The sequence below is a fragment of the Carica papaya genome, chromosome 8, assembly GCF_054855325.1.
Source record: "Carica papaya isolate Zhongbai chromosome 8, ASM5485532v1, whole genome shotgun sequence".
Classification (NCBI taxonomy): Eukaryota; Viridiplantae; Streptophyta; class Magnoliopsida; order Brassicales; family Caricaceae; genus Carica; species Carica papaya.
In genome coordinates this window covers 8563861-8674893 of record NC_142316.1, presented here as the reverse complement: position 1 = coordinate 8674893, position 111033 = coordinate 8563861, and the positions used below count along the sequence as shown (strand labels likewise).

General features: G+C 33.6%; 2 protein-coding genes and 2 long non-coding RNA genes across 7 annotated transcripts; 1 reads left to right on the top strand and 3 right to left on the bottom strand.

The window, feature by feature from the left end:
* Positions 1 to 7963: 7963 nt before the first annotated feature.
* Positions 7964 to 20217, bottom strand: LOC110814496 (uricase / urate oxidase / nodulin 35). Its single transcript, XM_022041970.2, has 8 exons — positions 19835 to 20217; positions 19341 to 19433; positions 17652 to 17727; positions 15909 to 16018; positions 9582 to 9673; positions 9332 to 9505; positions 9123 to 9216; positions 7964 to 8405 (listed from the first exon to the last, which is right to left on the bottom strand). The coding sequence occupies exons 1-8, from the start codon at positions 20036 to 20038 to the stop codon at positions 8322 to 8324; spliced, it is 927 nt and encodes a 308-aa protein (XP_021897662.1). The 5' UTR covers positions 20039 to 20217; the 3' UTR covers positions 7964 to 8321.
* LOC148240470 (uncharacterized) lies at positions 10441 to 15902 on the bottom strand. 2 transcript variants are annotated; one of them, XR_015813854.1, is made up of 2 exons: positions 12518 to 15902; positions 10441 to 12437 (listed from the first exon to the last, which is right to left on the bottom strand). It is a non-coding gene; the product is annotated as an uncharacterized LOC148240470 (long non-coding RNA). The 2 variants fall into 2 exon arrangements; XR_015813853.1 differs by having other exon boundaries at positions 10441 to 12419.
* Positions 20218 to 23266: 3049 nt separating the features above from the next.
* Positions 23267 to 68464, bottom strand: LOC110814493 (exocyst complex component EXO70A1-like). The gene is made up of 12 exons (XM_088209568.1): positions 68104 to 68464; positions 67477 to 67572; positions 61649 to 61854; positions 53783 to 54025; positions 43616 to 43754; positions 43337 to 43549; positions 42826 to 43031; positions 39368 to 39568; positions 39177 to 39276; positions 24480 to 24589; positions 24221 to 24367; positions 23267 to 23752 (listed from the first exon to the last, which is right to left on the bottom strand). Exons 1-12 carry the CDS (start codon positions 68263 to 68265, stop codon positions 23635 to 23637), a joined length of 1941 nt encoding a protein of 646 aa, XP_088065694.1. The 5' UTR covers positions 68266 to 68464; the 3' UTR covers positions 23267 to 23634.
* Positions 68465 to 85863: 17399 nt separating this feature from the next.
* On the top strand, positions 85864 to 93803 carry LOC148240469 (uncharacterized). 3 transcript variants are annotated; one of them, XR_015814121.1, is made up of 3 exons: positions 85928 to 86084; positions 86188 to 86290; positions 92943 to 93803. It is a non-coding gene; the product is annotated as an uncharacterized LOC148240469 (long non-coding RNA). The 3 variants fall into 3 exon arrangements; XR_015814122.1 differs by lacking the exon at positions 92943 to 93803 and adding an exon at positions 88854 to 89081; XR_015814120.1 differs by lacking the exon at positions 92943 to 93803 and having other exon boundaries at positions 85864 to 86084; positions 86188 to 86493.
* Positions 93804 to 111033: the final 17230 nt, after the last annotated feature.

Sequence of the window (111033 nt, the reverse complement as noted above, 5' to 3'; positions counted from 1 at the left end):
TATGTCTTCTAATATCTGAATAGTGCGTTCAGACTAACTATTAGTCTAGAGATGATAAGCAATGCTGAAGTACAATATAAACCCAAGCACTTCTTGAAAATTGTCCTAAAAATGGGAGGTGAATTGAGAATCTCAGTCAAACATAATGGATGAGGGGACACCGTAGTGTCGAACAATTTCATCAACGTATAGGCATACTAATCTACTGGTGGAGTCAGTGGTTCTGATGGGTAAGAAGTAGGCGATCTTGGTTAATCTGTCAATAATGACCTATATGACATTATGACCAGAACAGGTCTTAAGCAGACCAGTGAAAAAATGCATAGTTACATGCTCATATTTCCATTTTAGAATCAAGAGGCCTTGCAATAAATTATTGGATCTCTGGTGTTCTGCCTTAACTTGTTGACAAGAAAGGCATCGGGAGATATATTGGACAATGTTTTTCTTCATTTTAGGCCACCACTATTGATGCTTCAAGTCCCAATACATTTTGGTACTTTCAGGGTGGATGGATAGTTTGGAGGCATGGGTAGCCTTGAAAACATCTGTTCTGACAGTGACAGGGACCCAAATATGGTTCCAGAATCTGTATAACTCATCATCAGTAAGCCTGAAGTCAACAAATTTATCAGAAGTAAACTTGTTCAAATTTTTGGTGATTTCTTGATCCGTGAACTGAACTTCCTAAATCTTCATAAAAAGATCGGGCAAAACTTGAATTTGAGCAAGATAGGCACCATTACCATAGTGCTTGAGGCAGAATACCTGTATAACATCAATCAATTTCTAACCGGAGGTCATGGTGTGGGCAGACACAGGGGACTCCTTCCGGCTCAACGCATCTGCGACCACATTTCCTTTCCCGGAATAGTAGATGATTTTGCAGTCATAGTCCTTCAAGAGGTCCATCCATCGTCTCTATCTAATGTTTAATTCCCTTTATGAGAAATTATATTTTAAACTTTTGTGGTCAGTATAAATTTAAAATATTTGACCAAACAAATAATGGTGCCATATCTTCAAGACAAAGATTATAGCCGCCAATTCCAGGTTGTGAGTAGAGTAATTGGGCTATGGGGCTTTAATTTTCTAGATCCATAAGCGACCACTCGACTGTGCTGCATCAAAACGTATCCCAAACCAATATTATATACATCACAGTAAACCTAAAATCTTCTAGTGTTGTCAGAGAGGATCAACATCGAAGTAAAGGTGAGAATATACTTCAATTTCATAAAATTTTCACCACATTCATAGTCCCAAATAAATGGTACACATTTCCTAGTGAGACGGGTCAATGGAGCAGCATTCTTGGAGAATCCATCGATAAATCGTCAGTAATAACCTACTAAACTAAGAAAACTATATACCTTAGTTACTTTGGTTAACGGGTTCTAGTTGATCACTGTTTCAACTTTGATTGAATTCACAGAAACTCCTTCACTTGAAATTACATTGCCAAGGAAGGAGACTCGATCCAATCAAAAAGAGCATTTGCTGAGTTTAGCATACAGCTAGTTCAAACAAAGTGTCCCCAGTACCTGAGATAAGTGGATTGCATGCTCTTTAGGCTCTTAAAGTATACAAGGATGTCATTAATGAATATGATGATATATTAATCTAGTGTATGTCGAAAAATCCTGTTTGTAAGATCCATAAAGACAATAGGGGCATTAGTTAGTTTGAAAGGCATAACTTTGAACTCCTACAGATTATATCAATACCGGAAGGTGATTTTCAAAATATTTTCTTCTTTGACTCACAATTGGTAGTACCTTGATCTGATGTCGATCTTGGAGAAGATCGTGACTCTTTGTTACTGATCGAAAATATCATCGATACGAGGTAGAGGATACTTGCCTTTATTGTCACTCGGTTGAGTTCTCTATAATATATGCATAGTCTGAGGGAGCCGTCCTTTTTCTTCATGAATAACACCAGGGCACCCCAAGGGGAATGACTAGGATAGATGAATTTTTTATCAAAGAGTTCGGAAAGCTGATTTTCTAATTCTGCTAGCTCAGTACGACTCATGCGATAGGCAAGTTTTGAGATTGGTTATATTCCAGGAAGCAGGTCGATAAAAAACTCTATTTTTCGTGGGGAGGCAGACCAGATAGTTCTTTTGGAAAGACTTTCAAAAAGTCATAAACAGTAGGAATATAGTACACACCAGGGTTAACATCTATAATCTTGTTTATTCAGTAGTTAGAAAATAACAAAAGTAGATTTTTATTTCATTTTTAGGGATTGCATGGTTATAACTTTACTTTCATAGTTAATGATTATCCTATATTTCTCTATTCAATCTATTCCTAACATAATGTCAAATCCTGATAAATTCAAAAATATTAGATCTACTAATAATTCTACTTCCAAAGTTTTTATTTTACAATTTTTATATACACAGTTAGCTTCTAATAAATCCCTAGAGGGAGTTTCTATATATAGTACTTCATATAAAGGTTCAGACCTAATATCTAATTTATAAGAAAATGCATAAGAGATAAAAGAGTGGGTAATACCTGTATCGATATGAACTTTTGCAAAAATATCATTTATAGAAAGTATAACTTGGATAAGGACAGGAGTGGGGAGGGCACTGGGTTCATCAAGGTGGTACACACGACTCTGAGCTACAGGTCTGGCCACGTCCTTTAACCAATAAAGGTAGTTTTTCACAAGATGTTGGGTGCTTCTGCACCTATAGTAGGGGTGATTAAAACGCCGAGAGGGCATATCACCATGCGAGCGACCATAATGTTGATATGGTTGGGAAGGTCGGATAGGTTGTCTAGTAGGTGGAGGTAAAGCAGGGGAGGGGCAACTCGGGGTTGTTTATCAAGTGACTATGTACTGGGTCTGGCAATCTTTTTCTGAGTTGTTGGGATTGGTGTTGTTGGGTACGGACTGGGGCAATGTATTGGTGCCTAGCTGAGATAAGATTTTCAGCTAACTTGGCATGTTTAAGCACCTCTGCATACGAGCTGAGTCTCAGCATCGCAATCCGATCGAAGATATTGGTACGAAAACCCTTCAGAAACTTTCTAACTTTATAACTTTCAGGGGTAGCCATTAGTGGGGCAAACCTAAACAGTTGGATGAATCGAGTTACATATTGAGCAACCGTTAAGTTTTTCTGGCAAAGGTCCTGAAATTCCTCCTCCTTATTCTCTCAGACATAGGCTAAAAAAAGTATCAAAGAATGCGTCCATGAAAACTTCTCAAGTGGTAGGGGTAGGTAGGACTTCTTTTTGAGTTGTCACCAGTGTTTGGCTTCATCAGTTAGCATCAAAGGCTGTTAGGAGGACTTTTTGTTCCTCGATTAGGTTTTAAACAAAGAAAAGTTTCTTTGTCTACAGGATCCAGGCTGAATTCAACTACTAAGGGGTTGGGGTCTCCTTCAAAGTGAGGCGGGTTAAGGTTCTTAAACTCTACTATGTTGTGAAAGATAGATCTTTGGCTGGTCGATATTCTAGGGCAAAATATTGGCAAGGGTTGACTTGGTTTTGTCTTACGGTTGCAGTCAGTCCCTGGATAGCTCGGAAGAGTTCGGTAAACTCGGCCCTGGTCGATTGAACCTGGGTCTCAGATCTTTCGGTACGTTTTATAGACGCTCTCCCTCCCGTCATTCCTACAAAAAAAAAGACACGAGTTGGTGATCTAGTTTTTGGAAAGATGACTCATTTCCTAAATATCATAAAAAGTTTTCTACTTACAACCTCAATCGTAAGGAATTTGGTTCGTATAACTGTTTTGATACCATCTGTGACCTCCCAAATGCTAATTAAGGCATAAAAGTTCCATATACAGAAATAGATTATGAGTGCATAATAGTCAATTATATGCAGCGGAGTAATTTATTCCAAATTTCTTACAAAATATATGAGTTCCAATTACACATATAACTGATGTCAGAAGTGGTAACAAAATAGAAAATATCAAAATACAAAAATGGTCACTTCTTTCATTATGTGAAAGGACTCATCAGAGTGCGAAACAAGTCATGCACTCAAGGTTTATAGATTCACAGGATCCTCAAAGACTTCAAGGAATAGCTCAACGATCGGTTCCTCACTATCATCCTCATTTGGAAAAGGGCATAGAAAGGGTTGAGTTTTATATAATCAGTAAAAAAAAATAGTATTTAAATAATATCATAAAATTTTAAAATTGAATAATTACATCATTAAGACTTACAATCAAGAGTCACGCCAAGATCTTTTTTTAAATTATAAAAAAAATTTGTTTATTTAAGAACACATCAAATCCATCATGTCATGATTATATTAATCAAATCAATCATGCTAATAATAGAAAAAATCAAACAAATTATGATATACAAAATTTTTCTTGTCATTTCTTCGTGAAGTCGTTCCGACTTTTATCTATTGAAGGTAGATACAGATTTTCGACTATCCATGTGTAATGGCTAGTTCAGATAAAACAACAATTTGCGGCTTGCTAAACCAACAATACATTTATGACTTATCAAATCATAACATGATCTATGCCTACGATCGTGCCAACCACAGTGGTCTTATCGGAAAATCTATGGACACGGTCCTACTTCACCAAAGGTGATTACTACAGAAATATTACGTCACCACTCTTGTCAGAGAGTATACTGTCACAGGAAGCGGTTCTCTCACGTCTTTTCAGACCATATGTAGGAGAAATATAAACTCCTCAAAGATAAAAAGCCTAACAAAATACTTTATGAATTATGCATGTCAATACATATACATATTTACCATTTCATGCTTAATTACCTTTTCACATTTTGGTAATTGATCTCAAGAATTATATCATTTAAATCACATGCAAATTACAAATTCATATACCATCATGTAACATGCATTATCAAGTAAAATTTACTTCGTTTAGACATTTAAACATAATCATACAAATCATAAATTTAAGCTTCATACTTTTGGCTCTAGAAATACTTTCTATGATGTTTAAAAGTAATTACTAAATTCCTTACTAAAACCTTAAAGTTTTCTACACCTTTTTTCTTTTCTTCTCCTCTTCCTCTCTCTTTAGATCACTCACTCTCTCTTTAAGCTCTTGGAGGATGGAAGAATGGAATGAAAGTGATGAAGAAATGGTGAAAGGGGGTCCCTATTTATAAAAAATGAGGACCTTCAGATTTGCGCCAAGTGGCAAAATCTGGTGAGGAGAGAGAAAGTCAATTAGAAAATAAATTAAATGACGACTGACAAACGGATGATGCGATGTGACAGCAATGCAAAAAACAAAGGCATGCCACCTAAACAACAGTGGCACATCACCCAAGTGACAACGACACACCACTTAAGCTAAAGGCGCACGACACCCAAGCCGGACCTATAGCGCGCAGGACTTACACTGCGTAGGCCTAGTGCAAGGACAGGACGCTGGACCTACGCTGTGTAGGCCTACTGCAAGGAGGGCGTGCGCACAGAGTTGTACCCGTCTGCGCACAATGGGACACACGTGCAGACCAAGCCCCGCGCCCCGTGCGGACGGGACGTGCACACAGTGCGCATGTCCTGTGCTGGCCGCGCGTGGGGCATGCGATGCTCGCACGGGCAGGACCTTTCCCGCAGGCGTTTCTTGTGGGATTTTTGCAGTTTCTCCGTCTTTTTTTCCTAAAAATTTATTTTTTAAATAATAACGACAAAAATAAAATTTTTCTATGACAAAAATATAAATTTAAAAATTACTTAAATAAATTAAAAATATGAATTTAAAATACAAAATAAAATATTTATCGAAAAATTAAAATTACGAAATATCTAAAGAGTATAAGCGGTCTTAGGACTCGAATAAATAGGGGTTCACAATTACAAATTAAGCGCAAAGGTTTTCGAGGTGTTACATAATGCCTCTCCTTAATATCATTTCATAGGTGATGTGTTATCTCTATATAAAGGATATTGGCCTTGATATCAAGCAGAAATGCATTCTAAATCCACGTGATTATGGTATCGTGCATCTTATCCAATATTCCATTAAGGGCTCGGTCAGATTTATCGACTCATGTAGGGTTCTGTTTCTAAACTCTAGTTTGTTTTTAATTGATAGTGTGCGTTTCATGGATCTAGCCAATATGTAATAATTGTTGGCTTTGAGCAACTAAGAACTTGGAACTAGTCTTGGGCTTTCATTTATTCTGATATAATATGAATTATTAAATTCAAAGGGATCTAAAATCATCCTACTTGTTTGTAGAGTTTTGGTTACTAGTGGTCTAGTTCGAGTTTTCATTTTCTATCCCTAGCTACACTCTGATTCTATGTAATAAATTGATACTTAAATGTATAATCTCACTAGTAAGCAAGATTTATGAAGAAAACTAAAAGGAAAGATGAGAAAATATCTCAAATCTATTAGAGGGGAGTGAAGTAGGACCATCGTGTGAGAGAAAACCCTATTTAGGATTTTATAATCAGTCTAAAAAAATGAGAGTTCTAGAGAATACAATGTATTTATATCTTCAACAAAAATGGCACACTGTACACCATACTTGCTATATATCAGTATCCCTATGCGGGTTTGATAAAATATTGCATTGTAATCTCTATTGATTTGTGGGTTCAGGCACACAACCAGTTCCATTGGCCCAATATCCATTAACAAAAGAAGAGTAGAGTTTGGTGTTTTTTTTTTTTTTTAATGTGTAAGAAGGATATTGTGGATTGTTTCGTTGTATTTATTTATTAATTTTAGGATTTATTCTCATTTCTGCACATAAATATTTGATTAAATAATAAAACAAATTTACAGATTCATTCTTCTTGGTTCGTTTGTTAATTTTAGGGATCCATTTATTTCTTCACGTAAATCTTTTAGCTACCAGCTTCTCTCTCTCCCAATATTTGTATGTTTGAATATATATATTATTGGTTAAAGAAAAAAAGATTATAATACTACTTATTATAAACAAAAAGACTAAGCCGGATATTAATATACTGCAGCCACTAAAACCAAAAAAAATTAGTCAGTCACCGGGTTTTCTTTACGTCAAAATTATAATAATACACTTAAATTAAATAGATAATTTAAGAAACTAGTGAATTTTACTTTTTACTTGCTTTTTTTTTTTTTTTTAATAAAATTTAAATTCATAATATCTAAAATAAAATACTAATAGTTATCATGCTAATGATTTTAACAGCATATTTTAGTTGCTGACGTCGAATGGAAATAGTATTAAGTAACCAACTCAAACACCCCACTTGAGTTGATAAAACTTTTTTTTGGGAAGTGTGAAGGGTAAGATTTTCTTCTTATCTTATTTTAGTTACAAATAAATTTTTATGAATAAATTAAGACCACAAGTAAGTCATCTTATAGAAGAAGTTAACAAAAATATAAATTAACTTTGTCCAATTCCCAATTGGTAAAATTTTATTAGGATAAATAAAGTTTACTTTAGTAGGAAAATGTATTTTAAAGATTCTCTTGGAATATGATAAAAATAATGCACTCAATTGATGGAAAACTTGGGAAGTGAATATCATAAGCTTTTAGAACAATATATTTAAGAGAGTTTATGAGCATTTTATGTATAACCTTTGTCCTTTTCCATTTTATTTTTATTTTTAGTTAAACTCTATTGAATTTTTCTATGATATTTCATCAGTATTGCACATACTTATCATCTCTCTTCTTGTAAGGAAAAGGCAAATATCATATGAAACTCACTTCTATACGAGCAATATGAGATACCCTCTTGTTCCTTTCTATTTAAAACTAAGTAACTCATGGGAATATTATGAATTTGTTTAATTCTGTGCATAATTAGAAACTGAGTTCTGATCCTCAACTCCAAATGCAAGCTCAAATTACAAATTAGTTAATTCTAATTCTTTAGAAAATGTAACTCAGGATCATACTTTCTATCTCTGTCTTAAAAAATTTGATATCAAAGTACTTACTACTAATAGAATCAAGAATTATAGAGAGTAGAGCGTCTAAAAAATGATTGTGGTGACTTGCTACTTTTCAAATCATTATTATTGGATCCTGATACCAAAATCTGCAGAAATTATGCACTGACAGAATTAATCAGCACTTATTTCAACTTATTTTTAACTGTTGGGTTCTGCTTCAGTCTGTTATACACAAAAACTAAATATGGAAGAACTAAGTGGAGTACCATGATTACTCCATTATGATTAAATATCATACTACCAGGTGGGGGTTTTTTTGAGTCCTTTACTAACAAAGTTCATTGTAAAAGCAGCTCCCATTTCACTGATTATTTTGAAGATTAAAAGAGCAGAGCTGCTAACCATAGCTTCCTTGTGATCCACTGTGTACCACAACTTTTACATCTTTGAACGGACTCGGCTCAAGCTGGCTTCAATTGTTCCGTGTGGTTCATCTGTTGGTAAATATACATCATCTTCAAACTGCAAAAATTATGTGGATCAGCAATATAGGTCATTCCTTTTGTCCTTGTAACAAAATATGCAAAATGAAAGATCCATGGCATGGTCTTTCAAAAGAAGTTGTGCCTCATACTCCTAAACCATTCCCTTCCTCAGACGGAGTTTATTTCTTCTAGCTGAGCATGGTTCCTGTTTGGCACTAATTAACCCTACCTATATTACACCATTCGTAGCCAACTATGCTGGCTGCACTTATTTATTATCTAAAACTCTAGCCTGGTATGAAAATCAATAAAAATGTTCTGAAAGAATTAAATCCAAGGTCTTATAAACTTAAATGGTTTACTCACCTAATTTCCCTATTCCATATTTTCTACTTACGCCGGAGGAGAGGAGATGGGAGGAAGCAGAATGGATGGGCTAGGGGAAGGTGGTTTTCAAGAAATAATCCTGCCTCTTCCACCTCATTTTGTTTGAGCTAGGGCAAATGTTTTTGAAATCAAAGACACTATACTTTTTGAGAAGAATTTTTTTTAAAAAGAAGAACGAAGACACTATATTACCTCTTAAAAGTCCCTAATCAAATTCAGACATGAAAGAAAAAAAAAAACTGATTCACAATATCCTAGTTTGCCTCTTCTAATTTTTCATCCTGAAGTGCTTAGGTTCCTGTCCCTTTCCATGTCTCAAGTTGCAACCATTAACTTTCCACATGCATCAACAGATCAAGAGCACTACCTTGACAATAGTAGGATTATCCTTGCTTGATAGATTAACTGGCAAGAAATGTATATTAGGCATTTTAAGCTGGATTGATGAAATGTCAAGAAACCTGAGAACAATAAGATGATATTTTTTGAGATAAGAGAACAATGAGATAATATAGAATCAATATCCAGAAAGGTACCACGATCATCTAGAAAAAACTGAATGCTATAGTGAGAAACCTGTCCAGTACAGCTTTTGCCATGTCATATAGAGTACTTTGAACAGATGGGCTGTATACTCCCTCTTTTGGAGGGCCAAAAAAGGTTCCTGTCAAAACCTTTTTCACATCCGCATATCTCCCATTGAAGTAAAGAGGCTTGTGAGGAATGCTAGAGACAGAATCAAACGAATACCTGCAACCACAGATAGTTTGGTGTCCTCAAAATGTAGTATTGTACTAATTCATTACAAAAATAAGAAATTTTTTACCTCCAGGATGCTGTGACCTCCGTTGCCAACATCCTCTCTCGTGTTTCAGGAAGAGCTGTGTATTTGTCTCTAATAAACCCTTCAAACCCTGACTGTTCATTAACACAAGCTCCTAAGTAAATGTGATGATGTTTGGAGCTACCGAAAGAAATGTGCTTAAAGTTGTAGGGTCCTTTAAGTTAGTTAAAACAGAAATTGTTTAAAAATTTAAGTAGTCATGTATTTGAATAAAGTAGTAATTGCAAAAAATTAGTTGTATTTGGTAAAGAAATTAACAAAAAATTAGTTGTATTTGGTAAAGAAATTAACAAAAAATTATGTATTTATTAAAAATGTTTTGTAGCTTACATTATACAAGTATTCTTAATTTTGAGATAATATTATAAAGGTACTTAAGTAAACTGATTAAAAAAAAAAACCTCTCAGTTACGAATTAGGCAGTTCATTTTCTATCTTATTAAAATCTTTAAAAATCTAATAAGCATTGTTCTTTTTATATTACCATACGTAAACATTAGATAAAATGATTAAAGCTGATAATAAGTAGCAAGCAAATGGCACAAAACAACCTAATTTTATATTTGATTCAAACTTATTCTATTAATGTTCAATTTTAAGATTTTAGTAATTAATATGCAGAAAATAGTTATAATTTACAAATTGGTATATAATTGAATATATTTCACTCATATCTTTAATCCCATAAAGCCATGTATTCATATTCCAAATTGTCAAGGTAGTAATCACAAAAGCACCAAACTTGAATTGACATGAAATTGACTTTGAATTAGAATATTATTTTATTTAAATTTCTATGATATTTGTATTATATTCTCATTCTTATTGCATAGAATTGTAATTCGAATCAAACCCAGGCTGATATATAATCACATTGTCAATCATATCAGATATATTTGCAAATAGGCCACATGTGCTTTGTAATTACATATGAAGCACAAGTCTTCTTTGTTCCATGTTTCTTTCAATGTTCTTTTTCCTATTTCCCCCATTGAACAGATATTACCTGTTGGGTTCCAAATTTTAAAATTCTGAACTCTGGTCAGCTCCAAAATTTTCAAAATCAAAAAGAGATATAACAAGACAAAGAAATAAACTATGAATATAACAAGACGAAAAAACAAACAATGAAGTACCATGACCAACAAAAAAATTAAGGGTAAAGTACATACTCATCCCCTCAAATTCAAACTTTTTCTTTTTTTATGTGACAATTCAATCCCTAGTTTGATTTTTTCTTTATGTTACATAACATTTTTAATTTTTAAAGGATATTGCACGTTTTTAGACTTCTAAAATAAATCTAAGGCTAGACAATTGAAATTAATAAGAAAAAAAAATATATGTATATAGATATATATAAAACAAGAGCCTCAATGTTTTGATCTTTCATAAAATGATTTTTTTTAAAAAAAAACTAAACCACAAATATTGAATTGTCATAGAAAAAAACCACAAGGTTTGAATTTGAATAAATACAAATAACAAAGGGTGAAAGGTGGTTTTCCCATATTTAAATACAAGACCTAAAAGAGTCTAGGTACATGCATGATCCTAGCATCCATAAATCTCAAAGAATGTAGACATAGAAAGAAAACTAGCAGCCTACTTTATTTTCATTTTTATGCCATAGTATGCATTGAAATAAGTAGTAGTGCGCAAATAAGACCTCCAAAATATAACCTCTTGTATGCAATATTCTATTTATCGGCAAACAAAAATTACATGCATCAACAAAATTAATATTGTGAGAATTCCTTACTTTTCTTTATAATTTATGCACTAATTTTCATATTATTGAACTTTAATTTGGATGTTTCTGTCGAGTTTAGATTTTTCTATATTGCGCTTTTGGGTTTCAAATAAAAATAATAATATTTAATTGTATTTTAATAAATATACCAATATTTTTGTTGGGAACACAAGCAGAAAAATAAGAAGAAATTAATAAGAAATTAGCTAATTAGTAGATAGATGTATCTGTTGTGTTATGTGTGTTGTTTATGGGTTTATTAGATAGAGGTATGTACTGCATTATGTGTGCTGTTTTGTGGGTTTATAGGCTGTATTTTTATGAATCATCTTGCGTGTTAGTAGGAGAAAATTAGGAAGAAACAGGTGAAAATTTATGCTGTTCTGGAGAGTAACTTCCAGAATAACTGCTCTTTGTTTTGTGTATATGTATTATATAGTAGGATGTGTATAGGAGAAGGGAAAAAAGAGTGAGGCTAAGATAATATGGGTAGTTGAGTAGTTATAATAATTTTGGGAAATAACTCACAACATGATTGGTTATCTTTGTATTAAAATACCAAGCTGTCTTTATGGACAGATTATGGATGAAGAAAAATTTATCAAGTTTGGAGTACTTTTCTTATTCAAGAGATCATTAGTTCTCTCATAACGAACCCATACTATAAACAAAATCTCATAACTGGATTCATTGATAGGGACTGTGACAAACTGGCACCAAAGCCAATCGTTATGGGTGAATTACAGTTCATTTTTGAGAATCTTTTGAAGATATATAATGAACACTGGGAAAAGAACATGTCAAAGTTTGAATTTTTAGCGAGTCGATTAGAGGAGTAATCAACCCATCCTGTCCTGCGGGAGACCAGTGAAAGAAGCAGTCAAACCGATCACCCTCAACCATGCGACGCAAGACCCCCACAAATGCAGACCAGTCAAAAACCACCACACAATCTGCAAGACACCCAAAGGCGTGATCTGCACAACTCAGAACATCCATCTCGGTGTGCTCCACGCAATTGCACCTTGTGCGCACCCACAGCCTGGTGCAACGCGTGAGCATCCTTTCTGTCACGTTTTACAAAACTGAATTTTTTCAGGTTTGTTGGTCCAAAAGCTTAACAAATACCATGAGTTTGGGCAAAATATATGAACAGAGAACAGACCGGTTTAAGGTGTTATTGAAGTGTTTTTACTTTGCTGCGTCTGTTCCTGGATGTGCACCACAGCCACCACTAAATTTTAGTCTTGGATGTCCTCCAGAGCAGCATGCCACTGTAATGAAGAGGCTATTCCTTCAGGAGATTGATCATCAGCAAGTGCGAAGATTATGTTTTAATTGATGAAAAATTTGAACTGGATCACTGCTGTAAAAGGTTGTTCTGGTTAAAAGTGGAAGTGCACTTCGGCAATGGAGAAAATTCTGAAATTCCAGCATTGTAGAACCAGAAAGAGTAGCACAATAGCAGTGGCAGAAATTTGAACTTTATGACATGCGCCATCTTGAGGGGGGAAACTGATGTTAGGAACACAAGCGGAAAAATAAGAAGAAATTAGGTGAAAATAAGAAGAAATCAGGTACTTAGTAGATAGGTGCATCTGTTGTATTATGGGTGTTGTTTATGGGTTTATTAGATAGAGGCATGTACTGCATTCTGTGTGCTGTTTTTCCGGGTTAGATGTTGTATTTCTATGAAGCATTGTGAGTGTTAGTAGGGGAAAATTAGGGAGCAATAGGTGAGAAGTTAGGCTCTTCTAGAAAGTAACTTTCAGAATAACTACTCCTCTTTGTTTTATGTGTCTATATGCTATACTGGTGAAAAGTAGAATGTGTATAGGAGAAGGGAAGAAAAGGTAAGGCTAGGATAAGAAATGCGGGTAATTATGACTTAGTTACAATAATTCCGGAAAATAATTTCCAACATAACTGGTTCTCTTTGTATTAAAGGACCAAGCTGTCTTTGTCAGCAGACCATGAATGAAGAAAAATTTATCAACTTTTGATCAATTTTTTATCTTTTCTCAGTCAAGAGACTGTTGGATTCTCTCTTAATAACTTTATTAACAAAATCCCATAACTAGATCTGTCAGTAGGAACTGTAACAATTTTAAATCAAATGGAACAGATAAATTGAAATCGGTGGTCAGGCAGGGCATTCCACTGAATGTAGATGGATTCAATTTTTTTTATCCACCGAATTCAAGGATGCAAGAAATGCAATGGGGTGGGTATGGGGGAAATGTTCCACATCTCATAGCGTTCTTGTCATTCACATCCCAATTTAGTGCTCTTGTCATTCATCTCCTAATTTTTCCAGAGAAGAGATGGACCAGAACCTACTCTCACTCCGAATAAAGAATTATATATATGGGCGATGGTTTCCAAGATCTTCTATCAGAATATAGAGCATATTTTACTGTATTTTTTTAATAAAAAAGTGTGAATAAACAAAGCACCAAGGGGGTGTAACCCATATACAAAAGTATCACATATTTGTTAAGTAGTCTATTACGTACCCAAAATTGTCCACCCTATACAAGTCATATCCAAGAATTAACGATCCAAATAAATGCAACCACCTATCCCAAATCTTAAGCATATCATTTTCTTTCCCTTCAAAAGCCCTCCTGTACCTTTCTTTCCATATGATCCAAAAAACAGTCAATGGAATAAGCATATTATGCTTCCTATCTTTTCTCCTCAAACCCACCCAAGCCCACAACTCCTCCCTCACCGAACCCGCCACCACCCAGCTCAACCCCCCCAATCTGAAAATCATCGCCCACAGCTCCTGGACAGCAGAACAGCGAAGAAGCAGGTGGTTGCAGGACTCCTCCTCCTTCTTACACATAAAGCATCTGTTTGCCATCATCATGCCCCTTCTCATCAATTTGTCACAAGTCAAAATACAATTTCTGCATTCTTCCCAAGCAAAGAAAGAGATCTTAGGAGGGGACTGAGCTTTCCAAATCATTTTGGACAGAAAAGTCCCATGGCTGCTGTCATTCTCCCCCAAAATATGCTCATAATAGGATTTCACAGTAAATAGTCCCATTTTTTTTAAGCTTCCAGATCAGTTTGTCATTACAGTCGCTCATCTGGGTCCTGGACAGCAAAAGCAGAAGGTCTTCAAACTCCTCCACCTCCCAATCATTAAGATTTCTGGATAACACCACATTCCAACCACCCTCACCCCCCGCCCCCTTGCAAACTTCTTCCACTTTGATGTTTTTATTACTCGCCACTTCAAAGATTTTAGGAAAATGATCCTTGAGACAGCCCCCTTCATTCCACTCATCCAACCAGAACTGGATATTATTATTGCCATGCCAAGCTTCCATTTAATGGAATTACTCCAGGTCTGGCAACCCTCACTAATCTTCTTCCATAGACTCATGCCGTAAGGACCTCTAATTCCATGGCAACCACCTCTCCCACTCCAAGAACCCTCATCTCGCCTCCACAACCCTCTTCCATAACCTGTCCTCCTCCGTAAGGTATCTCCACAACCACTTCCCATGTAAAGCCATGTTCATCTCAATAGAAGATTTAATACCCAAAACACAGCACACCAAAGGCTTTTTGACCTCCTTCCAATTCACAAGATGAATTCTTCTCCTATCATCCTCATCTCCAAAGAAAACGGCATTGGATTCTTTCTAATTTTTTGACAATTGAGACCGGAATTGTAAGGGCCAATAAGTAATAGATAGGAATATTAGAGAGAGTTCTCTTCACGAGGGCGAGCCTACCACCTTTAGATAAAACATTCCTCTTCCATGTGGCTAGCCTTCTCTCAAACATTTCAACAAACCGGATCCCAACTACCTTTCTCTTTAGCAGCTTTACACCCAAGCAGATCAGCAAAGACATTTGCATCCTCCTCCCTCCCAAAGCATACTAAATCAGACTTTTCCATATTAATATTAAGTCCCAATACCAACTGAAAACATTGCAGCACAGCTCTTAAGTTCTGCACCATCTCCACATTCGGTTGGCACAAAATAATCGTGTCATCCACAGAAAATAAATGGGAAACTTCCACCTGCTGCAAATTTTTACCCACCCACACACCTCTAAAGAGCTCGTACTCCTTAGCCCTCTCCAATATCCTATTAAGAACTTCCATTACAAAAATAAATAGAAGTGGTGAGAGGGGTTCCCCTTGTCTACGCCCACGGGTAGCATTGAAAAGATCATATTTTACTGTATAGTATTCTCTTACGAATTTTCTTAGATAGGTCTCCTTCTACGTAGTCACTTTCCTCCTTAGTCCTTTTGGATGGACCTATATGTACTTTATGCCCAAGACCTACGTAGATTTCTGTCCAACATGTACAAAAGACAATATTTTTTGGATAAAAGCACCTAAGCAGATAATTCTTATAGTCAACTAAACTGGAATATTATACAAATATTCACAGGTTTATTGACACACACCAAAAAGAAAAAAAAAATTATAGTTCTGTGCAATCCTATTTCATGCAATCTAGTTTTTTAAAAAATACCTCAAAAATGATTCACACTATAGGACATGCATAAATGGGGAAGTCTACCTGGGTTGTCTTCAACAAAGTTAATCCTTCAATGCCTGAAGTTAACTGCAGAACAAGTGACTTCTGTACTATTGCCTCCACAACATGCCTCTCAGATCCAAGTCTAAAACCTAAATTGAAAGACATTGGAAAAGAGTCAATTAAGTGCAATCTGTATGTAGGAAAAGAGGCAAACTAGCACAATCTATTCATAACTAGCCAAACCAATGTACAAAAAAAATGGCTGTGGATAGCATGCCATTAAACTGAAAACACATGAAAATTTTGACAGTTTTACTAGCAGACAGTATATTTGTTAAATATTTGAAACATTAAAAGCTTTGAACATAGATTGGAGGAACTAAGACTCCTCTTTGAAAACCTTTACAAGGTTTCTAAATGATGTAGGGCCCTGTGGAAATATTGTTGTTGTTCCAGATCTCTACTGTAAACTGAAAAATGGATTATGCACAGTACTGTACAAGTTACTCATTGGAGCAAACAAACCACTGAAAGAACTGTGACAACACAATGATGCCATGGACATCTCTCTTCTTCAATAAAAAGGGGCAACTTTACTTGGAATAAGATATCACTTTGGAAAAAGATATCGAGAACTGCAGTAGCTTTCCTATAGATGTCTTGAAAATGGGTCCGCAACAAATATAGTTTGAGCCCAAAAAGAAGAAGCTCTTTTTGCAAAGGAGAGAATGTCTCAAAAACTGTAGTTTTCAAGGAAACAAGCAGAACTGCTGGAGTGAAGAAGCTTACAAGCTCACCCAAAACCAACAGATAACATGGAATAAGAAGGAAAATAATAGTTGAACATTGCTTATTCCAGTCATTAGTTAGTAATCCTATTGAAAATATTCATGTAAAAAATGAGGTCAAGAATTGAATAATTAACTGAGTAACATAAGAAATAAAGATCTTACCAAACAACTAGAGAAAAACTTAACCAATTTTGAGCAATTACACTCATTTTACTCTTTCTAACTTTATAAAAGTGAGGAAAAGGATAAATCTATTTGGAGAAACATGGTTCTTTTTGGGTTTTGAGTCCACCTTATGCAGCACATGGGCCTGATATAAGATGAGGATAAATTTCAACCATTTACAGGCAATAACCTTCTGAAACCCCAAACCTCCTTTGTGGAAGAAAGAGAAGGAGGTAACCCAACTAATGTCCTTTAGTCTTGGAGAAATGGAGATAGCGCAAATAAAGTTGCAAATATTATTAGTTAATGCTTAAGGCATAATTGAAGTTCCAAAATGCATCTCAAGCAGAATTTAACCTCTAGCAGTTTCCAATTAGAAAACTAATATAAATACCAAAGGCAAGGAAGAGAAAGAGATCAAAAAATGAGCAAATATAAGTAAAAACGAAAGAATAAGCAATTGGGATAACTTCAGAAAAATAACAGTGGCATGGTTTCGCTAATGAAAGTATTGAATATGACACTAATATTCTTGAATAATGTCCGTGTATAATGCAACAAATGAACCTTAGGCTTCTCCAAATATTTTTGCCACTTACAACACCGTGTCAATCACCAAGTATACTCCCTTTTTTCAGCAAGGAAACAATTTTCAATTCTGTTACCATTTCTCCCAATTATATATTTACGCATGACTCATCCTTTACAGTCTTGTCTAAAAGTTTTTGAAAAACAAAATCATGCATATTGCTCACCCCTGTCAAGAAAACAAGTAAACAGAGACTCAATCACTAATTAATCCTTTTCAGATATTGAAAAAACTAACCATGATTATGAGGTTGCCTGTCAACAGTGACACGTACCCACGGCTTTTCCACTATCTTTATTATGGCAGTAGTAACCTGGGAGGTAAAAGACAATGCCGATAACTCAAACGATACAGTTCTCTATTTTCATGGAACATGATGCATGATAAGTTACATATATTTCAGTACTTTATACTCCGGTTATTAAGTGAATCTAAGAACTCATCAAAACTCTAGCGAGATCTACGTAGCAGTTTGTTAAGATTCCAGTGCACTTGTGATTAAAGTTTAAGCTATATAAAGTAAACTTAAAACAATCCACAGGTTAATTTAGTAGTCATCCAAAGATGTTTAATAGCTGATGCAGTATAAGAAGTAAGGACATGTCAAATAACATGTGCGTCAAAGATTGTGGATGATCTATTCTTGACCTTCATCAAAATTAGTAAGAAATTTCAATTCTTCGTGTTAGGTGAACTTAAGAATCTGAAAACCCGTCATCTGAATTAAAGTATTTTAACTTGAACGACCGAATTTTCTTTGACGTTCAAATAACCTTTATGATGTCAAAATCTGATTATGATGAAGAAAAAAAAAAACAACCTCATTATGATAAAGCCAGAAGCTGATTTCATTGATAATGAAAGTCAATGGTCATTTTGATGTCATAGTTGGTAATCAAATAAATCCTTAAATCTCACAATGAAATCACAACCATTAAAATAAGTCTAACAGAAACTTAGAAAAAAAGAACACTTCTACAGCGCGATGAATATCATTAACAGTATTATGCTATAGTAACATAACCAGTACTGTTACGGTTTCTTCCCTTTTTCTTTTCCTTTCATTCAGTTCTGAAATAGATACTAGTAAAATGAAGGACATAATTATTTTTTCAGGTAATAAAGTACGACCATGTGCTTAAAATCCATAGAGATCTAGGAGTGTCTTCTTCAAGACACTTGACGCCCTTCCTCTGTTCTTATCTGAATCTCTATATTCTAAAAATGGGTGCAAACCAGATTATAGCCCTTACAAAGAGCTTTTTTTTCTTTAAATTTTTACTCTCACATTCAAGGAGGCAAAAATTGTCTCAAAAGCACTACAGAATTTCCCCTAAAATTATGAATCAACCCGAAGTGTAACAACCGTTTCTGTGCCTGTCATCAATCATATATATGACTCACATCAACAGGGAAGCATTTTACTGTTCTCCATGTACTCCAGAACAGTAAAATAATGAACCACGAATTATTTTCGTAAGACCGTACGACATACAAGAAAGTTACCTCACCTGGTAAGAAGGATAAAATGGACAACAACATAAGAACAAAATGATGAAACAAAAAAATTATAACCAAACATATACTACATCCATGCTGAGATCTAACCGACACTGTTCTCCATGTACTTCAGAACAGTAAAATAATGAACCATGAATTATTTTCGTAAGACCGTACGACATACAAGAAAGTTACCTCACCTGGTAAGAAGGATAAGATGGACAACAACATAAGAACAAAATGATGAAACAAAAAAATTATAACCAAACATATACTACATCCATGCTGAGATCTAACCGACACATACTTCCTATTCCAAAGAATTGAAGAAACCAACATACACATAGAAAGGAAGTAGTATAGCTCTACGATCAACTCTGAAATTTATAAGAAAACATAAGAAAGAAAACAACGTATAATTTTTACCTGCTGGTAAGACGATGTGAAGTGTTTGCCAAGTAGAATAGCAAAGTCCTCTACAGAAAGTTGTTCTGAACATTCCTTGGCTTTCGCATATACCTATATTACATCTCACCATGAATACGACTCAATCAGACTATAAGATTTTAATTTAATACGTACAAGACCAAATTAATACAGAGAGAGAGAGAGAGAGAGAGAAAAAAAGAACCGTTGATCGGATACCACCAGAGTTTATATACACATCACCAAGCTAATAAAATAGGGGGTAACCATTAACACAAACTAATTAATTAAATCCGTTTGCACCGATTTTCCGATCGCACAGGGAAAAACTCATTAATTTCAGGAAAGACTGACTCCGAAATCGTCGATTAAAGTGACGATGTGTCATTAGATTATTCCTTTTGCTATACTTTCTCAGTCTTCATAGTTCAAATTAACCGAAATATAGAAAAGAAAAAACAGAGAGAGAGAGAGAGAGAGAGAATAATACATACAGTGTTTTTCATAGTATCGGTGGCAACTATGTCGGAGTTGTCTCCACGAACATAAGCATTGAGGCAGTGAGAGAGCAAAGTGATGTTAACGTTCCACTCGACCATGAAATGGCACCCATCTCGACCTCTCCAGACCCTAGCCACTCTGACTCTGGATTTGCCATGACTTTGCTCCAAATTGAGGTTAGCTACTTGCGCCATCATGCTCTCCACTCCACTACTCAAGGTTTTTCTATGTGTTGGTTCTAGATCTCTTGGCGTTTCTCTGTTTGCATGAAGTTGGATTTTCTGCAAAAGCTCAAGTGGAGGTCCAAGATGCGAATGGAGAGGAATATATAAATAATATGTAAGCTGTAAGCTGAAGCTCCTTCCATGGTGGTGATGACTTGTTTTATGTTATGTTATGTTTTTTTTTTTTAGTGATTGATATTATTATTATTATTTTATTTCTTTTTCAAAAAGTTTCAAATGAATTAAAAATTATAAAACATAAAATAATTTTTTTTAATTGCAAGGAAACTTTTCGATCAGTTTTGCTGTCTTAAATTAATTTTTTAATTAATGAATACTCTTTTTTACATTATTTTAATATATTTCCTTATTAATTTAATTCATAAAATATTTGATAGTAATGAGAATAATATTTGATTGAGAGGAGAATAAAAAGAATATGCTACCACAAGAACATTTTAAAAAAATGGTAATTCTACTTTTTCTTCTGGTAAGTACACTTAAAAAATTAGAAATTTAGATTGCGAGATGATTAATTTAGTGGAGCAAAAGTTGTTGGTTGTTAAGAAAATTATGTTTTCATAAGTATATTGTTAATTGGAAGTTTAGAAACTTACCTATATCATTAGACTTCATTATTGGGTATATGTATGTATTTATTAGTGGAAGAATAAGGGTTTACTTTAGATTAGTTACTCACAGTCTTGTTGTATCATTCAAATTATATGATCTCGTGAAAATACAATCTTATTCTTAAGATTTGATATTTGAAATTAGTGTAGTTTGGTGCAGCAGCTTTCATGCATAAATAATATATTATAAACTTTTTACTTTGGTGAGTTAGTGTAGCTTATGATAGTGTAGAAAGCTATGTAAGATACCTTCATTGTTATACTACTGCATGTAGTAAGATCTTTTTTTTAGTGTCAACAAAAGATATTCATGATAATTAATTTGAAATATATATATATATATATATATATATACACATTTTAAACAGCTTTTTCTTCCTCTTTTTCCTTTTTTTATTCCTCAAGTCATGCTCCTTCCAATTAAATCTCTCTCCCTATCACTTTTAAACATCTAAAATCTCAACAAATAAAAAGTTATTAGGAAACCTTCTCCCTTTATCTTCTCCAACGCAACATTCCCTAAATAACTAAATCATAACTTTTTTTTTTTTTTTTTTTTTTTTTTTTTTCGTGCATTTCATATAATGTGTTGGATCAAAATTAACATCTCTAATAAAATTATTTACTTTCTATAATCATTTATCTCATTTAAATCTACTTATTGTTAATTATCTTCTCCAAATCTTATATATTTTTATATGAAAACTCACTTTTTTATGTGTAATGTTTAATAACTGATGGTAAAATAAAATTTTTTACGTAATATGAGAAGTTTATATGTATTCTACTCTTTTAAAGTTTTAAACTTAATAAGGAATTAGTTTGTGTTCCAAAACGGATTATGTCCAATGAAGTTCCATTTTTCAGTTGTAATTTTATCTCTCTTTGTAATATAATAAAAATTGAAAGTTTTGGTAATCAATTAACCCGAAGTTTTAATCTCAATTTTTTTAAAAAAAAAAAAATTTTAGATATTACTTTATTTCTATTAACTATAATTTCTATTATACTTTTACATAAATTCTTATTTCGTCTCATAATGTATTTCACTTTATTTATGAACTGTTAAAAAAATTTGAATAAAGTGATTTGAACTCACTAATTGAAGAGCAAGAAAAGAGAAAGAGAGATTAAAAAGTTTCGTCGGAAATTATTTGTCTTTTGAAATTGGAATAGTGATTATAAAGTAATTATAGAATTAACATTTACATTTGTTTGCTCTTTGGGTAGCTGTTGATGAAGAAGTGTAAAAATTTTAAATGTAATGTTTTGCAAAAGTTTTCCATTAAAGGAGCTACAATTCTATAGCTATTGATGTGCAAGCTTAATTAGAGGCTGAAATTGTTTGATAAGGAAGGCTCAGAGAAAGCAGGAAAGAAAGCTCTGTTTATGAGATCAAAGGTATAATAAAGGTCACATATAGAGTTTTGAATATGAATAGATAAATATTTCTTTAGATTTGGTTTCTCACTTTTGCTTTAAGTTTTTTTTTTTTTTTTTTTTTTTTTTTCCAAACTCTTTTGGAGTGAAAAAATTCATCTATTTTAAATATTAAAATTAAAAAAAAAAATTCTAAAGTAAATGTTTCGTTTCAAGTTAGTATTCGGTTAAATTTAACACAATATAAGCAAGCAACAAAACCTATTGAAAAATAACAGTATACACCTGGCTTTTCTTCAACACGTACAAACGCACATGCATACATATATTATGATGACGTATGTATATGTATGTATATAAAGAAGCAGCCTCCCAGTAGCCCATTAATATGTATATGTATATAAAACTTGTCTCCTCCTGTCGTCTTCTTTCTTCATTCCCTACTTTATATACATGGCATTATAATTATTTGAAATATTTCGAGTCAATGTTAATTTCGAACTAACCCATTTTCTTGAACTCTGGTTGGATGCTTCTGACTACTGTCTTCAAGCAAATTATAGAAATATGCTCAACCAAAACAAGAAATAGATTATTTCAAATTGCAACTAATAAAAATTCTTGAGCCTTTTTTAAGGTAATTGTGGAAACCTTATATGTTGAAACAAAAAAAGTCTAATGCATTCAGAAAGAAAGAGAACAATAATCAGCCAAAGAACCTGAAGAGAAAAGTTATTTATTATAATTTAAATAAAATAAATACCTATTTATTCTTATGCTAACTTCTTTAATATTTAAATACCTATTTATTCTTATGTTAACTAACAATGTATATAATAATGAACCCTTCATTTTTGCTCTAACTTTCATTTCTTTTTCTTCCGTATACAAAACTATTGCTGTTAAAAGAAAATTTAAATTTCAGCTTATTTACAAAATTTGTACTATTTTTTAAAAATAAATCCTAGAATGAATGAATATATATATATATATTTACAAAATATATATATAATAAGAACATATTTTCCTAAATAGATCTACCATATTTAAATTTCTCTGGTAACAACAATATTAAAGCCGAACAAGTCAATGTCGTTTCTCCCAACTGCATTTTTGTTCTTATATAAACTAAACTCTTCTTCAACAAATGCATTTTTGTCCTGCGAGCATTTATATTTGGAACTGAAAATTCTCTACAAAGGGAAACTATCCTCACTATATATCTGGTTTCCAATATGTACTTGAGTAATATCATTATTTACTGTAGGTAATACAACAAACAGAAGCACTCCAGAAAAAAGCATATAACACCTCACCAGTTATTTCTACATTGTGCATGGTGTGAATTAACAACATACATTTTCTTTTCTCCATGTTAACACCAGCTGAAAGACGTAAAGGGAAAAGACAATAATCTCAGGCAACCACCATCACCCATGTAAACAACTTCTGAGAAATCAACCCGCTAAACAATGAAGGAGGAGTGCCCGCACCATCAGATAAGAATTAAATAAATGTAACCCACCTTAATCTGAGAGACTGGAGATCCAGCTAAAATTATCTCTTGGGTTCATTCACATTCTTTCCTTCAAAAAATTCACCCAACATCCGCTCTAGATCCTCAGCACTGTATCTGATGTACTTCTGTGGGTTCTTCCCATTCTCCACTAGAGGTCTGTAACACCAAAAATTGCAAGGATACAATTACAATAATGTCCGAATTAATGGAACCTCTATAACGTGAAAAATTGACGTTAGATTAATTCAGCTTCAGTATATTTTGTTTGTATATATGCTGTAGCACTTGCAAGAATGTGGTAAACTTTGTGTTACTAAAATAACATGCATACGGACATGTTTCACAATATTGTTGATAGACAAAACCTTTCCCGAGACACCCTGTCCTAGAACTAAACATCTAAAGACAACAGACTTGCCCTTTAAAACCTAGGAGCATAAGTACACACCTTTCCACAAACAAACGCGCAGAGACAAACACAGTAAAACCTCAATAACTTAGCTTTTGGAATGATGTGTTGGAATGTCCACCACAGGATTGTGTATCTCAATCAACATACACAAGTTAAAGAGAAATTAAACCAAACTTTTTTTTTATAGTAGGCACAAAGAGAGAGAAATATACCCAAAACGCTTTACAAATGATCTGTAAGCAGGCAATAAAACTTCTGCAACTGCAAGCCTTAGGGACTCCCGCAATTCCGTGTCCGGAACAGTCCACTGAGATTGCTTTTGGTGAAACTCTTCAAATTGCATATTGAATGTCTTGAACCTGAAAACAACGAGAATTCCACCAAGGTAAAAACAGCTTGCCAAATTAGGGTTCATGTGTTTGGGTCTGTACAAAACATGCACATGATTCGTGAAGGATCATGTTAATCTACCTTTCTTTGATCAAAGCTCTTGAAACCCCGCTACTATTTCCTCCATCACCACCTACTGTACTGCCACCCCCAGATGATGTCAGCCCTTGGATAGATAGACATTGAAGAATCTATCAGGAAAAAACAAGCAGCATATTATAAGGTCAATATTCCAATTGCATACTGTTAGTATTGCACATAAACCTCAAAGCATGAAAACAGAGTTTTCGTTAACTCTACCAAACTGGCTTTTTCCTTTTCTTTTTTTTTTTTGGAGGTGAAATAAATTGATTCTTTTATCACTATAACAATCAAGCTGACTTTGTAAAGAATGATTGAATATGTAAATTTATTGAATATTATAATCATATATATATATAGTTTTCTTAAAATAGAAAAGAAAATAAACCATTAATTACATTAATCACATAGGGTATATTTTATCTTATCACCCTTTCACCTAATTACATATGATACACTTTCTTTAACAACTCTTCTTTAAATTGGGGAATAGATATTATACATCTTCAGCTAGCCAATGATAGTTTAGAATATTGATTACTCAGTTTTTAGTCAATGCATCTACAAGCTGTGAACTGGTTGGCATGTATAGCATACATATTAAACCACTATCTTTTCTTTGATAAAATATTTTTCAATCTCAATATATTTGACAGGCTCCTAAGAAGAACGTAAACACTTTTAGGTAATGCAGCACTAATGCGAGCAAAGAAAAAAAAAAGAATTTCTTTAAAGGGAGAATCAACAAAGAGGGCAGATCTCGTCCTGAACCATGTGATATCTTAAGGAAGAGAAAATCAAATTTCATTCCTTAAATAACTAAATCCCACGGTTTAGGAAAGATATGGACGACTTCTTTGCTCCTTTAGTGGCCAGTTTTAATTAACCATATTTACTTCCCTTGATTCCTTCACAGTTAATTAAAATATTCTCATTTAAAAAGAGAATATCCTATTTAACCTATTCTAGTCAAAGTCTTCTCAATTTTTATTATTTTCTCATTCAAAACAATATTTAATTTGCTTATAATTTTTACAATTAATTTATAAGATTTATTTTCTTATAATGCACATGACCTAATCTATAAATAAGTCTTCAATTCCTATTTGTACTCATTCAAATTTGAGAATAATAAAATTATGAAATTTTAGTTTTCAACTAGTAAAGTTTTCTTCAACCTTTTTTTTGAGTGGGAATTGATTCAACTTAAGAAGGTAACTACTTGTAGCGTTTTATCAATCATTTTTGAATTGATTTTACTTATCAAGCTTCCATCTTGTGGCATTTAATCAATCTAAATCATCATCTCAAGTACCTTGGTGTCACGTGTTGAATATAGATCAAGTAGGGAGAGTTTGTTGAAAGTTTAAAGATTCTGAACACTAAAATATGTGGGGTTTTTAATCAAATTAGTTGATTTTGGATTCCGTAACAAGCATTCTATAGGCTACTTGTAAGTACACTTCTTTATGACTGTATGTCAACTAACTTATAATACTTATTGCACAAACAATGTCTGAATTTTTTTTTTTTTTTTGTGACATATATTAATCTCATAACTATTCTCTATACATCTCCTTATCAATTGATATATCCTATTCTACCAGTCCCAGCTTACGATTGGGATCAATAGAGTAATAACTAGTTTGCATACTAGCTTGCATACATCTTTTAACAGGTCATGAATGTATTTCTGCAAGGAGACAAAGATCTTGGATTCTGAGCAGCTGATTTCAATTTCAAGGAAGTACTTCAACTTATCCAACTCCTTGATTTCAAACTCTCTTGGCAGGCATCGCTTGAGTATTAATTTTTCTTTTTTATCATGTCATGTTACAATAATGTCATCAATGTAGACTTGGAAGCTGTAACTCCTCCAGCCTCTGAGTGCTTGATAAACAGAGTATTGTCTTCCTAAGTCTGCTTATATCCCAAACCCATAATCATCCATATGAATTTGTCAATCAGGTGATTGCTTAAGTTCATGGAGTACCTTCTTCAGTTTACAAATTTTATTTGGTCATGTCCCTCTGTCAAATCCTAATAGAATCTCCATATAGATTTCTTCTTATAAATTTCAATGCAAGAAGCATTTTTCTCATCATATTGTTGTTTGACAATCAAAATGAGCAGTAACAAATTGCACTATGTTTATCTTAACTATTGGTGCAAACATCTCTTGATAATTTATTCCATAGATCTCAGTAAGCCGTTTACCACTATTTTGCTTTATACTTCTGGATTGTCCCATATGCCTTCTATTTACTTTGAACACCCACTTGCAACCCATGGATTTCCTTCCTTTGGCATGTCCACCACTTCCATGCCTAGTTCTTCTATAATGACTGTATTTCAATATTCATGATATTTCTTCATTTCTCACAGGATAATGTTTCAAATATAGTTTTAGGGATAGACTCAGTATTCAAATTTGTAAAAATTTTTATGAGAATATAAATATTTATCAAATGACACAAATTATGAGATATAACAATAGGGACGTTAAGTGCATTCCCTTATTCATTTACAAATTGCAATACGTATTATTATTATCAGATTGTATAGAATTTTCAAGGCTTACCTTAGTCTCAAAACTTGTGTCGGATGCTTGAACTTTTTTTTGTTTAGAAGTCAGATTTTTCTTCTTTGTATATATGAGTGATCCTGGAATTAAGTGTATCTTGAGTGGGTGAGTTTTTGGTGCTTTCTGTAGGTTTTCTGGTGGTGATGGGGATGGTATTTGAGTATATAGTAAGAGTGGTAGAGTAAAGTCAGTAAATAACTTGGTATCTTTATTTTCAAATATAAACTTCCCTTCAAGATAAGGTTGGAAAAAATATGAATCTTTTTTAACAAAAATGATATCTATAAACACAAAGAACTTTTGAGTTGGTGGATGGTTATATCTACACCATTTTTTAGAAGAATAGTATTCCACAAACACACTTTAAGACACTGGGATAAAGTTTCCTTATTGACGCTAATGAATGTAAACAAAGCTTATACATCCAAATATTTGTGAAACCAAAGAATTTGTGACACTTACTTATGGGTAAAATCTAAAAGGGGCTTCTAGAAGACTTTTGAACTCTAGGGTACTCAAGGATAAGCAATTAATAATATATGTGGTTCTAGAATAGAAAGATTCTAGTGGTCGCAAAAAAATGATCATTCTTATATTTTGTCACTCCATTTTCTTGTGGAAAGTGGACGCATGATGACTCGTGAATGATCTCTTTTTGGTGGAAAAAGATAAGATTGTGAGGTTGCAGAAGTCTTTTGCATTTTCAATGCGGAATTGTTTTATCATATTACAACATTGGAGCATTATGTGGCTACTATCTTATTTAAATTTGAGTAAGAAAAGTTACGTTTCTTGTAGATTTTTGAGAAAAAATATATTCTTTTTTATTTCTTATACACTTTATGTTATTATACCTAAAATAAATATAGAGAATTCCTAGTTATAGATAAAAAAATTATTATTCTAATAAAATTCTAATTAATTACATCATCTCAATTAATTAAGCAACAAAATATTCTACTCAACATTCTCCATTAAATTGATGCATAAAATATCATACATGTCCAACTTGCAGAAAGTTCTTAAGAAATTTGTTGTGAAGTCCTTTAGTAAAGATATCTGTCACCTGATCGCTAGAAGACACATGATATAAACACAAGGAGCTATCAACTACATTTTTTTTTATGAAATGTCAATCAATCTCAATATACTTTGTCCAGTCATGTTGAACTAGATTATAAATAATGCCAATGGTTGCTTTATTGTCACAAAACAAGGATAAACTCCCTTTTTTAAATAGTTTTAATTCTCTCATTAGTTTTTGCAACTATAATAATTCATATAATTCTTGAGCCATTACTCTATATTCTGCTTTAGTACTGTAGCAGACAACTACACTCTGCTTCTTACTTTTTCATGTAATCAAGTTGCCTCCTACCAATGTGCAGTAACCAATCGTTGGTTTTCTATCATTCGGAGATCCAGCCCAATTGGTATCTGTAAATACTTCTATTTTAGTACTGTAGCAGACAACTACACTCTGCTTCTTACTTTTTCATGTAATCAAGTTGCCTCCTACCAATGTGCAGTAACTAATCGTTGGTTTTCTATCATTCGGAGATCCAGCCCAATTGGTATCTGTAAATACTTCTATTTTAAGGTGACCGTTTTTTCAGAAGAGCAGACTTTCTCTTGGTGCAGATTTCAGGTATGTGAAAGATGACATATAAATAAATCTCGTGAGGATTATGCATGTACTGACTCACCAGGCTAATTGCATAAGCGATATCACGTCTAATATGTGAGAGATAGATGAGTCTTCCAACTAATCTCTAATATCTTCCCAAGTTAACTAATGTACTACTACCCGTTTATAATTTGTGATTGTTTTTAATGGAAGATTATGTCGGCTTGCAGCCATTATACCAGTCTTTTCTAATAAGTTTAGGATATACTTTTTTTGAGAAATGAAAATCTCTTTATTAGATTTAGCAACTTTAATTCCCAAGAAGTACTACAATTTTTCTAAATCTTTTATTTTAAACTCTTGAACAAAAAGTTCTTTCAATCGAACCATCTCCTTTGTATCTTCTTCAATCACCGCAGTATCATCTATATAAACAATAAAAATGATGACTTTACCCTCATAATGTTGATAAACAGGTTATGATCAACATTGTTTTGTTAATATTTAAAAAAGATCATAACTCTTCTAAACCATTCAAATCATGTTCTTGGAGATTATTTCAATCAGTATAAAGCATTTTTTAATTTGCAAACTTTCTTTTGTGTTCTTTCATCTTTAAATCCAAGAGGGATTTCCATATATACCTCTTCATCTAAGTGTCCATTGAAGAAAATATTTTTGACATCAAACTTGTAGAAAGTAAAAAAAATCAATTCAATTTTTATTTTTTATTGTTATTAGCCTAGTGGAAGTAATCACAAAGTTGGTGAGATATAACCGATTTTGTTATTCCTTCTTCTCATAAAGTTATTAAAATTTTGTTAGGTTTTTTGTTAGAATTTGGTTGTATTTTTCCTATAAATTGACACCTTATGGTGATGAAAATAATAAACAGAAGTAGAATTTCCATTATCTAAAACTTCATAGTATCAGAGCATATTTGATCCAAGAGAATCATGCCTACTGTGCCGAAGTCACAAATGGCCACAAGTAAGCTTCCGTCTTCTCCACCCGAGATCTCTTCGGGTTCCTATCATCACACACCCATCAACAACGGTGTGGGTGAAATGCCTTCGTCCTTTATCACATGACACAAACTAAACGGCACCAATTACCTTCAATGGTCATCGTTCGTTCTGCTGTTCATCCGAGGTAAGGGGCACGACAAGTATCTCACTGGTGAACTCATAACTCCTCCCCGACTAACCTGAATGCTCGTACACGGAAGATAAAAAACAGCATGATCATGTCGTGCCTCATAACTTCAATGACTCCAGAAATCGAAGAGAATTTCCTTCTCTATGATACCGCGCATGAAATTTGGGAAACGGCTCAGGAATTCTACTCCAACAAGGAGAACATCTCTGCCATCCTTGAGATAGAATTGACTCTTCACAATTTTCGGCAATGTGAGTTAACCGTAACCCAATATTATAATGGTTTAACCCGCAGCTGGCAGCAATTGGATATCTTCGAAGAGTATTGATAGAACTGTCCCGAAGATGCAAAAATCATCAAATCGATTGTTGAACAAAAGCGAGTCTTCAAATTTATGTTGGGATTGAACAAAAACCGCAATGAGGTTCGGAGACGTGTGCTGAGTATCAAGTCACTGTCGAGTCTTCATGAGGCCTTCTATGAGATTCGACAAGAAGAAAGCCGAAGGAAGGTCATTTTGGGAGACGCCGAACGCACCGACTAGGCCAAAAATTCCTCTACGCTCACAACTCGAGCACTGGATGCTCATACAAAGAAGATGAGACCTTAGTGTGACCAATTTAGGAAGCTCGAGAACACACGCGAAAAGTGTTGCAAGCTTCATGGCAAGCCAAGTGATTAGAAGCCCTTCAAGCCAGAAAACTCAAACAAGCACCAGGGAAATCATGTGACTGCTGAAGAAATTCCACCTGCTGTTGTGGAGAGCAGTTCCTTTAGTCCTGAACAGCTGGAAGCTCTCCGGCGCATGCTGTCCCAAAAAAGTTACCCGGTCAGTGCTTCAGTGGTACACAAAAATATTTTTTTTGGTTTGTCTGCTTACTCAGAAAAAGGGCAGGTTTGGATTGTAGACTGAGGAGCATCTGATCATATGACTGGAGATGCCTCAATATTTCAAAAATACAACAAGTGTAAAGAAGATTATTCAATCAGAATTGTTGATGGATCCCTCTCAAAAGTGGCAGAAATAGATTTTGTAAATTTGTCTCCAAATTTGACTCTTTGCTCAATCTTTTATGTTCCAAATCTGGATTGTAATTTGTTATCAGTAAGCAAGCTAAGTGAATATTTAAATTGTGCTGCCAAGTTTGTCTCTAACATGTGTGAATTTCAAGACTTAGACACGGGGAGAATGATTGGCAATGCTAGAATGAGCTTAGGACTATCCCTGCTTCAAATCAATGCTTCTAGAAGAAAAATTCACAATGCAGTATGTGCAAACTCTGTTTCTGCAAATAATGACTATGATATTATGTTGTGGCACTATAGATTAGGACATCCAAATTTCGTGTATTTGAAAAAGTTGTTCCCTTTACTATTTGAAAAAAAAGATCTCATTTCATTTCAGTGTGAAATTTGTTAATTTTGTAAACATGTTCGAAGTTCACTTCCTAGTCTGCTATACAAACCCTTAAAATCATTTGCATTAATTCATGGCGATGTATGAGGACCTTCTAAGGTCACCAACATCACCGGAAATAGGTGATTTATATCCTTTATTGATGATCATATAAGAATTACCGAGTGTTTGTTATGAAAAAAAAAAAATCTGAAGTTGGACCTCTCTTTAAAAAATTCCATACAATGATCCAAACACAATTCCATGCTACCATCCAAGTATTGAAATTTGACAATGCTTGTGAATACTTTGAAGCCACCGTTGAAAAATATTTTAATGAACATGGTATTATTCACAAAAACTAGTGTACATAGCCCACAACAAAACGGCATAGCCAAGAGGAAAAAAGACACATTCTTAAGATAGCTAGATCAATCATGTTCATCACTCACGTACCAAAATTTCTTTGGGGAGAGGCTGTTCTCACTGCTACTTGATAAACAGGATGCCCTTCCGTGTCCTAAAGTTCCAATCGCCTTACACTATTCTTTCACCAACCTTTTCTGAATCTCATATCTTAAACACATTACCACTCAAAGTCTTTGGTTGTTCAGTACATGTTCATAGTCACACTCATCTCCGTGGGAAACTTAACCCAAGAGCCTTTAAATGCATCTTTGTTGAGTACTCTACTAATCAGAAAGGATACAAATGTCTAGTTCCAGAAACCCGTCGATTTTATAACACAATAGATGTTATATTTTTTGAAAACTAGCCATTTTCTCCCACAATTGATATTCAAGGGGAAACATTTACTCAGAAATATTAGTAGCGGAATGTAAGCATACCTCCTCTATATCCACAGAGTCACCCTCTACCAGATAAACCCTCTCTGAAGCCTGAACCTACAACCTCACATAAATATAAAGAAGCTGAACCAAAACCATTTACAGAGAACACAGTACTTGCAACTAGTGAGTTACGTGTCTATACTAAAAGAAATAAAGGGAAGACACCTAAATCATCCAAGTCTTACCATGAATCCACCTTTGATCTTGGTGCCCAGAAATTGACAGATAATGAGACTTCTATTCCTACTATAAATACTGACATTGACATGCCTATTGCTTTGAGATAAGGGACTCGGACATGCGTCAAACATCCTATACAGGACTATATTTCATTAGACAAGTTGTCTTCAGAGCATCATGCTTTTGTGTGCAGGTTAGGCAGTAGCTCACCAGAGCCTAAAACAATCCATGAAGCTCTAAAAATATCTGAATGAAGGATGGTTATTCAAGAGAAAATCAAGGCACTTGAAAAGAACAGAACATGAGAATTAATCGATCTACCTCCAGGGAAACACCAAGTGGGGTGCAAATGGGTCTTCACAACTAAATAAAATCCAGATGGAAATGTGAATCGGTATAAGCCTCGACTAGTAGCCAAATGCTACACTCAGTCATATGGGATAGATTATCAAGAGACATTTGCTCCGGTAGCCAAATACAATACAATTCAAGTAGTTCTCTCACTCGTCTCTAATCTTGATTGGCCACTCTGTCAACTAGATGTGAAAAATGCAGATCTAGAGGAAGAAGTGTATATGGACATACCACCAGGATTTGAACTAGTAGACAGTCCTCAGAAAGTATACAAACTGAAAAAATCACTCTATATTCTAAAGCAATCTCCAAGGGCATGGTTTGATAGATTCACAAGAGCAGTAAAACGAGAAGGATATGAACAATGTCAGTTTGATCATACACTATTTGTCAAGCATTATACCTTAAGTATGAAAGTTATCTTGATTGTGTATATGTAGATGATATCATCCTTACAGGAGATCATATTGAAGAGATTCAGAAGCTTAAAGAATTATTAGCCAAAAAGTTTGAAATTAAAGATCTCGGAGTACTAAAATACTTCCTTAGAATAGAGGTGCTTAGATCCAAGAAGGGAATTTCGGTACCTCAACGAAAGAATGTTCTAGATCTTCTAAAGGAGACTAGGATGTTAGAAAGTAAGCTTGCTGACACTCTTATGGATCCAGCCATCAAACTTAAATCCGAAATCGGTGATAAAATAATTGATCGAGAAATGTATCAAAAACTAGTTGGGAAGCTCATCTACCTAGCACATACAAGACCCGACATTGGTTTTACAGTAAGTACAGTGAGTCAATTCATGAATCAGCAAACTGAGGAACACATGAAATCTGTGTATCGAATTCTAAGATACTTAAAAATGACTCCATGACAAAAATTGTTATTTCGAAAGACAGTGAAAAGAGATGTTGAAATCTATACTGATGCAGATTGGGCAGGCTCAATAAAGGACAGATGATCTACATCAAGGTATTGTACCTATGTTTGGAAAAACTTGATCACCTAGCGCAGCAAGAAACAGTCAGTTGTATCTCGTGATAGTGCAGAATCTGAATTTAGGGCACTTGCTCATGGTATATGTGAAGGTATGTGACTAAGAAGGATACTTGTCAAACTAAAGGTTTCGAATAATATTCCTATGAAAGTTTAGTGTGATAATCAATCGACCATCAGTATGGCCAAGAATCCTGTACACCATGACAGAATCAAGCATGTGGAGATTGATCGTCACTTTATCAAAGAGAAGTTAGAAGATGGTATTATAACATTCATGCACATTCCAACTAGTTAACAGATTGTAGACATCTTAACAAAAACTATCAAAAATGATCTTTGATGACATAATATTCAATCTAGATTTACTGAACATATACGTAAACTAGATTGAGGGGGAGTGTAGAAAATAAAAGAATCAATTCGGTTTTTATTTTTTGTTATTATTAGCGTAATGTTTAGCCTAGTGGAGGTAATCACAAAGTTGATGAGGTATAACCGATTTTATTATTCCTCCTTCCCATAAAGTTGCTAGAATTTTGTTAGGTTTTTTGTTATAATTTGGTTATATTTTTCCTGTAAATTGACACCTTATGGTGATGGAAATAATAAGTAGAAGTAGAATTTTCATCTCTAAAACTTCAAAACTATTGTAAGTCTCAATCTAGATTAGCTACACAAGACAATAATATTCTGATTGTGTTCATCTTCACGACAGGTGCAAATGTCTCCTGATAATGTACTCCGAAGGCAGCTTGATTCCCCATTATGCTTTAACTTCTATTCAAGACATGTAAGTCATCCTGCAGTTTACCAGTATTAATCATCTTCCCTGTTTGAAGATTCTGAATGACACAATAATCAGAAAAAAGAATTCAATTTTACAGTTAAAATCTTTAATGATGACACTAATAAATAAAAAATTGTTAGAAAAACTAGGCATATGAAGTACTAAAGATAGAGTAATGGTTGGAGTACAATTGATAGAACTTATTCTAGATACAAGAGTGTATAATCCATTTACTATACGGACGTTTTGTTGTTTAGTATAAGAAAAATTTGTTAGGAAATCTTTAGAAAAATCTGTCATGTGTTTATTAGTTTCAGAATCTATAATCCAAGTATCAAAATTAGAAATAATAGGGAGATGAGCAATACTTGATTTTACCATTTTTAATGTACTAAAAGCTGATGAATGGTTAAATTGAGATATGAGACACTTGAATTTCCTCATTTGAAAAGGATCCAATAGTTGATGAAGGGTTACCGAACTAGGAACAACTATTTTTTTTACTTCGGTCAATATTTAAAATAACTAGAAATAGGAAAGAACAATACATAATAGCTAATCTCAACGAGATAGAAAAGACCATCTGAACAGCACCAATAACGGTCGAAAAAGCAATGCAAGCCTAAAGAAGATCACTAGAAACAGATTTATTTGGCAAGGCAATGGCTCGGATCGGCACAGCTCGGCTCAGGCAAGGACGGCTTGGTTCTGCTTAAGTGCGAACAGAGATCGGAGTGGTTCGGTGCACGGAATAATGAGAGCTGGACATCCCCGTGCGTGGAAGGCTGGAATGGCACAGTGAAGGGTTCTGACCGGCAGATGCAGCGTGGCTCAGTGCATAGACAAAGCAAATCGGTCGGTATAGCTCCGGTCGCAGGAGATTCTTATATTTGGCAAACTCACATACATTGCAATATAAGTTTCTCATTAGAATTTCTAAATAACAGCTTTTAAAATGAAAAGAAAAGGATGATTAAGTCTTTTGTGGTAAAGCAAAGCTTGTGATTAGGGTCGCAGAGACAACAAAGAGAGATCAACCAAGTGTATCCAAGTAATAAAACTCATTTCTAAGTTTAACAAGTCCAATCATGTTTCTTGAGTTCTGATCTTAAAAGTCACAATAAGGAGAAAAAATAGAATTTTATGGCTCAAACCTTGTGATAATTTGGTGACTAATACAAGATTTATAGAACATGACAATATGTAACACATTTTCTAAAATCAAGAAAGGATTCAGTTTGATTGTTCCCTTACTAGATGGTGTTTAGAGAATCATATGCAATAACAAATTTTCTATTATTGAGATATAACAAATAACTGTAGAAATATTTAGAAGTATTAGTCATATAATTAGTAGTCCCTAAGTCTACTATCTATAAGTTTTCAAATGGTTTATCTAAGGCATACCTGAAAGAAAGCGTACCTGAGTGTTCCATCAAACCTCTACTTGTAAGTTTCTCAAGATCCTCTAATATGCTTGGTAGTCGTTCAATCTTAACTTGTATTCATTGGTATCAATGTCTTCCACATTCTGGTTGGTCAAATGGGCCTGTCTGTGGGACTTCTATGGAGTGTACTTGTAACCCCACTCATCGCTTAAGGTATTGGACTTGTCATGAAGCTTCCAACACTTTTCTTCGCTGTGTTTGAGCTTCTTGTAAAAATTACACCAAATATTATCCATGAGTTTTCAAACAGTCTATCCGAGGCACACTTGGAAGCAAGCATACCTGAGTGTTCCATCAAACTTGTATTTGTAAGTTCCTCAAGATTCTCTAATCTGTTTTGTAATCGTTCAATCTTGACTTTGAATTCATTGATACTCTTGGGGGTCACATGGACCTATCTGTGGGACTTCTATGGGGTGCACTTGTAACCCCATTACTTGCTTGAGGTACTGAACTTGCCACGGAGCTTCCAACACTTATCTTTGGTGTGTCTGAGCTTCTCATAAAAATTACACAAAGATTATCCCTGTTACCAGCACTAGACTCTTAAGTTTTTAGCTTGGTTTAGTTCCTTTCTTTGTTGATGTGACTTAGAGCTTTTGGAGATTAGTACTGAGCTACAAGAGGATCGAGATTCTAACATGATCCTTCTCCTGCTCTCCTTTGTAGATACAATAGCAATTACCTCATTTAGTGATGACATTTCATCTTGACCAAACTTCTGGTTGAGTCCTACTAGAAAATGATGGACACGGTCTTTATCTGCAAACTGTTTGAGACGGGTTGCATCATTACTATAGTGTATAGTAAGGCTACAGAATCGATTCAAGTCATGCCACCAACCTCTCGACATGTTAGAATATTAGTGATTGACTTGTTTTCTTACTTTGTATATCATATTTTGACGTTTGTGTTATAAATCTGGCTGCGTCTTTGACTTTAGAATAAGTTTCTCTGATTGCATCCCAAACTTTTTTTGCTATAAACAAGAAATTTAACCGACTTACTTATCTTTAGCAGCAAAAGTTCCAAACCCAAAACATAATCATTGAGCTTTCCTCATCCCATGCATCAAAACCTAGGTCTTCTGGTCTTAGACCAGCACACACAAGGTGGTTGAGCTTTTTTATTCCTTTGAGAGTGATCCGCATTAGTAGCGACCAACTCAAATAGTTCTTTCAATTGAAGCGATAAGCAACATGGATTAGCTAAAACTCCCTATCATTTTGTGTAGGATTTCCCAAGTGATAATTTGCTTCAGTATTTTGTATGTAACCTTTGACATACTTCAAGAGTTGTAGGCCAATTAAGGCCAAATAGAAGGCCATGAGGAGGATGTTACCAATAGGCAACGCGCCTGACGGCGGCTGGCTAAGTGTGCTGGAGGTAGCCGTGCACGGCTATGTGCCCTGGACAGAGCCACCGCACCTCAAGCGACTAAGCAGGAAGGCAACGTGCGGCTTGACAGAAGGTGCTACGCGGATCCTAGCAAGCTGGATAGAGGCACATGCTGCAAGAGGGGCCCCAACTAGTTGTACATTGTGCAGGTCTGGCAACTTGGAAGGTTTGATGTAGGCCTCTTTTAGTGCTGGAGGCCGGTCTAGGTAGGCCAGCAACTGGTCTGTGGTGGCAGACAATAAAGGTCAGCCCCTTAAGGTTTTGTCTCTTATTTTATCAATGAAAGCCAATCAGGACTGTGAAGAAGGTCTAATTTCTTTTCTCTAAAGCTCTAATACCATGTTAAAAATCATTAAATATGTATTTTATTGAATATCACAATCATATATATATATATATAGGTTTTCTATAAGAGAAAAGGAAATTGACCATTAATTATATTAATTAATTTGGATATATTTTACTCTAATGCCCTTTAACTTGATTACATATAATAGTCTCTTTTAACAAGCTTCATTTGTCCTAAAAAGAGCAAAAAGAAAAGAAGAAAAAACAATCAAACTATCTTCTATGAGTAGGATAATCACAATCGATCTTTGATTTCTTTTCCTTATTTTTCCTCATATGCAATAGAATTTTACTTCTTAAACTGCCAATAAACTATTGCTAAACCAGATACAATAGTTTATCCACCATTCAACAAACTATCCTATAAAAATATAGGCTTGGTAGGTAACCTTTACTAAATAGGACAAAGATAATAAATACTAATACTATTACTATAAATAGGAAAATTAAATATCAATAAAAATATAATCATAAATAAGATGGATGATTATGCACTTCAACCTTTGGGTGAAAGGATAATTTTCTTTCAATTAAACATTCAAAGTTTGTAAAATTGGTTATATAAATGTTTTCGGGGTGGCATATCCTTCATGCACTCTCAATAGAGAATCAGCAGAAACAACTAAAACCAAAATAAAGTGAAATATAAGCGAATAGAAGCATACTTGACTATTATGTATTATAATCTATTTTTTTCTTTTTCAGTTTATCATTTCAATATTCCTACTAGTTAAATCAACTTAGGTGAAGATAGCTTCTCATGTTACATCCATATAATAACAAACAACAAATAAGATTGCCGTGATACATTTTTTTTATTTTTTGAGATAAAAGATTACAGTGATACTTTATTATCAAATATTCGATACATCAACATTGAAAAAATGAGAAGCCTTAAGGAAATATATTGAGAAATGCACATATCCTATATATCCTCCATGACAGAATACATTCCTGAAGTGGCAAGTTTCAATCGAGTACTCAGGTAACAAAAGAACATAAAAATTTAACATTTTGGCTAGGTAGAACCAGGACAAGAAAAGTTCATTGGCTGATTGAATTGATGTACATGTCCTTGAAACTGTAATATTGAATGTGGTTCAAATTTCAATGGTAGGGAATAGAAATGAGAATACAATACAACCAAGAAGAAATTTATCAATTCGAGTTAAAGAAAAGTTCATTGGCTGATTGAATTATGTACACGTCCTTAAAACTACAATGTTGAATTTGGTTCAAATTTCAAAGCTAGGGAATAGAAATGAGAATACAAGACAACTAAGAAGAAATTTGAACAAAATAGCATTCTAATACCAAGTCAATTCCACGATCAATTCAAGTTAGGTTTTCTATAAATTCTTCTTTGACAGGTGAAAATACAGAATTCGTGGTTGTGGAATTAAAGATACAACTGCAGTAATTATATATCAAAAATGTAAATTATGACTCACTTCTATATATCAAATAACTAAGATATATTGCTTTTAATCAATATTATAATAGTTTTAACTAAATGCAATTTAAATCAAGTTTTTAGAAACAAATCTGACTGCCCAAAGAAATGCACCTTTGCCCAAGCATTCCGTTTGTATTGATTTGCATGCTGCTGCACAATCCTTCTGTGTCTTTGCACCCAATCATCCCCCAACAAATCCTTGGCTTCAGACCTGAAGACATCAAATAAAAACATTACCAGATAATATTGTAAACCATAAAAGATATCCAAAATTTACTCGTTCAGGGAGAAACGTGGCAAACCTGCGCACAGATCTGACCATATAATGAATGTTATTCATTAGGAATAAGTGAGTTAGAGCAATATCCTTATACTGCTTGGATTTTCCATCCAAATTGGTTTGAAGAGCCTGCATTATTCGCATTGTTATGGAAGCCAACTGTGAGCCCGTCCCATCTCCATTTTCAAAATCCTGGAAAAGTTGCTTCAAGGTCGATTGGTAGCTGTAAAAATACATGATAAATTATGTGGATAAATATAATCCCTGTCAACAATATCAAAACAGGAAAGTAAAGAACACATGAGAATATTAATTATTTAAGACAAAATTCTCAGAGGACTAGGGCTATTACTTCTGTGTCTTGGTGCAAATATAACTGGCGCATAAAAATCACTGATGGCTTCCATGTGAAGTTTTGGAAAGATTGTCTCATATATTGATGTATAATATGGTGCTATTTATTTCTCAAAAAAAGAAAATATCGGTGTTATTTATAGCACAAGTACAATGAAATATTTTATAAGTCTAACAACAAATCCTATTAGAAATGACAAGAACTAAGAAATAATGTCTGATATCATGTGCCATTTACGAATAAATAATCTCTTGTCTATCAATGAATCTTGTATTGCTATTTATGGCACAAACACAACAGATATATTACAAATCTAATAGCAAGTCCTATTAGACTTAAAAGATCTAAGATAGTGTTGTCCTCATATTAAATTTCATAGGGTATTTATCTCTTTATTGTAGACCATATAATATTCAGCCAATGTCAAAAGAAAAAACAAGGAAATCATAGTATAATAACTAAAACAGAGATATAGATAGCTACAGATAGTTGCTAAGAAGAAATGAAAAAAACAAAGTTGTTACAAATAGCCTACAAAGATATATATTGGCCAAACTAACCATTTGCAGCCATGATAAGCCAAATGTATGATCTTTATTAGTAAATTCGTTTTTTATGTTTCTCCAAACAAACTAGAAGATGCAGAATGCCAACAGCTAGACATAGGACTCCATGCTCCTTAACTCTAATTTGCAGTAACCATCTTGATCAAATGTATAAGGCAGGTAGAATGTGGAGTCACCTTTCGTTAAAGGATCCTGAATACCACTCTTTCCTTTAAGGATCCTTCAACACAGAGTGTTATCCAGGGGGGAAGAAGCAAAACTACAAAAATTGGTGGTTTATTTGGGGCAGATACCTCCTAAGGTGAGGTTCAAGCTAAAATATAAGGTTTAGATGATGCCAATTAAGATTTGCTCATTTATCCACAAAACAACCAGCACAATGTAAATAATAAAATAACTATCACAAGGACCCAAAGACCACTCTTTTCCTCCAAGGACTTTTATCTAATACCACAGGGTAAAAATGCAAAGCTTTAAAGAAACTGACTAAAATTCATTTAGTAGCAAATTAACAATCAATTTTTCTTTGAGAGAGAGAGAGATAGAAAAAAAAAACTATTAAGAAAAGGAGAAAGAACAAGGTACAATAAAAGGAGGATAAGCAACCTCGCCAAAAAGAAAAAAAAAAAAGGAAAACAAAAAAAAAGAGGGTTGACTATTCTTGCCACATAATAACTATCTAATCTTCATGTAAAGCAAACGAAGACAAGTCTTTGAAGCGTCCATGTGCCTTAAACCAAAGGGAAGTTAAGAAAGATAACTTTTCCCAAAGGATCATAAAGGTGAAAAGTAGTCCCCAAGATTTCTTGAATTTTTTTCAAGCCAAATCGCCGTACCCCATCAAAGAATGCATTCACTAAAGGACTTTAATCTCTTTCTTCAAATTCAGAATCAAAACATCAGATGAAAGGGAGCCCTCAGTTGTGTTTGGCAAATCCCAAGAGACACCTAAAGTATCAAACAAATGACATCAAATTCTCCAGGCCATACACAATGCAAAAACAGATGATCGTAAGTTCCACTGCTCTGTATTGCATTAAAGAAATCCCTGAGGATAAAGCATGATTCAATTGGCAAGCTTGAAGCAAACACTAGTACTCAGCTTGCTCCAAACTGCAGTCCCAACCAAAAATTTGAACCTTAGAGGGAGCCGGAACCTTTCAAAAACTCTTATTAAGAATGTCATTATGGGAGGCAGGATTGCGAGTCCGAAGAACATTGTAGGAATTGCATGAGTAGATACACGAAGGTTCCGAAGACCAGATTCGACGACCAAAGTTATTAGATAAGACAACAAAATCAAGTAGGCGAAGCAAAGAGGTCATATCATCAGCCTCTCAGTCATTAACAATTTCTAAAGATATGTTCCAAAAAAGGGAATCATTAAAGTAGTCTGCAAAAGAAGAAATGGTAGCATGACAAGCTCGAGACAGATTATACAGATCAAAGAAGCAGGACGCTAAAGGAATATTATTAAACCAAGATCTTCCTGAAAAATGAACCAAGAACCGTCATCCACCCTCATGTTGCAAGGGTAAGTGAGAATTATAAAGGCTTTCCAGAGGCTCTTGTATGTCTCGGAAACAATAACTTGGGAATCTCATCTATTCTGATGTAAATAAAAAATGCTTTTGGTTACCTACACCATAAAGAGTTAGACAACAAAGGAAACCTCTGAAGCCATTTAGCCAGATTTAACAAATTTCAAAAAAAAATTATAGATAGCAAAACCACCATCAAGCTTGGACAAACAACGTCTCTCCCAACTAATAAGTGGGTCTCACGAGGAATCACCCACCTCAAAACAAAGAAAACTCCGTATCACCATCTCAATTCTTTTTATGAACATCTCTAGGTATTTTAAAGAGATAAAGATAATAAAGTGAATCTAGACAAGCAAGACTAAATAAGAGCAGCCTAAACACCCATGAGAAAAAGAAGCACCCTTCCAACAAACCATGCACTTAGAGGTTCTACTCACAACAGGCTCCCAAAAAGAGGTAGCTCCAGGATTACCACAAGAACACCAAAGTAAGAAAGGCTAATTGTAAGATTTCACAGCTAACTGAGTCTGCTAGATCTCTCAAGTTTTGCATACCAATATTAAGACCCGCTAGACTGCTGGTCCTAAGGTTAATTTTTTTAGCCGAGCAATCAAAACAAAAAATAGAATACCTACCCTTATTAATAAAAACTGCAATTAACGAAACAAGTACAGAAAAAGTGCATTTTGACACAATATGTGCCCTATGAAGCGAATACCTAATAAACCAAAACGTACAAGTATCTGAGAAGAGTACAATGCAACACTCATTTAGCGTGAGGCATCTTTTAAAACAAAAAAGTAGAAGCTTAGAGAAACTTCAACACACAAACATATTGACAATTTATGTCACATAAGCATAAAATAACCAAGTCACATCCAAAAAAAAAGTAGAAGGTTAGAGAAACTTTCAGAAAGGACAGATCTGATAAGCCTCTATGACTTCATGACTCACTCATCAGCATGTATTCTCAAAGGTGGACTAGGAGATCAAAACCATGGTAAGTGGAACTTACTCAAATAGAAACTTGACATAGTTGATCACATAACTTGTCAATGGATGAACAGTTCCATCCAAAACAGCAGTCTTTGTGGCATCTTTTTCAACTGCTTCTTCAAAGTCACCGAATGTTTCTTGAGCTGTTTGAGCGAGCTGTTTTGTCAAACCTAATGCAGATTCTCTAATTTCACTGCAAGCCTTCCCCTTAAAAATCATTTCAATCTGCAATAGCATTAAATATAAATGTTAAGGTTCAGCACTATATTTCTTGCATTGCACTACAAACACCAAACCTGTTATATATTAATATACATGAACAAAAATTACAGCTCCCTTGGAAAAAGATCTTTTCGAGTTTATGGAAACATTTAGAGTATAAACATGTAAAAAAAGGGTTGAACTATTAAAGTTTCTGAACAGTTCCTGACTAAGACCACATTTCACATGGTTTACCATACAACATTTCACCTTAACAGACAAAATATATTTTGGATCAGCATGCAGATTAAAACTGGAACCTCCTGTACCTCTGAGTGAAGCTCTCGCATTATCTCATACATGTCCAGAAGTACAAATAACTTTTCTGGAGATCGCTTGCTTCTGGCAATTGCCTCCCCAAAACTAAGCAGAACCGAAACACTACTTGTGGTAACATCAGCAAAACACTGATCGCTGAGAGAATCAAAGCCTTGAAATATTTCATCACAAACTTTCCGTTCCCCGCCAAACAACAATTTTACCTGTTTAACCATTATGTTAGTTGGGAGACCAGTTAGTCAAAAGTTTGTACACATTCCAGTTCTTACAGCAATTCGCATGAAATGTATCCAGTTTCCGATCTTCGCTTCCAACACCTCCCACTGCATCTTCTGAACATCATCTTTTCCAAGTCTTTCGACTCCCAATTTCCGGAGGCTTTCTTCCAAAACTGAAGACCGAGTGTCCCTACCAAAAGAATCAACTATGTTAGAAACAAACATGTCTTATGTGTGTAGATATATGATGGGGAAATTTTAGGCACTCATGACAACTTCTATTGCATCCATCATTTACTAATAATCAAATTAATTTTAAAAAATGATGAGAAAGAGAATCTAGAAGCTGCCTAGAAAATTCACCTACGATTATGCTCCAGAAAATATGTGAAGGAACTCAACAACCAAACTGCAAACAGAGCACCTTTTTAAATGAAACAGGGGCACTCTACCTCTACCTTATCCCTTGTTCTGTCCTCATTGACTTGTTAGAAACAGGAAAAAACAAGGCAACGAAGATGGCGATACTGGTCAATAAGTAATGATAAACTGCTTGAATAACTTCTTTTCTCAATGATAGATTTTGCCAGCCCTCCACATCTTCTCTAAAGTTCCTTATATTTCTCATTCATTATTCTCATCTTCTTACTTTTGGATAAGAAACAAGAGGCATAATTAATATATTGGAAAGTGGAAATTGCATCAATGGAGAATAAAAGATCCAAGAGAAAAAAGAAAGCAAAAATAAAGAGAGAAATATTGTCCAATCTCTTAACAAAATAGAAAAAGAGAAAAAGTCTCTATGCTCATGAGTCTTGCATTTCCTCTTTCAAACCCCCCATCTTTATTTCCATTCTGAGGGGTACTCAAGAAGAACGGGAGCATTATCTCCTTGTTTTAGCATAATAACAAGCAAAACAGAAGAGCTTTTGTAGGGCTTTCATCCAATTTTGTTAAACTTTGTGCTCATTGGTTCCCTACTCAAGTATTTTGTTTGATGGTCATCCCCTCTCTAGTGAAGACCTTTGCAAACTTATTGATGCCTTACATCCTTGCCTGTAATTCTGCTTCTCCTGTATTTCAAGCTTCTTTTGGACATGGGTAGTACCCCTTGGTACCTTTTAATGCAAAAGTCTTCCTTTCTTTTTCTCTCAAAAAAAGACAAACAGCTTCTCCAAAATTCCATGTGTAGACCACGTACGTGCATCACATGTAGCCAAAAGGGATTATTGAAATTTTCAGAATAGGGAGAGAGGGCGCCCCTATCTCACCCCTTGCATCATCAATATGCTATTGTTTACCTAACATAGTTCAAAGTTTATGAAATTATAATGTGCATTTGTGGCAGCAAATGTCATTGACCACTTAATTGACCGGTAAATATCTTATATACAGGCAGTACCCCGTTGGTATCTTTGTCAATATTAATACCACACTACACTTTTTATTTCAAAAAAATTGCATTTGAGATTTTGTGGCAGAAAACACCTGATGCACCACTTAAGTTATTGACAATAAAGCAATAGTTTTTACACCATTGAATGATAACAAACTATGCATTGCTCAACATACACCTGTTCAGCACTGTTTTTATCCTATAGGAATTCAGATCGAAGAGTTTGGTCTTTCGAATCCTCAAGCACGTTTAACTGCAAGTCCTTTGCTTTTGTGACACAATTCTTCCAAATCATAGTGATGCATTTAATAACGTTTTAGAAGGTTCCAGCTCCCTCTAGGGTCAAAGCCCTTTGTTTAAACTGCTTTTGGGCATATATTGAATACCAATGAATTGTGCTTTGTCTCCAGGTGTATGTTTCATGTGTTATCGAGCTACAGAGACTCAATATCACCTATTTTAGCATTATGATTTAGCCTAACAGTAGAAATATTGACTTTTTCATATTTTAAGTGTTGAGAGGTTTGTTTCTATGGCCTTTTGCAGTTTGGGAAAGAAAAAAGAGAGAAACATGTCATAGAGGGGGCCCAGATCTTGGGTTCTGGGTGATTTGTTTCAAGGAAACACCAGGATCTTAAGGGATCAAGCTTCTCTATTTTTAGTTCTTTGGGATAAATCCCCTTTTGGTTTCTCTATGGGCAAAAGGGCCATCATCACTTTAAGAATTAACACTACCTTTGACGTGTGGCGATTAGACCATATTCCTTGTCCAAAGGGTTCTAGACTATCTCCATTTTCTTTTAATCTGAGAGGATATATAATCCTCCGCTGTTTTTTATACACTCTCTTTTCTTGTTTTTTTAATAATAGAAGGAAAAAAAAATATCACTGGGATTAAGAAAGATTCATTACAATTGCAAATGATAAGGTATCCTCCTGGAATTGAAGTAACAAAACATCCCAAACCCTGAGGATCAAGAGATATTGCCCCCAATTCCCATGAAGGACAGAAAAGGAGATATCTGAAAAATTCCCTTAGGCCTTTGCTCACGGGGAGGTTAAAAAAAGTAATCTTCTCCCATAGAATTCAATAGGGAGAGATCTGATTTCTTTCCAACCATATTGTCCACAAGTCTGCAAACAGAATGACTTGCCACATAGTTTTAGCTTTTCTCCTCACCCCTAAACCATAAATATTTGGAGTTCGTAAAACATTCCAGAAAGGGACATTTCATCCAGTTTAAACTAAATGTGTCAAATAATCATGTTCACAATTTCCAAGCCACTCCACATTAAAGAAATAAGTGATTAAGTGTTTCCCTCCTCTTAGGACATCAACAAATATTCGAGAAATAGCTCGATTAGCCTACAAATCTGCAAAAACTCATTCTAGTTTATCCGTTTTAGAAATGCTTTCCACACGAACACCTTCAATTTAGAAGGAACTTTAGCTTGTCATGAAACAGCTACAAAAATAATCAGATACTTAGTAATATAATCAAACAAAAATTTACAAGAGTATATACCTGAGAATTCTCTGTGGACCTACTATCTGACTGTTGGGAAATTTGGACGGTTCCAACAGTCTCATGAGGGTGAGGAATCTCATCTGTACCTCTATCATGTAGGTTATTGAAAAAGTGGAACTTCAAAGTCATAATTCCATCAGTTTGGCATAAAAACTAAGTGATGGGTGCATGGTGGCATGAGGAGACATTAAACAAGCAGGGACAATGGGCCAAGGGACAGCATGGTCCTCCAAAACTAGAACCATGGAACCATCTTCCATTTTAAAGTGGATAAGGGGGGTGAACAGGTGTAACATTCTGGAGAGAGCTTTCCATGGACTGTGTCACGAACCTGATTACATGATTCGGACCGAAAAGAAAAGAGGAAGAAAGAGAGAGAAAGAAAGCCAAGAATTGGCTAGATTTGAAATAACATATTTTTTTTTTAAATGAAGTGTGGAGTTGTATTGATGTTAGAGTGCCATGGGGGCACAACCCATTCACAATGTATTTACAATTTGATTAAACAATCGATAACAAAACCAAAATTATTAAGCCAGTCAATGTTATGTCCTAAAATAATAAAACCAAAATAGTGAAACAAATAATCAACGAGTTTGTTAAAATCAAGTTCTATTCCTTCAAAAGTGCAATTGTTTCTCTCTTTCTAAAGGACCCATATTATGGTGAGTGGGATTAATTTTAACATTTTCTTCTTGCTGCTGATGCCTTCCCATGCTAGGAGTTTAGCATGAATGTTGTTGTTCAAGACCCAAGACAGCTCCATAAGACTAATAATGGAGCTCTTTTTTTTTTTGAAATAAAAAGTAACTTGTATGTTAACAAGGTACCAAAAAGAGGGGGTACCGCCCTGTAAACAATTTACAAAATAGTTAGTATGTCAATTATATCCCCAAAATCTTCATCCTTTACAATATCATGACCAAGCAAACTAGACCCAAAATAATTAATTCACTTATCTCTTAATTTATACAACCCTAACTCTTTCCCATCAAAAACCCTAGCATTTCTTTCGTTTCAAATAACCCAAAAGACAGACAATGGAATCAAATTGGCAACATTACATTTATTGATCATCCCATCCCAAGCCCAAATTTCCCCCCTCACATTCCAAAAAATCACCCAACTAATCCCCAAGAGTTGATAAATAATGCTCCATAAGTTGTGAGCAACAAGACACTATAGCAGCAGCTGACAAATAATGGTGTTCCATAGGTGCTGTGAAACCGAACAGCCTAAAAGCAGGCGGTTACAGGTTTCAAAATTGTTTTTACATAGGAAACATCTATTGACAATCGTGAAACATCTTTTCAATAGGTTGTCAAGAGTAAGAATGTGGCCTTTTGCAGCTTCCCAAGCAAAAAATAAAATTCTTGTAGTTGTACCCCATTTTCATATCATGTTGGAAAGGAAGCTAACGTTGTTCTGATTAAGATTGTCTGTTAAGTGGTTGTAGAGAGATCTGACAGTAAAAGTACCATTTTTTAAGAGTAATCATTTTAGATTGTCCTCTCTGTCATAAACTTGAATTAAAAACAGAGTCTATAACAAGAATAAATATTCCTCCAACTTTCAATCTTAGAAGTTTTTGAATATTGACACCCGTCAAAAGTCCTGATTGTCAAGAACCGTAGCATCTTTAACCAAAATATTTTTGTCCTTGACAATAGCATAAATCAGAGGAATCTTGTTTGAAAAGTAGACTTGTCATGCCATATGTCATACCAAAATCTTATTTTGTTGCCCTTCCCAATAACCTAACTAGAGTGTTATAAAATAATATTGTTTAGTTTCCAGATGTTCTTCCAAAGTCTTGAACCAAATGTGTTATTTTTAGTTCGAGATTGATCATGATAGGCACCGTTGAACCATTTGCATAATATGATTGATTTCCATGGGTTATTACCTTTGTTCCAGAATCTCCAAATCTATTTCCCAAGAAGGGGCTTATTAAGCATAGTTATAGATCTCAAGCCCAAACCACCCTCTTTAATAGATTTCTTGATTTCTTTCCAGTTTACAAGGTGGATTTTCCTATTGTTACTGTCATCATCTCCCCAGAGAAAGTTGCATTAAATGGATTCCAAAGTGTTGGCAACACAAGTTGGAATGTTGAACACTGAAAGAAGATAAATAGAAAGATTAGATAGGGTGCTTTTAATGAGAGTTAATCGTCCCCCCTTTGATAAGAATTTCCTCTTCCAGTTGGCAAGTCAGTTTTGAAACATATCAATAATAGGATCCCAACATTTTCGGTCTTTGTATTTGGCCCCAAAGGGGGCACCAAGGTACAATATGGATAATTGAGAAACTTTGTAATCCAGAATCTGTGCCAAAGATTCACTAGATTGAGTACCCATCACCACCAATTCAGATTTGTGAAGATTGATTTTTAGACCAGGGACCGCTTGAAAACATAATAAAATGCATTTCAAAAAAATCAATGAGCGAATGTCAGGATGGCAGAAAATGAAAGCGTCATCCACAAAAAATAGATGTGTTAATTCAATCTGATTGCCCCTGTGTCCCATAAAAATCTCTTGAAGCAGTTTAAGTTCTTTGGCCCTATCAAGTAATTTGTTCAAAGCCTCCATAACAATAATGAAAAGGAGAGGAGATAGCGGATCACCTTTCCTTAAACCTCTCAAAGCGGTGAAAATGTTAGGACCTCCATTCACAATGACTGCAAAGCTAGTAGTCATGATACATGTTCTAATCCAACATCTTCATTTTATATCGAATCCACATCTTTCCAACATATAATCAATGATGTCCCAACTTACATGATCTAAGATTTTCTCAACATCAAGTTTGCACAAAGCATCTTGTTTGTTGTTCCTAATGACATCATCCATCGCTTCATTTGCGATAAGAATAATATTTGAAATTTTTCTACCATAAATAAAAGTATTCTCTGAGTCATCAATTATATTCTGTGAGTCACCAATTATCTTGTGAATAATTGTAAATAATGTTTTAGCCAGAATCTTTGAAAATATAGATGCACTCAGTGAGACTAATAGGCCGATAGTCTCTAATGTTTTCCAGATTAGTCCTCTTCAATATCATAACAAGAAAAGTAGAATTGAGTGATCTTACAAAGGAACCATAATTATGGAAATCAATAAAGAAATCATGATGTCTTACTTAATGACATCCCAAAAAGATTGAATGAATTTAAGATTGATCATCTGGCCCTGGGGCTTTATCATCATTATGATCCCGAAGGCAGTCATAAATTTCTGTCTTAGTGAATTTCATTTTCAATAGATATCAGTCACTATCATTAATATTATTAAAATGAAGATCATCAAGTCGGGGACGGGAGGAAGAATTCTCAGTATATAACTTATGAAAGTACTTACTTGCCCCATCTCTCATTTCATTATTGCATTTGAGAATGTATCCGCCAACGTCGAGTTCATCAATGAAGTTGATCCTTCTTCAATGATTGGCCAACATGTAAAAATATTTTGTGTTCTTATCCCTGTCTTTGAGCTATTTTTTCCTAAATTTTTGTTTCCAAGAAATTGCTTCTAGATGAAGTTTATGTGTCAGATTAAATTTCAGATTGCTTCGTTTCTCTTTGTCTTGAGGGGATAAGTGGTTTTCAGCCTCCAACCTGTCAAGATTATCAATTTCATCAATAATACCTGAAAAGTCCTCTTCTTGCTTATCAGTGACTTTGGCCCAATTTTTAATTTCTGCTTTTAAGATCTTCAACTTTTGAGCAACTCTGTAGTTAGTTGTCCCCTAACAAGAGTGTTTCTCCATGTTAGTGATTTGAATTTTTCATGCTTGAGCCATTATTGTCAAGATGAAAAGGAACCTGTCCCCATTTGATACCATCTGAAAGAAGCATGATGGGAAAATAGATTTTGAAATAAAATATTATATTTTGATTTCAGTAATTTTTTCCATAATTACGTTCGTAGAAGAAAAGTCTATTTATAAGCTATAAATGATAAGGAAGAGAGCAGCAAAGGCGGATGAAACTGCCCAAATGTTGCGGCAACAGTGATAGGGAAGGGCCTTGAGGTTATCTTCCTTGGTTGATTCAGTTAACCTAAAACCCTAACTCTAATCCCTACATGCAAAATGGCTAATTTACTCCTGTGTGTAAATTTTCCTTTCTACCCCTACATATTATTTACCGACTTCCTAACTTACCCTTTCTACCTTATAATACCTACCCCGTGAACATCAACCTTACCCCCAACGTTGAGATCCACCATCCCATTATATGATGCCAAAGACTTGCTGACCCCTCATATATCTGGTTTTCAAGATAGTTTTTTTTTTGTTTCTTTTTTTTTTCAAGAAGAAAAAAAAAAATCGACAGTTGTTCTCTTTGTCACTTTCATCATCGTCCTCATTTCACTCATTCTCCTCTCTCTCTCTAAAAATTAATCTATTTTTTATTTTTATTATTATTATTATTTTAAATTAATCTGCCTTCCGTCTCTCCATCTCTTTCTCAAAAGTTTTCGTCTTCATCTTGATTGTTTAAAGTGAAGGCATGACCAGCTCCTCTGCTGCCACTCGTAAGACATTGAGTAAGATCACTTGCAATCAGCATGATGGGCAATGTAAAAATAGCACAAAGATCTCACACACCATCACCTTGATGCCCCACACCACGCTTGCCGTTGTTGCCAATTGCTTCGTCTGGCGACATCTTCTTCTTTAACCTCTTCTTCTTTTGCTTTTTCTTCTTTAGTCTCTTCTTCTTCTATCTCTTATTCTTTTTCCCCTTCTTCTTCGTCTTCAAGAGTGGGGTATGAACTGGTCCGGTTCAGTGATCCAATCTGGTTCAAACCAGACAGCTTTAGGGTTTTATCAAACAATTTAATCACTAAACCGATTTTAGGTTTTTCTCCCTTAAAAGCCAATTCATCCCTTCTTTTTCATTCTCTTCGCGCAGCAAAAGGGAAGAGGAAGTGATTCCAATGAGAGCTCTGTCGTGAATCATGTCCACCAACAAGTTCAGTTGTCATTGAATCTCATAATTTTACCTCTGAATTTGGCCATATCTGGTTGAATACCACCACATCCCATTTGGATCTGGTATGCGGCTCTGATACCACCTTATCACAAACCTGATACATGGTTCAAATCTAGAAGAAAGAAGAAGAAAGAGAGAGAAAGTAGAGAGAGAAAAAGAAAGCTAAGAATCGGCTACATTTGAAGGAAAATATACTTTGATTTCAATAATTTATCTATGATTACGTTCGTAAAAGAAACATCTATTTATAGTCTATAAATGATAAGGAGGAGAGCGACAAAAGCAAGTGGAAACTGCTCAGATGTTGCGGCTGCAGCGACGGGGAAGGGATCTGAGGTGATCTTCCTTGGTCAATTCGGTTAACCCAAAACTCTGACTTTAATTTGTACACGTGAAATGACTAATTACCCCTGTGTGTAAGTTTCCCTTTTTGCTTTATATATTAATTACCTATTTCTAACATACCCTTGGTGCATTACATTCTGTTATTGGATGGAACTTTAACTTGATAGATGCTTTTGTTCACTCTATGCCACAAGAAAGTAAGTTCCTACAGAAAAGGCTATAACAATTTAACCAATAATGACAAATTCCTTAATTTCTTATTTGCCGCGCCTAAACTTCCCAAAGTTTTAGACCGATAAAATACCTCCTAATTAACTAAATAATCTATGTGCTCTCCACTAGCCCTGCCCAAAAACTTCTCATTACTCCCTTCAATCTCTCAACTAACCCTACTAGTATCTTGAACAATGACAAGCAATAGAGAAGACTAGATAAACATTACTGAATTAGTGTGACTCTACCCACTAAAGAAAACAAATATTAGTTCCAACTCTCTAGCCTTATAGACACTTTTTAACCACCCCATCCTAAAAAAATTTACTTCTAGGATTTCCAACCAATGGAACACCTAATAGGTGATTGACCAAGCTAACTTAGACATCAGCTTGCCTCAACTAGGTCACCTACAGTCTTGTCTGCGCATTTATTCCTACCAATCCACTCTGGGCCAAATTTATACAAAGTCCTAAGAGGTGCTCAAACAATTGCACAAACGCCAGGGCATAGTGATTAATCTATAGTTATGTGAAATAAATAAAATCGTATTATCCCCAAATTGAAGATGGGACACCTTTACTCGTATCATTTCTGACAAAAAATTATTCTATCCTCCCTCTTTTTAAACCCCTGGATAACATTAGACTCAATACATCCACTACCATGCTAAATAAAGACAACGAAAGAGGGTATCCTCTTACTGTGAACTTGCAAACCACTCTTATGGATTTCCATTGGTTATGGCTGCACAGGAACATCCAATATTCATCTTCATAATCTAGCACCAACTCTTTTTCTATCCATCCTTTCTCCTAAAAAGGACAAATCACCCTAATATAAGCCTTCTCAATATCGAATTTAAGGACCAGTACTTCCTTCTTTGCCCTATTCATATGCTCCATTAGTCCGTTCTCCATTCAAAATTTGCCAACCTCCCACAAAAGCAATTTATTTAGTTAAGTTGTGTCCTCCAAAGTAATGTCCTTATAGACAATGGTTACTAGGCTAATAGAATGATAATCAATATCCTTTTTTATTTTCTTTTCTTGAGTATGAGGGTTATAAAAGCTGGGTTAATGCTCTAACTTACTCTCCCATTTAGATAAAATTCCTCAAAAGACATCATTAAATCTACTTTTATAATGTAGTCTCTTCTTTATCTTACTAATGTTTCCTTTCCTACAAAAAAAGTAAAAAACAAAATTGTGATTTTTTGTAATAGAAAGAACCATAAAGAATCACTTTGCCGACCTCCAACAAAAGCAATTTGGTTCAGTTAAGTTGTGTCCTCTAAAACCTCACTAAGTAATGATCTTATAGAAACTAGTTAGTAGACTGATAGAACGATAATTAGAATTACTTTTTTATTTGGCTTTCTTGAGTATAAAAATCGATTTCATGCTTTAACTTACTCTCGTATTTAGCTAAAATTACTCGAAGACCATCATCAAAGATGCAGTCTCTTCTTAATCTTACTAATATTTCTTTCCAATAGAAAAATAATAGAAATTTTGTAGTGCTTTCCTTATAGAAAGAATCATAAAACCCACTTTAACATCTACAACAATCCAATTTATGTAAACTTAGCATACATCAATTACGAAATTATTTACCCATTTTTAAAGGATGGCCGATGATTAAACACCAAAAGCCATTGCTTTTTTTTTAAATAAACCAAAAGCCAATGGATAACAGATAATAACTCAAAATTGCACTGAAACTCTCACCTATAAATTTTGAGTAACTGTTGCTGGTGGCCAGCTTGAACCATTTGCTCTGCTAAATCATTCAGAAGTGGCAGAATTCGTGGTGGTATTAGTGTAGGAAGTGTGTAAGTTGCATCTAAGTCATTGTTTTGTTGCTCATGGTGGTTATTGGAATGATTCTTGATACCCGAATCACCTTGGTCTGACGACGGTCTCAGTGAGTTTGGAAGGCCATCAAAAAGCCGGTCTGGCTCCACTGGTTTGCTGCAAAATCAACAACCATGATGCAAACAAAGGTAAAAACATTCAAGATACTCAAAAAGCATAAAAAAGTGACTTGGAGCAAATTTCAAATGACGTAAACACAAATAAAGTTCCAAATTTGAAAAGTTTCAGCGGATTAGTAACAATATCAAAGGCAAAAAAGTTTAAAAAGTTGCTTCAAGTTTTCACTCAAAAACATATGGATGATGAGCTGGCCAATTGTGAAAAGTTCAAATATGAACTTTTTGAACAGCCCAAATTCGTAACTTTAATTGAGTTTAAATGATTTGGGATAATTTGGGCTTCTTTGAGTCTTATTGGTAATGGGTGAATAAACCTTGTGTATGCACTGGATTAGTTAAGTTGTTTTAAATATTTTATATTGTTTTATTTTAATTTGAGTTAATTAAGCTCATATAGTCAAGTGTAACTCATTTGAGCTTAAGTCTTATCTTAGTGTTATCACAAGAATGAGCCCATAACTATATGGTGCCACAAACAATTAGTGGTGTTGCTTAAGAAGATTGAAGTTACAAAAAGTTACATGACAATTACATGCCTATAATTAGCCTAATTATTGTTGGAGTTATAATTGTAATTATCACATAATTAGTCTAGTTATTGTGGGAGTTATAATTGTAGTTATTGTTGTAACTTATCATTGATTTTTTTGCTTATAAATACCAAAGGAACTCTTCTTTGTGGACATCAAGAGTTGTAATCAAATATTTTAGAATTGAGTTGAGAGCGTTTTAGCTTTCTTTTCACTTTATACACAAGGTGTTGATTTGGAATACAATTGTTATCACTTATATTTCAATTTTGATGTCCTATTTCAATTGTTTTTAGTGCTTGTTTGGATTGGCTTCAAGAGATAACATTTATCTTTCTTGAATTCTATTTAACTTCTACCATTTGGGTGATTGAACAAATTTGATTCTTTTTTACTTGTAATCTAAATTCTGTTCTAAACCGATTGAAAAGTTCTAAAGTTCAAGCAAGAGTCTTGGGGTTCCGCATCATTTGGTATCAGAGCATTGGTTCACCAAGTAAATTAGTCTATCTTTATTTTGTTATCTTTATTTTTATTATTTCTTGCAAAAAAAAGAGAGATAAATTTGCATTCAGCAAAAAATAAATAAATAAAAAATAAGATTAGCCTAATTTGCTTAATTGTGCAAAACAAACTTCAACCAATCCTATTTTGTGTAATTGAAACACCTGCTGTTATTTTCCTTTTATTTATCTCATATAACATTCAAAATACATTTAAAATTTAAAAGAAAACTCATTTCAAGTCTGTTTATTTGGTTGAGATTGTTTGTGTAATTTTTGGGGCTATTTGAAAATAACTCACCTCAATTGAGTTTGTTTTCATCCAAAATTGTTTGTTGCACTTAATTTGAGTGTTTTGGGTGATAATTTATGATTTTATTAAAGAATTACAAGTTTCGTGCATTAAATTTCAGATTCACCATTTTTTTTTCTTGCATCTTTAGTTTTCATTTAATATTTCTGCCCATTTACTTCTTATTACATCTTGAGATAATAATATTGATTCGTTGTTGCCTAATTTACATAAAAATCATCATACACTTATTTCTATATCAAGTATATGCTCTTCATTGTTTAGATTATTCTAATTTACGTCTAGAGTTGAATTCGTGTATCTTGTTTCTTTAGAAATTCTTTATTATCTCTAATTAAAATTGAGTACATAGTGATAATTAATTGTTATTTGAATTGGCTCTTCTGTATGAAATTATAAAAGACTGCTTGAGTGGTAAAAAGCAAGAGAATGTGAACTCAAAAGAGGATAAAAGCCAAAATTGAGTGAAACATGAGTGCCCATACTACGAGAATAAACATGTGAGGGAGTGATTTGTAAGGATGCAATCTATTTTGTTTGTCATTAAAATTTTATATTGAAGATGGAGCCACAAGGGAGTGAAAGACCATCAAAAGATCAAGAATTCATCATCAAAGCAATGCAACAACAATTTGAGAGGATTCAACTAGCTATTGGCAACATGAATGAGAAACTAGAGAAACAACAAAGTGAGTTAAATTCCACGAGAGGGAAAGCTTCCCAAACCAATCCAAAGGCAAGAAGACTTCCAACACCACCTTTTGATGAGGAAGTGGAGGAAGAATTTGATGACCAAACTACTTTGGTCAATGAAGGTCGAAATTATGGTAGGAGTCAAAACAATCTTGATAAAAACATTAGGAGCATCAAAATGAAAATCTCATCCTTTCTAGACAAGAATGATCCGAATGTTTATCTTGAATGGCAGCGCAAGGTGAAGCTTATTTTTGAGTGCCACAATTATTCGGAGGAGAAAAAGATAAAGTTTGCGGCCGTGGAGTTTGGAGAGTATGCCATTGTGTGGTGGGATCAACTCATCACAAGTAAAAGGAGAAATAGAGAGAGACATATTTCCACTTGGGCCGAAATGAAGGCTATCATGAGAAGACGCTTTGTTCTTACTCACTACTGTAGGGACTTATATCAAAAATTGCAAGGCGTTATACAAGGGAACAAGAGTGTAGAAGACTTCTACAAAGAGATGGAGATAGACATTATATGGGCTAATATTGAAGAGGATAGGGAAGCTACTATGGCAAGGTTCTTAAATGGTCTTAACAAAAACATAGCCAACATTGTAGAGCTTCAACATTATATGGAGATTGATGATATGGTGCACATGGCTATAAAGATTGAAAGACAGTTAGAGCAAAAGGGGAACACAAGGCAAGCCAACACTTATTCGGCCCAAAATTCTAATTGAAGGCCGAATTGGAGGGGAAATAACAAGGTTGTCCAATTCAAAAGAGATGACAAAACTAAGCCAAAAGATGCTAATGATAATAAAAAAAATGTATTTCTAACTCTCAAACTCCTAAGAATAGAGATATCAAGTGTTTTAGATGCTTGCGTTTAGGTCATATTGTATCCCAATGCCCAAATAAAAGGGTAATGGTGATGCGTGGTGACGGTATTGAAACGGATGATGAGAGTGATGTGGAGGATGAAATGTCTCCTTTGGAGGATTATAGTGATGGGAAAACACCTATGGAAGGTAGATTGTTGGTTTTTAGGCGTGCTTTGAATACGCAAGTAAGGAATGATGATGAGGGGGTTAAGTTACAAAGAGAGAATATTTTTCATTCTAAATGTCTAGTAAATGAAAAATTGTATAGCATGATTATTGATGGGGGAAGTTGTATAAATGTGGCTAGTACCTTATTTGTTGATAAACTGGATTTGAAAACTACAAAACATCCTAAACTCTATAAACTGCAATGGCTTAACAATAGTGGGCAGGTGAGAGTTAATAAGCAAGTGAGGGTGCCTTTTACTATTGGGAAGTATAGTGATGAGGTGACATGTGATGTAGTTCCTATGCAAGTTAGTCATATCTTGTTGAGCAGACCATGGTAATGGGATAGGAGAGTAATGCATGATGAGTATCTCAATAGGTACATGGTAGAAAAAGAAGGCAAAAAGTATACTCTTCTTTCTTTAACCCCTAAACAAGTTTTTGAAGGCCAAATGCAACTTGAAAAGTCCCATGATGAATTCGCACAAAGAGAGGCCGAGAGAAAAAGAAAAGAAAAAGAAAAAGAGAAAAGAAAAGAGGGTGAGAGAAAATTAAAGTGGAAAAATGAAGATCAAAAGGAAAAAGAAAGAGAGGTGCATTCGACCATAGAAAAGAATAAGGGAAAGAAAATGAGCTTTTATGCTAAAATGAGATATGTGAGAAAAACTTTATTTTCTAACAAGCCAATGATTGTACTCATGTACAAGGAACCTTGTTTCTCAACTAACAAACTTGACCCTTCTTTATCAAGTGTTATGGTTGAAATTTTGCAGGAATTTAACGATGTCTTTCCTGATAATCTACCTCAAGGTTTACCACCTTTGAGAGGGATTGAGCATCAAATTGACTTCATTCCCGGGGCTGCCATACCAAATAGACCAGCCTATAGAAACAATCCCGAAGAGACCAAAGAGCTTCAAAGGAAAGTAGAGGAGCTCTTACAAAAAGAGCACATTCGAGAAAGTTTAAGCCCATACGTAGTGTCCGTCTTCTTAGTACCCAAAAAAGATGGTAATTGGCGTATGTGTGTTGATTGTAGAGCCGTCAACAAAATAACAGTAAAAAATCGACACCCAATACCTCGACTTAACGATATGTTAGATGAGTTGCATGGTGCTTGTGTATTTTCTAAAATTGATCTTAAAAGTGGTTATAACCAAATAAGAATGAAACCAGGAGATGAATGGAAAACTGCTTTTAAAACAAAACAAGGGTTATATGAGTGGTTGGTTATGCCATTTGGCTTAACTAATGCGCCAAGTACTTTCATGCGTTTAATAAACCACGTTTTACGTGAATTTATTAGAAAGTTTGTGGTTGTCTACTTCAATGACATTATTATGTATAGTAAATCTATTGATGAGCATGTCATGCATTTGAGACAAGTGTTTGACACATTGCGCAAATTTCAACTACATGCTAACATGAAAAAATGCACATTTTACATTGATCACATCATTTTCTTAGAATATGTCGTAAGTGCAAAAGGAATAGAGATAGATAGTGAAAAAGTAAAGACTATTCAAGAGTGGCCGACACCTAAAAGTGTAAGTGAGGTGCGTAGTTTTCATGGTTTGGCAAGTTTCTATAGGAGATTTGTAAAAAAATTTAGCACCGTTGCTGCTCCTTTAATTGAAATCATGAAAAAAGATAAGAGGTTTGTTTGGAGAAAAGAACAAGAATATGCGTTTTCCTTATTGAAAGAAAAGTTATATAATGCGCCTTTATTAAGATTGCCTAATTTTGATTCAACTTTTGAAATTGAATGTGATACCTCTAGGCTTGGGATAGGTGCTGTTCTTATGTAGGATAAAAGACCCATTGCTTACTTCAGTGAGAAGCTCAATGGTGCACAATTGAATTATTCCACCTATGACAAATAGTTTTATGCTTTGATAAAAGCATTAAAGACATGGCAGCATTATTTGTTACCCAAAAAATTTGTGATTCACACCGATCATGAATCTTTGAGACATTTGAAAAGACAAGACAAGCTTAATAAACGACATACAAAATGGGTAAAATTCATATAGTCCTTCCCATATGTGATCCAATATAAGCAAGAAGAAGAAAATGTGGTAGCTGATGTGCTTTCAAGAATGTACAGTCTTATCTCTACTCTTTCTACAAAATTATTGGGATTTGAGCATTTCAAAGAATTGTATTTGCATGATAGTGATTTTTCAAATGTTTATGTAGCTTGTGAATATGCGGCATTTCAAGACTTTTATAGGCATAATGGTTTTTTATTTAAAAAGAAAAAATTATGTGTGCCTAATAGTTCTATTAGGGAGTTGCTTGTTCGTGAAGTATATAGTGGTGGTTTAATGGGACATTTTGGAATTGAAAAAACTTTGACTATTTTGCATGAACATTTCTTTTAACCTAATATGCGCAAACATGTTGAGAAAATTTGTGCGCAGTGCATCTCATGTAGGCAAGCTAAGTCTAGAGTTCAACCACATGAATTATATATGCCATTACAAATTCCTACACATCTTTAGGTTGATATTTTTATGGACTTTTTGTTGGGTTTACCTAGAACTAGAAAAAGCCGAGACTCAATATTTGTTGTTATTGATCGTTTTTTCAAAATTGCACATTTTATACCATATTACAAAACAAATGATGTCACACACATAGCGGATTTGTTCTTCTGCGAAATTGTTAGAATGCATGACATTCCTAAAACCATTGTGTCCGATAGGGATGTTAAGTTTTTAAACCATTTCTGACGAGTTTTATGGTCCAAACTTGGGACCAAACATTTATTTTCTACTATACATTCACAAACGGATAGTCAAACTAAAACAATAAATACAACACTTGGTACATTATTACGTGATTTAATTAGAAGAAATGTTAAAACTTGGGAAGATATGCTACCATTTGTTAAATTTGCTTATAATCGGAGTATACATTCTTCTATTGGGTTTTCTCCTCTTGAAATTGTGTATGATTTTAATCCCTTAACTACACTTGATTTGTTGGCTATTCTTATAAGTGACATTTCTAATTTGGATGGACATAAGAAAGTAAAAATGGTTAAAGCAATTCATGAAAAAGTAACGCAAAACATTGAAAAGAAAAATGAACAAATAGCATCCCATGTCAATAAAGGAAGGCACAAGATTTCATTTGAACCTGGAGATTGAGTGTGTGTTCATTTGCGTAAGGAACGATTTCCATCAAAATAGAAATCTAAGTTGGATGCTCATGGGGATGGTCCATTTCAAATCATAGCCAAAATCAATGAAAATGCATACAAAATGGACCTATCAGGTGAGTATAGTGTTTCGACTACGTTTAACATATCTGATTTATCCCCTTTTTGAAATTGATGTAGGAATTGATTCGAGAACGAATCCTTTTGAGGGGAGGGGAATGATGCAAACAAGGCTAAAAACACTCAAGATACTCAAAGAGCATCAAAATATGACTTGGAGCAAATTTCAAATGACGTAAACACAAATAGAGTTCAAAACCTGAAAAATTTCAGTGGACCAATAACGAGATCAAAAGCAAAGAAGTTTAAAGAATTGCTCCAAGTTTTTACTCAAAAATATATAGATGATGGGCTGGCCAATTGTGAAAAGTTCAAATATGAACTTTTTGAATAGCTCAAATTCGTAACTTTAATTGGGTTTAAATGATTTGGGATAATTTGGGCTTGTTTGAATCTTATTGGTAATGGATGAATAAACCTTATGTATGGGCTGAATTAGTTAAGTTGTTTTAAGTATTTTGAATTATTTTATTTTAGTTTGAGTTAATTAAGCCCATATAGTCAAGTATAACTCGGTTTAAGTCTTATCTTAGTGTTATTACAAGAATGAGTACATAATTATATGGTGCCACAAATAATTAATGGTGTTGGTTAAGAATATTGGAGTTACAAGGAATTACATGACAATTACATGCCTATAATTAGCTTATTTATTGTTGGAATTACAATTGTAATTATCACATAATTAACTTAATTATTGTGGAAGTTACAATTGTAGTTATTGTTGTAACTTATCATTGATTTATTTGGGTATAAATACCAAATGAACTCTTCTTTGTGGACATCAAGAGTTGTAATCAAATATTTCAGACTTGAGTTGAGAGCATTTTGACTTTTTTTTCACTTTATGCACAAGGTGTTGATTTGGAATACAATTGTTATCACTTGTATTTCAATTTTGATTTCCTATTTCAATTGTTCTAGGTGCTTGTTTGGATTGGGTTCAAGAGATATCATTTATCTTTTTTGTGTTCTATTTAACTTCTACCATTTGAATGATTGAACAAATTTCATTCTTTTTTATTTGTAATCTAAATTCTGTTCTAAACCGATTAAAAAGTTATAAGGTTCAAGCAAGAGTCTTGAGGTTCCGCATCAAACCATACCAGAAAGAACAAAATAGATAAGGTGAATGAAGAATAATTGAAACGGACAATTTTTAAGCACAAATTACCTTTCCTGCCAATAAATATACAAATTATGGAAGGAACTGATGTTTAACAAAGTTCAAACCTGTAAGAAGCTAATAGCTGCTTAAATTCTTCTTCCAGCTTTGATATAGCTTTAGCAAGCAAGCTATTCACATGGTTAAGCATCCCATCACTGTTCCTAAAGCCTTTCTTGTGGCTAAAAAAACGAATATTACTTCTCAGCTGATCAATTGCTTCTAAATAACTTTCCAGGTTCTCATGTGGCCCCTTGAGTATTTTTGCCTCTGCCTATGAATTAAAATGGCAATTTTATTAGCACATAACTTGAATAATCTGGAACAGTGACAGTGCACTAAACAAAAGACACCAAGAAGATATTCACAGCAATAAAAGAATAGATTGAAACATTATTAATACTATTTCTCTTGTTATTATTCTAAAAAATAAAACAAATGACAAGAACAAGAAACTAGGAGTAGATAGCTAACTAGAGAGGCAAATAAATATATGGAAGAAAGACTATACGAGATTTTTTTAATATAAAAGAAGAACTAATTTTAGTAAGAAAGAGAAAAATTTACAGCAGGGATAAGATCCACCACAAGGAAAAAGAAGAATAAAAAACTAAAGAAACAAAAAATAACGGGATGCCGAGTGCATGTAGCTCACATGGCATAACATTCCCTTAATAGAGCTGGTGACTTATGTTTAAGTCCTACCTCCAATCCTATCCTAAAAAAGGCAAAAAGAGAGAGAAAAAGAAAATAAAAAGGCATGTTAATACAAATTAGCACCTGAAACACTCTGCAACCACATAATTTATTTGGGTGCTTAAAGGAACTGGGTGTTTCACAATCACAGCCTCCGCATATCTGCTGTGACAATCTGGGAGCTATATACCTTTGTGCAAAAAGTGTATTCTTTTTTTTTTCGGAGAAGAAAGTGCAAACTGTCTATTGTAGCTGTATGAAAAATCTTAACCAGTATTTATCACTTCTTAGGCAAGTGGGTTGAGGAAAGGAAGTTGCAGTTATGTCATATTCTTTCAAAAAAGATCGACAGACTGAATAAGCACAATGCACATCCTACTACAAGAAATTGGTGCAATATTAACATCTCCAATGGACTGCCATCTTGCGGAAGCATATAGGAGATATTTCGTAGCACCAGATAAAGCTTATTATGTTCTAGTAATCTCTATCACATAGACTGTTTACTATCTAAGAAACACTCTTGATGTAAACTACTTATAAAGCGATAAGTCTCAGTTGTATACAAAAGCACCACAGTTGCATATAAAAAAGAGTGAAAGCACCACAGTTCCATATAAAAAAAAGTGAAAGCACCACAGAAACATATAAAAAAAGGTAATTTTTTTTTGCTAAAGAAGTATACGTATCATTAAATCTTAGCATCAAGAAGGTGCCACCCATGTACAAAATCAAAGAAAAAAATATCTTTCATGTAAATTCTCTACAGATCATACCTGACAAGAAAAGCAAAAAGTAACAATAATATGATATCAATCAACTCAAATAAATATGAGCAGAGACAATCTTGAGAAGGAATTTTCCGAGGAGGAGATCCTTAATAGCCTCAAAAGTCGCAATGGTGATAAAGCGCCAGGGCCGGAAGGTTTCTTCTTGCAAGATATCTGGCATATAATTAAGAGTGATTTGATAGAGGTCTTCAAGGACCTATATGACTCAGAGAAGTTTGTGAAGTCTTTGAATGCAACTGTTTTGGTGTTAATTGAGAAGGTGGAAGGGGCGAAGAACATCAAAGACTTCAGGTCTATCAGTCTTGTTGGGTGGATCTACAAGCTTATATCCAAAGTGCTAGCCAAAAGATTGTCTTTAGTTTTAAGGGAGTGATTAGTGAGAGTCAGCATGCTTTTGGGGAGAGAAGACAAATTCTTGATGCTGTCCTGGTGGCTACTGAAGTGGTGGATGAGATTGTGGGGACTAATGAAAATGAGATTCTTTGTAAGTTGGACATGGAGAAGGCATACGACCATGTCAACTAGGATTTTGTTGATTATATGTTGGGTAGGTTGGGTTTTGGAAGTAAATGGAGAGTGGATGAAGGTGTGCATTTCTACTACTTCATTTGTTGCGATGGTTAATGGTAGACCTTCTTCTTTTTTCACTGCGACTGGGGATTTAAGGCAGGGTGTCCCTTTATCTCCTCTTTTGTTCATCATTGTCATGGAAGCATTACAGCTAGCGAAGTGGAGTTGTTGAAGGGTGTGAAGGTGGGAAAAAGGTGATAATCAGGTGGAGATATCACATCTATTTTTTACTAATGACACTCTGATATTCTGTTAACCCAATGAAAGGATGATTTTGAACTTTAGATGTGTCATCTTGTGTTTTCAAGTTGTTTCTGGGTTGAACATCAACTTGAATAAATCTGAATTAGTGAAGCTTGCAGACAAGGGTGATAAGAATAGGCTTGCTACGGTATTGGGGTGTAAACCTATGAAGTAGTCTATCAAGTACTTTGGGCTCCTTTTAGATGCCAAATATAAAGATGCAAGCACTTGAGAACCTGTGGTTGAGATATTCAAGAGAAAACTCTCAGGATGGAAGAGAAACTATTTGTCTAAAGGTGGAAGGTAACTCTAATCAAAAGTACTCTAACCAACCTGCCTATATATTTGTTTATATGCATTAACAATTCCAGTGAAAATTGCTAAAAAGTGGGAAAACATTCAATGACATTTCGTTTTAGGGATGAATGAAATAGGAAATATCACTTGATGAAGTGGGATGAATTGAAGAAGCCAATGGAGAGAGGGGGACTGGGGCTTAGATCCTTTATTGACATGAAAAGAGCCTTGCAAGGGAAGTGGTTATGGAGGTATGCTTCAGAAGAGAGGAGGTTATGGAGCAGGGTGATTGAAGCTCGTTGGGGCGGGGAGAGAGGGGGAAGGCCTGTTTGTGAGGTAGTGAGGCCTAACGGTATGGGTTTATGCAGTAAGATTAGGACAGGGAGAATTCAGTTTTTGGATTGTGTCTAGTGGAAACTTGGAAGAGGTAATAACATTCGCTTTTGGGATGACAAGTGAATTGGAAGGGGTAGTCTTAAGGATCAATTTCCAAGAATATATGCAATCGCCAAAAAGAAAAATATGTTAGTAGAGGAGGTGTTCAAAGGTGAGGAGGATAATAGGGGTTAGGGCCTGACTTTGTCTGGGGACTTTAATGACTAGGAGATTGAAGAATTTGATGCACTACTTCTACTAGTGTCTAAGGTGCAACTGAGTAATGATAAGGATACGGTGGTGTGAAAATTGAATAAGAATGGGTTGTTCACTGTCAAATCTTTTTATGCTCACTTGGTTAAGGGAGATGGGGACAGCATCAATTTTCTGACTCAACAGATCTGGAAAGTGAAGGATTCACTGAGAATTTTTTTTTTTTTATTTGGGAAGTGGTTCGGGACTGTATCCTTACCATTGACAAGTTGATGAGAAGAGGCAAGACCATGGTTAATAGGTGCTACATGTGTGTAAAAGCGGTTGAATCTTGTAATCATTTACCACTGTGGTGCCTGGTGACTTATAATATATGATCTATGGTGCAAAATGTTACGGGCATCAACAAGGTGATAGCAGGTAATATTAGGGATGAACTGTGGGCAGTTGGTGGGATTTGTAAAAAACGGAAAATTGTAAAGTTTATTTCTCTTATTATTTTATGGGTAATTTGGAAAAAGAGAAATAGTATAGCATTTGAGGGGTGTGTGAGGGATATAACCAGAATTAGGGACATATAGATTAGTGTTTTTGGGGCTCTTTTGCTTGGTCATAACATTTATGAGTTGGATGATTTTGGGAAGATCTTTGATGTTCTAACCAAGATGTACATATTTTGTACATTAGTGGACACCCCCTTGATGTCATATATTATATACACATTCTTTTTATCTAAAAAAAATATATTCAATCTATTATCTACGTTATTCGAGACAATATTGTAATTATGAAATAACTAGAAAAAACATAGCATCAAATTTAATTCAAACAAGTAAATCCTAAAATAATATACATATTACATAAACTTAACCTTATCGAATATTAATATCATTATTATTTTATTTTTAAAAATATTTATTTATGCTAACAATATAATTTTGTTAATAAATTAGCTTAGAAAATAGACACATATGGTATGATCATTTTAAAGTATTTAAGATGCTTACAGAAGAATAAAAGTTTAATCTTGCAATTAAATGGGTTGTTTATTCGTGTGGCAATAAATTTGCAAGCTCTACACCAAATCCACATTGAAGAAAGAAATCAACTTCGTCTAAAGCCACTGAACTGTCCCACAATGAAGAAATGGATGACTTTCATGGTCTAAGCTATAAATGCACAAACAAACATTGGATAAAGTTTTTCAAGGTTTCCAAGCCTGAAGCAAATCATTAGGGTTGATCTTATCAAAAACAATAACCAAATGAAGACTCTCACTTTCTAAGGGAGCTTTTACTTCACATAAATAGGGAGGAAAAACAAAATTGCATTTGGTGGAGTCATGGGCAAGAAGAAACTTAAAAAATGATTTATAAGTACAAACTCCTGAAAATCGAGGGTCTATATTCTGTAACCAGGGCCAGAGATGGGGGGAAAAAGAGTTCAACAAAGCGTCAAAGACAAAATCTAATGATTCCCAATCACTGGATTTACCATCAGGTCCACCACAGTGGTAAAGATTATACACACACACACATATATATATAATAATCAAATTTACAGTTTAACAAGTAAACATACTAAATTTTTGACATATTAAATTAGATAATATAATCAGTTTTCTTTATCTCATCTCTTCCACTCTCATTATCTCCTTCTCTGTCTCAAAGACTAACACCTCCAGCACGTCTAATGCAGCAGAAGATTGTTATTACTTAATACACGCCCCTTAATGCACAAGCCACCAAGCTGAAAGTATGAACTAATTATGGCTCCAACATACTTTATGCAAAATTAAATTAAATTTAATATAAATGGTACTATAGAGATGCATATTAAATAACATGGTTCAACCAATTGCCCCAAAACTTTGAGTTAATAGGAAATAACCTAATAAATTACTTATATTTTACCAACAATATTTACAAAATTACCTAAATGAAAAGACAAATAAACCACAAAAAAGTAACTTTTGTTCAAACAAACCAGAAAAATTTAGAGGCCTTAAGGAGGGTTCAACTATTATTGCAGTATTGCTATAATGGAATTCAATTTTTTCTTCTTTTCAGTAAAGAAACTGAAGGAATTGACAACAAATTTAATTCACCATTATTGCACTATTCATAAAACGGAATTCCAGTTTTTCTTTTTTTCAGTAAGAAACTGAAGGAATTAAGAAAAACTTAATTAGATTAAAATAGTAAATCAAATTTCATGCATATATTGTCCAACATCTAATTCTTCATGGTGTCGATCAGCCAAAATACCAATCACAAATTGGAAAATATTATGATCACAGTTTAAATGCCTTCTGATTTGAGAATCAGAAAGGCTTTGGCTTTTGGGAGAGTATTTTCTTCCTGTCATCTTTCTTGTTTTAAAGCACACAACCCACATTCTGTGTCTTTCTCCTTTATTTTTGTTCTATACCTTAAAATCCTAATGCAAGAGAAGTTTTCTCTCTCTTTTATAAGCGAATTTGAAAAATCCAATTGCCTAGGCAGTTGTTTTCTCTCATCCAGATCAAATTCACCCATGGCATATACGACCTGGTGCAATTCCCAAAATGAACTCAATAGGCTGTCCATGCCTAAGCAATTAACTAATATGGAAATATCCTCAAGTAACTAAAAGAAAAATTGCATGTCAATCAATAAGTAACCAGTTGAAATTGAAACAATCAAGTTATATCAATGATTTCGGGAACCAACCTGACGAGAGATATCGAATTGAGCAAGTATAACTTCTGCAGCCTTCAAGGTTCTATCTATGTTCTCATGAGCTTTCCTTATGGCATGCGTTCTTACCTGTAAAACCAAAAACCAACGGACATCTTAAAATGAAACATTGAGAAGGGTTCTAGACCGATGAGCTCAAGAGACAAACATGAGCTATTTCTTACAAAACCAGATCCGTGGTTCAGTTGCCAAGAAAATGAAGGAGAACTGTTATAAACAAAAGGCCTATTTTACTATTTTTGTTTCCCAAAAATGATAACAGAAAATGAATGTATAACATTTTCATAGGATCCCCCGTTCAGTTGCGGAGAAGATGAAGGAAAACTGTAATAAGCACACTTTAATAATAAGTAAAATTTGAAGTTCAAACCACGACTTCTCTCAATTTCCGGCGCTCTTTCATTTTCCTACATCTTCGAATCCGATTCTTAAGGGAGAATAAAAAAATCAAGCCAAAAGTAAAACAAACAGTAGTGAACTATCATCGGTAAACAGAGGAATAGTACGAAGTTGAGAATCCATGCTTGATTTTAGTTTGTTCTAACAATCTCTTTCGGAAACCAACCGGAAAAGAGCATAAAATGAAAGACTGAGAAGTACCTGAGTAGGACGCATGGCCGTCTCGAGAGCAGATAGTCGGCTATCAAAGGAGCCAAGAATTGATACAACGTTGTCTGTGATGGTTTGGCTCTTCTGCAGAGACTCTCTCATCATTGCTGCTCTCTCGCTCAGCGATTCCATGCCCACCACTGCTACCCCCATCTTTCTTCCTCCTTCACTATCCTCTGCCTTTTTTCCTCCTTATCAGACAAATCAAAGCAGCCTCTCCCTCTGTTGTACTTGCAACTGATTTGAATAATTGATCAATTTGATCTGTCAAAGAAAAAGTTTTAAAAAATAAATATAAAAATAATAAATAAAGCTGGAGACTAGCAAGGACGCCTGTTTGACATTTCTTGGTGAGACACGCATATCCGTCTTGGCATTTGACAGGCTGTAACCGTAGGTCTCCTTATTACAGGTGAAATTTAGAGCATGAAAAGAATTAATTATTAATTATATAAGAAAATAATAATAAATAATTAAGACATGATAACCTTTTTATTTTTGAGTTAATAATTTTAACTTAATTTTTATTTTCTATTTCTTCTCAAAAATTTATTAAATATAAATTGATGATTTTGCTTAATGGATTATTTTAGTTAAGAAAAATAAATTGATATTATTACATAAGACGCATATTTTAGTTATAAGATATAATATTTAAATTTTTTGTAAATTTATGAATTTTTTATGTGACAATAAATTTATTTCTTTTAAAACATAATAATATTATTATTTTTTTAATTACATGAGTTTTATTTTAAAAAAATTAATTGTAAATTACAAGTTTTAAACAAAAATAAAAATTAAAAAATCTGATAAGATTCAAATGCAATTTATTTTTTGTGGTTAAATTATTTTTATAAAAATATTAAATTAAAAAATTCAAAAAAATAATAATAAGAGAAAACAATTGGTGAAGTCATTTATTGGTCCATGACATTGTTAAAAAATTAAATAATTTTTTTAAGAATTTAGTGCGAGTAATTATTAAAATTTAAAAAACAAAATAAAAAATAAAAACTTTAACTACAAGAAGTTAAAAGTAAAGAAAAGTGAAAACAAAAAATTATAAAAACGAAAGTTAAAATACAAAATTTCAATTAATTTCTATTACCATACATTTTTATATTTTTATTTTATTTATGTATTTATCACTTATTTTTTTATCTAATGGGCTTTTACTATCGGCCAAATTTTCCCTTAGTCTTCTAAGATTTGGGCTTGATCTAAATGAGGTTTGGATTTATTCATTAAGATACTCAGATCCAACCCATTCATAAATTTACTTTCCACTCACTAGTAATTCTAGGTTAACCCATTCAGTGTATTAGATTTAGCCCATATATATCTATATATATATTGTTGGTTCACTTAAATTAAGACAATAGATTTTTTCTAATGCCCAGTTTCGATGACTTGCATTAGGGTTTATTAATGTCGGATACGGTCAGGTATGTATAATATTTATTAATATTCAAATTTAATCACATTTGAATTATGGTTATTAATATTTTATAGTGTCAACTATTTTTGTTTGAATTGACCGGATAGTATAACTGTATATTTGAACAAATTTTTCATTTTGTCCATGTTTTATTATCCATAGTAATAAATGAAAAATAAAAAGATAAAAAATTAAAAAAATATATAATATTAAATATAAAGATATATAAACATATATAATTAAATATGTATATATATATAAAATATATACATATATATAATTAAAGATATATATAAAATTAAATATATTATATACATATACATAGAATTAAAATATTATATACATCTATATTTATAATTAAAATATTATATACATGTATAATATATAAATAAAAACATAAATACATATATATATAAGTTTATGTATATATGTAATAAAATATATATAATTAAATATAAAAATAAGAAGAAGAAAAATATAAGAAGTGTTGAGTAGAAGAAATTAAAGAGAAGAGTAATGTTATAAATAATAAAAAAACACTATCAAACCATCATAAAACCCCGAATCGGTGATTTGAAAAAATAAAAAAAAATTATGGTTTGAGAACCATGACTCAACTACCAAAAAACTATTACATGTGTTTGAAAATGTAAACAAATAAAAAAAAATTATGAAAAAATCATATTATCATTATTGAACAACCATGCAAACAAGACCTAAGTCTCAACTCGGCCCATTTCGAAAATTGTGTTAGCCCTTTGGGCTTGACTCTTATTAGAATTGGGGTTAGCTTTATTCTTTTACCCATTAACATATTGGGGATGACCCAGTATTAAGCCCATTACCCAACCTGACCCACTAGATACTTCATCTTCCCCATTTCCACCAGTTTTTAAACTAAGACCTTCTATTGATAACCAACAACTCTTCCTATTTGCAAATCACCTAAGGAAAATCACAACTCGGGTATGTTTTGAATAACAAAATATTAATTCATCTATATCCTATAATTTTTAACTCATTATGCTAGTAATTTCAAACATTTTTTAGCTTCCATTAATCACAATCTAGGCTAACGGGTTAAATAAATCTTACCTTTTTTGTTCCACGGAGATGTGATGTGTGTTAATTTCAGCAATTAAATGGATGACCCACTAACCTACTATTTTATTTTCTCATCCACTTGTAACGACTGAAACCAATTTAAATGATACTCAAAATAATAGATAACTGTTATAAAAGAAAAAGTACACTGATTGAGTGGGTAACTTCAAAATAAATTATAGAATTATTGTATTTTACGAGTATTAATCTACAATAATATAAACAGTTATCAACACATTCACTTACCTTGAATGTGCTTTGACATCTCCTCTTATCTATAAAAATAGCACAAGTTTTCCTTTCAATTTGTCTTCCATCAGCTAAAGTTATAAAATTTTATACATAAGAGTTAGATAGAGAGAAGAAGTGAGTAAGAGAATTAAAATTTTTTTCAATAGGTCTCTCAATTATGCTATAATTGCATAATCTCATAACGATATATATCTCTAAATTTCTACTGTCTTTCTTTTCTTAAGATGTGTTGCATTCAATAAAAAAGATAACTTCAACATAAAAGTTTCTTACATTTGGTATTAGAGTAAAGTTGAATTCACACATATTAGAATTCTATTAACAATTTATATATATATATATATATATATATATATTATACTAACATTATATGCATATTATACTAACAGTTTATATTTATATATATACATATAATTTTACTCTAACAGTTTATTCATATATTATTGTATTAACAATTTATGTATATATATTATTGCACTAATAATTTATACATATATATATATTATTGCACTAACAGTTTACATATATGTATATATTAATATATTATTACACTAACAGTTTATACATATGTCTATATATTATACTAATAGTTTATATATGTATATGTTAAATTAAAGTTAATTTCATAAATGTAATATATATGTATATTTTATACAAATTATAGTTTCGTAGTTTTATGACCTAAGATTTATTAACATGACAAGTTACCAAAGTAACTCAGGTTAATGAGTATTACGTTAGTTAAACTACATTAAAGAATCAAATGAGACATATAAAATAATAATATATATATTTTTATAATATAAGATTGAGACTAACCCAAAAGAGAGTTATTTTCTACTAATTATGAACTAATAGTTTATTTTATGTTGTTTAGATGGATACCTAAAGGTAACATATATATGACACAAAATATTAAATATTTTAAGCTCCTTTGAGTGAACACTAGATATACTTATATTTTGCTTAAATGAAAAAATATAGTGATATCAATAGTTTATTTTTATAAATTTAATATTATAAATATACTTGAGGTTTTATTATGACCATTGTTCTATTTTTATAGTTTCCGCTTTATTCTATTCTCTTGCATATGGAAAGACAACTTTTGATGGGTCAAATCTTGTGGAGTGGGATGAAAGGGTCCAATTCTCACTAGGTTTATTGGATCTTAATCTGACTTTGATAATTGAAAAACCTCCTAAAGCTACCGATGATAATACTCGGGAGCAGAATGAACAATTCAAAGTTTGGACAAGGTCAAACAAACTCAGTCTTATGTTTATGAGAATGATAATTGTCACTAACATCAAAACTTCCCTATCTCAAATTGATATAGCCTCCTAATTTCTAAAATCTATCTTGAGCGTTTCAAATGCGCCAATAAGTCTCTTGCAAGCAGATTGATAGCTGAATTGACCATTATAAAATATAATGGTCAGAAAAAATTTAGTAACACATTTTAAACATGGCTGAGAATGCTGCAAAACTTAAGACATTGGCCATGAACATGGATGAGTCATTCTTAGTTCAATTTGTCCTTAACTCATTTCATTTCCTTCGCAGTTTGCTCCATTTAAAATTCACTATAACACTAATAATGAACAATGGAATATGAATGACCTTGCTAGAAAGTGTATTTAAGAGGAAATGAGATTAAAGCAAGATGGACATAACTTTTCTCTTGCAGTTACTCATGGAGCTATGAAGAATAAAAACAAACTCAAAAAAGTAAAAAACATTCCACCAAAGAAACAGAGTAGACTTGGGGAGAATAACCAAAGTCATGATGGAAAATTTACTCTAAGTTGTTACTTTTATGGAAAGAAAAGTCACATAAAAAAGGAATGTAATAAGTGTAAGGCTTGGTTTAAAAAGAGATTGTGAATCTTTCTTTTATATGTTATAAATCAAATCTTATTGAGGTTCATTCTAATACTTGGTAGATTGATTCTAGAGCCACAGCTCATGTTACTAATTTAATGCAAGGATTCCTTACAACCCGAAAATCGAAAGAAAGTGAAAAGTTCCCTTATATGGGAAACTGTTTCAAAGTATAAGTGGTAGCTGTAGGTACCTAACATTTGGTATTAGAGACTAGTCATCATATGGATCTCTTGAGCACTTTTTATGTTTCTTTAATTTCTAGAAATTTAATTTCATTATTCAAATTAGATGTTGTTAGATATTAAATTTATTTCAATTGTGGAAAAATAAGTTTAGTGTTTAATTCAATGACAGTTGATTCTGGTATTTTATATGATGATTTATATAAAATTTTCCTAAATCATGAATTTGCACAAGCTTTGTTACCTTGCATTCAAATATTTGATCAAAACGTGGCTTAATTATTAAAAATTCTTTATTCTTGTGGCATAAAAGGCTAGAGCATATCTCTAGAGAAAGAATTGAAAGATTAGTTAATGATGAAATTTTACAAAATTTTAACTTCACTGATTTTTAGATATGTATTTATTGCATAAAAGGAAAGCAAACTAAACATACAAAGAAAAATACCACAAGAAGTAATGAGTTTCTTAAGATAATTCATACGGATATTTGCGGACTACTCTCCGTTCTTTGTTTCACTAGAGAGATATTTTATTACTTTTATAAATGATTTATCTCAGTATGGTTATATATGTAATGCATGATAAGTCACAAGCCATTAATATCTTTAAAGTGCACATTATAAAGGTTGAGAGATAATTAGATAAAAAGGTTAAGGTTGTGATATCTGATCGAGGTGGTGAATTCTATGGTAGATATGATGAGTCAGGATAAAATCCTAGTCCATTTGCCAAATTCCTAGAAAAGCATAGCATTCGTGCTCAATACACAATGTCAGGTACTCCACAACAAAATAGTATTGCTAAAAGGTATAATCATACTTTAATGAAAATGGTTAGGAGTATGATGAGTTACTCTTTAGTACCTATTTCTTTTTAGGGTGAAGCCTTAAAAGATACAATGTATATCTTGAATAGAGTTCCTAATAAGGCAATATCTGCAACTCCTTTCGAGTTGTGGACTAGTAGAAAACTAAGTTTAAAATATTTACATATATGAGGTTGTCCAGCGGAGACAAGAATCTTCAATCCTCATGAGAAAAAGTTAGATTCACGGACAATATCTGAATATTTTATTAGTTATCCATATTAGTACAAAAGGTATAGATTTTACTGTTTTAGCCATGGTACGAGAATAGTTGAAACCAGTAATGTCAAATTCTTAAAAAATAATGAAATCAGTGGGAGTGAAGAACTAAGAAAAATAGACCTTGAGGAAATAAGAGTGGATATCCCACTACCATTTTTGCCTCAAGAAATAACTTTTGTCTATTCTTCTCAATACGTTACAAAAAATGAGCTACATAATGAAAATGGTTCATTATTACGAAAAGATGTCGTCATTGAAAATATTATAGAACAATCTCAATCAATACATTTGAGAATATCTTGAAGGAAAAAGAAATCAACTATATCAGATGATTATGTGGTATTATCAACAATAATCTGATTTTGATATTGGGATAAGAACATATCCAATTACGTTTTCATAAATCATGGAAAATGATGATTTTAATAAATAGATAGAAGCTATGAAAGAAGATTTGAAGTTTATGGACCACAATGATGTTTAGGATCTTGTCGAATTGCCTTATAATTTTAAAAGTGTCAGTTATAAATCGGTCTTCAAGACCAAACGCGATGCTAAAGGCAGTATCGAACAATTTAAATTCAGACTAGTGGATAAATATTTTACTCAAAAGGAATGTATAGACTATAGAGATATATTCTCTCTAGTTTCTAAAAAGAATTCCCTTAGAATCATTATGACACTTATAACATATTTTGATTTAGAATTACATCAACTGGATGGGAAAAATGCTTTCTTGAATGAGAATTTGGATGAAGACATCTATATGGATCAAGAAAAAGAACACTTAGTTTGTAAATTAAAAAAATTAATTTATAGTCTTAAACAAGCTTCTAAATAATGATATATAAAGTTTCATGATACAATTATATCATGATATATAAAGTTTTCAGATTTAAAGAAAACGTTGTTAATCAGTGTATATATCTAAAAAGTAGTAGAAACTAGTTTATATTTTTGAGACTATGTGGTGATGATAACTTAATAGTTAGTAGTGATCTTGGTTTGTTATATGAAACCAAGAAATATCTCTCTAAAAACTTTTAAATGGTTGATATGGGTGAGACAACTTATATTATTGGAACATAAATTTTTAGAGATCATCCTCGAGGATTATTAGATTTATCTCATAAAGAATATATTAACTGAGTTTTGGAGAGATTCAATATGTAGTTATATTCAACCAGTGTTGCACTCATTCTTAAGGGTGACAAATTAAGTAAAAGTTAGTACCAAATAAATGACTTAAAAAGGGAACGAATGAAGAACATTCCTTATGTATCTGCTGTGGGAAGTTTGATGTACGCTCAAACTTGTACTAGACCAGATATCAGTTATGCTGTTGGTATATTGGGAAGATATTAAAGTGATTTAGGAATTGAACAGTAGAAAGCTGCAAAGAAGGTTATGAGATATCTTCAATGGACAAAAGATTATATGCTCACATATAAAAGATCAAAACAATTATAGGTGATTGGATACTCGGACTCAGATTATAGTGGTTGTCGTTATAGCTTAAATTCTACTTCAGGCTTTGTCTTTATGCTAGAAAATGGACCAATCTCATGGAAGAGTGTAAAACAGTCTATCACTACCTCATCCACAATGGATGCTGAGTTTATAGCATGTTTTGAAGTCTCAAATCATGCTTTGTGATTGCAGAATTTCATTTTAGAACTTCGTGTTGTTGACTATATGGCCCAAGCCACTGAGAATACTTTGGTATAATACTGCAGCTATTTCCTATAAAAATAAAAAATATTCAAGTGGATCTAAACACATGGATTTAAAGTATTTAGTTGTTAGAGAAAGAGTTCATAAATAACAAGTGTCGATTGAAAATATTAGTGTTACACTTATGATTGTTGATACATTGACTAAAAAGCTACCTTCAAAGACGTATGCAGAAAATGTTATAAGGTTAGGTCTTTTGAGTAATCTATAATATGACAAGGCTATTTCAATGATTGAATAATTTACATTTTGTGCATTAAAGTTTGTTTCTATTACTTTTTTTTAATCATTGGTGCACAATTTAGTGTTTAATCAATAGAGAATGTCTTGACAAGATAAATTATAGAAGCTATTTTAATATTATGGACTAAATTAGTAAAAGTTATTGATATGTGGTGCATAGAAGGAAATGTGACATTGAAGTCATGTAACCATTATGATTTACATTTATAATTTAAGTTATTTTTATATTATGGTATAGTAATTTTGGGCTTGTTGGTTAATTTTATTGTAATCACATATCAAATTCACTTTACCAATAAATATATTTTAGTATAAAATGTACATATATATTATAGTTTTTATAATCAGTTTTATGGGTCAAGTGAGAGAAGGTTATTTTCAAAAATTAAATGGATGACCCACTAATCTAGTGTTTTATTTTTTTATCCACTTATAACGGTTGAAACTAATTTAAATGACACCCAAAATAATAGATAACTATTATAAAGGAAAAACTATCTCGATGGAGTGGGTAATCTTAAAATAAATTATAGAATTATTATATTTTATGGATATTAATCTACAATAATAGAAATGGTTATCAACACATTCAATTACCTTGAATGTGTTTTCGCTTCTCATCTCATCTATAAAAGAAGTACAAATTTTAATTTCAAGGTGTCTTCCATCAGCTAAAGTTATAAATTTTATACATAATAGTTAGATAGAGAGAAGAAGTGAGTTAGAGAATTAATTTTTTTAAAAGATCTCTCAATCACGTTATGACTGCATTATCTCAAAATAGTATATAGGGTTAACTTTTTACTGTATTTCTTTTCTTAAAGATGCATTGAATTTAATAAAAAAAAGATAACTTTAGTATAAATAATTTTTACAAAGTGACATGCAATGATGATTCTAGATTTTCCTAAGCTACACATACACATGCACGAGAACCCTTTTTTTTGCTATGAAAACTAAATCAATCTACAGAGATTATCTTGGCGTCAAGTTTTCTAAAGGTGAAGAGACACTTATCGAGATCCACCACTTGTCATGTCGATGTCTGTAAGGTCCAGTCAATCTTCGTCCTTTAGTTTTTGTCGTACTCTATTATTCTTCCTTCTCTGTTGCCATCTCTCGTTTTTACCCCAAACTGGAAAATTCTTTTCATTTATTCTTTTCATTTTATTCCTTTTTAGTTTAATTTTTTTTTTCAAGTTTTATAAACCTTTTTCAGGTTGATCCTTATGTACTTTCCTCTTATCTTTCTTTATATTTGAATTTTTTATTTTTCAAAAAATTATGTCTCCCAACTTCTAACTCTAAGATGGCTATTGTTTTCCGAGTTTTTATAGTATTATTCATAAAGTTATTATGAATTTACCTAAACTTTATTTAAAGATTCTCATTCGTAGTAGTTAAGTGTAAGGATCAAAAGTTTATATCTCAATAAGCCTATTAAGATACTATAGATGAACTTATTCGACTTGGTTCTACGGAGGATTAGATACCATAAATGAGCTTATTCCACTTGGTACGAGAAAAAATGTTTCTAATTGTTATTTTTAAATATTTTAAAAATGCTTTCAAAAATTTATTGTTGCTTTGGTATATTGAGATCTTTTTGGTGGTTTTTTTGTTTGTAAAATTTTATATATTGATTTTAAATCAATGTTAATATTAAATATTGACTCATTTAAATTCAATAATTACATTACACTTCTCAATATATTTGAAGTATATAAAAATACAAAATATAATAAACCAAAAACCTTTTGTTTAAGTACTTCTTTTATACTTAATAACTTTCAAAGTGATAGAGAATATGGAAGCCAAATTTATGAATCTTCTATTAACTTAAGTTCTTTTTTTTTTTGGTTTAAAAAAAAAAAAGTTTTTTCACTTATTTAAGGACTGTGAGTTGAAAATTCTTTACCTATTTGTTTTAAAAAATATTAAAGGATCCAACCTTGCTAGAATATAAAAAAGATTATTAAATTAGAAATATGATAGTTGCAACTCTTATTGATTTAATGTTTATATCATATTCATAATTTTTTTTTAATACAAAAACTAATAATGAGATATTTACATAATGTTCATACACTTAAATAACATTTTCTGTAAAGGGTTGGAACCTTACAAGAAATGAATTTATAATTTAAATGCAAAAGCGAATAAAGAGTTAGGGTTTACATTGCTTATACAATAATTTATAATGCCCAATAGGGATATGAGAATGTTCATTCTAAAAGACAAACGGTGATTAAAGAAAAGTAAATAAATAAGCATTCTATGATAACCTTCATTAGTACTTGAAGGGAGTCTGAGTGGTAAACTACTCATAACTCTCTTACTGATCGGGATCTGAATCTTAGTCTTCTTGATATAAAATGGTGAGTTACACTAATGCAGTAAGAATATCACACTAATAATGGATATTAAAAACTAAAGATTGGTAAAAATCAGAAAAATAACTAATGAAACCCTTGCTTTAATTAAATATATTTAACATAAAAACGTTTGTTTGATACATACCGTTACGAGTTTTTCAAAAATAACTTATGAAGACCCATATCTATACCACTTTTTAGTTTCACATATAAGAAGACAAGTAACGACAATTTTTCTTTCCTACTTGCTTACTTGTACCCCTGGGGGTGCATAGAGATATTCCCCTACTTGTGAACAAAATATCTAATTTTACCAATTAACTGGTCGTTCGTATACCCCGTCCGGTAATGGACGTCAAACATTCCATCGCCTCGATACCCCATCTGGTATGAGAGTGAACCATATCTCCCAAACCTTTTCGGTATGAGACTTTCCAACTCTGTCTGATTAAGGTGACGTTTATGGTAGGATTTCCTATGTACCAGACTCGTCTGCCCTTTCCTTTGGTACCCAGTAAGTCTTTCAAATAAAGATTTTCATCAAGCAATATAACCAACAAATGCATACCATTATCTCATATTATATTTACAGATCAATTAGACTAAATTTATGCAGATGATATAACTTATCATAACAAAGGATCGAGTAACCAGATAACCAAATAAATCGATAAGACTATTGAAACTATAAATTAAGAACATGCACAATACGATAATAAATAAGTAGGATAATATAGAAAAATAAACAAGAAATCAGGACAATCATGAACTAATCAATTCCAGCTCCACTAAAGACTTGTAATTATTTTAAGAGTTTTTCAACTTTTTACAAAAACACAAAATTATACATCGTTAAGCTTAAATTTACTGTAACAGAGAATAGAGTGAGGGATCCTTACCCGGATCAGTATTTCGAAACGTCGCACTGTTTACTACGCTTCCTAATGGGTACCAAATTTCTTGAATTTTTCATGTAGAATCTAAAACACTCGTCGTGTACCTAAAAATATTCCAAAAACCTAAAATCGATGCCTAAAACTCTTTTTGGTTAATTTTGGATTTCTGGCACCACGGTGGCGGTATGCTCGGACACAGGCTCCACTACCCACAGCGTCGGTTCACATCGACCTAGCTGATTTTGTCGGTTTTACACGTATCCTTGCAGAAAAATACGTTAGGGACCTTAGGTGGCCGAAAAATCACAAAAAATAGAACCTACCAGCGTGGGGAGGGGCCTCCGGATGCAGTGGCTCCACCAGTCCTCCTTCGTAGCTGGGATTCTTTCTTTGGCTAGCCTGCACAGAAAAAGATTGTGAACACTATGACTGAAAAATCATGTAAAACAGGAAGCGGGAAGGGCCATCCCACGTGGCCAAATTTTTTCTTTTTATACTTTGACCCCATATTTTTAATTTTTCTTTTAAAAACACTCTCCGAACTCAAATTTTCACATCTTTTTCTCAAAATTATTTTCAATCTCGTCCCTAATTCATTTTTTTCTCAAAATTTTAATTAAATAAAAATAAAATAATTTAAATAATTATTTTAGTAAAATATTTTAATAAGAATAAATTATCCTAGGTCGTTTTTTTGAGTCCGGGTATTATAACTTTTTTACCCATAAGAAATTTTGATTTCTCAAATTGGTCACTCTCTCATTCAGTCGAACAGCTGAGGGTACTGAGCCCTTAAGCTTGATTCTAGTTCCTAAGTGACATTTTGCTTCGTATGGTTCTGCTATAGGATCTTGAGAAAGGGAATTTCTCGATTGCAAAATACTCTACTCTTCTGGTCTACAATTCCTACTGACACCTCCTCATAGGATAGATTTTCATGGAGTGAAAGGGGCTTGTGGAACAGAATGTGTGAGGAGTCTGAGTTGTACTCGGGTAGCATGGATACATAGAACACATTATAAACCCTAGATAACTCTAGAGGTAGTGCCATTTTATAGGCGGTCGTACCAATCCAGTCTAAGATCTCAAATGTCCCGATGAACCAGAGATGTAATTTCTCATTCTTGATAAACCTATTGATCCCCTTGAAAGAGATGATCTTAAGAAACACTCGATAACATTTTTCAAAATTTAAATCCCTTCTCCGTGTGTCTGAATAACTCTTTTACCTGCTCTGAGTTGTCTGAATGCTCTTTCTTATCTTACCTACCTTGGCTGTAGTGTTCTCAATAAGATCTGGGTCGAATAATTTTCTATTACCCACCTTTTTTCAATAGATCGACGACCTGCAAGGGCGGCCATATAATGCTTCATACAGAACCATGCCGATACTTGCCTTGTACTTGTTATTGTAGGCGAACTCTATTAAATGTATATGATCATCCCAATGACCCCCGAAGTTTAGAATACAAGCTCAGAGCATATCCTTCAGTGTGCGAATCATCCTTTCTGATTGTTTATCGATTTGAGAGTGGAATGCAGTACTAAGGAACAGTTTCGTTCCCATTGCTTGCTTAAAAATAGACCAAAATCGAGAAGTGAACTTGGGGTCTATGTCGGATACTACTATCACTAGAACTCCATATAACCTGACTATTTCCTGAGTATATATTTTTGTTAACTTATCTAAGGGATCGATCATTTTGGTAGCCAAGAAGTGAGAAGACTTGGTGAGCTGGTTGACAATTACCCAAAGGATATCATATCCTGAGCGTGCCCTAGGCAACCCAGTCACGAAATCCATTATGATATGTTTCCACTTTTACTCCAGGATCGGTAATGGCTGAAGTAACCTGCATGAGCGTTGATGCTCTGTCTTAACTTGTTGACATACTAGACACTTAAAAATAAAGTCGGTGACCTCTCTTTTTATCCCGCTCCACCAAAAGTAGGGTCGTATATTTTGATATATTTTAGTACTTTCGAGATCCATAACGAATTTTCAGATATGAGTCTCTATCATGATGTTCATTTTCAGTTCACTGTCACATTTAACACACACTTTATCCTAAAATCTGAGCAACCCATTGGTAGAGATCCAGAATTCTGAATTTATCCTTGTTCTCCATCCTTCCTGAGAGCTGCTAGGGTGAAATCGATGGATTGAGCTTCCTTTATTATCAAGATCAATTCATGTGTAACAGTTAGGTGGGCCAAATATGTAACTCTCTTCAAGTCCTGAAGTCGTATCTATTGTGCGGCCCCTATTACCTTACATTCAGAAACTATTAGGTGAGCTAACATATCTGCACTTTTTTTGCTGAGTGCGTCGACTACCACATTGTCATTGTCTGGGTGATACAAAATATTGCAATTGTAGTCCTTGATGAACTCTATCAAATGCCTCTGATGCATATTGAGATCTTTTTGAGTGAATATGTGCTTCAAGTTCTTATGGTCAGTATAAATCTCAAAAGTCTCCCTATATAATTAGTGGCACCAAATCTTGAAGGCGTGGATAATAGTGACAAGTTCTAAGTTGTGGGTAGGGTAGTTTTTCTCATGACTCTTTAACTCCTTGGACTCATAGGCTATGACCTTCTCATACTGCATTAGAATACAACCCAACCCTAAATATGAGACATTACTGTAAATTGTATATCTACCTGTCCCCCTCGGTAAAACCAACATGGGTACAGTAGTCAACCACTTCTTAAGTTTTATAAAGTTCATTTCACAGTCATCGTTCCACTCAAACTTATCGTTCTACTTTGTGACCCGGGTCAAAGGAGTGGCTAGGTTAGAAAATCCTTCTACAAATCTGCAGTAATAACCTGTCATTCCTAAAAAATTACGAATCTCTTTGACTGAGGTTAATTTCTCTCAACCAAGCACTGCCTCAACTTTTTCGGGGTTCACTAACACTTCATCCTTTGATATGATGTATCATAGGAAGGTAGTCTGTTTGAGACATAACCCACACTTACTTAATTTTGCATACAACTTTTTCTCCTTGAGAACTTGCAAAACCTGAGTTAGGTGGTGAGCGTATTCCTCTCTGCTTTTTGAATAAACCATGATATCATCGATAAGTACAATGACGAACAAATTTAAGAATTGTCTGAAAACCCTGTTCATTAAGTCCATAAAAATGGTTGGTGCATTGGTTAATTTAAATGACATAACCGAGAACTTATAATGTCCGTACTTGATTCTGAAGGTTATCTTAGGAATGTTTTCTGCCATGATCTTTACCTGATGGTAACCTGAACGTAAGTCTATTTTAGAGAAGACTTGGGCGCCTTGTAACTCATCAAAATGTCATCGATCATGGGAAAAAGGTAATTGTTCTTGATCGTGACCCTGTTCAATTCCCTATAGTCAATAGATAATCTTAACATCCCATCCTATTTCCTTGTAAATATGAATTCAGCACCTCAAGGGGACACACTATGTCGGATGAATCTACTATTATACAATTTATTGATTTGTTTGCTCAGCTATTCTATCTCAACATGACTCATGCGGTAAGAGACAATTGAGATAGGTCGGGTGCCGAACTTAAGGCCTATGGTAAACTCAACTTCCCTGTTCACTGGCAGTGCGGGTAATTCATCAGGGAACACATCCAAAAATTCTTGGACCACGAAGATTTCTTGAATGCAAACTTCTTTTTTAGGTTCACTCTATATCACGTCCGAGTTGGCTTCAGCATCCTACTAGGTGAGGGTATAGACTATGCGCTGGACTAGAGGTCTGGCTTGATTTTTGATTCCGCAGAAACTCTCTTGCATGATGCTGGACATTTTCGCAGATGTAGTAGGTGCTGTTGAGGTGATAACAAGGTCGATACCCATGGTCCTTGTTGCGGTGCTGGTAAGTCTTGTTATATCTTGTTAAAGAGGAATTGGATTATATTGGAGAGGGATCAGGTGATCCTATAGTGGCATCTGGTTGTATGGTGGGGTATCGAATTATACTGTGGCGGTGTCGGATGATACGGTGGAGGGATAGGGTTGTATCGAGGTGGCGCTGGATCCACTCGTTGTAGGGGTAGTTCATATTGTGGCAGTGGTGGAGGGTCAAACAGCTCCCCCTCTCTTCCCTAACCTGATGAAAAAAGATGAGTTTTTCTAACATGTCGAAGAGCTGATTGACATCCTCTCGAAGTGACCTATCTCAAGCTGCCTTGTTCAGTAGGGGCCCTCCTCTCCTCATGTGCTTGTACTTATTTTTCACAACGAAATATTGAACAATAGTTCGTATTTGATATTTTTAAGTTTTTGTATAAGGAATTATTTTGGGGAACAGGACTCTGATACCAACTGTAAAGACTTGGAATCTTAAAGAAAATGAATTTATAATTTAAATGCAAGAGCGAATAATAGAGTTAGGGTTTACATTCCTTATATAATAATTTACAATACCCAATAGAGATATGAGAATGCCCTTTCTAAAAGATAAATGGTGGTTAAACAAAAACGAATAAATAAGCATCATATGACAAACTTTACTAGCACTTGAAGGGAGTCTGGGTGGTGAAATCGAGATCCAGATCTTGGTGTTCTTGATATGAAATGGTTAATAAAAGGGTGAGTTGTACTAACCTAGCAAGAATATCACACTAATCACTGATATTAAAAACTGAATATTGGTAAAAATCAGAAAAACAACTGATGGAATCCTTGCTTTAATTAAATATATTTAATATAAAGACATTTGTTTGATGCATACCATTACGAGTTTTCTAAAAGTAACTATTAAGACTCATATCCATACCACTTTCATTTTCACACATAAAAGGATAAGTGACGACAATTTTTCTTTCTTGCTTGCTTACCAGTACCTCTGGGGGTCCACAGTGATGTCCCATTACTCGTGAACCCAATATCTAATTTTACCAATTAATTGGCAGTCCCCATACCCTGTCTAGTAATAGGTGCCAAACATTCTATCACCTCGATATCTCGTCTTATATGAGGGTGAACCATATTTTTCAAACTTTTTTCGGTATAGAACTTCTCAGCCCCGTCCAACTGAGGTGACGTTCACGGTATGGTTCCTTTTGTACCGGACTCATTTGCCCTTTCCCTGGATACCCAGTAAGTCTTTCACATTAAGATTATCATCAAGCAATACAACCAACAAATGCATACTAATATTCCATATTATATTTACAGATCAATTAGACTATATTTATGTAGGCGATGTAACTTATCATAACAAGAGATCGAGTAACCAGATAAGCAAATAAACAAGATAAATCGATAAGAATATTGAAAAGGACAGTGAATACAATGATAAGAAAATTACATGAAACGTGAAGGGGCTCATTAGAGGGATTTTTTTGGTTTTGGTCGCGACAGCTCTATTAGACTTTACTCACAGTTTTCGGCTCACTTCTCGTCCATTTTGTTTCGATTTGGCCATAGGGATGCTCGAAATCGAATTTCAAGTGGGTAGGGAAAAATTTTACATTTTTTAACGGTCGACGGTTAGCCTCCTTCTCTGGTGCCTGGTTCTTCTTCTCCAGTAGGGACAACTATTGTTTTGGTTCCCTTGTGACGTGGGATATTTATACCCATCATGTGTCGATCTGGACCGTTCATCACGATTGATCTCTTTCGTCCTATCACGCATAAGGAGAAAAGAAATATGAACTGTTCATCGCGATTGATCTTATTCGTTCGATTGCGCCTAAGGAATGAACGAATCCAAGCCGTTCACGCGTTGGGATCAAACCTAGACCGTCGAATCGCTAGTCATGTGGATCGCCCGCGTGGCCTCTCGCATGGCGTCGACGTCAGCGTGTTTGACACGTGGTGTGCTCCGGTTCATCGGAGCTGCTGACTGGGCCGTCTCACGTGGATGAATTTTTTTTTTTTTACTTTCACCCCCATGTTTCTAATATTTTTTTCCAAAACACCCCTGAACTTAAATTTTCACCTAATTTTCTCAAAATTATTTTCATTTTTGTCTCAAAATTTTAATTAAATAAAAATAAAATAATTTAAATAATTATTTTAATAAAAAAATTATCTTGGACTGCTTTTTGAATTTGGATATTATATTTTAATTTTTATTGATTTTATTAATTATTCAAAATTATTTTTTGAACTTTTTCTTAAAGCATCAATACTTGAATTAACTATTTCAAAATTTTTTAATAAATAAAAAATTAGAAGTTTGAAATAAATAAAAACATATGAGACTAAACTATAATAAAAAATATCATTTACTAAATTATAAAAAATATTAAATTTTAAAGACTAATTTGTAATTTATCTAAAAATTTATCAAATAAAATTTTAAATTAAAGTATCTTCAACCAATCTAAAATTTAACTAAAAGATTGATAAATTATTTTCTAACTATTTAGTTAAAGTAATTTGTTTTTAATTATATTTAAAATGTTATAATTTTTTTTTCAAGTTTGAAAAGAAAAAGTCTTTGAGTCTTTATTGTTAATTTAAAAAGTATAAATTTAAAGCTTGTACAAGACAAACTCTATCTCTCTAACCGCTTCTACACGTATAGCCATAAATTATATTGCCGCGTTGTTGGCCCTCTCACACGATGACACGTGTACATAAAATGGGCGGGAACGTAGCAAGGTATGAAACCATTAGCCGCCGCTCAAAAGTCGTTAAAACTCTCTCTCACAGTTCAAAAACCAGTCTCCCACTCTTTAGAATCAAATTCACGCCTGTTCGGCAAGCAAGAATTCAAGAAAATATCCAGAGATTGCAATGGATGAACACCCGCGAGGTTCCAGGCTTCTCCTTTACAAAGTTTCCTTCCCGTCACAATATTTCTTTTTCTTGCCTCCAATCTCTATGTTGACCGTTTATGCTTGTTGTTAATTTTCTAGCCAAAGAAGACGATATGGATGGGAAAACTCGAGGCAAAGAAGCTTGCGATTCTGCTGAAGTGAAATGTGTTTCTGATTGTATAATTCCTCACGTCCTCAACTTGTAAGCTTCTTTTTGTCTTTCCTCTGTATGATTGTGAAATTTTTCATGCATCTGACTCTAAATGAGAGAAGTGAAATTGATTCTGGATTGAACTTAGAAACATCTTAAGGTGTATGTTTTAACAGATTTGAGAAGCTCTTGATAATCCTTGTAAAATTTATTTTCTGCTAACAGAAAAATGAAAAGTTTGAGCCTTAGGATCTTGTTCTTGTGCAAGTTTTGAGTGATTACAGAGAAAAGAAATTTTAATTTCTTTTCGTGTGTTTATATTAAACATTTTAATGTGTGTCTAAATATGAGAGGATGCTTTCCTGATTATGCAAGAAAAACTACACAAAACAGGAAGTTAAGTAAATTTCTGAAATTGTTTGGCCATGATCAAGGGAATATTTTGCAGCAACCGTGTAGTTTATGGTTGATATGAGCATGGGGATCACGACATATTATGCTAATAGCTAAAATCATGCTAACTTCATCCTCGAGGCCAAGGTGGACTCGTAAAAAGCATTGAATTTGGATAGAGGTTGACTAACAAAAAAGATCGAGTGCGTACAAGGAATAGTGGTGGTTAGATTATGTTTGATGAAGTCATTGGTTTGCTAATTACATTCATTAATGATATTATTGTAAGAAATCTGAATGACACCTTCACTTGTTACATGTTATTAATTGGCAATAGAAGAAGAATAAAGCAGCAAAAAAAAAAAAAAAGGAAAAGAAGTGGTAGAAAAGGTTATCATGGTTTAGGTGCTGATCCCTAGAGATGGAGAAATCTGGGCTGGTCTCCTTAGGTGATTGACTCTGTTTTTAGGTTTAGGTTTCTGGTTTGGCTTCAATTAGGAAAAGTGGTGTAGAAAAGATTATCATGGTGTAGGAACTCTGACCTTGTAAAAAGGTAGAAGGATTGTTATGCGTTTGAGATGAAACAAAGAGAGCTAATAGAGCAGATGAAATTTGGTCTAGGGTTAGTGATCCGAAACTAACACTAGAAAGGAGCAACAACCGTGCAATAGGAGGTCTAACAATGCAACGGACACAACCAAAATACAAGGATTTCAATTTCCAGATCCTGCACAAAAAGGCCGCATGACATTATCTTTTCCAAGGATTTTTGGTAATACTAAAGGCGATGAGCAACAGAAGCATCTGTACTCACAGATTCAGCCTGTGCTGTGCTCATAACCAATTGTCTGTCTTTAGTTTATGGGAATTTAGTAAAATAGAGTTCCTTCGTCATCGATGGGGTTGAAGAACCTGTACTGGTCAGTGCGAAACAATATCACCACACCATCTTTTGGTGCTTGCTGATTATGCCCAATTAGTAAAGAAAAAGAAGAAAGCAAGGATAGTGACAAAAGAAAGCACAAAAAAAAAGGAAGCAGCAGAAAAGAATTTCTTGGTGTATATGCTCGCACAAGAGAGAGGATGGGTTGATCTCCTTAAGTTAATTCTGTTTAAGGTTAGGTTCCTAGTTTAGGTGTAACTGGGAAATTTGTTGTTTGTGATGGGAGTTTGGAATAAAGGTGGAATGTAAATTAGTTTAGGTCAAAATTCTTATCAATTTTTTTGGGTATATTTAGTTAATCTTTCAAAAAATTAGTTTTGATTATTTATTTAAATAATAAATGGAAGCAGTAGAAAAGAATTTCTTGGTGTATATGCTGGCACAGCATAAGATGGGTTGATCTCCTTAAGTTAATTCTGTTTAAGGTTTGGTTTCTAGTTTAGGTGTAACTAGGAAATTTGTTGTTTATGATGGGAGTTTGGAATAAGGTAGAATATGAATTAGTTTAGGTCAAAATTCTTATCAATTTTTTTTTGGGTATATTTAGTTAATCTTTCAAAAAAATTAGTTTTAATTATTTATTTAAATAATAAATAAGTACGAGGAATATGGAATTATTTTTGTACACTTTTACGTAAAATGTAATAGTAAAAAATAGAGAGGTATAGATTCTCTATGACAAGCCCCTAACCCTAACTCCACGCATCTAAACCCATAAGTTGGTCCTTAATTCTGGAGGAGCAGAAGCACACTTAATGTTTTGAACAACCAACAAAGTAAAAGAACTTTAGTTGTGTCAGTCAAGATACAAACTTCAACTTTGATAGTGGAGCAGGTCACAATATTTTTCTGTTTACTAATCCAAGAAAGAAGAGAGCTTTTCAAAGAGAAAAAGAACCTTGTGATGGAACCTTAGTTTCAGTTGAAGCATAGCTTGTAAGTCACAGAGTTAATCACCATTAGTATAAGCCATCGGATCCACCGTGGATGTGACAGGGAACGGTGGGGAGAACAAATTGCTCCTGACATGAAAGAGGATTTTAAGCATGACAGAGTAGCTAGCAACTAAGAGCAGCAACAAACGGACTTCTTAGATAAAATGCATGAGTGATACCAGAGCAAGATAAATAAGGTTGCCTAGCAATTCGTTATATAATTTGACAGCTTGAACTGGAGTCATTGTATAGGCAGACATTTGTATTGAAAAGGTCTAAAGCTGTTCTAGAATGTATTATATCAGCTTGAGCCAGAAGATAATATGCGTATTTTGTGATGCAGAATAAAAGGATCTTTAATCAGCAAGGTGTGTCTGTTGGCACTGGAGTTGCAAAACTGGCCCTTTCTTGACTGTATCAAATAAGTGCCAGATGCTGCAGCCTCTTGGCCGGTTTGAAGCTAGTAAAGCCCTACCAATATACTTTCCCCAACCAAGCAAGACAAGAGACTAGAAGTCATCAACTTAGAGTAACATTTCTTGAAATAAAAATGCAAAAGCTTAATTCAGTATCCTCCAAGTCTTGAAAAGTCTGAAGGGATGCCACATCCTAGAAAGTAAACTTTGCACTATACTTGGCCTATGCTCCTCAAAGCTCATTGACGCGGGAGGGACGGGGAAAGATCATTTTGATTCCTGGAATCTCACATAATATAACAACCATAAAGTTTAACCATCTAATTTACCCTCCCTATTTCAACTACAACAAATAGTTTTAATTGCAAATAAAGGTAATTGGAAAAAATAAAAAAAAATAAAGAAGACGTCACGACTTATACGATAAATCAATTCTCAATTCTTGATTTAACGAAAGGGTTTGAAACTCTCTAACTTGAACATGCTTGAAGAACACTCTCTTAAAAATTAGCATTACTAAATTAGAAGAAAAAACCTTGAAATTTATTAATATAAAAGTTGTGTTTACAAAGCTAATAGCGAAGCATTTTCAGAGACTTTTGATGGGTGTCAAATTTACCAAAACAAAATTCCTATTTAACTAATAAAATAAGATTATAGTAAAGGTAAATAAAGTCGAATCCACAGGAAATTAAAAACTAATTTTATTCTTTGACCAACAAATAAAAAGTAAATAAGGAGAGTTTTATAAAATCCAATACACAAAATACAAAATAAACACTTAGTAGAATAACATTAAACAAACTTTTGGCTGCAAATTAGAAATGAAAATAATTAGAAGAAGAATTCCTATTTAATGGATTCAAGGATTTATTTTATTTAAACTATAGTAAACCAGTTTTAATTGTCGGAAATGTTCTGATAATCAATTCTTCCTTATTTCTAAACAAACCAAGAAACGTTTGTTAGTTGGTTCTTTATTGCCAAATAGTCATGAGAACGTTTACATGATTTAACTTGTCAATAGTTTTGAGAACTAGAAGAACCTGATTCAAGTTGTCGGATTCATCTGAATGAATCGGTCAACTAGATTAATTACCTCCTCAGTGCAACACTGATCGCTACTAGTTGCTGGAACCGCTTAAATAATTACGAATTTGAGAGGTTCGGCTAGCTGCTTGTTGCCTCTCCAAACGTTTAATGGGCCATATTCAAACGGATTCAAAATCACAAATATATATAGATGCAGAAAATAAATAAATACAAAAATTCAAATCAAATATATATTAAACCAATTCGATCTCACAAATACATCAATAGAGTTCACCAAATCTCAACTAGGAAAAGAAAGCAAGTTAGCCACTCATGGTGAACTTCAATATAAAAAAGCTTCTTAAAAATTAAAAAGATGAGGAAGATGAAAAGAGGGTGCGACATCTGCAACTATCGCTGTGTGCTGCCTCCGGAAGAAAGAAGATGATGAACCTACTCCGCAGCTGCGATTTTATAACCCAAGGAGATTAGGATGTTTTTTCTTTTGTTGATTATGAACATTTTTCTTGATTTTTGGCTTATCCCCAAATCTTGGCTGGAAGGAGATCTTTTTCAAATTTAAAAAACGTGCATTTTCATTTAAGTCAGCTGCCGTGCGCGATGCTTAGACTTGCCCAAGGCTAAGTTGTCCGAGGTGGGACCTGCTGCTGACTGCTGAATCCAAGCCTTGCCTAAAGATTGTTTTTAGGCTGATGATTTTTTTCACAAACTCTTCCTATTTTTGTGTTGTTTTTTTCTTATTTCATCATTATCTGCTATCATGCTACAAAATATAAAAAATAGTTCAAATTAGATAACATACTATCAGGTTTAACAATTCAAAAGTTGGTAATAATGATGTCGTTTTTAGGCACTATGAACTTTATTTTACGAATATGACTCGAAGTAAGATTACATATTCCTACTTTAATTTTAAAACTTAATTCGACTCAGATACTTAATTGAAAATAATAAAACAATTAAAATTTTAATCTAAACTCAAAATAAATTAATAAAATATTACCAACTTATTTGAAGTAGACTTCTCTTCTTCTTCCCAATTTCATCATGTGGCTTTTATCTCTTTTAGACTTCAATTTTGTGTAAGAGTTCTCTTTGTTGCTGCATAGGAATAATGTAGAAATTAGGAAAAGATAAGAGGAGTCCAAGCCGGACTCAGCTTGCTATACACGCTGTCCAGGTGCACATGGAAGCTTCCCCAAGCGCGTGTGGCCTAGGTGTATGTGCGGCAGGAACAACCCTCACAGGTGCATCCCATTGAGCAACCTAGGTGTGTGGGCGCTCATGTGCACGCGCGACAACATCTACCTGCACAAGTGCACCTCCTGTGCCCGGTTCCCCTGTGCAGACTGCCCGTAGGCATGCGAGACTTCCCCTGCGCATAGTGGCCGCATGTTTGTTCTGTCTTCTCCCGCACAACCTGTTGACTTTAGCGTGCGGCATGGTCTTCTTGGCACGCACAATATAATTCCATGTGTACAGCCTCGACTGGGATGTGGGCTTCTCACCCCGCACATATGGACCTTTGCGTGCACACCCAATGGGCTTTCAAATCCATGTCTTGGCAGGGGTTTCTTCTCATTGGTGTGATCTCCTTGGGCTGAGCCTCTCATTGACTTTGAGGCCTTGTGGGGCCTTGGTTTGGACCAAGGCTTGGTCTTCTTCCTATTATATGCATCTCCAAGCCCATGGGTTTCTTCTTGGGCCTTTAGTCCACCTCCCTGATTTGTCTTGGCTTTCGTTTGGGCCAATTCCATTTGAGAAAGTACCTATGGATGTGCTTGCCTTCCTGTTTGGGCTACTCCTGTTTATGAAATGAGCTGTGCTCCGTATTACTTTCCTTTTTGATTGGGCAGACAATCTCTCTTCGGGGACACTACCTTGCACGCTCTTGAGACATGCTATTATGTGATCGCTTACGACATTTCTCTGTCATATTTTCGTGAATACTCGGATTACAGAAATATTCCCCTATGTGAGTCTCCCATTTGTCACAAGATTTATTATCGTTTTTAATCACATTGCTTATGGAGGTCAAGAAATTTTCAGTTATAGAGAAGGCAGTGAGATATCTCATATTGGACCATGTCCAGCTTCTATTAAAGAGAGGAAGGTCCATTAAGCCTAGGTTATCAATGAAATTATTGAACTTACACATGTATGAAGAGGAAAAAGTACCACTAGTTTATTCATCGTTCCATTGTAATCACATTGAATACCCGCCAACCCATTGGTCATCCCTTCTACATCTTACTATGATCACATTAATGCACTTTCATTGCTTTCTCCCTTTCTATATGAAGAAAAGTGTAGGAACACGTGAAAAACCCCTATCTTCACGTTTGAGATCCTAGCACTGCCAATCCTCCTCCCTATCTTCAAATCCTGAAAAACACAAGTAATTTTTGAGAAATTAACACCACATGATAGGTAGATAGTTAGTTTACAAACATAAACTAAATTATAGGTTAATTTTGAAACATGAAGAACATCCTGTAAAAAAATTGTAAGTGATAGGTTAATAGTTCATTTGCCAACCATTGTAAAATAAGTTCCATATGCAATTGAACCTTTTGTTGTGCTGAACTAGGTGAATAAGACAGGAAAAAATAGGAATTACAGGTCATGTGATCAGTATCCAGAATCAACAATCCATTGCTCATCTGAATTTAGCATACTTGCAATAAAGGGTTCCGAAATATATTGCTTTGCCATGAGAGAAGTTCTTATAGCAGAATTACTTGTCACAGAGGTAGAAGAATTGGAAAGAAGGCTACACAAGTGTTCAACTTGTGCTTTTGTGAAATTAACAACTTTTGGTTTATTAGTCGATAGTGTTGCCCCTTTCTTTTTAATCGATTTGGCACAAAATTCTCAGACTTTCCATGAATTAGCCAACAAGTCTCCCTTGTGTGATATGTTTTGTTGCAGTAATCACACTAAACATGTTTTTTTTTTTGCAGAATTTTGTGATCAATTGGAAGGAGAATGGTTCATAGCAAGAGCAGAGGCATCCACTTGGACAGCCATGGTGTCACCAAGCATAACTCAACGACGATGAACCTCTGCAAAGATTTCATTTATGGATGGTAAAGGTCGCACACCCAGGAGACAACCACATACATCATCCAACTTTTTATTTAAACCAGCCATATGATTTTTCTGGATTAGTTTATTGAAAAGGTGAGCACGACAAGATCTTTCCAGGGGGTTGAATGAAATATGTCAACCTCTTGCCACAATTGTCGCAAACTGTTATAATATTGAGTTACATTCACATCACCTTGACGAAGGTTGCATGCGCAATTTCGCAATTCAAACAATTGTCATGAATTTTCTAAATCAAAATAGGCAAGAGTGACGGCATCCCAGATCTTTTTTGCTGTAGAATGAAAAAGTTAGATTTCACCTATCTCATCCTCCATAGAATAATTAACCACACTACAACTAAGTAGTTATTAGTGTCCCATAGTGTATACGAGGGATCATCAACATCTGGACGAGGAGAAGAACCGTTTACAAAGGATATTTTGTCTTTTTTTCAAATCACCAAAGTTGTCGAACGAGACCATTGTAAGAAATTCTTCTTATTCAATTTTTGAGTCGTAATCTAATTTATGAGAAATATTTTCTGCAGTAACAGCAAAAACAATTGTGGAAACAGATTTAGAAGCTTCAAATTGAGCCTCCAAATCAATTCCTCTTATCCCTGACATTCTCTCAACTTACTACTTCCTTTTTTTTTCTTGTTCTGATACCATAAAAGAGACCAGTAAGAAAAAAATCTTATATCTATACTGTATTGATTTGAATAATCTTCATACGCGAGAAGAGAATAATGTACAACGACATTATACAGCCGAGTAGGAGAAATATACATGCTCTAATTAATGATATTCTGTTATCCTAATTTAATAATTCTAAATATAGAAGATTTACAAGATATTACAAAATATTACTACATCATAAAATTACAATCAATCATCTTAAATGTAGACAAATAAATAATCCTAAAATTACGGCCAATCATCTTAAATGTAGAATAAATAATTAATTGATTTTCCTTCATTGATGATCATACTTGAGGTATTTTGGGTTTATGTTCTAAAAGACAAATAAGATGTCTCATTGGTTTTTAAGAATTTCTACTAGATGGTTCAAACACAATTTAATATAAAAATTCAAATTATTCGTACCGATAATGATATAAAATACTTCAATTTTATTCTTGGTGATTTTTCCGAATCAATAGTATTTTACACCAAATCTCATGTATCGATACTTCAAAACAAAACGGTGTGGCTGAGAGAAAAAACTGCCACCTTCTTGATATTATTTGTGCCCTCATGTTTTCAACAAACATTCCAAAACATTTATGAGAGGATGCAGTATTAATTACGTGCTATTTGATTAATTGACTTCCATAAAAAATACTAAATTATAGAAAATCACTTGAATATTTCTCGACTTTCTTTCTTAATTATCGTATTTTTTCTCAACTAGTCTTGGATTTTTGGAAGCGTCGCTTTTGTTCATGTGCCTAGTCAAAGGAGGTTAAAATTAGACGCTCGTTCCCTAAAATGTATTTTTCTTGAATATTCTGCTACTCAAAAAGGTTATTGGTGTTATTGTCCCTAAAAAAGAAAATCTTATACTTCTACTAATGTTATTTTTTTTTAAGAATCAGCCTTTTTATATCCGAAATTTGTCTCAGGAAGAGATGAGAGTGATCCAAATTTCTGGGAATAATTTAAAATAAGCAATGGTGAAATTATTTTTCTAGATTTAAAGTCCAAATCTCTAGATATGGATTTAAATGAGGAAATTTCAAATTCAATCCAAAAATCAAATTCCATTACACCAAATTTTGCCTCAAACCCTTGGGAGTTGAACTGGGATCATGTCCCACAAACTCCAAAAGTTGCAGAAAATCCTAATCAATGTACATCAAAATCTGTGATAAAAAATAAGAAAACAATCTCCTTAACCAAAACCGAGACCATAAACACGAATTCACCATCAGAAAAAACTTTACAGCCTATTCTTATTGGTAATCATAGAGTCCAAAATTTGTTAACTTATTTGAGAAGAAAAAATCAAAATGAAGTAAAGAACATTGAGCCCCTACAATTTCAAACCTCAAATCTAGATTCAGATCTTAAGAATCATGACCTAAAAGTTCCTATGGGTATGAGAAAGGAAACCAAGTCTTCCACTCATCACCCAATCTCAAATTTTATTGGGTATAATAAGCTATCTAAATACTACAAGACGTTTGTTACAAATCTGATAGAGTTAGAGATTTTAAAAACAGTAGGTGAAGCCTTAAAAAATCAGTATGGAAAGCTGTTATTTTAGAAGAAATACGTGCATTAGAAAAGAACTGGACTTGGGATGTGGTGAAAAGGCTAAAAGACAAACCTGTTATTGGATGTAAGGGGGTCTTTACAGTGAAATACAAGGCCAATAGTACTATTGAAAGATATAAAGTAAGACTAGTCGCAAAAGGTTATACGCCAATCTATGGTGTGGATTATCAAGAGACTTTTGTTCCTGTTGCAAAAATCAATATGGTACGTGTAATTCTCTTTCTTGCCGCTAACTTAGATTGACCCTCACAATAACTAGATGTAAAAAAATGTCTTTTTAAATGGAGAACTTGAGGATGATGTCTTTATGTATCTACCATCGGGATTTAATAATGACAGCCATGGCAAGGTAGTCAAATTGCAAAAAAATTTGTATGGTCTTAAGTAGTCTCCACGTGTTTGGTTTAACAGATTCATGAAAATAATAAAAGGATAAGGTTACATGCAGGCACAGATGGATCACACACTATTCTTCAAGCGCAAAAAGGATAAAGTGACTATCTTAATATTGTACTTGATGATATTATTATAACAGGAGATGATATTGAGAAAATTACTCGAGTCAAGAAAGGTCTTGCTTCAGAATTCAAAATGAAAGATTTGGGTAAACTTCAATATTTTTTTGGTATGGAGATAACTCGAAGCCAAAAGGAAATTTCAGTATCTCAAAGAAAGTATGTCATTTATTTATTAAAGGAAACTGGTATGTTGGGTTACAAACCTGCGGACACTTCTATGGATCCTAATGTGAAATTGGACAATTTAAAAACAAGCAAACCGGTTGACAAAAGAAAGTTTCAAAGATTAATTAGCAAACTAATCTACCTTTCATATACTAGACTTGACATTAATTTTGCTGTAAGTTTTGTAAGCTAATTTATGCATGCACTCACAGAGGAACACATGGCTGCAGTTACAAACACATGGCTGCAGTTACACGAGTATTAAAATATCTAAAAAGATTTTCAAGGAAAGGTTTATTCTTCAAAAAAATCTCAAATCGGAGTATTGAAACATTTACAGATGCAGATTGGACAGGATCGGTCACAGATAGGAGATCAACTTCAGGTTATTGTTCATTTGTCTGGGGAAACTTAGTCACTTGGAGAAGCAAAAAACAGACTGTGGTTGCAAGAAGCAATGTTAAAGTTGAGTTAAGATCCTTGGCTCACGGTGTGTGTGAGATGATATGACTGCGAAACTTATTGGGATTATTAAAGTAATAAGCAAGTGAACCACTAAACTTATACTGTGACAACAAAGCTGCTATCAGTATCATTCACAATCTAGTTTATTATGATAGAACCAAACACGTTGGAATAGACCGTCATTTCATTAAAGAGAAGATAAAAGATGAGATTGTGTCTATCATCTATGTTCTAATTTTGAGTCAAACAAGCAGTTGATATTTTCACTAAGAGTCTTTGGAGACCTGATTTTGAGAGATTAGTTGACAAGTTTGGACTCCACAACATCTACAGCCAAGTTTGAGGGAGAGTGAACGAAAGTCAATTAATTATTTATTCTACATTTAAGATGATCGGTTGTAATTTCATGATTAATTATTTATTCTACATTTAAGATGATTGATTATAATTTTAAGATGTAAGAATATTTAATAGTATCTTATAAATCTTCTATATTTAGAATAATTAAATTAGGATGGCAGAACCCCATTAATTAGGGCATGTATATTTCTCATACTCGACTATATAATGCCATTGTACATTATTCTTTTTTCAAGTGTGAAGATTATTCAAATCAGTACAATATAGACATAAAGTTTTTTTCCTGCTAGTCTCTTTTACTATAAACACTAGAAAAAACTTAATGATCACAAACCATCAATTTCTGAATTTTCAAGAAATTCTGACATTACCCTTGAGGAACTCATTAAGCTCCAGTACGAGATCATCTCAGAGCACTAGAATTCAACATGCAATACCCAACACTGAAGAATTCTCCGCCCTACCTTTACTCGTAATGCTTTTGTCTCCTTGTATCACTATCCTTTTTCCTGAGTTGCTAACTCTCCTCACATTCCTAAAACTGATAATATTTATCATTAACTATTAAAAAACCTGAACCTTTCATCTCAGCATTTTAGGTGCTTAAGTACTCTGCTTCAGCCGTTGCTTCCCTTCTTAGGAGTAGACACAAGCATATCCCCATTAAGCTCGGCTTGCTTTTCAACTGTTTTGAACAATTCCATCACTAGTTCAATTTTCTTCACCTTATTTAACAATCTTGTCCCTTTCACAGGTAAAAGAATAATATTGGCTTGATGTTCAAGAAGACTCTCCATTGATTCCAATTGTCTATTAGATTCCATCTTTCTCTTTCTGGCTGGTTCTACTTATCACTTGGCCTTTTCATCTCTGGACATGAGATCAGCAGACATTCGAATGAAGTAAAACTGGGGTGCCACAACATTCTTGGGTCTGAAGGAGCCTCATTCTCCTAGGAAAAACCTAAGAGGAGAAAACATTGCTTGATTCTCCCAGCTTGCAACAACTCTAGATGTCCATAAGGGGTAGCCCGCACTTAGACAAAGAGAAGATGCCTGTAAAACTAGAGCCTCTTTGTTGAAAGATATCTTCTTCTTTTAGGAGATTAGGTTTACTAGGCTTTAAACATTTTAGAAGGCTTGGTCCCAACCATTCATTTTTGCTTCTCATAAGTAGACATTGATTATGCTAAGTTTGAGGATTAATCAAGAATTTAAAGTACATTTGTTTTTGAATAAGAATGCTCAAGTTGTTTGAAGTCTATTACTTGTGAAATTTTTGAGTTGACAATCATTAGTTAATGATACAAAACTCAGGATTATTTAACGTGATAAAAAACCCAACATATAGTTTTAGTGTGCAGAAGACTTAACCTCTCAATAAACCCTCTTTATTTAACTTGCAATCAACCTGTGAATGCAAATTAAGGTAATTGAAATAAATCAGATTGATTAAAACACCACAAGCATTAAGCTGATAAGTTAGAATCAACTCAGAAATAGATTGATAAAATGCTATAATGGATTACCTTAATAAGTATAATCAATCATTCACTCAACAAGATGGTTGAAATCAACCTCTCAAAGAGTACTCACAACAGCTAAAGCGAAAATAAACTTTAATTTTTTAATTATGACTGAATTGAATGAATACAACCTAAAATGTGACCTTTATATGGGCTTCACCATGCTTATTCTACTAGAAAACGGTATTGAAAATCCTAATCAAACTCTTAATTCTATCTTATCTAGGAAAACATTAAAATATTAATTAAAAGACTAAAATTTAATTAAAACATAAACTTTTCTATTGAGGAAGAAGTAGTGTTGTGGTCAAATTATTTCTTTTTGTTGTAGTCAGATTGAATTCTTGAATATTTAATTAATTTGTTGTAAGAGTTGGTGTTGAAGATGTTCAAAAAATCTTCATTCCTTAGGTAGAAATTAATGTTCTTTAGATAGAAATTAAGTTCCTTCTTTGAGTAGAAATGGAATCCTTCTTTAAGTAGAATTCCAATAAGGACATTTTCTTCCTTGATGTTTCCTTTTTTGCCTTGAATTCTTGTACCATAAAATCCAAAGAAGACTCCGTTTAGAACTCCCATTCTTCCTCTCTTTCTCTTGGCCACATATCTTTCTTGAATCTTGAATTTTTAATCTTGAATCTTGAATCTTGAATCTTAAAACTTAAGTCTCGAATTTGATTCTATAATCTTTCATTCCGAGGGCGCGGGATGAGAATCTTTCATCTCGCGGGCGCGGATGCGAGAACTCCTCTCCATGTGGTTGGTGCGCGCGCAAATGCGCTTGTGCGCTAGCCTGCATACACGTGACATCCTGGCTGTGTGCACGGTGCTCCCTTCCCGTACATCTTCATGCGCGCAGCTAACCTTCCCGCAGGATGCCATGTGCTTACAGGTTCTTGGCACTTTGCACGATTATTCCAATTCGCGAGCTTTCTTCTTCCTGCATGTGAGCATTACTTCTCGGGATTCTGCTTGGACTTTGGAGTCTGTTTTTGACCTAGCCGGGATCACATTAGTTAGTTAGAAGAATTAGTTATAATATAATTATTTAAAATCTTTCTTGTCTACTTCTTCTTTCTAAGCCATAACTCCTCATTATGAGTTCTCTCCTCCTCCCTAAAGAATCTTCTCCTTAGAAGCTTTTGATGTTCCCCCTTCTACTATTCTTCTAAATTAATTCATGCCACATTACTGCTTATTTCTTTTACTAGTCAATGTTGTTCTTATCATCATTATTTATTTTAACTTTGATGTGAAAAATTTAAAAAAATTTGAAACACTAAGTTATGTTAATCACACTGCCTAACTGTAGATAAGACACAATTATTGTCAAACCTTCTGAAATTGGATTGGAGATGGCAGGTAGCATGGGGGCAGGTGAAATTATTTATCTAAAAAGCATTCTCAAATAGCCAAATATGGTAAATAGTATTTGCAGCTATTTGTGCTGATGCCCATCCATTTATCTCTTTTGAACCTCAAACAGTATGTTTCCATCATAAAATCATCATTTGTTGAATATGGATTGCTTCAGGTATGGATCTTGCTCCACAGCTTCGGACTTTGAAATCTATGCTCCAAATGCATCATTTGAAGATCCACTCATGCATGCTTAGGGTTATGTATTGGAAAATTGCTACAAAAGCAAATTTTAGGCTTTGTTTGGATTGAATGAATAACAAAATTCCATTGCATTTGAAATGAATTTTACAGGGAATTCATTTAAAAATGAATTTTGTTGTTTAAAAATAAAATCATCATATTTATGATACTTTTATGGAATCAAAGTGAAGCACAATATTTGGGAAGTAGAACTAAGAATTGAGAAATACATTTTAAGCATTATTCTCCTAAGTCTCAAGTGCATTTCCAAATGTCGATTTGAAGAACACGATCAATTTTGCATGAAATCATTTCAAAATGAATTTTATATTTAGGAGTAACCCTAAACATTAAAATATGGATTTACACAACAATTTCAAATTTTTGTTTGTAGAATTGATTCCTATGAGTGTTATTATGTCTCCATAGAAAGGTTCAGAGTTGTTTTTTGCAGACGTAGTGTTCTACTTTTTTAAGAGCAAAAAGGATATGCATTAACAAGACACCAAGAGGGTCCTCACCCTGCAAAATAAAAGATAAATTACAAGTCAGTCAAAATATCTATTAGATATCCTAAGTCCTCTACGGAATCAAGATGTTGACCCTTAAATAAAAAACAGTAAGTTTGGAAACATAAGCTCCTAACTCTACCAAAGAAAAAACCATATTCTTGAAAGCCCTTCTATTCCTCTCTCTTATCACCTTGGATACCCTGCCAAACTCAAATATGATCAACCCTGAGCTAGCAATTGCCTATTTAACTCCAGGAACTCTAAAGTAGTACATCGAAGGCAAAATGAGAAGGGACATTGCAAAAGTACATAATAGTGTTAAATATTTATGGATGCATGATCTATCTCTGCTTGATGAAGAGTTTCCATTCTTTTTTTGCCAAGTCTTGCATAAAATTTTTAATGGATTCACTGCTGCCTGGTGGCTATCATGTATTTTCAGATTATCAAAAGCTTTTTTCTTTTGGTTTGCTTGGAGAGTAGAGGAAGTGAGATGTGTCCATATAGTTGGATGGGATGTGTGATTTTGTTCAATGAACAACTGAAGCTCTTGAAGATAAAATCTTAGATGAACTAAGCTGCCATATCCTGTATATTCTCCAAAATTTGAAGCAACTTTATATTTTTATCAAGAGGCAAGACTTAATTTTTGTTTCAATTTTCTTTGTACTGAGGTAGTGAATATAAAAAAAAAGTTTCCAATGGATTTTATCTGCTTATTTGTTTAAATGATAGTTCTTTTACAAGAATATTTGTTTAATGATTTTGCTATCAGAAAACTCTGGGTTATGCCGAGTGGTTAAGTAATGTTTTCTATTTTGCCATTTTGTCGCATTGCACTCAGAGTGCATAATTGTTAATTTGATTGATGGTGGCCCTCTTCATTTCATGATGGTTGTATCTTATCAATGTTTCAAGACTTAAGATTTTTCTTTTTCTACCTCAAAAGATATTATTTCTTTTTCATACCTCCACGAATCATGCCATTAAAATATGGAGGGTGGAATAGATCAAATCAGCATTTTATTCAGTTTCTAAGGTTTGACATTTCTTATATCTTCTATCAATTCATTTTACTGTTGTTTGTAGTTGGACAATTGTTATTTGTTGTACCATTTGATTTCTTTTGGAGAAACCATTGTATCATTCAATGTTCCAAAGTTTGTAGTCATCTTCTGCGTAATTATTTTAGAATCTTTAACAGAAGACAATCCTTTTCTAGTCCAAAATTCCTTGTGATTGGATTGATAGCCTTTTAGATTTGCCATGTGCACTGAAATTGTTATCAGTTGAATTTTTTTTCTTGTGAACAGTAGCTGCTGAATTCTTGGAAGTCAGTTTAAGAATATTATTCACTTTTTTATTTTTTGCGTTAGTTAGTAAGTGGTTGTTAAACAGGAAAGATAAAGCATGTTTGTAGCAAGAATTTCAGCAATTCCTCTATTGTTATGGTCAACAAAACATGTGTATTTGGCGATGATTTTTTGACAGCTTGTGCTTACTATAGAAATATGTCTTTCCTTGTGAATACGAGTAATGATTTTTTACTTTTTACAAGCTTTCTCTCTTAGTCTCTTGTATTTCCCTCTCCATTTTCTTCCTAATTTACTTAATCTATTTATATGGCTGCACCTTCAATAGTGATATAATAGCAGTATTCTTTAAGGATTGTGAGCTCTAATTGATGTAAATGGCTTTAGATGTAAACTTGTCAGCTCCACTAGTGTTTACAGGGAGAAGTAAGACTATTGGGAAGTGAGAATAGATTTCAACCTTCTTGCTTATGATCTATGGAGTTTTGTGGAGGAGAAATATGTAAAAGTTCCATTGCCTGAGAATCCCACCTTAGCATAAATTAGGCAGGACTCAAAAGTTTCAATGAGAAATTTTAAAATTCTTTCAATTATTTATTATGCAGTGTTTGAAGACATATTCCCAATACTGGCAGCCTTTAGAACAATCAAGAAGGCTTGAGATTATTTGAGGGAAGAATATACTAGGAGTGCCAAAGTAAGATGGGTGAAATTGCTGATCTTAAAAAGAGAGTTTGAGTTGTAGATAATGTAGAAGGGGAAAGTCTTAAAGATTATGCTTCAAGAGTTATGAATCTTGTAAGTCAAATAAAACTATTTAGAGGAGAATTCAAAGATCAAAGAATAATTGAAAAAATGATGGTCTGTCTCCCTGAGAAGTTTGAATCAAAGCTATCTGTTACTGAAAAAACATGTGATCTTGAAGTTTATTGTTGTTGAACTTATCAGTAGGCTACAGGCCTAGGAGCAGAGGGTTTTAATAATAAATGATGGGATCACTGAGAGTTACTTTTCAAGTAAGGCAGAGGGACAAATTTAGGACCTTAACTTCAAAAGATGGAGGTGAGTCCTCAACAAATAAAGGGAAGCAACCAAAAAGTTCAAAAGATTCATTAAAAAAAAGAAAGTATCCTCATTCTAGTAGCTGTGATAAAACCAACTATCCTAAAAGCAAATGTCAGGAGCATGTGCTGTGCGAAATTTGTAAAAGCTATGGTCATATAAAGAAGGTGTGGTGAAAGAGGAAAAATCAAATATCATAATAAAAGAATGAGCTTCAACAACGACAAAAACTACCTTAGCAACAAGTCAATTTTGTTGAAAAACATGTACAATAGGAACTTTACCTTTTAATGATGACTAATGCCTCTTGTATGAGCTGAAATGACTTGTAATATGTGGATAGTGGTTACAAAAGCCATATAGTTAAAGATTGAATATTGTTCAATAGTTTGGATGTTAATTACAGAACCAAAGTGATACTTGGAAATGATAGTTGTGGAAACTCAAGGGAGAGACTCAATACCGATTCAAATTAAGGAAGATATCAAACTCATAACTAATGTACTATTTATTCTTGATTTAGAATAAAATTTTTTGAGCATTACTCAAACACAAAACAAGGGTTATTCTATTTTGTTAAAAAATAATTGTTGTTTTACCTATGATCCTGTAAATGTGCAAGTCGTAAAGATAAAGAAAAATGAGAATACTTATGTGCTTAGTCTGAAATATGCAAATCAATATATTTTTGTTGCTAATAATGATTTGACTTAGTTGTGACACAGAAAGTTTGATCATTACAATGTTGATTCTTTGAAATTTATGTAAAAGAGTGAAATGGTTGCTAATATATTTATGTTAACTGATTGTGAAAGAATGTGTAGTACTTGTTAGTTTAGTAAGTTGCATATGACTAGTTTTCTTTTAGCTGCTGTGGGAAGAGCTTTTGAGGAAATTTGAACTTATAAAGATTGATATGTGTGATCCTATGAATGTTGAATGTTTGAGTAAAAATAGATATTTTGCGTTGTTTATTGATGATTACACTCGTAACAAAGCTCAAGTGTTGTCTGTGTTTAAAAAATCAAAATTTTTAGTTGAAAAGTTAAGTGGAGTTTTGAGATTACTTAATTGAGATAAGAAAATAGGGAAGAATATGTAACAACCCAGAAAAAGAAAAGAAAGGAAAAAAACGGGAGGTCAAAATGGCATCATTTTGGGAAATTTCAAAACGATGCTGTTTTGGAAAAGAGTTAAAAAAAAGACTAGAGGCGTGTTTGCCTTTAGTCGGGGAAGATGAAGAGGCAGAGGCATGTATGCCTTGCCACCCACCGAAAAAGAAGAGGAGACCTGCACGCCGAGAAAGAAGGGTCAGGCAGGACTGCTTTCGTTTTTTTCCTATAAAATGGTGAGTTGGGCGAAGAGAGAGAGAGAGAGAGAGAGAGAGCGGAGTTACCACCAATCGACAACCGAGAAAGGGGAGAGGAAGAAGAAGAAGAAGAAGGAGAAGGAGAAACTAGTGCTGGGCGGTGGGATCAAAGAAGAAGAAACCCGCAGTGGCGGCCAAGTGCGACTTCGCGTTCACGAGCATGGTACCACCATATCTGTGCTGGATCTGAGGGCGCAAAGTGTTCTGTAGTGAATTCTGGCTAATCTGTAGTGATGAGCAGCAGAGGCGTGTGGTGGTTCGGTGGTGGTGCGTGTAGAGATGTACAAACTTTTGGTGGTTGCGTGCAGCGAGTCCTAGGAATCCAGTTCGGGTAGGTGAGATCAAAAACCCTGATGGTTTATTATTTTAGATTTAAGGTTAATTAATCCTATTTAATTTTAATGCAATGAATTATTTATTCGGTTTAGAATTAGGAATAAGTCTCGACACGGGTGTTTGAAATTAGGAGAGACTCAATTCACTACTGACTTAATACGGATATCACTGTAATAGATTGATCTTGTATCTTGAGGGTAATTTTATGGAAGAAATTTAGGAGAAATCAGGTAAGTCCGTAAGCGCTTATAAATATAGTTTAATCTATTTAAAAATACTAAAACTATAGCATTTAATAATTGATAATTTATTAATAGGTGCAGAATTCTGACAGGATTTTGTTATTGATTTTTATGTATTTTTTTACATTTATTACGGAAATTGCTAATAAATTATTATGCTATGTTTTGTAAATGAATTCGTAAATGTACTGGTTGTTATGTAATTTTGATTATATTAAGGATACATAGAAGAGTTTAGGATGATGAATAAAGTGTGTGTATTATAGGTGTAAAAAATGTTAAATAATAAAATTAGAAAATTTATTAATGAGTTGAAACAAATAAATAAATATGAAAAGACATGTAAAATCCATTTAACCGGTATCATCAAGAGGTGTGTGTGTGTGTGTGTAGCTTTTTGGCATGTGATTGTGGTGAACCCTACCCATGGATATAGCTTTAGCCAGACATAGCAAAACGATAAGTATTGTGAATTGTGAACTAAATCGTGATGTATTCACGTGGTAAAATAGATCCTTATTGCTCTCATTGATACCGGCAGAAATAATATCGCGCGGTAAAACTGTTTTTAATAAGATATAAACCGATAGAAATAAATAAAAAGTCATGAGTAAAGTTCACGATAATGAAATACTGAATTAATATTTACTGAACTGCTTACTGCTTAAGTTGTGATACTAAATACTGAATTATGTTATTTATTGAACTGTTTATGCTATGAGTTATGATATTGAAATAATGAATTTTGAATATTTATTGAATAAACTGATTTAGAAGATTTGACGAATGAATTAGAATATAGATACCACGTATTTTTTGAATTAAAGAAAAAAGTATTTTAAATCATTTTTGTCGATAGTTTTATGTTTTCTACCAACTTGGATTGATTACCCTATTATTTGTTAGTACTTACATGCTTATTGAGCATATTAAGCTCATCCTATTTATTATTATTCATTTTTTTTTTCAGATCAGGATATTTAGAATCCGCTCTTGAATAGTGAGAGACTTGTTAGGAGATTTTTTAATTCTTATTTTAATTCGAACAGTATTTAATGTTAATTATTTCGTTTATAGTAATTATTTATTTTAAAGTTTAGACATGTTTCTTGGGTAATAGATAGTTTGAGTTAAGTATGTAAAAAATGTGCTTTTATTATTTCAAGATTTGTTACGCGAAGTATTCCTGCTGATTATTTTATTATAATATTATGGGCATATAATCAGAACTCTGGTTGAGAGTTCGGACTGTTACAGAATATGCCTTAACAGAATTGAAAAATTTTTGAAGAGAATGACATTCATCATTAATTGCTGTCACTTACTCACCAGAGCATAATAGAATGTCAGAGAGGAAGAATAGAATAGTGATGGAGATGGTGAAATGCATGTTTGTTGAGAGTTTTCTTCTCAAATACTTCTAGGGGGAAGCAGTTCATACCACTATCTACTTGATTAAAAGATTTTCCACCAGATTTTTTGAAGTCATGACTCCAATTGAGGCATGAAGTGGATTAAAACCATATGTACAACACTTGAGAAAATCTGAACTGGTTCACCCCAGAAACATTAGGACTAGTTTTCTCTTAGTGGGTGTGGGAAGAGTTTTGAGGAAATTTGAACTTATAAACATTGATGTGTGTGATCCTATGAATGTTAAATGTTTGAGTAAAAATAGATATTTTGTGTTGTTTATTGATGATTACACTCGTAATAAATCTCAAGTATTGTCTGTGTTTAAAAAATTCAAAATTTTTAGTTGAAAAGTAAAGTGGAGTTTTGAGATTGCTTAATTGAGATAAGAAAATAAAGGAGAATATGCCTCAATAGAATTAAATTTTTTTTTGAAGAAAATGACATTTATCATTAGTTACTGTCACTTATTCACCATAGCATAATGAAATGTCAGAGAAGAAGAATAAAATAGTGATGGAGAAGGTGAGATGCATGCTTGTTGAGAGTTTTCTTCTCAAATGCTTTTGTGGTGAAGCAGTTTATACTGTTGTCTACTTGATTAAATAGATTTTGCACCATATTTTTTGAAGCCATGACCCCAATTGAGGATGAAGTGGATCAACAAAACCATGCATATAACACTTGAGAATCTTCGATTTAATATCCTACAACCATATTCCTTTAGTTAAGAGAAGTAATTAGATTACAAGATTGAACTTGATATTTTCTTGGTTTATGCAGTTCAGACCAAGGGAGTCTATAATGTGGTGATAGGAAAAATTTTTGTGAGTAAGGATGTGATTGTTAATGAATCAACATTCTGGAATTGAGATAAAAAGAAAGTTGAAGCAAAAAAGATCACACAAGATGCAACTGTTGCCGCTTCAAGTTCCCAAAATATTGTTACTGAAATGGTTCAACTTTATTATGCAGAATTTGATGATCTAATTGCAAACACACCAACCACAAAGACTAAATCATTGGCAGAAGTTTATGAAAAGTAAAATTTGACCATCATTGAACCAATTAACTATGAAGAAGCTGTGAAGTACACGGAGTGGCAGCTTATTATGGAGGAAAAGATTGACATGATAAACAAAAATGACCCTGGCAGCTTGTATCTAGGCTTGAAAATTGGCATGTTATTATAGTCAAGTGCGTATTCAAGATTAAATTTAACCATAATTGTTCCATTTTCAAATTTGACACAAGGTTGGTACTGAAGAGTTATGCACAATTGTCAGGAATGGACTATGGAGACACCTTTGCACCTGTAGCAAGGCATGACACCATCAAACTGTTGGTGACCTTAGCAACAAAGATAAATTGGAGGCTCTATCATTTGAATGTAGAATTAGCTTTTTGAATGGTCTCTTGTAAGAGAAGATCTTTCTTGAACAACCTCAAAGGTTTGTAGTTGAGGAAAAAGTTGATATGGTCTATAAGTTGAAGAAGGTCTTGTATGGCTTCAAGCAGACACCTAGGACCTCATATATAAGGATTGATTCACATCTGATCAACCTTGTTTTTTCTGAGAAGTGAGATTGAGTCAACTCGCTATGTGAAGAGTTATGAAGATGATAAGAAACTTATTGTCTCGATTTATGTTGATGATTTGCTCATTACTAGCGGAAATTCTCAGCTAGTGCAGCAATTGAAGCAACTAATGCTGAAAGAATTTGCTATGTCCGATCTTGGAGAATTTTGTTACTTCTTAAGAATAGAAGTTAAACAAAATAATGACAACATTTTTCTCTCTCAAAAGAAGTGTGCATGGAATATATTAAAAAAATTTCAAATGGAGAAGTGTAAAGAGGTAGCAGTTGCTTTGGTGGTGAATAAAAAGTTGTGCTAGGATGATGTTGCAAACAAGGCAGATGCAATATTTACAGAAGTTTAATCGGGAATTTACTATATTTGACAGCAACTAGGTCTGACACCATGTATCCTACAAATTTTCTCTCCAAATTTATGCATTCACCAAGTCAGAGGCTCCTCAGTGTTGCTAAAAGAGTCCATAGGTATATCAAGGGTACTGTTGACTTTGGAATCTTTTTTTCAAAGGAAATTGATGATGACTTGATAGGCTACTTAGATAGTGGTTGGGTGGAAGTATAGATGATGCCATCAGCATCTTTGGTTATTTATTTTCCTTTGGTTCATGAGCCTTTACTTGGAGCTCTAAGAAGCAGGATGTTGTGGCACAATCTACTGCAGAACCTGAGTTTATTTCCGCAGCAGCAGCAGCTTCTCATGCTATCTGGTTGAGGAAGATTCTTATTGAATTGAATGTTGTTCAACCGAAGTCAACCAAGATTTATGTTGATAACAAGTCAGCAATTATTATAACCAATAACCCCATGAAACGTGGCAGGCAAAACATATAAAAGTTAAGTTTCATTTCCTCCGTGAAGCAGAGAAGAACTAGAAAATTCATTTGGAACATTGCAGTTCAGAGGATCAACTTGCTGATATTCTAACTAAGTCATTTCCAAACACACCTTGAAGACCTGAGAACCAAGCTTGGATTGTTCAAAGAAAAACTCAAGGAGTGTTAGCAGTTGAGTTTTCCTTGTGAACAGTAACTGCTGAATTCTTTTCAAGAACATTATGGTTGTTTTTGTATTTTGCTTTAATTGGTAAGTGGTTGTTAAAAAGGAAAGACAAAACATGTTTGTAGCAAGAATTTCGGCAACTCCTCTTTGTTATGCTCAATAAAACGTGTCTATTAGGTGATAATTTGTTGACAGCTAATACTTGCTATAGAAATGTCTTTCCTTGTATATGTTACATATATGGAAAGTTGGTGAATACAAGTATTGATTTTTCACTTTCCACAAGCTTTCTCTCTTATTCTCTTATATTTTGCTCTCCATTTTCTTCCTAATTTACTTAATCCATTACAAGGTTGCACCTTCAACAGAAATTTATCTTTGATTATTCCATATCCATGTCGAAAATTATGTTTAACCCATATAGGTAGGAAAAGCCAGTTTAATTTGTTGCAATTGCTTTAGAAGACATTTAAAGAGTGTTGAATTTGATCTTTTGATATTGAGAATATAAAATACTTAAAACTTTACTTAAACTTTCTACTAAAGAGCGGAGGAAGGCTTATTTAGGAAAAATTCTTCTACTAAAAAAAGCAGTGAGAAATCCTTGGTTGATATCTTTTGTTGTAATTACATGGGTATTGTTTCTCCTTTACTTAATCTCAAGATTTGAGAAATTTCTGCTTTGAGCTGGTAGAAGTTACTATATTCAATATGCCTAGTGTTACTGTTAAAAAATCATTGATTTGTTTGAGAAAGCATGCGTCGCAGAAAATTTAAGTATATAACTTTTTTAGTGATTTAACAAGATTTTCTCTTTTTTGGCCTTTTCACAATCAGATCTTTAGTGAATCAAGAATAGTTGAGTACATTTCCCAATATGTTCACCATGAAGATTGGTATGCTACTTTTCCCAATATTTGAATCTTCAAAAACTATATCCTGGTAGCTAATATATTATTTTTTTCTTTGAAATAAAAGTGTAGAGTTGTATTTATATTAGAGTGCCAAAGGGGCACAACCCATTTATAATATATTTACAAGTCGATTAAACTATCGACAACAAAACCAATATCATCAAGACAATCAATGTTATGTTCCAAAATAATGGAAGTAAAATAGTGAAACCAACAATCAATGGGTTTGTTAAAATCAAATTATATTCCTTCAAAAGTGCGATTGTTTCTCTCTTTCCGAAGGACCCATATTAGGGTGAGTGGGGTTAATCTTAACATTTTCCTCTTGCTGCTGAAACCTTTGCATGCTAGGAGTTCAACATGAATGTTGTCGTTCATGACCCAAGACAGCCTCATAAGACTAATAATGATGTTCCATAGGTTTTGTGAAACCGAACAACCTAAAAGCAGGTGATTACAGGTCTCAAAATTATTTTTACATAGGAAACATCTATTGACAATTGTGAAATCTCTTTTCATTAGCTTGTCAAGGGTAAGAATGTAGCATTTTGCAGCTTCCCAAGCAACAAATGAAATTCTTGGAGTTGCACTCGATTTCCATTTTATGTTGGAAGGGAAGCTAATGTTGTTCTGATTAAGATTGCCTGTTAAGTGGTTGTAGAGAGTTCTGACAGTAAAAGTAGCATTTTGAAGAGTAACCATTTTAGATTGTCCTCCTTGTCATAGACTTGAATTGAAGACAAAGTTTGTAGTAAGGATAAATATTCCTCTAACTTCCAATTTTGTAAGTTTCTGAATACTAACACTTACCAAAAGCCTTGATTGTCAAGAACCGCAGCATCTTTAACAAAAATATTTTTGTCTCTGTCAATAGCATAAATAAGAGGGAATCTTGTTTGAAAAGTAGACTTGCCATGCCATATATCAAACTAAAATCTTATTTTGTTGGCATTCCCAATAACCCAACTAGAATGTTGTAGAATGATATTGTTTAGTTTTCAGATGTTCTTCCAAAGGCTCAAACCAAATGTGCTTTTTTAATTTTAGATTGATCATGATAGTCACCGTTGAACTATTTGCACAATATGATTTATTTCCATAGACTATTACTTTCATTCTAGAATCTCTAAATCCATTTACAAAAAAGGGTCTTGTTAAGTGTAGTTATAGATCTCAAGCTCAACCCTCCATCTTTAATAAGTTTCTTGATTTCTTTCCAGTTTATAAGGTAGATTTTTCTATTGTTACTATTATCATCTCCCCAGAGAAAGTTGCATTGAATGGATTCCAAA

Excerpts from the sequence above, each read along its gene's own strand:
- LOC110814496 (XM_022041970.2), bottom strand. The coding sequence starts at position 20,038 with ATGATGGCGCAAGTAGCTAACCTCAATTTGGAGCAAAGTCATGGCAAA. Across the intron at positions 16,019-17,651 it reads CAGGCAACCTCATAATCATG|GTTTTAGACTTGGATCTGAG; the intron begins GTTAGTTTTTTC and ends CTTTCAATTTAG. Across the intron at positions 9,506-9,581 it reads GAGGTCACAGCATCCTGGAG|GTATTCGTTTGATTCTGTCT; the intron begins GTAAAAAATTTC and ends CTGTGGTTGCAG.
- LOC110814493 (XM_088209568.1), bottom strand. The coding sequence starts at position 68,265 with ATGGGGGTAGCAGTGGTGGGCATGGAATCGCTGAGCGAGAGAGCAGCA. Across the intron at positions 39,569-42,825 it reads TATGTCAAGTTTCTATTTGA|CTACCAATCGACCTTGAAGC; the intron begins GTAAGTTCCACT and ends GTATTTTTACAG. Across the intron at positions 39,277-39,367 it reads ATGGTCAGATCTGTGCGCAG|GTCTGAAGCCAAGGATTTGT; the intron begins GTTTGCCACGTT and ends TGATGTCTTCAG.